The sequence below is a fragment of the Martes martes genome, assembly GCF_963455335.1.
Source record: "Martes martes genome assembly, chromosome: 3".
NCBI classification, from domain to species: Eukaryota; Metazoa; Chordata; class Mammalia; order Carnivora; family Mustelidae; genus Martes; species Martes martes.
Window position 1 is genome coordinate 187,198,854 of NC_137890.1, and position 136,545 is coordinate 187,335,398.

At 37.5% G+C, this 136,545-nt stretch overlaps 2 protein-coding genes across 2 annotated transcripts; both read left to right on the top strand.

The window, feature by feature from the left end:
- Window positions 1–25,722: 25,722 nt before the first annotated feature.
- On the top strand, window positions 25,723–98,595 carry PGAP1 (post-GPI attachment to proteins inositol deacylase 1). Its single transcript, XM_080799632.1, has 27 exons — window positions 25,723–25,914; window positions 33,400–33,553; window positions 39,324–39,499; window positions 49,275–49,446; window positions 51,840–51,997; window positions 54,846–54,898; window positions 55,739–55,805; window positions 59,627–59,732; window positions 60,963–61,018; window positions 62,579–62,662; window positions 66,361–66,407; window positions 66,648–66,699; window positions 70,911–70,988; window positions 74,293–74,368; window positions 76,692–76,765; window positions 76,877–76,928; window positions 77,442–77,508; window positions 77,946–78,054; window positions 79,683–79,721; window positions 84,639–84,732; window positions 86,533–86,623; window positions 87,439–87,636; window positions 88,862–88,997; window positions 90,642–90,692; window positions 91,357–91,544; window positions 92,816–92,920; window positions 94,301–98,595. The coding sequence occupies exons 1-27, from the start codon at window positions 25,768–25,770 to the stop codon at window positions 94,437–94,439; spliced, it is 2,769 nt and encodes a 922-aa protein (XP_080655758.1). The 5' UTR covers window positions 25,723–25,767; the 3' UTR covers window positions 94,440–98,595.
- Window positions 98,596–126,764: 28,169 nt separating this feature from the next.
- On the top strand, window positions 126,765–132,342 carry LOC308340435 (uncharacterized protein C2orf66). The gene is made up of 4 exons (XM_080799633.1): window positions 126,765–126,801; window positions 127,516–127,647; window positions 129,651–129,849; window positions 132,108–132,342. The coding sequence occupies exons 2-3, from the start codon at window positions 127,528–127,530 to the stop codon at window positions 129,828–129,830; spliced, it is 300 nt and encodes a 99-aa protein (XP_080655759.1). The 5' UTR covers window positions 126,765–126,801; window positions 127,516–127,527; the 3' UTR covers window positions 129,831–129,849; window positions 132,108–132,342.
- The last annotated feature ends 4,203 nt before the right edge of the window (window positions 132,343–136,545 follow it).

Genomic DNA, 136,545 nt, shown 5'->3' on the forward strand with positions numbered 1-136,545 from the left:
AGTACTTATCATTTATTTTTGAAAGATGTAAATTAAAGATATAAATTGAAATCAGTATTTAAAACTCCAGGAAAAAACGGGAGGTATAAAGTAGAATTAAGAAAGGAAAATATTACTCATCATTGTAGCTGGATGATTAGAATTTAGTAGTTCAGGGCGCCTGGGTGGCTCAGTTGGTTAAGTGTCTGCCTTTGGCTCAGGTCTGATCCCAGAGTCCTGAGATCAAGTTCCGCATCAGGCTCCCTGCAAAGCAGGGAGTCTGCTTCTCCCTCTATCCTTCTCCCCCTGCTCATGCTCTCTCTCTTGCTCTCTCTCTCTCTCTCAAATAAATAAAATCTTTTTAAAGATGTTTAAAAAAAAAAGAATTTAGAAGTTCACTATATTATTATCTCCACTTTTGTGCAGGTTTGAAAAATTCCATAAAACGAGATTTTTTAAAAACACCACCTTCCATAATTGATAAATTACTTGTGTGTATTATATGTATAAAGGAAAAAATTACCAGATTATTGAAGCTGTAAGACAGATCTGTTTCTGATTTTCCAAATCTCAAGTCAATACTAAACAAATAGTTGATACCTATATATCTTGGTGTTGCTAAGATCTTATAATATATTCTACCAATGAAAAAATATTTCAGGAGCGAGCAGGACTCAGTTTAGGTATGAAGGAGGAGAGAGCAACTTTTGACTTTATATCTTACAACCTTCTGTTTGATTTACTAACAATGTTTATAAAGCTTTTTAAAAATGTGTTAGTAAGAGGAGTAACAATAACTAACAATGTGTGTGTGTTTTTTTAAAGATTTCCAGGGGCACCTGGGTGGCTCAGTGGGTTAAAGCCGCTGCCTTCAGCTCAGGTCATGATCTCAGGGTCCTGGGATCGAGCCCCGCATTGGGCTCTCTGCTCAGCGGGGAGCCTGCTTCCCCCTCTCTCTCTGCCTGCCTCTCTGCCTACTTGTGATCTCTGTCTGTCAAATGAATAAATAAAATGTTAAAAAAAAAAAAAAGATTTCCAGAGGAGTGTGATGGACAAGATAATATCAAGGCATTAGCATATGTGTAGTTTCTTAAATGTAGTTTCCTGGCAAAGCCCTGTCCCTTTGCTCTGTGCATGACCTGCTCTTTGCAGGAGATAGAAGGTTGTTTCAAGTGTCGCACTCACTGAAGTCTCTTGAGCGCCTTCCTCTTTCCAACCTCCACTCCTAGCTCAGATAGAATTTGCTGCTTCCTTCTTTATATCACTCTGCGAACCTTGATCATTTCCATGTTTGCTTCATTCCACCAGACTATTGGACTGCTCTCTAAGCATATTCCCTGGCCTCATGTATCTGGTCAACACATTTGAGTGAGAAAAGAAAATGTTTGACTTAGTTACTTGACAGTTCTATCTCAATTTCTGGAGTAAGGGACTGTAAATATGTCTACTCTGGATTTCCTAGCCAAAACAGTTGTCTTACATCACGATGTTGAGTTGGCTTTGAAATATACTATAAAAGAAATTTTCTTTCTTTCTTTCTTTCTTTTTTAAGATTTCATTTATTTATCCGACAGAGAGATCACAAGTAGGCAGAGAGGCAGGCAGAGGGAGAGGGAGAAGCAGGCTCCCCACTGAGCAGAGAGCCCGATGCGGAGCTCGATCCCAGGACCCTGGGATCATGACCTGAGCCAAAGGCAGCTTAATAACTGAGCCACCCAGGCGCCCCTATAAAAGAAATTTTCATACTTTGAAGTAAAGAAAAAAAAGGACTATGAAAAATACTTCCATTTCAAGTTGTGTCCATTAAAATTAAGAGGTATGAAAGGAACCATTTGTGTGTGATTAACAGATGGTCAATGTTTTCCATCATCTGTAAGTTAAAGATACTTAGATGCACGACAGCCATTGCTACTTCTGACCTTATACTCCAGAATCAAATTACAGCTTGTGGGACTGTGAGTGCTGTGTCTCCTGTGCCCACAGTGCTATTGGAACACAATTTCATATAGAAACCATGGGATTAAATGCATTAGGTGTTAGAGTATTTCATGTTCTACATTTGAGATGTAACTAAATGCTAGTGAGCCTCCTTAAAGGAACTAGAAACAGAAATTTACTATGTAGTCTAAATTCCAAAAGCCTTAAAAACAAATTATGCTCCAAAAGTTCATTTGTAAATTGAGGGCTCTGTGTTCATCAAATCAAGAGGAAAGAGCAAATGAAATAAAACACATCTCTGATGACATATAATTAGAAAAACAACTCTCAGGAATAATTGCCAGGGCAGGAAAAAGACTTCACTGTACACACTTTATACCCTTTGAATTTTGTACCACGTGCATGGTGATCATTATTCCCATAGTAAGATTTCTTCATTTAAAAATTATTAAAAGTAACGGATGAATTATATATTTAGAACATTTCTCTAAAGTGCAAATGAATATATATTGTTTCTTTAAATTGTGGTGCCTGTCTTTATTCTGTTGAACTTGATGGTACTTGGTTATGGTGCTGATAAACCTCAAGTAGGCTTTGTTGCTGTAAAATTACTCTACATGGTGGCTACCATCCCTGTAAAAATAAGTATGCCATTGTGGGGTAACGTTTTGTTTTTGTTTTTTAAAGATTTTATTTATTTATTTGACACAGAGAAGAGAGAGCACAAGTAGGTAGAGCTGCGAGTGGAAGGAGAGGAAAAACAAAGCTACAGGACTCGATCCCAGGACCTGGGATTGTGACCTGAGCCAAAGGCAGCCACTTAACTGACTGAGCCACCCAGGCGCCCTGAGGGTGACTTGTTTTGCCTTAACTATAGCATGGCTATCTCTAGTAGGAACATTTATTCCCTCTCCTGGAGTTTTCTTCTAGTTGAAGAGGGGTCCGTTAACATAATCCTTCTGACTCTTCTCTATCCCCATACTGTACCCTAGGACAAAGACGTGGCCTACCTGATCATGAATTTAGGAGCAGAAACTGGACAATCAGAGCCCCAACCGTCTCCCTTTGTTCCTCTCTGGGGCCAGCTGGCCACAGGAAGCACCCCTATCTCCAAGCCACAGTGTTACCTGTAGGCCACCAGTGATGGTCCATGCCTGAGTGGGTCAGTCTAATTCTGGAATTCAATATTGCTCACAGATATAAGCCAGATGTTTATCAATAGGGTAGATGTTCAATGGTGTTTCATTGTGAGTTCATCTTACATTTCCCAGATTACTAAAAAGTTGAGTTTTTAAATTTTTTAAAAGTTGAGTGTTTTTAGATATATTTGCATTTGACTTGTGTTCTCACTTCTTAAATTGAGTTTTTTTTAATCCATGAGCATCGTATATTATTATCCCATTTTACTTAGATGTTATTTAAGGTTTTTCAAGAAAATTTCTTAATTTTCCCATGAAGGACTTGCATATCTGTTATCAAGATTTACTCCTAGGGAAGGGGGAACCCTCTCACACTGTTGGCGGGAATGTAAACTGGTGCAGCCACTCTAGAAGACACTATGGAGGTTCCTCAAAAAGTTGAAAATAGAGTTACCCTATAACCCAGCAATTGCACTATTGGGTATTTATCCAAAGGATATAAAAAGCGATTTGAGGCTTTCCCCTGTAGTCTCTGCTCTGGTAGGAGTACCCTGGCTGAGCTCCCAGACACATGCGGAGGGGGCAGCTGTGGGCTTTGGACAGAGGCAGCCCCAGAATGACTTGAAAGTAGGGCATCATTGGCCCTCCTGAAGAGAGGAAATTAGTGGCTGGTGACCATTTGGTATGCTCAGATGCCTTTACCTGAGTGAGAAATCTGCCTCCATCAGGACCTCAGATGTCTGACAGCCCCATGTGACACCAGGATAGGATATTCCTGCAAATAAACTGCAGGACATGTGGTGCTTTGCAACACGGACAACATTGACTACGTGTTGATGATGTGCCAGAATTGCAAACGCATTCTGCGTATCTTAATCCTCTCCATAGGCCTACAAGAGAAAGAGAATGCGGTGGGAAGAGGGAGAGAGAGAATCTTAAGCAGGATCCAGGCCCCTGCAGATCCCGATGCTGGGCTGCATCTCAGCACCCTGAGATCATGACCTGAGTGAAGAGTCGGACCCTCAACCTGATGAACCAACCAGGTGCTCCAAAGATTTACATTTTTAAAGGTTGGGGTAGAGTAGGGTTCCCATTTTAATATTACGTGCATAGTAGTACAACTGCTAAATTAAGGGCATAAAGACTTTATAGATACATATTATAAACAAACGGTTACATAATAATAAAACACAGAAAAGTTATTCCGAGATTATTTCAACAATGTATCGAGAATAATCTCCTTACATGCTTAAACAGCATTTGCTAAAATTGCAGAGGGTCAACATTCCTAACCTTTTAAAAGTGTCTTACTCCAAAAGGCTATGTGATGCTTAATGAGGAAACCCTAGAAATGATCCTATTAAAAAAAGAGAAAAGAGGAGTCCCTGGGTGGCTCAGTTTTTGAGCATCTGCCTGTGGCTCAGGTCATGATCCCAGGGTCCTGGGAGGAGCCTGCTTCTCCATCTCCCACTCACCCTGCTTCTGCCTCTCTCTGTCCAATAAATAAATAAAATCTTAAAAAAAAAAAAAGTGATTCGAAGGGGCACCTGCACCCCAATGTTTATAGCAGCAATGTCCACAATAGTCAAACTATGGAAAGAGTCCAGATGTCCATCAACAGATGAATGGATAAGGAAGATGTAGTGTATATCTATGATGGAATATTACTGGGCCATCAAAAAGAATGGAATCTTTCCAATTGCCGTGATGTGGATGGAACTAGAGGGTATTATGCTAAATGAAATAAGTCAGTCAGAGAAAGACAAATATCACACGATTTCACTCATATATGGAATTTAAGAAACAGAACAGATGAAGAGAGGGGAAAGGAAGGAAAAATAAGACAAAAACAGAGAGGGAGAGAAACCACCATAAGAGACTCCTAGTTATAGGAAAAAACTAAGGGTTGCTGGAGGGGAGTTGGGTTGGGGGATGGGGTAATTGGGTGACGGACATTAAGGAGGACACATGATGTAATGAGCACTGGGTGTTATATGCAACTGATGAATCACTAAATTCTACCTCTGAAACTAATAATATACTATATGTTAATTAAATTGAATTTAAAAAAAAAGACTAAAAAAAAGATTTACTCCTAGGTATTTAGGTATTTTGTCTTGTAAATAGTACTTTTAAAATTACTTTTTCTAACTTCTTTCTGGTATTTAGAAATGTGATTCACTTTTATTTTTGACTTTTTAATCCAGAAACCTTATTAACTAAGTCCAATAGCTTGTCTAGAGATCTTTTAAGTTATTCCATATTGGAAATTGTACTATCTTCAAATGAGAGTTTTGTTTTTTCCTTTTTGATGCCTATGCCATTTTTTTTTCTCATTTACTTCTTTTTCGGGGGGTAGGAAGGGTATATACTTATTTATTTTCTTCCAAGTCTTTATTTAAATTTAGTTAACATATGGTGTAATATCAGTTTCAGGTGTAGAATTCAGTAATTCAACACTTACATTCAACACTGGGTACTCAGGGCAACAATGTGCTCCTTAATTCCCATCCTCTGTTTTACCCATCCCCCACCCACCTCCCCTCTGGTGACCATCCGTTTGTTTTCTCTACACTTAAGAGTCTGTTTCTTGGTTTTCCTTTCTCCCTGCCCCCAACTATGTTCATTTGTTTTGTTTCTTAAATTCCACATATGAGTAAAATCTCATGGTATTTATTTTTCTCTGACTGACTTATTTCACTTAACAAAGAACTTTCCAGCTCCATCCATGTCATTGCAATATTTTTTTTTTTTTAATTCTTACCACACTGGCTAAGTACTCTGGTTCAATACTGAATAGTCATGATAGTGAATATCTTCGTCATAGAGAATATAGGGGTGACTGGGTGGCTCAGTGGGTTAAGCTCTGCCTTCAGCTCAGGTCATGATCCCAGGGTCCTGGGATCGAGTCCCATATTGGGCTCTGTGCTCAGTGGGGAGCCTGCTTCCTCCTCTCTCTCTGCCTGCCTCTCTGCCTACTTGTGATCTCTGTCAAATAAATAAATGTTTTAAAAATAATTTAAAAAAATAAAATAGAGAATATAATAAAAGTCATGGTAGTGGATATCCTTGTTCCTGATCTAATAGGGAATGTGTTCGACTATTTGGCATTAATTATAGCATATGTATGTATCTCTGAACAGTGCTATTATACATGTAACATGATGTTAAGTCAAAATCTTACTTTTTTTATGGTGAAAAAATTTAGATTTAGGTTTAGATTTAGCCAGTTGGACTCAGTTTTGATGATCCCAATTTTGTTGGCAACATCCAAAACATCATAGTCAGGAGCCAGTCAAACATATGCCTTCTTATCTCCATCAGACCTGACCAGAGAATTGACTTTGGCCACATCAGTGTCATGTACCTTCTTCACAGCCTATCTGATCTGGTCCTTGTTGGCCTTAATATCCACAATGAAAACAGGTATGTTGTTGTCTTCTGTCTTCTTCATAGCTGACTGGATAGGCAGGGGGCACTTGATGATGGCATAGTGGTCACACATGTTGCTCCTGGGGGTGCTCTTTCAAGGGTATTCGGGTTGCCTTTGGAGATGCAGTGGCTTGGACTGTTGGAATGTAGCTGACATCCAGATCTTTTTTTTTTTTTTTTAAGATTTTATTTATTTATTTGAGAGAGAGAGAGCATGAGAGGGGAGAGGTCAGAGGGAGAAGCAGACTCCCCGCACAGCAGGGAGCCCAGTGGGGGACTTGATCCTGGGACTCCAGGATCACGACTGAGCCCAAGGCAGTTGCTTAACCAACTGAGCCATCCCGGCGCCCCCATCCGGATCTTTTTTATGTGACTGTGGACACCTTTTAGCTCTGCTTTCTTGGCCTTCAAAGCTTTTGCTTTGGCTTCACCTTTGGGAGGGGCAGGGGCTTCCTTCTTCACCTTAGTTGCCATCTTAATGAAAGGGTTTCCAAGCCTCATTTCCAGGGGCTTAGAGAGTCAAGTCTCCTCAATCTTTTATTTCTGAAAACAAAACAAAACAAAACAGAGCTAATAACTTAACTTTCATACATTGGTAGGTTTGTGGTTATTGTTGTTCGGGATTTTTGCATCTATGTCCATGGATGAGATTGATCCAGAATTTTTTTGTGTGTGATGGATCTCTTATCAAGATATTTTAACATCATAAAATGAAGTGAGGAGTTATATTTCTATTCCCTGAAAACAGTTGTCTAAGGATTGAAGTTATTAAGTCATTATCCATATTGATTTTTTCTGCTTTATCTATCAATTATTGAGGTCATTATCATATTCTTTCACTATAATTGGATTTTTTTCCTCTTAATTGTTGAATTAGTGTGTTTTACATATATAGTAAGTATTGAACATGTAGCTTTATTCTTAGTTTGTTATATTGTGCTTTTTATCTATTCCACTTTGAATATTTGCTAAAATATGCCTATAAAAATTTGGGGGGGCACAGCACTTCTTTTTTGAGAGAGAGAGAGCAGGGGAGGGACATGGGGAGAGGAAGAGAGAGGATCCCAAGCACACCCCATACCCAGCAGGAGTTTGATGTGGGGCTCAATCTCACGACGCTGAGGTCATGACCTGATCCAAAATCAAGAGTCAGTCATTTAACCGACTGAGCCACCCAGGCGTCCCAGCACTTTCCTTTTTGAAACAGTTCTTAAATTCCGCCTTAATTTCTTTAAGGGATATAATCAGTTTTCCTCCTTTATCTTGAGTCAACTTTGTAAGTAACATTTCTCTAGGAATTCATCTACTTCATATAAGTTTTCAAATTTATTGTATAAAGTTATTTATATAAAAAAACTAATAAATATTTATTGGCAATATGAGCTATTATATGTACTATACTTGTGTTCTAAGTTCTATTTTTTTAAGTTTTTTAACAGCTTTTTTGAGATATAATTAACAAACTGCACATATAAAAGTATAATTTTTTTTCTGTTTGATAAGTTTTATATTTGCAAACATCCCTGAGACCATCACCACAATCAAGATAGTGAACACTATCCATTACCCCCAGAAGTTTGTGTTTTTTTTAAAGATCTTATTTATTTATTTGACAGACAGAGATCACAAGCAGGCAGAGTGGCAGGCAGAGAGAGAGGAAGGGAAGGAGGCTCCCTGCTGAGCGGAGAGCCCGGTGCGGGGCTCCATCCCAGGACCCAGGGATCATGACCTGAGCCGAAGGCAGAGGCTTTAACCCACTGAGCCACCCAGGTGCCCCTCCCCCAGAAGTTTTTTCATGTTCTTTTGTAATCCTTTCAGAGTACTCCACCCAGTGCCTGTGAATTACCAGGTTTTTTTCTAAACCGTCTAGTGGCCGCAGGCACAATGCCTTTGTGAGCTCCGGGGGCTCTTTCCTTAATTGCCTCCAGATGTCCCTTTCTCTGGCCTCAGGTGGTTTCCTCACATGCATGTCCAGACATTCCAGGTTCTCTCTCTCTCGGCGAAGCTCTCTTGAGCCAGACACTCTGTCCTGCAAACTCGAGCTTCTGTGGTCTCCCAGGACTCTCAGCTCTGTATTCTTGAAGAATGAACTCAGCAACTCAGGGAATCCGCTGGGCTCCGTCTTCATCCCCCCCCCCACGCCCCCTCCTTCATGGCCTGGATACTCTCAAGATAGTAAATTGGGGCTATCACAGGGCTTTTCTCATTTCTGTCGTCTGTCATCTCTGTTCTGTCTACTGTTTTCTGTCTTTTAGGAACCATTGCTCTTTTTTTCTTTGATGTCCAGTGTCTTGTAAACTTTCTTTTATATGTGTGGTTTTTGTTTTTGCTTGTTTTAGGAAGGATGATAAATCTCATCCCTGTTACTTCATCTTGCCAGAGTGGATCATAATATCCTTTTATATTTTTAATATCTGCAGCATCTTGTTTCCTTTTTCATTTCTTTATTTTTCCTCTTCTCTCCCCTTGATTAAACTTGCCGGAGGTTTGTCTAATTAGTCGTTTTAAGGAACCAACTCTTGCTTCCTGATCTTTCCTCTTATGTGTATATTTTCCATTTCATTAATTTCTGTTTTTTCGACTTAGATTATAATATCAAGTCCTCATTTTCTTTTGTAAGCATTTAAGACAATAATCAGTAACACTTTAGTTGCATCTCATAAAGTTTGCTCATAAAGTGTTTTCACTGTTTAATTCTAAAGAATTTAAAATTTTTATCATAATATTTTTCTTTCACTCATGAATTTTTAGAAATATTTTAATGGATTTTCCTTTCTTTTTATTATTAATTTCTAACTTAATTGCATTGTAGCCATAAAAAATTATCTTGGAGATATAGTTGATAGATAATAAACTGTACATATTTAAAGTACATAATTTGACAAGTTGTAGTATATATAAACGCCCATGACACCATGACCACGATCAAGAGAATTAAGTTACCCATCACTCGGAAGATTCCTAATGTTCCTTTGTTCTTTGATCAGGCTTCTAATAGATCAGGCTGGATAACAGAATTTTTTTCTTTTTAAACTTTATTTTAATGGGTCTCAAAATTCTGCGAAAGATTTTAAGCCAAGTTGTTTCCATTAAAAATTACAGATTGTTTTAAAATTGCCGCATACATGCACACACACACACACACACACACACACACACACACAAATGGCCCGCAGAACATCGTGATGCACACAAAAGCGGAAGAAGCACTATCCGAGAGAGAGTACCCGTACGTCGGTTAGACTTCCTTTCTCCTCCAGAGGGTTACATAAACTCGGAGGTCAAGGGTGGCTGACATGCGGGCTCAGTTTTTCTCTCTAGTCCTGTTTCGTTCCACAGCGCCTTCCCCACGGAGCATTTCAGCAGACAGATTATTGTGTCTTAAAGTTTCGTAGTCCTCGTGGCTAATACTTAACTGCTGGGGGTTCACAGAATTTCGCAGAGAGCTGCTGCTACCTTTTGTTCTTTTTCTCCAATTTTACGTTGCTTTCTACTTTTCACTTCTGTTAACTCCATTTCCCCCTTTTGTCTATTTTTCTTTCCAGATTTTTCCTCAGCACACTGCTCTGCATGACACACTGTCCTAACCTACAACCTTTTCCTCTCATAGATTGGACTATTACTTACTCTTCAGGAAACTATAATTTTGGCACAAGAGTACTTACTGGCTTCTTGATGGTGCCAAAAGGAAGACACTTCCACTTGTAAGTAATTCCTAAAAATTCTTTTATATACTTTCTTTTTCCTGAGAAGAACCGTTGGATTTATCATGAAACTAAAATGTTTTGAGGATAGGACTTGTGCTATGAAGAGTGACATTCCCCAAGGCAAACACCCCCTTTTAAAAAAATTGTGGCAAAATACATAGAACATAAAATTTACCATTTTAACCTTTTTTTTTTTTTTAGCATACAGTTCAGTGACACTAAGTCCATTGATATTGTGGTCTAACCGTCACCACCGTTCGTCTCCAGAATTCTTTCTCCTGCTGAAATAGAAACGCAGTACTCGTTAAAAAATAATTTCCTACTCTTTCCTTCGGTGCCTGGCAACCATCATTCCTTTTTTTTTTTTTTTAAGATTTATTTATTTATTTATTTGACAGACAGAGATCCCAAGTAGGCAGAGAGGCAGGCAGAGAGAGAGGGGGAAGCAGGCTCCCCGCCAAGCAAAGAGCCAGACGCGGGGCTCGATCCCAGAACCCTGAGATCATGACCCCAGCCGAAGGCAGAGGCTCAACCCACTGAGCCACCCAGGCACCCCGGCAACCACCATTCTATTTTCTGTCTCTATGAATTTGACTACTCTAGGCATCTCATATAAATGGATTCATGCAGTATTTATCTTTTTGTGACTAGGTTATTTCACTTACTGTCCTCAATGTTCATCTATGCTGTAGCATGTGTCAGAGTTTCCTTCCTTTTTCAGGCTGAATAATATTCAACACTAATAAGTGGAATGTTCTCTAACCAACCTAACTACAAGTATATTTTCAGTTTCCTTGATCTTATCTCTCTGCCAGCACCCACTAGCAATCACCTTCGTTTTGTTACTTAGACTCTTACTCTCACTTTTTCTTTTGTTCAAGACTCAGAGTCTCTGGTTGTCGTCCTAGCTCCTGCTTTTATTCCGCTCCTCACTCTGTTTTCATTGACTGAACTCTGGCAACTTGTCACCTCCTCAGTTTCCGACCTCAATCTAGTCACTATGTTTCAGATTCTTTTCACTGACTGCTCACCAGTTATGAGGAAGAAGGAGGATCCATCATCCTCCCTCCCGCCAGGCATCAGGGTAAGTCAGGATTACTGGGGTAGGAGCTATTGTGTTAGACTGAACAGACATGGGCACCAGCACACACCCATGGCATGTGACCCCCCCGCCGCACAAGTCACAGGAAAAGAAATAATAGGTTGAAAATCAGGCTGACTCAGATAGATTCTGTCTGCTCTGCCTCTCTCAAAGAACCAAATGAGTGTTGTCATGCAGAACTCTCAGAGGAGAGGGAGTTCCTAGAGCCTTTATAGTGGGACTCCTTAGATGGAGGGTTTTGAGACAGAGCCAGGGATCTTCCTGTGTCCCCATCTTGGCATTGGCGTATGCAGTGTGACCCTGAAATCTTCCCATCTGTTTCATTTCTTGGGGGCTTTGAGGCGGTGCTTTCGCAGCGTGCAACTGCCTGGAAGAGAGGCCTGCGAAACGCAACAGCAGCTGGAGGTTTGCCGTAGGCCTTGTGGTAGCAGGGGGACGTGTCACACGGCTTTAGGAAGAGCCACAGTTAACAGAAACGTGCTGAGCAGCTGCGTCAGACCGTAGGTGGGACGGGGATTCAAAATCCACTGTCCACAGAAGCTTTGTCTTCACTGAAATGGGCTTCCCTTGGAGGGATTCCTTGGTCCTTAAAAAGGAAAACAAGCAAAAAAAAAATTTCTACCATCTTTATGCTGGCTCTAAGTTTACTAATCTCCCCTCTCAAGAACTTCCCACCTTCATTTTTTAAGTCGGTGTTTCTGAATGTCAGTTTTGGGCAATAAATCACGTTAGCCTCTTTGACAGATAGAAAGATGATGCTCCTTGTGTTCAATAAACTTTCATCTTTCCTTTTTCTTTCCCTGCTGGTACCAGGACAGGCTCTTTAACTCTACTGGGGACAAGGACTAGTTTTTCTAAATAGCCAAGTGCTATGAAGCTCTTGGTAATAATAGCTACTTTTTATTTATTTTTTTTAAGATTTTTTTTATTTATTTGACAGTCAGAGATCACAAGTAGGCAGAGAGGCAGGCAGAGAGAGAGAGAGAGAGAGAGAACGCGCGCACATGAGGGAAGCAGGCTCCCTGCTGAGCAGAGAGCCCGATGCGGGGCTCGATCCCAGGCCCCTGGGATCATGACCTGAGCTGAAGGCAGGGGCTTCAACTCACTGAGCCACCCAGGTGCCCCTAATAGCTAGTTTTTAAAAATTTTTTAATTTTTTAAATTATTTTTTAAAGGTTTTATTTATTTATTGGACAGACAGAGATCACAAGTAGGCAGAGCAGCAATTAGAGAGAGAGGGAAGCAGGCTCCCTGCTGAGAAGAGAGCCCGATTCGGGGCTCGATCCCAGGACCCTGAGACCACGACCTGAGCCGAAGGCAGAGGTTCAACCCACTGAGCCACCCAGGTGCCCCAGCTACTTTTTTTTAAGTGCATTTTACATGTCAGGCATTTTACACAGGTTACCGATCATCTCCCCAGCGATCCCCAGGGTAGAATTATTCTTCCTATTTTGAAGATAAGGAAATTGAGACTCAAAGATATTAAATAATTTCCCAAGTCATAAAAGTAGTGAGTTAGAGGTTAAAAAATGAAACAGGTCTTCTTATATTATGCTATTTGTTGAGAAAAGATCATTTTGGAATTAGAACTCCTTGGAAACTCACTCTGCTTTGTACCAAGTCAGGTAATTTGACCTTAAATGCTAATTAATCAGTGAAAACAAGATGCCCATAATAATTCTTTTTAGAAATGTCAGTTTGCTTCTACCATCATCCCACTTTTACTGAGACTGTGCCTTAAATAGGCATTTGTTCCTCAAACACAATAGAAATCCTCTGCTAACCCTGTTTTTAGCATAATAAAAGTAAACCTAGTTTGGTTTTTTCTTTAGTGGCCTAGCACCGGGATTAGGGATGACACACATTAATAATTTTGTAAGTGAGACACTCGTGATAATAAAGGCGACTGTAGAACATTGTGCATGCTTGGCTTTCTGGTACTGCTTCATAAATATCCTAACATATGAGTAACTATTACTTTGGTCCCTAGCCCTTTAAGAGAAAACTGAAGATTCTCACAAATTAACAAAATTCCCCAAAACAAACAAATAAACAAAAATTAACAAAATTTATTTTGCCTAAAAGTTCTTAGAGATATTTCCTTTATCCGTATATGTTTGAATATGCTTAATAAAATACATTAGTTATTTAAAATGGATCTACTAATAAAACTAGTCATAATACTACCTGAGATAATGTCACAATATTTCTTATTTATGTACAGTGTTACTAAACAGAAAAAGTTTGAATTACACTAAAAGCCCGAGTTTCTTGGCCAGTATCTGAGTTTGAAAAATCAGAAAATCCATGTTGGCTAATGTTAATACTCACAGATACAGACTTTTGAGCCTGGGATATTAAATAAGGGTTCTCCTAGTACAGGGGTAAGCAGACTATGGGTGACAGGTCAAATCTGGCCTGCTGTCTGTTCTCATAAATAATGTTTTATTGGAATACCACCACACTTATTTACCTATTGTCTATAGTGCCTTTCATATTACAACAGCAGAGTTGAGTAGTTGTAACAGAGACCTTATGGCTCACAAGGCTGAAATACTTATTACCTGGTCCTTACAAAAAGTTTGCTAACTCCTCATTTAGTTCAATCTTCTCAATATGTAGATAAGTACCTTTTCTTCTTTTTCTTTTTTCTTTTTTAAGATTTATATATTTGATAGAGAGAGAGACAGAGACAGTGAGTGCAGGGAGGGGCAGAAGGAGAGAATCTTTGAGAAGACTCCCTGACACAGGGCTTGATTCCAGGACTCTGAGACCATGACCTAAGCCGAAATCAAGAGTCAGACACTCATCCGACTGAGCCACCCAGGTGTCCCAATGAGGACCTATTTCCAGATTCTTTGATAATATTTTCATAGGTCTTAATAAGTGTTATGCTTTGTTAAATATGTAAATGTGTTCTTTAGCCAAAACTCACCATATTTTCCTATATGTCTTAAAGACAGGTACATATTTGTCACACATATTATTCATATTCTCTTTTAACAGAAAGTCTTTTGTGTTAGCTAATTTTCTGAATATTTTATTTTCACATCTTTTTCAAAACCTTTTTCAAATACTAAGAGTTGTTTTACAATAAATAATCTATCTTGGCCATTAGTCTTTACAATGGGAATATGTTTAAATGTCACAAGTTTAGCATTTCATAGTAAAAAGCCCAAAGGTAGCAAAAACCTTTAATTAAAATATAGAATATTACAGGCATATCTGAGAGACATATTGAGGGTTCAGCTCCAAACCACCACAGTAAAGCAACTATTGCAATTAAGCAAGTCAAATGAATTTTTTGGCTTCCCAGTGTATATAAAAGTTATGTTTATAACATACTGTAGAATATTAAGTATATAATAGCATTCTATCTAAAAATGTGCATATATCTTAATTTTAAAATATTCTGTAAAATGCTGAGCATTATCTGAGCTTTTTGCACATCATCATCCTTTGGCTGGTGGAAGGTCTTGCCTTGATCTTGGTGGCTGCGGACTGATCAGGGTGGTGGTTGCTGAAGGTTGGGGTGGCAGTGGCAGTTTCTTAAAATAAGACAAAAATGGAATTTATCACATCAATTCACTCTTCCTTTCATAAATGATTTCTCTGTAAAATGCAATGCCATTTGATAACATTTTACTCACTCTCAAGTTTTATCATGAGATTGCAAATCAGTCCTATCTTCAAGCTCCACTTCTAATTCTAATTCTCTTGCTATTTCTACCACATTTGCAGTAATTTCCTCCGCTGAAGTCTTGAGCCCCTCAAAGTCATCTATGAGAGTTGGAATCAACTTCTTCTTCCAAACTCTGTGAATGTTGACATTTTGACTTCTTCCCATGAATCAGAATGTTCTTAATGGCATCTAGAATGGTGAATCCTTTCCAAAAGATTTTCCATTTATTTTGCCCAGATCCATCAGAGAAATCACTGTCTATGGCAGCGATAACCTTATGAAATGTATTTCCTTGACCCATGGGCTGCAGAATGGATGTTGTGTTTATAGGCATGAAAATATTAATCTTATTGTACATCTCTATCAGAACTCTTGGGAGACCAAGTACATTGCTGATGAGCAGTAATGTTTTGAAAGGAATCTTTTTTTCTGAGAAGTAGGCTCAACAATTGGCTTAAAATATTCAGGAAGCCATGTTGTAAACAGATGTGCTGTCATCAAATTTGTTGTTCCATTTATACAGCACAGACAGAGTAGATTTTGTGTAAATCTTAAAGATCCTCAGATTTTTAAAATGGCCAATGAGCATTGGCTTCAACTTAAAATCACCAGCTGCATTAAACCCTAACAGAAGAGTCAGCCTGTCTCTTGAAACTTTGAAATTAGTATCTAGTTACGAAAGTCCCAGATGACATCTTCCTATGGAAGGCTGTTTTGTCTACATTGAAAATCTATTGTTTAGTGTGGTCACCTTGATCAAGTATCTTAGCTGGATCTTCTGGACAATTTACATAGTTTCTACATCAGCCCTTGCTGCTTCATTTTGCCCTTTTAAGTACTAGAGACAGTTTCTTCCCTAAAACCTCCAGAAGTAATCTCTACTAGCTTCAAATTTATTTTTTATTTTTTAATTTAAAAAAATTTTTTTTTAAAGATTTTATTTATTTATTTGACAGACAGAGAGCACAAGTAGGCAGAGTGGCAGGCAGAGAGAGAGGAGGAAGCAGGCTCCACGCTGAGCAGAGAGCCCGATGCGGAGCTTGATCCCAGGACCCAGGCGCCCCTAGTTTCAAATTTCTTATTCATTTCCCTCACCTTTCTCAGCTTACATAAAATTAAAGAGAATTAGTGTCTTGCTCTAGATTAGGCTTTGGCTTAAGGGAATGTTGTGGCTGGTTTGATCTTCTATCCAGACCACTAAAACTTTCTCCGTATCAGTAACAAGGCTATTTTGTTTCTTATCATTCATGTGTTCACTTTTTCCTTTGGGTTTACAGTTTGGCTCGCCAGCACATGAGGCTTGGCTTTTGGCCTATCTTAACTTTGAACATGCCTTCCTCCCTTAGCTTAATCATTTCTAGCTTGTGATTTAAAATGAATGATGCGTGGGGGTGCCTGGGTGGCTGCAGTGGGTTAAAGACTCTGCCTTCGGCTCAGGTCATGATCCCAGGGTCCTGGGGTTGAGCCCCCCATCGGACTCTCTGCTCAGCAGGGAGCCTGCTTCCTCCTCTCTCTCTGCCTGCTTCTCTGTGATCTCCGTCTGTCAAATAAATAAATAAAATCTTAAAAAAAAAAAAAAAAGAATGATGCGTGACTCTTCCTTTCACTTGAATACTTAGAGGCCATTGTAGTGTTTCTTAATGGGCCTAATTTCAATATTATTGTGTCTCAGGGAGTAGGGAGGCCTGAGAGGGAAAGGGATGGAAATGGCTGGTTGGTAAAGCAGTCAGAACACGCTCACTTATCTATTAAGTTTGCCATTTTGTATGAGCGCAGTTTGTGGTGCCCCCAAACAATTGCAATAGTGACTGATACCAAAGATTACTGATCTCAGATTGCTATAATGAATACAATAATAATGAAAACATTTGAAATATTGCGAGAATTACTGAAGTGTGACACACAGACATGAAGTGAACAAATGTTTAGAACAATAGTGCTGATAGACTTGTTCAGTGCAGGGTTGTCGCAAACCAATTTGCAAAAAACACAATGTCTGTGAAAGCAAGACAAAGTGAAGCCCATAAAAAAGGTATGCCTGTGCTGAAGACATAAAAAACATTTATTCAAGAAAACTGATTGAATGCCTCCAATGCAAGGTCCTATGCCGGGCCTACATGTTAAAAATGGCCAAGGCCTCTTATAGCTTGTGTCTTTGAAAAGCTAGAATCCTTTGGGGAGAAATAGGCGTACATGCAGAAAATGGTTACAAGGAAACCCCCAAATGATGATTACATTATCCATTCCTTCCCATTAAAGTTACTTGAATTTCAGTATTCATTATCTGAACATATTAATATGCCATCGAAATCTTCAACCGTACATCCATTAAAGCAAATTTCCATTGTTCACTTCACCCCGGAGAGAACCCTCTGGCTTTAACTACACTTTTAAAATACAGGAATACTGGATTTTTTCCTGGCTTTATTGAAATATAATTGACACATAACATTTTGTAAGTTTAAGGTGTATAGTGTGTTGGTTTGAGAGGAATACTGTTTTTATAAAACACGTAGCCTCACTAGGTAATATCATACTGCTAAAGCAAGCTTTTGTCGCCTGTAGTTTTTGTTTTTTTTTTAAATCAGGATAATGATTTTATTCATGGTAGATACAAATCTGTGGAACAAACCAACAATGTTACAAAGGTGATTTTGCTCTTTTGAATGGGAATCCAATTATTTTCCCCTTGACTCCTACTGTTTTTTCATCCTGTCCCCTCTCTCCTTATTTCTTTAAATAAAACATTTCATTCTAGATGTCTTTATCCTTTTCTTATAAATTCCCAATACTTCCTTCTATTATTCCCAAGAAATGTTAAATCTGAGATTCAGTAATTTAAACACTTGAGAGTTCTAAGGTTAAAACATACCAGGTTATTCAGCAAATGTACATAGTGCTTCATATTCAAAAGGTATTCTTTACCCTTGTGGATGAGTTTAATTCTCTCTATAAGAAACCAACATAACCCAAAAGATTTTGCCTGGTTTTAATAGTGAGAGCACAAACAGGATGGAAAATCTGGATTGCAAGGCCAAGGTTATGTTCCCTTTCATTTTGCAGTGATGGAGACTGAACTGGTGAGAAAAGGGTAATCAGGTTGAAAATCCTTATTTTGTTTCTGATGATCTACTCTCTGTTTCCTTGGAAACAGAGCTGGGAGCCACAGAATTGCAGGCATTATGTTTTCTTTTCTTTTCAGGCTTTGAAACATCCAAGGGAAGGTGAGGTTTTATGGCTACAATCTGTAGACTCTGACTTAATTTCAAATAAATTAAAAATAAATATATATTGAATGCCTACTACATATAATGTACAATAGGTAAAACTAACGAGTATGAGAAAGAGCTTTAAACCAATTGAGTGGAATAAATTTTAGCTTCTAAGAACCAGTCCATTATATATTTGGGTTTTGGTTTTGTTTTAAGAAAAAGAGGGAGGAAATAGACATTATTAAAAAAAAAAAAACCTATAGTATGAGAGTAATACACTATGGCTAGTTAGTGAAATTAATTTTAGAAGACAACTAGATTCCCACACCAGACAGTGTGATTCTATCTTCCTGTGTACAATATAGCTGGGTAACATGAGGGTGGTTACTATGTATTGAGAAAACAGTTTTTGCTTCCAGGAAATAAAACAAACAAAAACTAAAGGGAACTTAAATAAATCTAAAATGTTTTCTGAGAAACTGATATATTAATGAATTTACTAAATATTCAGTTGAGGGGAGACTGCCAAATGATTATAATATGGTCTTTTCCTATTTGCATTAATTTAAGTTTTAAAAGCCTTAATTCAATTAAAATATCATAAGCTTTCAGAAATCATTTGTCAAATACCTTCATTTTACATAAGAAAAGAGAGAAGCCTAAGGAGATGAAGACACTTGCCCTAAATCATACCTGGGTGGCAGAACTGGAAGTTCTAGAACTCAGATTTCCTGATTACCAGTGTTCTTTATAGTGCTCTATTAATAATAAAGCTCTTTGAGGTTTCATTTTGCAAATGTTTAATTTTACACAATTCTTAGCAACTCAACTATTGTTAAACACAACATATGCACTATAAGAAATAAAAGTACTATATGAACATCTATATCCAAATGAAAGAACCAATAAGTGTGAACTTAACAGCCACATTTAAGTTCTGAGTGAACTATGAAGCTATATGCTTTTCAGAAAGTGACAGAAGTAGACTTTATCAGAATGACCAAAAAGTCCCTCTTACTTTGAACTGTGGGAAGCCCACCTTCTTAATTCTTCTAATCATGGCATCTAGCCATCTATTAACTCAATCACTCAGTAATTCAATGAGCACTCTTTGAGCCCCTATTATATTATGTATATAAATCATTTTTGTCTCGGATCCCTTTCCCACTAAACAATTAAATACTCCTTTTTTGTCCTCCAATACTCCATGTTCCTATCCCTGTAATACTTACCATACTAGAGTACAATTATATTATGTACTTACTTATAGACTCCTTGATATCAGTGACTCATTTATCTCTTACAAATCAGAATTGGTGGTCTCATTTAACTCTTTTTTCTAATCTCTGTTGTGGAGCTTGGCACATAAAGGTCAATTAAATGTCTCATCACTAGATAATATCTATTTTTTCCCCCTTGATGAGAGAGATACAGGAAAGCAAGAGATCTATGTTAGCTGAGAAGACGAGGAAAATTGGAGAGCAAGGGTGTAAAACACCGTTGACTAGGTCCTTGCTATCAGTCACCTCTTGATAACTGCCAAGTTCAGTTCTCTCTCTCTCTTTTTTTTTTTTTTAAGATTTTAAAAATTTATTTATTTGAGAGAGAGAGGAGGGGGAGGAGCAGAAGGATGGGGACAAACAGACACCACACAGATCGTGGTCCAATGACCCAAAGAAAATGACCCGTGCTGAAACCAAGAACTGACTGACCTGCCCAGGCCCCCCTGCCAAATTCATTTCTTAAAACAGTAATTCCCAAGTATTTCCACTCTCTTTAAGCATCACCTTGCTCCAATCCCTTATTTCTACCCAATGGGTTTTGTTTCTATATCAAGATTAAGATCATCCAATGGGAGTTTCCTTGTCTTAATCCTCTCCATCTCAGTATTTTTTTTTTCTCATGTTTCTTCATATTTTCTTCTTCCCAAAGTAGATTTCCCTTCTCCTCTTCATTTAAGATCATTCTCTTTTTTGGAGGTGGGGAAAGGGCAGAGGGAGAGGGAGAGATTATTAAATAAGCTCCACACCCATTGTGGAGTCCAGTGTGTGGCTTGATCTCACATCTGTGAGATCATGATCTGAACTAGAATCAAGAGTTGGGTGAGCACCCAGAGACTCCTAAGATCATTCTTTACTAGCTCTCATTTATCCATTTAAAAATGTATTTTGGTGTCTTTCTAGTCTAAAAAAATTTTAGTGAACATACTACTTAAACTACTTTCATATATATATGAAAAGGCAGGAGGAATTACCTGTATTTACAGCTTCTATTTTCTCCCACTAATTTTTTCTAAAAATAATTTAATCTACTTTTTCTCCTCACTACTCAAGTGAAATAACATTCTTGAAGTGGCTTTTAATTTTGATTTAAAATTTGTACAAGGAGGGGCACCTGGGTGGCTCAGTGGGTTAAGACTGCTTCTCTCCCTCTCTCTGCCTGCCTCTCTACCTAGTTGTGATCTCTGTCTGTCAAATAAATAAATAAAAACTTAAAAAAAAATTTTGCACAAGCAGTGCTAGGTAATATTACCCAAAAAAACTAATTCAAAGAAACTTGTCACCTACACTCTTTACCTGCCCTCATTCTAAACATACAGAAATTCTAGATATTTTACTACACGATTGAGTGCTATAGAAAGAAATGAAAATCCTTAAATTCTATAGAGAGAAATCCATAAGAGTATGGAACCTCTATAGCTCATAGTGATCACTGAACAGGATTAAAAATGATAATAATAAAAAAACAGCATCCCAGACCACAAAATTTCTGGGGATGATTCTAATTATTCATACCATTTTCATTATGCAGAAACTGGTGGGGGTGGGGCGGGAAGCCAAGAAATTAATCCATAGAAATGTCTCTACAACCTAGGAGAGGCACAGGATGCTGAAGTATATGATGCAGGCTAAGAATGAGTTTACAAACCAAAATTACAAAGTAGTTGAAGAAATCTGACATCATGAGAGACAGCATATACTATATATGGAATGAGGAATATATATATGTATAAAATGAGGAATTCTATGTAATACATAAATGGTCTTTAGAATGAAGATGCTTGTTCCATTTCTGTGAAAAGAGTTGGTATTTTGATAGGGATTGCATTCAATGTGTAGATTGCTCTAAGTAGCATAGACATCTTCACAATATTTTTTCTTCCAATCCATGAGCATGGGATGTTTTTCCATCTCTTTGTGTCTTCCTCAATTTTTCTCGTGAGTATTCTATAGTTTTCTGAATACAGATTCTTTGCCTTTTTATAGTTAGGTTTATTCCTAGGTATCTTATGGTTTTGGGTGCAATTGTAAATGGGATTGACTCCTTAATTTCTCTTTCTTCTGTCTTACTGTTGGTGTATAGAAATGCAACTGATTTCTGTGCATTGATTTTATATCCTGACACTTTACTGAATTCCTATATGAGTTCTAGCAGTTTTGGAGTAGAGTCTTTTGATTTTTCCACATAAAATATCATATCATCTGCAAAGAGTGAGAGTTTGACTTCTTTGCCGATTCAGATGCCTTTAATTTCTTTTTGTTGTCTGATTGCTGAGGCTAGGAGAAGCTGAGGCTTTTTCACACAGGTGAAAAATTTCCAGTACCATGTTGAATAGCAGTGGTGATAGTGGACATCCCTGCCATGTTCCTGATCTTAGGGGAAAAGGTCTCAGTTTTTCCCCATTGAGAATGATATTTGCTGTGGGTTTTTCATAGATGGCTTTGATGATATTGAGGTAAATATTCTCTATCCCTACACTGTGAAGAGTTTTGATCAAGAAAGGATGCTGTACTTTGTCAAATGCTTTTTCTGCATCTTTTGAGAGTATCATATGATTCTTGTCCTTTCTTTTATTAATGTATTGTATCACACTGATTGATTTGCAGATGTTGAACCAACCTTGCAGCCTAGGAATAAATCCCACTTGATGGTGGTGAATAATCCTTTTAATGTAGTGTTGGATCCCGCCAGCTAGTATTTTGGTGAGAATTTTTGTGTCTGTATTCATCAGGGATATTGGTCTGTAATTCTTTTTGATACGATCTTTCCTAAAACTTGTACGGAACCAAAAAAGATCCCCAAAAGCCAGCAGAATGTTGAAAAAGAAAAGCAAAATCAGTAGCATCACAATTCTGGACTTCAAGCTCTATTACAAAGCTGTAATTACCAAGACAGTATGGTACTGTCACAAACACAGACACACAGATCAATGGAACAGAACAAAGAGCCTAGAAATGGAACCTCAACTCTGTGGTCAACTAATCTTCGACAAAGCAAGAAAGAATGTCCAGTGGAAAAAAGACAGTCCCTTCAACAGATGTTGTTGGGAAAATTGGACAGCCACATGCAGAAGAATGAAACTGGACCATTTCCTTACATCACACACAAAAATAGACTCAAAGTGGCTGAAAGATCTAAATATGAGACAGGAATCCATCAAAATTCTTGAGGAGAACACAGGCAGCGACCTCTTTGACCTCAACCGCAGCAACCTCTTCCTAGAAACATCATCAAAGGCAAGAAAAGCAAGGGCAAAAATGAACTATTGGGACTTTGAGATAAAAAGCTTTTGCACAGCAAAGGAAACAGTCAACAAAACCAAGGGGCAACTGACAGAATGGGAGAAGATATTTATAAATGACTTATCAGATAAAGGGCTGGTAATCTAAGATCTATAAAGAACTTATCAAACTTAACACCCAAAGAACAAATAATCCAATTAAGAAATGGGCAGAAGATGGGGTGCCTGGGTGACTCAGTGGGTTAAGCCTCTGCCTTCAGCTCAGGTCGTGATCTCAGGGTCCTGGAATCGAGCCCCACATTGGGCTGTCTGCTCAGCAGGGAGTCTGCTTCCCCTTCTCTCTCTCGGCCTGCCTCTTTGCCTGCCTCTCTGCCTACTTGTGATCTGTCAAAAAAAAAAAAAAAGGGCAGAAGACATGAATAGACATTTCTGCAAAGAAGACATCCAAATGGCCTACAGACACAGGTGAAGAAGTGCTCAACATCACTGGGCATCTGAGAATTACAAAACAAAACCTCAGTGATGGGGCGCCTGGGTGGCTCAGTGGGTTAAAGCCTCTGCCTTCGGCTCAGGTCATGATCCCAGGGTCCTGGGATCGAGCCCCACGTCGGGCTCTCTGCTCAGCAGGGAGCCTGCTTCCCCCACCTCTTTCTGCCTGCCTCTCTGCCTACTTGTGATCTCTGTCTGTCAAATAAATAAATAAAATTAAAAAAAAAAAAAGCCTCAGTGAGATACCACCTCATACCACACCAGTCAGAATGTGTAAAATTAACAAGTCAGGAAATGATAGATGTTGGTGAAGATGCAGAGAAAGGGGAACCCTCCTACACTGTTGGTGGGAATGCAAGCTGGTAAGCCACTCTGGAAATCAGTACACAGGTTCCTCAAAAGGTTGAAAAGAGCTATCCTAGGACTCAGCAATAGCACTCCTGAGTATTTAGCCCAAAGATACAAATGTAGTGATCCAAAGGGGCAGGTGCACCCTAATGTTTATAGCAGCAATGTCCATGATAGCCAAACTATGGAAAGAGCCTAGATGTCTATCGATAGATGAAAGGATGAAGAAGATGTGAGATATATCTATATCTATGTAAATATAGATATAGATATAGATGCACACTATGTAGCCATCAAAAATGAAATCTTGCCATTTGCAATGACATGGATGGAACTAGAGGGTACTATGCTAAGAGAAATAAGTCAATCAGAGAAAGAATTATCATATGATTTCTCCGATATGAGGAATTTGAGAAACAAGACAGGATCATAGGGGAAGAGAGGGAAAAATGAAACAAGAGGAAACCAGAGAGGGAGACAAACTGTAAGAGACACTTAATCTCAGGAAACAAACAGGGTTGCTGAAGGGGAGGGGGGTCTGACGGATGGGGTGGGTCGGTGATGGACATTGGGGAGGGTATGTGCTATGGTGAGTGCTCTAAATTGTGTAAGACTGATGAATCGCAGACCTGTACCCCTGAAACAAATAATACATTATAAGTTAAAAAAAAAATCTCCAAGTGATTCTTGTCACATTAAATTTAAGAAGGACTGAGATAGAAAGAGTGTAGATTCACCCTTGGTTTATGTGTGCTGGTTGTGATATGCTGGAAGCAAGAGGCATTCTGATCTCCCAGACTCGATGAATTTATTACCTTTTTTATGTATAACTTCAATCCTTTTCCAAATGATTTGTCATCTTGTACACTAACTCGTCCCTAATCCCCCCCCCCCACACCCCAGGTGCTCTTATATCTGAATGTTACCGGATTGCTAAAGAAACCATAAGCTTCCTTTCAGTTTTAAAATTCTTTGATTTTATCAGCTAAACCTCCTCCACATAGAAAAAAATACATGAAAATCAGTAAAACTGAACTGAAATGAAATCTAGTCAGTGCGAAAAGTAATTCTAAGGAAAATTTTGCAATTAGCTACACACACACACACACACCCCCATCTGCTCTTGGGTCAGATTTAAAGAATGATCCACCGTCTTTCTCCTCGCAACATTTGAGTGTTTTGAAGTCGCTATTCGTGATTATGGTTTTTGAACTGCTTTTTCTCCTCTCCTTTGTGCAAAACCAAACTTAATTCTTCTAAACGAATTAAGTCACTTGAGAGTCCGAGTGGAATCTCGAGCGACACCGCCTCCTCCTCGCCCTGACGTGGAACCGGTTTCCGAAGAGGGGTTCCGGGGAGCAAGACAGGACAGCGCCGAACTGGTCCCCCGACAACTGCTGGAAGCGTCAGGGGTCACGGAAATTTTGATGTAGTGTTTTCAAGACCAGCAAGGCTTTCTGTGACTCAGGCTTTCATCTTACACCCGAGAACCCAACGTTGCCGACCTGCCGGTGATTTTTTTCTGTGCCGCGGCTCTTCAGCGCGGTCCCCTACGGGGTAACGTCCGCGGTCCAAGAGGAGGAAAAAACACTTGTTCCTCCTCACGCTGACTGGTCCAGGGGGCTGTGGGTGCGTTCGGTGACCGCTGGAAGAACCGAAAAGGCAGAGGCCTGAGGCGTTTCAGAACTGAGCGGGAAGGGTTTTTAAACTGCGCAGGGAGCGAGGCTTCCGAGGCGACAGCCGATGGCTCCCGGCGCCAATGGCCTCCCGCCCGCGCCGGGTCGGCTGCGCACCGGGAACCGCCTCCCCCTCTCCAGTTAACCCCCCACACGCCCACCCTCCCTGCCCCAGCCCTTCCCTCTCCAGCCTCCGAGGCTCCTGCGCCCGCCTCTTCTTTCCCTCCCCGCTCCTTCTTTCCCTTCTCCTCACCCACCCCCCTTCTTCCCCCTCGGTCTGTCGCGCAGCCCAACCCGCTTCGCCCCCCTTCCCTTTTCCCCCCAGACTCGCGCTCCCGCCGCAAGCGCCACCTCTTCTCAACCAGATGCCAGACGGGAGGCGCAGCAGGCCGACTGCGCGCACGCGCACTGCGCGGCGGGCGCCCGGGCAGGCGGGGCGTGTGCGCAGGCGCGCGCTGCTCCGGCTTCGCTCCCGCGCCGGCCGCTAGGCGTTCTTCGGCTGGTTCAGTCGGACTTGGGGCCGCGCGCCGGCGGTGGCACCATGTTTCTTCAGTCAGTCAGTTTCTGGAATCTGGCGTTTTATGCCCTTATGGTTTTCATGGCAACCCTGGGGCTGTGGGACGTCTTCTTCGGCTTCGAGGAGAACAAGTGCAGTATGAGCTATATGTTTGAGTACCCGGAGTATCAGGTGAGGTTCGGCTGTCTCACCTGGGCGCTCTGAGACTCGGGCCCCTCCTGCGGGTTTCTCCCCACTTGGGCTCCCGCGCCTCTCCGGCTCCCTTATGCCAACCTCAGCTCTGGTTTTCTTTCGCTCCTGAAGACACAGCAGACCCTCCCCACCCCACCCGCTACCCTCACCTACCCTTGGTGTCCTCTCAACAGTGGGGTGTCAGGTAGATGGTTCCCTGAAGCATCCTCCCGGCCCCCCTCGTAGTTCTCCCCTGTCCCTCCGCTCCCTTCCCGGTCCCAAATCCCAGGTACAGATTCTTCCGACTGCCCGGGCCCACCCCACCCCCCATTCCTAGAGACGCAACCTCAGCCCCTTTCCCTAAACCCAGACCCCATTTTCCCTGCGTTCCTGCCTTAACAGGTGCCCCAGACCCTCCTTTGCTTTCCACGCGCCTAAATTCTCACCATCCCGCGCCGTGATTTGCACGTCAGCTTTCGCCTTTCTGGAAAGGGGCTGAGCGGCTGCAGAGTGTGCAGTGGCTGGATCCCAAGACTGCCTTTGCGACTCTGGGGTTTTACTCCTGTGGGAGAGGCTGACGTGATAAGTAATTAAGTGGAGAACTACGGAGTCTCCCTGTAAAGTTCGCGGAGCCTCCGGTTCGGTAGGTTGTGGGTCCGTGCGTGTGCGTACATGCCCGTGTTTCTGCACGTCGTCTCTGAGCGGTTCATCCAGAATCCGTTTCGTAGTGTTTTTGTTTTCTCACTGTGTTTGCAATTAGGAGAGACCCGGCCTTCCCGGAGCGCGCACTTGCCCGCCGCCCCCCACCTCTTCAGTTCTGTTTTGACTATTTTCAATCACAGTTGCTTCGTCAGGTCAGCACAGTGGAATCTAGAATTTCATTCATGACCCCCTGTAGTGATAAATGACACAAGTGTCCAAAGAAATTTCTCCTGAATGATTCTCTTATTTGTAAACGCATCCCCCAATTACTGAATACGTGTCCCATGGTAACTCCCTACCATAAAAAGTACATGTACTGGAATATGTTACTGATAAAACGCATTTTAAGTATACTTTAAAAATAATATTTTTTAAGGTGAAGAATGCAGATCGTGATTGCCTCTGTGTAAAGGTCATTATGGAGGAGCAGATTACTTGATTAATGCTATTATTTAGATCCTAAAACTCCCTAAGGTTTAGATTGCTGAAGAACATCTTTTCCCCGTGGGCAAAATTCTAGTTTAGATTTCATCTGTTTCGAGCTCTTTATCGTGGTTTTGCATCAATGCTTATAAGGGAGTGGAAGAACTTGATATCAAATGCTATTGAAGGAGATTTTAACGTGTTACTGTTGTCTCGGTTTCTAAGCACATATGCTGGTTTATGTTTCTCAGAGGCTATGCATAGTTAAATACGTGGGCTTTTAGTTTCTTTTTTTTTTTAATGAAAATAGAGCCCTTATATTAATTTTTCTGTGGTTTAATAATTGGGAAACTCTCAACAGGTTGAAGTAGGTCACCTTAGTTTTGTATTGTGTTGAAGAGTTTGATTAAAACAAAATTATCTGGAACAATACAAAACTAATTCCCATTTATTTTGAGATTGTCCACAATTATTGAAGCTATTTTAATGTCTGTGGTAGTGGAAATCGCTTAGTGTTTTGAGAACTAAGCATATGGACTCATAGATCCATTTCTTGCCTCAAAGTTAACTGGAAAGACAGAAAATTAGCTAGTGCAAAAGAGCTATTTGGCTTTTTTTTTTTTAAATTGTTGAGTAGTCTGTATTTAGTTATTTTGATTTAGATTCCCTTTTTGAGGTTACTGTTAATAATTTGTCAGTACAGTAATAATTACAACGGCAGGAGTTTCTGATATGCATTTTTCAGTAGATTTTTATTTTTATGTTGTAAAAAGCTGTGTTAATTAACTACAGTATTTATACTTGATTCTAAAACCTGTCTATATCTTGCCATTTGCGACGACGTGGATGGAACTAGAGGGTATCATGCTTAGCGAAATAAGTCAATAGGAGAAAGACAACTATCATATGATCTCTTTGATATGAGGAAGTGGAGATGCAATGCGGGGGGGTTGGGGGAGGTAGGAAAAAAAATGAAAAGATGGGATTGGGAGGGAGACAAACCATAAAAGACTCAATCTCAGAAAACAGACTGAGGGTTGCTGGGGGGAGGAGGGACGGGAGAGGGTGGTGGGGAAATGGACATTGGGGAGGGTATGTGCTATGATGAATGCTGTGAAATGTGTAAACCTGGCGATTCACAGACCTGTACCCCTGGGGATAAAAATACATTATATGTTTATTAAATTTAAAAAAAAATTACTATTAAAAAAAAAATAAAAAATAAAACCTGTCTATAGAAATGAGAAACTTTGAAATGTAGTGAGATTTCTGGATAACTGAGATAATTCTATTAAGAACCGGTGGTCTTTAATGAATATATATTCTAAATATATTTTATATATTGTGTGTGTGTATATATATATATATATAGTATTGTTTATTTTTAGTTACATTTTATAGTAAGCTTCCTAATTGTTCACAGAGTGACTCCAGCATTTGAGATGACATAGTTGTTGGGTTTTCTCCTTGATGACTTTTTCTTTTTTTACTGCTTATTTACATATTCTTTAGCCGAATGTTAGAGGAAATGAAAGGTAGTTGAAACACTCAAATTTATTCCCCATTTTAAAAATTAAAGGTGAGACAGAAATTTGAGCTTATTTGTAAAAACGAAGTGTTAATTTTAAAATTGTTTGAGTAGGGGTGCCTGGGAGGCTCAGTCTGTTAAATGTCTGCTTTTGCCTCAGGTGGTGATGGGGGGGCTCCTGGGATCAGAGCCCCAGCATTGGACTTCCTGCTCAGCAGAGTCTGATTGACTCTCTCTCTCTCCCCCTCTGCCGCTCCCCACTGCTTATTCTCTCTCTCTCTCTCTCAAAAAATTAAATAAATAAAATCTTAAAAGAATAAACAAAAAAGTTGTTTCGAGTATTCATTTTCTACCTTTGGATTTCCAAAATTTGCTTGTTCAGAGTTAACTGAACATCTCACAAAACTACCAGGCAAAATACACATTATCCTTTAAAGCTTCTTGCTTTATTATGATGCAAGGCAAAGCTTTTATTTGGTAGCAGACAGTTTTAGGCAAATTGTAGAATTGGAGAAGAAACATCTGTGTTGTTTTCTCCTATACAGCAGTCTATTTGGCTGTCCTCAGATATGTGATCTAATTGTTGTTGTCTGAAAGAAAATGTTGATATTGGAAAACACGAATCATACTTTTGTTATTAAGTGTGATGTTTACTTAGCAAATAACTTACTGAATAACTCTATCAGGTATATTCTAGATACTGGGTATGGGTGAGAGGGAATTAAAGATGAATCAGACCTTGTGCCTTTATGTCTTTATAATTTTTATGTCTTTATAATACAGTGGGGGAGACGGATGTAATGGACAGTTAAAATATAATGTGCTAAATGATGATTTCACTGTAAGTGCATATGAGGGTCTTCACAGAAGAAAGCATCCAAGTTCATCTTTGGTAGTCAAAGGCTGTAGAGAAGATGTGGTTAATTAGAGGATATATATATATATACACATACACACACACGCACACATACACACATAGTTCATGAAGCGCAGAAACAAGAAAACTGCAGGAATAAAGAATAGCATTTGTGAAGGTAGGAAGGCACCAGGACACATTGTATAAGCCGTATGGATAGTATATAAACTGCTAACATTGGTTGCCTTCTGGGTAGGGAATTAGATGGCTAAAGGACTAGGGGTAGGAGAAAGCCTTTTCATTATACATCCTTTGAGTCTTGACTTTTTTTTTTTTTTTTTTTTTTTAAAGATTTATTTATTTATTTATTTGACAGACAGAGACCACAAGTAGGCAGAGAGGCAGGCAGAGAGAGAGGAGAAAGCAGGCTCCCCGCTGAGCAGAGAGCCCGATGCGGGGCTCGATCCCAGGACCCTGGGATCATGACCTGAGCCGAAGGCAGAGGCTTAACCCACTGAGCCACCCAGGTGCCCCTGAGTCTTGACTTTTGAAGCATATTAAAATTTTTAAAACTTAGCATGTATAAGTTAAAAGAATGGTAAGAATAATTGAAGACAGATTTTAGAGGGTCTCTCAGGCCTTTGTCATCTATTAATATAATCAGGAAACACAGGAGGTGTATGTTTTAACATGATATTTCTAATTATACTTTATTTTATGTTATTTGAGGAGTGGAGTGGGGTGGAAGGGCAAGAGGGAAGGGGAGAGAGAAAATCTTAAGCAGGCTTTATACTCACCCTGAAGGTCAACTCAGGGCTCTCTCTCAGGACCTTGAGATCCTGACCAGAGCGGATGCTTAATTAATTGAGCCACGCAGGTGCCCCACAAGGTATTTCTTGACAGCAGTATGGACTACGGATTGGAGTAGGGAGGTTACGACCATTCTGAAAGATTCACCTCTCCCCAGGTCTTTTTATTAAGCTGGAGTCCTTAGGGGTGGAATGGGCAAAGGGCTGAGAAGAGTTCTTTGTAAGATCTTTAAAACTATATTCATTTTAATCAAAATCTTTTTTCTTTTTTATTAATTATGGGGCTCAAATTTTAATTTTCCAGTTTTAATTTACAAGTAAAATATGTATCATAAAGACAATAGTTTCTTGAACAATATTTTTCTAGCACTTGGGAACTCGTTAGAATTTTTGTCTTTTGAAAGGGCTTTGGGTTAAAGATAAGGAACTATACTAAGGCAGAGTCAAGAGAGGATGAACAGCAGAGGCAGGATTGTGGAGATATTTAAGTACAAAGGTAATTTGATTTTGATTAAAGGTCTGTTTTTGGGAGGGGTTCTCATTTAAAGTAATCTATATAAAATAATTTAAAATATATGAGATCTTTTGCTATAAAAGTTTTCTTTTTAAATCCCTTGACTCTCTTTTTCTTCATCAGCATCCTTTCCATATGCCTGTACTTTTTCTGTCTTCAATCTGGTCACAGCCCTTCTTGTTTCTTCCTGCCACTCCCAACTTGTACTCTGGAATGCAGTTTTGCTATTTGCTAATAGTTTCCTATTTTTTCTGAGTTAATTTTCAACTAGTTCAAAACTTTGTTTAGCTAATGTACTCATGTCCTGTCATATCCAAAGGTGTACTAAATTGGGAGTAGTTGGAGAGTAATGGTTTACTTACTCTCACATGTTTTCTTTTTGCTTAATGTGTGCTTAAAATATTGCATCATTTTCATTTTGATTATATATTGTGCATAGTCAATATTGGGACAACTTTGAATTGAAGTCCATATATATTATATATGTATTTGGAGGGATAAAATTGCTAATATCTTAGCTCACAATTTCTAAAGATATTTTCAGTTGTTATTAACACAGATTGTTTATGTTTATATTTTTAAAGGAATATTCAGGAATGTGCATGAATGATCAGAATTCTGCATTTTAGAACAGTGAGGTTTTTCAGTGTTACTATTATTTATAGGCTTTAAAATTCATTCAGTACATAAAATTTTTATCAACCACATGTACAGCACTGTTAGATCATTAAATCTATTGATGTCTGCTTAAATAAAATCTACTGCTCAATGTAAGTGGCTTCGTTTTTAATGGTTTCTATAGTTTAAAAAGGAGCAGAAGAAGGGAGTGTACTTTACCACCACTTTTTTTTAAATTTTTTATTTCTTTTCAGCGTAACAGTATTCATTGTTTTTCACCACACCCAGTGCTCCATGCAATCCGTGCCCTCCCTAATACCCACCACCTGGTTCCGCCGACCTCCCACCCCCCGCCCCTTCAAAACCCTCAGGTTGTTTTTCAGAGTCCATAGTCTCTCATGGTTCACCTCCCCTTCCAATTTCCTCAACTCCCTTCTCCTCTCCATCTCCCCTTGTCCTCCATGTTATTTGTTATGCTCCACAAATAGGTGAAACCATATGATAATTGACTCTCTCTGCTTGACTTATTTCACTCAGCATAATCTCTTCCAGTCCCGTCCATGTTGCTACAAAAGTTGGGTATTCGTCCTTTCTGATGGAGGCATAATACTCCATAGTGTATATGGACCACATCTTCCTTATCCATTCATCCGTTGAAGGGCATCTTGGTTCTTTCCACAGTTTGGCGACTGTGGCCATTGCTGCTATAAACATTCTTTTTTTTTTTTTTTTTAATTTTATTTATTTGCCAGAGAGAGAGAGTACACACAAGCAGGCAGAGAGGCAGGCAGAGGCAGCGAGAGAAGCAGGCTCCCTGCTGAGCAAGGAACCCGATGCGGGACTCGATCCCAGGACCCTGGGATCATGACCTGAGCCGAAGGCAGCGGCTTAACCAACTGAGCCACCCAGGCGTCCCTGTTATAAACATTCTTTACCACCACTTTTATAGATTCCTACCTTTTGGGGATGACGTTAAGACCTAATTTGTATTTTTTTGAAAAAAATATACATGAATTACTGGCTTTTTTGTTATAAAATAATATAAATTGCGGAGTAGTCTAAGGCTTGCTGACGTTAAGACCTAATTTGTATTTTTTTGAAAAAAATATACATGAATTACTGGCTTTTTTGTTATAAAATAATATAAATTGCGGAGTAGTCTAAGGCTATGCTGACAAAGCATACACCTAGTCCACAAAAACCAAAACAGTTGCTAACTCATTGGAATGTTTACGGTGAGGAGAGTGTGCATGTCTTGACCCAAGACATGGCTGTAAGGTTCATATTAATTTGTAAAGCACATTGCAGGTCAAAGCATATTAAGTTGAGAGGTCAGAAAGCTGCATTGTAAAACAAGCTTACTTTCCTTTGAATGATGTAACAACTGGACAATGTAGTTGAGCCTACGTAAAAGGAGAGGCATTACAAAACAGTTTAAAATAGCAAAAAAGAATTGATTTGATAATGGAAAGCCTTTATCATTTCTAAGGATAATTGATACTGATACTATATTAAGTACATTTCCAATTATATTAACAAATAATTTGCTGACATACCCCAGTGTTTTTCTTTTGTCAGTGACTATTTTGAGTAATTTATATTCATTAGAGTTTCAAGTAGTTCAATTTTTTAAAAAAAATTTTTATTTATTTGAGAGAGAGAGAGACAGAGAGAGAGCATGAGAGGGGAGAAGGTGAGAGGGAGAAGCAGACTCCCCGCGGAACTGGGAGCCCAATGCAGGACTCGATGCCGGGATTCTGGGATCATGACTTGAGCCAAAGGCAGTGGCTTAACCAACTGAGCCACCCAGGCACCCCTAGGTAGTTCCATTTTATGCATTCCTGAAGACTGCATGGTTCAAAACTCACGAAATTCAAGATGTGTTCTACATATGAATAAAAGTAAAAGTGCAGTTTTATTATCAGTAAAATTTTTACACTTTCAAATGTGTATAATTCAGAATTGGGCACAGTAGACTGAATTGTATTAATACAACTGATTAAAGTGGAATTGCCTTTTTTTTTTCCCCCTGCAGAAAATAGAACTTCCAAAGAAACTGGCAAAACGCTATCCTGCATATGAATTATATCTTTATGGAGAAGGATCCTATGCTGAAGAACACAAAATTCTCCCTTTGACTGGTATTCCAGTTCTCTTTCTTCCTGGTAATGCTGGAAGTTATAAGCAAGGTAAGTCTTGGAAGTAATTTTGAAAGCTATAAAATTCAATCAAAGAATTACCAGATATGTATTCTATGTACTATATGCTAGGCATCCGGGAGACACAGATATTTGACATATTGTCTGGAGGAAAAAAATATGAGTACAAAGAATAGTTGAAGACCACTTAGACAACGTAAGACAGAGAAAAAGAACAGGATGGAATAGGTAGGATAAGTGACACAAGGATCCGGGAATTAGCAGAAGAAAGGTTTATGTTGAAAATGTAAGGCAGGGGCGCCTGGGTGGCTCAGTGGGTTAAAGCCTCTGCCTTTGGCTCAGGTCATGATCCCAGGGTTCTGGGATCGAGCCCCGCATCGGGCTCTCTGCTCGGCAGGGAGCCTGCTTCCCCCTCTCTCCGCCTGCCTGTCTGCCTACTTGTGATCTCTGTCGGTCAAATAAATAAATAAAATCTTTTAAAAAAAAAGAAAATGGAAGGCAAAGAAAACATAACCTAGAATACTGATTAGAGAAGTAAATTGGTTTATGTTTTGCTAAACAAGAGAAAAGATTGGTTTCTTTCTTTTGGAGCTATTTAAATTAGATCTAGAAATACTGATGGGAACACAGAAAGGTAAAGATAGGGAAGCTTTATGTATAGATTCCAAATTGAATGTTGGCCTGGAGATAATAGCAGTTACTTCTGGCATAACAATCAAATAATCTGGAAGTAATTTCATTTCAAATATACCGTATATATGTGTGTGTGTATATATATGTATGTGTATATATATATATGGCTATTAACTGGCATATTCTTTTATATAATAAGAATAGAATTCTTTTGGGGATGCCTGGGTGGCTCAGTTGGTTAAGCAGGTCATTATTCCAGGGTCCTGGGATGAAGTCTGCTTCTCCCCCTGCTCGTTCTCTCTCTTTCTCTCTCTCTCACTCTCTAATAAATAAAATCTTTTAAAAAATTCATCCAAGTTGTTGTATGAGCTGTGATTCATTTATTTTTTTCACTCTTTGTTATCCCATTATATGGCTATACCATAGTTTAAATATTCTGTCTTTGGATACTAATGTTATTTGTATTTATTGGTAATTACAAGTAAAGAACATTTTTCTTACTTTGGATCACATAAGCCCATGTTTCTGTAAGATGTATGCTATAATGTAATTCATGTCACAGGTTATATGTATCCTTCTATTTTTACTGGCTGTGCTAATTTATACTCCCAGAAATACTACATTAGACTTCCCTTTGCTTCACATCCTTGACAGCATTAGAATTGTCAGATTTTTAAATTCTATATAGTAGGTGTGATTTGTTTTTAAAAAATTATTACTCTGGCTTTGCTGTGTAGAGAATATGCTGTAAAGGGGCAAGAGTGGAAGAAGGAAAGATAATATCATTAATCATCAGGGAAATGCAAATCAAAACCATAAGGATAGATATAATTTCATACCCACCAGGGTAGCTATAATCTAAAAGATAATGTCAAGGGTCATTGAGGATGTGAAGAAATTGAAACCCTTATCCATTGTTGGTGGGAATATAAAATGGTAGAGCCACTTTGGAAAAACAGTTTGGCAGTTATTCAGAATGTTAAACGTAGAGTTTTATGCTTAGCAATTCTGCTATAGGTATCTACCCGAGAAAAATGAAAATGTACTTTCACACAAAAACTTGTTTACAAATGTTCACAGCAACACTATTCAAAATAACTAAAATGGAGAAACAACCCAACATCAACTAAAGAATGGATAAATAAAATACATACATATAATGGAATATTATTCAGCAGTAAAAAGGAATGAATGATGAAAGAAGAAAATTACTGGCCAATATCCTGGATGAGCCTAGATGCAGAAATCCTTAGCAAAGTATTAGCAAACCAAATCCAACCATACATGATCAAGTGGGATTTATTCCAGAGATGAAAGAAGGTTCAGTATCCACAAATCAATCAATATGATACAATTATATTAATACAATGAAAGATGAAAATCATATGATCATCTTAATAGATGTAACAAAAGCATTTGACAATATTCAGTATTCATTTAAAATTCAAAATAGTGCGTATAGAGGGACTGTACCTCAACATAATAAAGGCCATATATGACAGTCCTACAGCTAATGTTATGCTCAATGGTGAGAAGCTGAAAGCTTTTCCTCTAATTCCAGGAACAAGACAAGGATGCCCACTCTCACCACTTTTATTCAACACAGTATTGGAAGTCCAAGCCACAGCAGTAAGGCAAGAAAAATTTTAAAAAGCCATCCAAATTGGAAAGGAAGAAGTAAAATAGTCACTATTTGCAGATGACAAATATAGAAAATCCTCAAGACTCCACAAAAAGCTGTTAGAATTAATAAATGAGTTTAGTGAAATGTAGGATACAAAATCAATAAACAGAAATCTATGGTGTTTCTGATAAATAATGAGAAATTAAGAAAACAATCTCATTTATAATTGCATCGAAAAGAGTAAATACCTAGGAATAAATTTAACAAAGGAGGCAAAAGATCTCTACACCGAAAACTATAAGACACCGATGAAAGAAAAGAAAAATAAATGGAAAGCTATTCTGTGCTTATGGATTGGAAACATTAATTCTGTTAAAATGTCCATACTGCCAAAAGCAATCTACACATTCTGTGTAACACCTATCAAAATTCCAATGGTATACTTCATAGAAGTAGAACAAATAATTCTAAAATTTGTATGGAGCCACAGAAGATCCCAAATAGCCAGAGCAGTCTTGAAAAAGAACAAAGCTAGAAGTATCACACTTCCTGATTTCAAACTGTACTACAGAGCTGTAGTAATCAAAACAGTGCAGTATTGATAGAAACAACAACAACAACAAACCATACACAAATCAGTGGAAGAGAATTGAGAGCCCAGAAGTAAACCCACACATATATGGTCAATTTATTTCTGATAAAAAAGTGAAGAACATACAATGGAGAAAGGACAGTCTCTTCTATAAATAGTTTTTGGAAAACTGGATAGCCATAAGAAAAAGAATGAAACTAGGCCACTATCTTCCACTATACACAAAAATTAACACAAAGTGGATTAAAAGCTTGTGTATAAGACCTGAGTCCTTATAACTGCTAGAATAAAATATAGACAGTGGTGCGCTTGGGTGGCTCAGTCATTAAGCGTCTGCCTTCAGCTCAGGTAGTGATCCCAAGGTCCTGGGATTGAGCCCCACTTTGGGCTCCCTGCTCAGAGGGAAGCCTGGTTCTCCCGCTCCCACTTCCCCGCTTGTGTTCCCTCTCTTGCTGTCTCTCTGTCAAATAAATAAATAAAATCTTAAAAAATATATATATATAAGTGGTAAGCTCCTTGACATGGGTCTTAACAACATCTTCGTGGATCTCACTCCGAAGCACGGGAAACAAAAGTAAAAATAAATGGTACTACATCAAACTAAAAAGCTTCCGCATGGCAAAGGAAACCATTAAAATGAAAAGGCAGGGGGCACCTGGGTGGCTCAGTGAGTTAAGCCTCTGCCTTCGGCTCAGGTCATGATCTCAGGGTCCTGGGATCAAGCCCCACATCGGGCTCTCTGCTCAGCGGGGAGCCTGCTTCCTCCTCTCTTTCTGCCTGCCTCTCTGCCTGCTTGTGATCTCTGTCTGTCAAATAAATAAATAAAATCTTTAAAAAAAATAAAATAAAATGAAAAGGCAGGTTACTTAATGGGATATTTGTAAACCATATATACAATAGGGGGTTAATATCCAAAATATATTAAGAACTTACATAACTCAACAAAAGCAGCCCGATTGAAAAATAAATGTAGGATCTGAATAGACATTGTTCTAAAGAAGACATACAGGTTGCTAATAGGCACTTGAAAAGATAATATCACTAACAGGGAAATGCAATTCAAAACTACATATCATCTTATACTTGTTAGACTACTACCGACAAGTATCTAGTACTCTCAGGCAAATAGCAGGAATGAAATCTTGCCATTTGCAATAACATGGATGGACCTTGAGGGTATTATGCTAAGTGAAATGAATCAGACCAAAAAAGATGAGTACCATATGATTTCACTGAAATTTGGAATTTTAAAAAAGTAAATAAAAAATAAATTCAGAGATAAAGAGAACAGACTGCTGGTTACCAAAGGGTAAGCTTGGGAGTGAACAAAATGAGTGAAGGGAACTAGTTGTATGTGATGGATGGTAAGTAGATTTGTGGTGATGATAACTTTGTAGTGTATACAGGTGTTGAATTATAAAACTGCATACCTGAAGCTTATATAATAAAAAGGAATTAATTAACTGATGACATGAATTACCTGGTACAATGTGGATAAACCTTGAAAACATAAGTGAAAGAAGCTGGTCCTAAAAACTCATATATATGATCCCATTTATAGAAATGTCCAGAATAGGAGTGCCTGGGTGGCTCAGTCGTTAAGCATCTGCCTTTGGCTCAGGTCATGATCCCAGGGTCCTGGACTCGAGCCCCACATCTGGCTCCCTGCTTATCAGGAAGCCTACTTCTCCCACTCCCCCTGCTTCTGTTCCTTCTCTCGCTGTGTCTCTCTCTCTCTCTGTCAAATAAATAAATAAATAAAATCTTAAAAGAAAAAGAAAAAGAAATGTCCAGAATAGGCAAATCCATAGGAACAGAAAGTAAATTAGTATTTTCCAGGATTGGGGGGAAAAGAGGAATGAGAAATGACTGCTAATGAGTATGGGGTTGTCTTTTTGGGGTAATTAAAAAATAAAGTTAGATTAGTAGAATTTTGTGAATATACTAAAAATCATTGAATTGTACTTTTTACATAAGTTGTATAGTATGTGAATTGTGTATGTTAAGAAAATGAAATGGCAAATAGGTATTTTGCTTGCTAAACCATACACTGCAACTTTTAATACCAATTAATGCAGTCAATTTACAAATTCTGTGGAAGGGTTTACAGAGCAAAACCTAAGACAGTGTGGAAGCAGGTAGATCAGTGAAGAAACTATTAGGGTAGTTAAGGCAAGAGATGATGGTGCTTAGATTAAGAAGGTGGAAGTGGTGAGAAATGTTGATTGGGGATATATTTAGAAAGTGGAGGATGATAGGATTTACTGATTGATTGGAGGTCATGTGTAAAAAAAAGATAGATCAAGCATAAATATATTAACCAAGTGATGAGCATACATTTCTTTTTTTAAATTTTTATTTACCTATTTTTTTTTAAAGATTTTACTTATTTATTTGACAGAGATCACAAGCAGGCAGAGAGGCAGGCAGAGAGAGAGGGGGAAGCAGGTGCCCCGATGAGCAGAGAGCCCGATGCGGGGCTCGATCCCAGGACCTTGGGATCATGACCTGAGCCGAAGGCAGAGGCTTTAACCCACTGAGCCACCCAAGTGCCCCAAGCATACGTTTCTTGTAGGAATTTTCTCATTCTTAAAATCCTCAAGTGTGACTTATTCATACAGAATGGCTGTATTATGATGGCTAACATTTCTTATTCTTCAAAGTATTCTCCTCCCTTTTAGTTATTTTCCCTAATCAAGTGGAAGTGGGTAAAGAATGAAAGACCTGTTTACTTTTTATTTAATTTAAATTTTAAAAACATTTAGGGCACAAGACACACAATACAAACAATGGTTTGTTCTTCTAAATTGATACTGAAGGATGTCACCCTGAGGTAGGTTGTTTATATTCAGAGTGGGGGGTAAAGTTATTCGTTAAAAGACTTTGAAGCAAGAATGGTTGCAACTTTTAAAAATTTTGCTTAATGTACGCTTTGTACTTTTCCTCTGCAGTTCGTTCTATTGGTTCTATTGCACTTAGAAAAGCAGAAGATATTGACTTCAAGTACCACTTCGACTTCTTTAGTGTGAATTTCAATGAAGAACTGGTGGCACTGTATGGTGGAAGTCTTCAGAGACAGACCAAGTTTGTACATGAATGCATTAAAATAATTCTCAAACTCTATAAGGTAAGAGATAGGCATGCAAATCAGTAGTGATTGATCACCTATTAGCATTTTTAAGGGATTCAGTGTATTTTAAATCGTTTATTTGTTTATATGGAAGTTGAAGTGCAGATAAAACAGTTTTTTTTTATTGTTTGTGTGTGTGTGAGGCTGTTGTTTTGAACTCCGTGGTTCTTGAAGTTTAAATTGAATTTACAAGAAACCTCTTGTGAATTTAGGGGAAGAATTTTTTTTAACTTATAAATTAGAAGCACACTGAATTTCCTAAAGACTATTAGTGTGGGTTTCTGCCTCTAGTTATGAATAACTTGTATTAAGGTAGACCGTGTCCATATGTAAGCAATTATAAAACTAATCAAAATATCTGAAGCACATGTTTTCAGGTATTGGACAACCAAGTAGTAAAGGACCATGATCCCTGGAAGAAGGAAAACATGTGAGATGAGCTTCATGATTGTTGTGATTTTCTGCCTGAAAGCATTTCCCAGACCATGGGATAAGTAGGTGGAGGTCAAGCAGAGTATATTGATATAACTGAACTGAAGAATGCAGAGATCAGCATTTGGGGCTACTGGAGTGGTTAGATTTGTGGGTAGGATATGAGGAAAAGGAGAACTAGGCCGAGATAGAAGCTCTAGAAATATGCATCTTTCAGCTTTGAATGAAGTGCTGCATATACACAGGATAAGAAGCTACAAGGCAATAGTACCAGGGAAGAGGTGATGGGGGTGTGTCTACTTTAGGTGCAAGGAATAAAGGGCAATATCTTTAGAGAAATTTAAAAAAGAGTGGCATAACGGTCCAAAAATCATTCTATGCCAACCATTCGAAACAGTATCAGGGATAAAATACTACTATACTACCTACTGAGGTGAGCCACTGCCTCCCACTGTATGCTGCAGTGAAACTCCTGGCAGAAGAAAGCTACTGGGTTATTACGACCTGAATTGAGATTCCAGAAGTCACATGTGCTGGGAAACAGCAGTTCTGATCAGCTAGAACAGAAAGATTTATCAGAACACATTGGACATCATTTGAGATCCCAGAAAGGATGCAATTTAGATATAAGACTACTTTAGCTCTCAGGAGCTCTTCTGGGGTCCATGTAATGCTTAACCATAAGCCTCAAAAATACTGAAGTTAGGGATTTATCTGAACATAACTGAACATAAGTTATGTTTATGATATGCTTAACAAGAGAACAGATGGAAGAGAATCTCAGCAGAGACATAGGAACTGTAAAAGAGCAAAAAGAAAAATCTAGAACTGAAACTATATATATCAGAGATGAAAGATTCAGGGGTTGCCTGGGTAGCTCAGTTAAGCTTCTGACTCTTAATTTCTGCTAACATCATGATCTCAGGGTTGTGAGATTGAGCCCCATGTCAGGATCGGTGCTGGGTGTAGAGCCTGCTTAAGATTCTCTCACTGCCTCTCTCCCTCAAAAATGAAAAATTCAGAAGATAGGCTTCAAGCAGATTGTACTACAGAACAAGAGATCAGTGAGTTTGAAGATCGGACACTAGAAACTCTCTGATATAAAACATGGGACAAAGGGGTGAAAAGGAAAGAGCCTCAGTAACCAAGCAGTCTAACATTTATGTAATTGGAACTCTACGAGAAGAGAAAGAAATTGGAGAGGAAAGAATATTTAAAGAACTAATGGCCTCCAGTTTTCCAATTTTGATTCAAAATTTTCAACCCACAGATCCTAGAAGACCAGTGAATGTCAAGCAGGATAAACACAAAATCACACTTATGTATATCATAGTCAAGGTGTTGAAAACCAAAGTAAAGAGAAAAATCTTAAAAGCACCCAAAGGAAAAAGATCCTTTACCTACATAACAGGGTAAACAATAAAAAAATACCACGGCTTTTACATCAGAAATAGTGAAAGCCAAAAACAACAGGAGAACATCTTAAAGGTCTTGCGGATGGGGTTAGGAAGGGTACTCTTCAACGTAAAATTTCATACCCAGCAAAAATATCCTTCCAAAATGAGGGCAAAATAAAGATACTGTAGAGTTAGAAAACCTGGCAGTTTGTCATTAGTAGACAGAAGGAACTAAAAGAAGACCATTAGGTGAACAGCACAGTAATAATTGCTGTTGATTGATCTGCGGGTGAAAGTTTGAGGAGGACAAAGATATTCACACGGTCTCAAAGTATCTTTTCTGAACTACTCATTAACTACAAAGGGAAAGAATAACTTTACAGTGGAGAAACTTCGCAGGCATCGTCTTTTTTTTTATTAGTTTTTTTTTTAAGATTTTATTTGTTTATTTGACAGACAAAGATCACAAGTAGGCAGAGAGGCAGGCAGAGAGAGAGGAGGAAGCAGGCTCCCTGCTGAGCAGAGAGCCCGATGTGGAGCTTGATCTCAGGACCCTGGGATCATGACCTGAGTGGAAGGCAGAGGCTTTAACCCACTGAGCCACCCAGGCACCCCTGGCAGACATCATCTTAAAGAAGATTAACATCAGTTATAAGACATATTGACATAAACCTCCTTGACATGATGCATTGAGAAGGATGCAGCATAATTTCTGTGGCATTATTGTGGCACTACACACACACCACATCTTCTTTATCCGTTTATTCAGTCGATGGACATTTGGGCTCTTTTCATAGTTTGGCTATTGTTGTTAGTGGTGCTATAAACATTGGGGTATGTGTGCCCCTTCAGATCAATATTTTTGTATCCTTTGGGTAAATACCTAATAGTGCAATTGCTGGGCCATAGGATAGTTCTATTTTAAACTTTTTCAGGAACTTCCATACTGTTTTCTACAGTTGCTGCACCAGTTTCCATTCCTACCAATAGTGTAAGATGTTTCCCCTTTCTCTGCATCCTTGCCAACATTTGTTGTTTCCTGTGTTGTTAATTTTAGCCATTCGCACAGGTGTGAGGGGGTAGCTCATCATGGTTTTGATTTGTATTTCCCTGATGATAAGTGATGTAAAGCATCTTTTTATGTGTCTATCGGCCATCTGTATGTCTTCTTTGGAAAAATGTCTGTTCATGTCTTCTTAACACCCGTTCTTAACTGTTTATTTTTTTGGATATTGAGTTTAGTGAGTTCTTTATAGATTTTGGATCCTAACACTTTATCAGACATGTCATTTGCAAATATCTTCTCCCATTCCATAGATTGGCTTTTTGTTTTGTTGCTTCCTTTGCTGTGCAGAAGCTTTTTATCTTGATGATGTCTTGTCATTAATAGATAGAAGGAAATAAAAGAGCACTAGGTTTCATATTTAAGTGATGAATCACTAGTTTCTACTCTTGAAACCAATATCATTCTATATGTTAACTAGAATTTAAATAAAAACTTGAAACAAAAATAAAATGAAAACAAAAACACATCATCAGAATTTGTAAAATAAAAGTAGTGGTTAGAAGAAATACTGTAGTCCAAAATGCTTACATTAGAGAAGAACAAGGTTTAAAAACAATGATCCAACCTTTCCTTTTTAAAATTATTATTATTATTTTTAAGATTTTATTTATTTATTTGACAGAGAGCACAAGCAGGGGGAGAAGCAGGCAGAGGGATAGGGAGAAGCAGGCTCTCCGCTGAGCAGAGAGCCTGACATGGGACTCTATCCCAGTACCCTGTACCAGTACCCAGTACCCAGGATAATGACCTGAGCCAAAGGCGCAGACACTTAACCTAGTGAGCCACCCAGGCGCTCCTCTTTTTTTTTTTTTTTTAATTTAAGATTTATTTGAGCCACCCAGGCACTCCTCTTTTTTTTTTTTTTTTTTTTTTTTTAATTTAAGATATATTTGAGAGAGAGCACAAACAAGGGGTGGGGCAGAGGAAGAGGGAGAGGCCCCCCACTGATCAGGGAGCCTGAAGCTGGGCTTGATCCCAGGACTCTGGGCTCATGACCTGAGCCAAAGGCAGATGCTTAACCAACTGAGCCACCCAGGTGCCCCTAATCCAGTCTTTCAAAATAAGAATCTTAGAGAAAGGAGAACAAAATAAACTCAGAGGATGTAAGGAAACAAACATGAGAATAGAAATCAAGGAAACAGAAAAGTAGGGGAGAAAAAAGTGATACCAATGGCTGATTTCTCTAAGAGATCTAAAAATTGGTAAACCCATATCTAGGTTGATTAAGAAAAAAGGGGGAAATACAAATTTACAGAGCCTACAGATACTAAGGCTCTACAGAGCCTACAGATACTAAGAAGCTATTAAAGGATTATTGTGAACAACATTATGCCAATATATTTGACAACTCAAATGGTATTCTCAAATCCCTTGAAACATAAATTATAAAACAGGCACAAGAAGAAACAGAATGTCTGTCTAGCCTATATCTGTTCAAAAATTTTTGAGTTTGTAACTAAAATCTTACTGCCAAGAAAACTCTAGAGCTAAATGACTTCAGTGGTGAATTCTGTGACACATTTAAGGAAGAAATAATACTCATCTTATACAAACTCAGAAAACAGAGGAAAAGACATTATGTATAAGTTCATTTTAAGAAATCTGCAAACCCAGATTATCAAAGCCAGACATTGACATTGTTTAAAAAGAAAATAGACCTAGTATTCCTCATGAACATAGATGTAAGACCCTCAACAAAAAATTAGGCTATAAATCCAGTAGTATTTTATTTATTTAATTTTTAAAAAGATTTTATTTCTTTGACAGAGAGAGAAAGCACAAGTAGGCAGAGCAGCAAGCAGAGAGAGAGGGAGAAGCAGGCTCTCTGTCAAGCAGGGAGCCCTATGTGGGGCTTGATCCCAGGATCATGGAATTATGACCTGAGCCAAAGGCAGCCGCTTAACCGACTGAGCCACCCAGGTGCCCCAATATCCAGTAATATTTTAAAGTATAATATGACTTGATAGGATTTATCCCAGGAATGGAAAGTTGGTTTAATATTCAAATATCAATCACTGTAATTCATCATAGGATTGTCTCAGTAGGCGAAGGAAGCTCATTTGGCTACGTTCAGCATCCATTCGTGATTTAAGACAAAAACAGCAAAAATTCAGCTCATTAGGAATAGATACAAAGGTTAAGAATTGTTTCTGTATCTGATAAGATACTTATTGAATAAGATAAATAAGATGTGATCACAAAGTGAGATTTCCATGTTATTCACAATAAATGCCTTTAATGCTTCATACCAGATAGTTTTTTTTCTTCATTTTTCAGCTTCTTTCTATTTCTATCATCCCTTGGGACAGAGGGTCCTAGTTGGTACATTAAGGGCAGGAAAAGAAATAAAATTAATAAAGACTTAAAAAAGGATTGAAAGTTGTCTATATTAACAAATGACATAAATATACAGAAATATTTAAAGGAATTTACAGAAAATTATTAGAATTCATGATTAAATTTAGCCAGATCACAGGGAAAATGGTCAATATTCAAAAACCAGTGAACAAATGGAAAGTGAGATTTTTTTTTAAGATTTTATTTATTTATTTGACAGACAGAGATCACAAGTAGGCAGAGAGGCAGGCAGAGAGAGAGGGGGGGAAGCAGGCTCCCTGCTGAGCAGAGAGCCCGATGCAGGACTCGATCCCAGGACCCTGGTACCATAACCCGAGCTGAAGGCAGAGGCTTTAACCCACTGAGCCACTGAAGCGCCCTGGAAAGTGAGATTTTAAAATACATTTACAGTAGTATAAAAAATGTAGTTCTTATGGATAAATATAATGAAGGATGTTTAAGACCTGTATACTGAAAACTGCAAAACTTGCTGAGAGAAAGGAATCCAAATAAATGGACCGACTTTATGGATTAGAAGACTTAAAGTTAAGATGTAAATTCTGACCAAATTGACCAATAGATTTAATATACTACAAATCAGAATATCAACAGGTGTTTTTGTAAAAGTTGACAAGCTTATGTGGAAATGCAAAGTACCTAAAAAGCCAAACTATCTTGAAAAAGAAGAAACAAAATTGGAGGACCTGCATTGCCTGATTTGAAGGCGTAACTGTGTAGCTATAGTAATCCAGACAGTGTGATATTCCCATGCATCTTGAAAACGAAATTTAGGCATGATTCTTTGCATTAGCCAGAATTTAAAAGTTATTTCAATAGCAAGTAATTTTTGAGCTTAAGTCTGTACTAAATACTGTAGGAGGAGACAAGCCCAGGACCTTCTATGTATCTGATATTTATTAGATAAGATAAATATGATGTCATTACAAAGTGAGATTCATCTCCATAAATGTCATTCACAGTAAATAATCATGTCTTTAATGTGTTACGCTAAGGTAGTTTTTTTCCCTTCTGCATTTTTTGTTTTCTCTAGTGACTGGATATTCAATTTATAATAAAACTAATAAACTTTATTTTAAATTGAGGCTTTTAGAAAGTAAGGTTCCTTTATAATCACAACCAGGTACAATAGGAGTTCAAGACAACTGAATCTTGTTGAATGGACAGGATTTGAGTGTGGGAAAGTGAGAGGACATAGATGGAGAAAGCCTTATTTATTCATCACATGAATCTGCATGCAGCTATAGCAGTGAATAAAACAGAAATCCAAGCCCTCATGGACCTCATGTTCTAGTGGGGAGAGGCAAAGAGTGAACAGCATAAATAAGAAAAATATATACTATCTTATCTTATATCTTATCGAATATCTAAAATATATACTATCTTATCTAATATAACATGTATCTTATATATTGATAAATAGTAGGAAAAAAAATAAAACACGAAAGGGGCATAAGGAGCAAAGGATAGAGGACTACAATTATAAATAAGGATGCCCAGCAAAGACTGTTGAGAAGCAGACAATTTAATATAAATTAAAGGACCTGAGAGTATCTAGGAAAAGAGTACTCCAAAAAGAGGAAACAAATATATGAAGCAAGCACACATGTGCTATATTGGAAAAAAAACCAAGGAGACTAATATGGCTGAAGCAGATACTATAAGTTAGTAAAGGAAAAGTTGGTGGGGAGGGCAAATGATAGAACCTTGTAGGCAAGTCTAAGAATTTTTCCTTTTATTTGAAATGATATGGAAAGCCACTGCTGAGATTTTTGAGCAAATGAGTGACATGTTCTGATTTAGGTCTTAAAGATATTGTTCTTTGGATGGTTTCCAGAGTAAACTGAAGGGACATGAAAGTGGAAATAAAGAGACCAGTTAAGCTATTGCAGTAATTCAGGCAAGAGATATGGTTTAGATCAAGTTGGTAGCATTGGAGGTGTTAAGAAATGGTAAAATTGGTATAAATCTTACAAAGGCCATTACAAGTTTTGGGGGTTTTTTTTTTGAAGATTTTATTTATTTATTTGACAGAGAGAGATCACAAGTAGGCAGAGAGGCAGGCAGAGAGAGAGAGGGGAAGCAGGCTCCCCGCTGAGCAGAGACCCTGATGCGAGGCTTGATCCCAGGACCCTGAAATCATGACCTGAGCTAAAGGCAGAGGCCCAACCCACTGAGCCACCCAGGTGCCCCTAAGATTAGTATAAATCTTAAAGGCAACAAGATTTGCTGGCAGATCAGATGTGGAAGGATAATGTGAAACAAAAAGTTGAGGATAACCCAGAATTTTTGGGTGAACAACTGGAAGGATTGAAATGCCTTTAACTCGGTTGGGGGAGAATATAAAAGGAACATATTTGAAGGAGATTAAGAGTTTTGTTTTAGGGGTGCCTGGCTGGCTCAGTAGGTAGAGCATGTCATTCTTGATCTCAGGGTTATGAATTCAAGCACCACATTGGGTGTGGAGCCTACTTTAAAAAAAAAAAAAAAGTTTCGTTTTAGACAGGTTTGCATAGTTGGTATGCAGTTGGAGTTTAAGGTAAGAGCTTAAGAGAAGAGGTCCAGTCTGGAGATGATAATTTGAGGGTTGACAGGATATGGCTATATTTAAAGCCATGAGATTGGATGTGATCATAATGGAGTCAAAATGTGGAAGAAGAGAACGAAAGACTGAGGCCCGAGTCACTCCCATATCAAGAGATGAGGAGAGATGAGAAGGAAACAGTAGGACACTAAAAAGGAGTAGCTAGGGAGGTAAAAGGAGAACCAGGAGAACCATATTGTCAAGGAAACCAAATAAATCATTTTAAAGAAGAAGAAGTAATCTATGTCAAATCCTGCTGATAATTCAAATAAAATGAGGATTGAGAATTGGCAGTTAGATTCCTTGGTGACTTGATAACACTTTTGGAGGAGTGTTGAGGTAAAAGCCTGATGGGAATGAGTTCAAAAGTATGGAGGTTGAGAAGCTAGGGACAGCAGGTAATATAGGTAGCTTTTCTGATGAGTTATGCTATAGATATGTAGAGAAAGATATGGTCACTAAGGGCAAAGTGGAAGTAGTTTCTTTTTTAAGGGATAATAGTATTGTATTTACGTACTGGCAAGAAAGATTTGGTAGTGAGGGAGAAATGACAATGCAAGAAAAAAGGGAGAAGAATTGCTGGAGTAATGCACTTAAGAAGGCCAAGGGGGAGGGTTTCGGAGCACATACGGAGAGTTTGGCTTTTTTAAGATCAGTTCTTTGTTGGGGATCACCAAGACTATTCCCAGGCTTGATGATTGTCCAGAAAGACTCATAGGACTCAGCATATAGTTGTACTCATGGTTATGATTTATTACAGTGAAAGGATATAAAGCAACATCAGCGAAGGAAAGGTGCTTGGGGTGGGGTGCCCAGCCAACTCGGTTGGTAGAGGATGTGACTCTTGACCTCAGGTTGTGAGGTCAAGAAAAAGAGGAAAAGAAAAGGTAGATGGGTGAAATCCAGAGGAAACCAGGTGTAAGCTTCTAAACATTCTTGCAGGGGAGTCACACCAGATGCATTTAATTTGGATAGCAATGAGTTGTAATGGGTGAAGTGTTGTCTGTGAGAGATGCTCATGAGAAATTCAGTGCCCCTAATTTTTTATTGGGGCCTGGCCACATAGATACCCTGTGTGTAACATGTACCAAAAATCCAACCAGAAGGACAGTAGGTATTCAGCATAAACCATATTTTTTGCAAAAACAGATTCAGCATAGTGAGCTTTAAGTTTACCATTTAGGAAATGATGAGAATATCCCAGAATCTAAGGTCCCAGACTACAGCCCAGCGCCAACTTATATTCAGTCCATTATAAGGATAGCAGTGTCAGGCTTACTATGTTATTCTGCATAAGGTCCAATTTATTCATAGTGACGGGAGAGAAGTCATAGATGAAGGATCAGTGTGGAGGGCAATAAGCAAAAGTTTGGTAGTGAAACTGAGGAGACTGTATGGAGACAAAAGACTTTTGAAAAGCAGTGCTTATTTTAAAAACATGTGATTGTCAGTGAATAAATGTTATGGAATGCTGGTCTCTTTTTAAACCCAGGTGCACCATAGAGAAGTAACTTGGTAAGATATATCAATATGATTAGATACTATATTGCCATGGTAACCATAATTCTGAATTTTTGTGGTGATTTCAATTTTAAATAAATGATATTACTTCTTATATCCTATAAAATCTAATATTCTGGTATACACCAAATAGAATTACAACTCTTGTATCCAATATAGCAAATTATAAGACATGGTGTTCTGATTTGGGATCAGAAGACCAAAGCGTAGCTATTAAAAGTATTTGGCAGAATACAAAATAGTGTGTACATACTAATTACAAGTAAATGAAAATGTATTTCTGTATCTTATGCAAAGTTATATAAATAGTTTAATTTTCTTTTTCCTATAAAATTGCTCATATGTAGAGGGAAGTGTTTAATATTTTTGTTATGATACTAAGACTTCACTATGCCTTGGTGACTTTTTTTTTAATAGGGTCAAGAGTTTGCTCCAAAAAGTGTGGCAATAATTGGTCATTCTATGGGTGGCCTTGTTGCAAGAGCATTGCTTACATTGAAAAATTTTAAACAAGATCTGATAAATCTTCTTATCACACAAGCCACCCCTCATGTTGCTCCTGTGATGCCATTAGATCGTTTCATAACAGGTAAGTACTATTACATAAACACTAACTGACCCCCCCCATTGTTGTTTAAGATTAAACAGATCCTCGCACCTACCTCCTCTAAGCGTGTGCTGCAGATTTATCCATGTGTGAAGCAACTCAGTTTCAAATTAACACCTCCATTTCTGAGCATCTTTCTTTGTGACTTTCAACTGAGGCTAATAATTGAAACTGTTGTTAGTTTTCTCTGTCCATAGTGTCCCACCATGGAGAGCTTGTGTCTTATAATCCCTAGACATTTGGGAATCAGTTTAATTACTCTTGGGGATGACTCTCTTTCTCTTAAAGTATGCTTAAAATTCCTGTGTTTTGTTAACTCTTCCAGTACTCTATTCAAAATAAGCTTATATGTAAGTGAAACAGTAGAAATGGCTTCTTTTTAAATAAATAGATCTACTAATGCTTTATATGGTGTGCTAGAATTGCCAATATTTATTACTGTATTTTGGGTGTTGTATTAAGGACTTTACATGATGTATTATTATTTCACTTGATACTTAGAGCAGTCCTTTGAGGTAGGTACCATTATTTGCATGTTTAAAGAAAGTCAAGTATTATCTTCACTGTTTATTGATATGTGGTACGATAGAATAAAGTCCTTGAAAACAAAGAATTTTTTCCTGATCAGTAAATTTACTTCTTACCCTATAAAAATTTGCATTATCTTGAGGAAGGAGCTTCAGGAGAGTCTGATTTTATTGTTTTTGAAGGGTAGCGATGGTCTGCCTCTAAAATGTTCAGGCTGAAAGTAATTCTTAGGGTCAGATTGCCTTTCTAGTAATCAGTAAGCCTCTTTCTTATTTATTCTGTATTTATTTCATCTTTCATTAAGCCAGAATTAGAATGAAAAAACAAAAGTTCAAGGGGTGGCAGATCCTATATTTTTAGGAGACCTGTATGACCTTCCGAAGTACATTCCCTGTTTATACTTGATAGAAATACTGGCCTTAAATAGGGGGAAGGAAGCTGTGCACTGGGCTCCACACTTTAGAGGGCTCTGCTCTGGCTTTGCCATTCTCCACAAGGTGAGGATTATATAGGCCAGGCAGCCTCCCCACTTGCAGGTTGTGCCTTTACTTCTGGAAGATGATCTAGGTAACCAGGCCTTCAGAATTCTTCCATGGCCTGTGTGGGCTTCCTACCTGAATCTTACCTGAGGGCAGGGATTGTAAGTAAGCTTGAATTGTGGCTAAGGAATGGCTCTGCATGAGATACAGATAGAGCTTGGACATCCTGCATCCTTACAATACAGGATGGGAAAGAAGAGATGATAGTTTAGTGATGTGTCAGATGGGAAAGAAGAGATGATAGTTCAGTGATGTGTCAGAGATCTGCCCTTCCTGTGCTGCCATAATCTAGTATTCATCTCTGAGGTGTCCTGGAATTTGAAATTTGAACTTGGCCTTCCAGATTATTTCAGTGATATATTTGTCAATGTAGGCAGAGAAAATATATTTGATTTAACGGTGTGTTAGCTGGAATTTTTACTTTTAAGTATTTAGACATAAGGCCATGTGTACCCCATTGGTATTCTTGTCCCAGGACCTGCAGATGTTAGGAATGTTAGGAATTGGGAATCCTTAATCACATTCTAAGTGAATACTGCTGAGATCTTCAGTGGGAGGAGTTTGCTGTTCCAAAATGTTGAAGCCCTCAATGGGATCAAATGTGAGGATGAAAGTATATTAAGTTTTGATAATCAGAAAAGGAAATGAGAACTCCTCTCCTTGCCTCAAATCTTTGATACTGTATTTTTCTCATCTTCCATAGATAAAGTGGAAAAATTGCATATTCTTTCTATTGAAATATCTGTTACTTATTCTAAATGGGTGGAACCTTCTTAACCCTTAGATTTTCCACAGCAGCATTAAGTCCCAAGACTAAAGTGATTGTTGTTGTCCTCATTGTATTTTAAGAACTTACACAGTACTTTTGTGGCTGCCCACAGTAGAGAGCTGCTAAGCTCTCACACTGCCATGATTAGGAAGATCTATAATTCTTTAACATGGTGAACTTGTATCTTTGGAAGAATTTTAGGGGTTTCTACTTGCTATGCTGTGTAGCTCGTGATCTAGCAGCATTCTTGTGGAATGTAGAGACCTGTTTTCATATGGAGTTGTTAAAACTAAAAAAGTTTGGGTATCTATTTTCTTTATTGATAACTTCAGTAACTCTTAGTATTCGTAGTCTTACTTAAGGGGAAAACAGACTCTGTAAAGATACTGATTTTACTCAGAATAGGGAAACGTGAATAACATTGTTTATAAACAATTCAGTATGGGTCAAATAGAAATTCAATTTAATATTAGTATCATAGATACCTTAGTGTTGCAGGGAGTGACTAATTTTTAATATGTGTCTTTATTTCCTACCAGATTTTTATATGACTGTAAACAACTATTGGATTCTAAATGCTAGACATATAAATTTAACCACACTTTCTGTAGCTGGAGGATTCCGGGATTACCAAGTTCGTTCAGGACTGACTTTCCTACCAAAATTAAGCCATCATACCAGTGCCTTATCCGTTGTGGTAATCTTTTTAAGATTCTACTGAAATAGAAACAGAATGGATACAGTGGGATATGAAAGGAGTAATATGTAGTTGTTTGAAAATGACTACTGAGTTGGTGTAGTGTCGCTATGTGTGTATGTGCATGCGTGTGAGAGAATATGAAGGAATGAATATGATTATGTTGGGAAGGCAGAGGCATGGATGCACAGAAAGTGAAAAAGATCTTAGAGAGTTTGTGAAAATGATTTATTTATGAAAGTGACTCTTAATAAATAGTTGTTCCTTGTCTAAAATAAGTACCTACCCATTGATGAGAGTTTTAATTGTAAGAAAATATGGACTGAAGTCCAGGGGCCCCTGGTTATATCTGAGTGCTATTTATGGTAGAAATGAAATATCAGACTCTTGAGTGCTAAACTTGAATAAAGGTTTACCAATTTTAAAATTTAAAAATTAGCTTTGCTAGTATAACAGAACCCTGATTGATTAATTTGCTAATTATTCTTCCCTGTTAGGATATCAAGTATTTGGTCTTTAATGGGGATACATAGCCTCTGTAAAGTGAATTCAAGTTTCCTTTTAGGACTTAAATTATTTCTTATATTTTCAACCTTGAAGTCTTCAGTTAAGATCTGAACTTTTTAACTCTACGCAGTATGCAGGTATTGTATGTAGTATATATAGATGTGTATACTGCACATCATCTCCAAATACAACCTAATTTCTAAAAAGAAATCCAGTATTTCTTTTGCTTTTTAGGAACTAGTCCTTTGTTTTGTGGTTGTTCTCTTCATAAATACGCCCTTGCTCAGTTCATTTATTGCCCCACTTATAGATTACTGTTCATTTATTAGACAAGTGTTATTGAATGGTTGCCACACATAGGACTAGGACAAAAATTATTAAGCCATGGTTAATGGTTAACCATAGCTTAAACCATGGCTAATGGTGTTAACCTACCATTTCTTATTACTGAAGGAGTTGTGATATAACCATAATAGCTTTGAAACTAAATTGGTGAATCTCTCAAACCTCATTATTGGTATGTTTTGTTCTATTTGATGTTGAATATTTGGGGCACATATTTGCTGGAAGTCCTCAAAACACTAAGTACCAATTCTTTAGTAAACATAGATATTAGTCATATAAAATTGGATTGTAATTATTCCTAGACTTGACCTGGAGCTGTTGCTATGTTGATGCTCCTTCTGCAGCTTATCTTTTAAAGAACCTTGGTTTCTTTAATTGTGTGTGTGTGTGTGTGTGTGTGTGTGTGCACACATGCATGCACATGGTGTGTCCCTCTTTTCTAATCCATTTGATGATTTGTTGCTTTCAAGGCAGCTTGTATTTCCGTATCTCTGATGAATATGTTTTACCTCTTTTTTTTTTTTAAACATTTTATTTATTTATTTGACAGAGAGAGAGAGATCACAAGTAGGCAGAGAGAGAGGGGGAAGCAGGCTCCCCGCCACAGCAGAGAGCCCGATGTGGGGCTCGATCCCAGGACTCCGAGATCATGACCTGAGCTGAAGGCAGAGGCCCCAACCCACTGAGCCACCCAGGCGCCCCTATATTTTACCTCTTAATGTAATTTTCTGAAAGCTGGTTATTATCTCAGTTTTATTTAGTATTTTAACCCTTAAATAGCTTATAGCGTTTCATATATCTACGTATATGTTTACTTTAGAAAAGTAATTATTAAGAAGTAACAATTTTTTGGTGATTATCTCAAGAATAATTAATTGACATTTATAGCCATCAGGACTAGAAAAATTAAGTTAGAGACCTAGGTTGTATTAATATTAGTAAGGTAGGCTGAACTGCTGTCATATACATTCATACAGATAATGGCACTTAAACATTTTGCTCCTGTACCCGCCCTAGGTATGTATTTAAGTTGGTGGATGGTTTTTGAAGGAGTCCCTTTAAGGGACTTAGGCTCTAGCAACCCTTTCTTGAATGCAGAGAGAGACTCTGTGAAAAATAATATCGGATTTACTTAATGTTTCCTGTTGTATGTAAGATACTATTCCCAGGAAATTCATTAGCTGGTATGAAAAGAAGTCTCTAGTTCTTGAAGGGGGTTGTGCCATTGTTAGGAAGCCTTCTTCAAACAGTTATATTTTTTGAGCCTTTTGGTGTCTAGTAGTATATATCCTAATCTAGGATTTTTTTTTTTTTTCAGAATAAAAAAATACTTTACAGTATTTTTTTATACTTGTAGTGTCTGATTTGGGGGCACCTGGGTGGCTCAGTCTTTTAAGCATCTGACTTTTGATTTCGGTTCAGGTCATGATCTCAGGGTTGTGAGATCCTGCCCTGTGTTACGCTCTGGTTTGAGGTTGGGGCCTGCTTAAGATTCTCTCTCTCCCTCTCTTAAAAAAAAAAAAAGTCTGATTTGATAGCTTTGGAATTGTGATCGGGCATATTTATTTTGAAAAAGCTCCCTGGGGCTGGGTATTTCTCAGGCACACCTGATTAAGAAGTAACATCTTAGAATTTATCCAAGGGTAGTCTAGTCAAAACTAAAATTACTAAAATAATTGTGACAAACTCAGCCTCTTAATAGATTAATAAAGAGTTAAATATTAAAGTCTAGTAAGGAATCTGTAGATGCTTTGATAATTTTTAAGGGGTAATTTAAACTTAACTAAGCAGTAATGATACTGATTTTATATAGGAGCTGCCTTAATATTTTTGGATCACCTTTCTAAGAATGCATCATTTAAATATGTCTATGCATCATAAAATAGTGAAACTAATGTTACATGTGTCTAAATATTAGCTTATGAGAACTTTAAACCTTTGGGAGAATAACAAATGTGGTTTTCTTAAGTTGGATTTTCTTTTCTTATCCTTTTAGAGCTCAGCAGTGCCTAAGACCTGGGTTTCAACAGACCACCTTTCCATTGTATGGTAAGTTAATATGTAATAGGGTTATTTTGGTAATTTATAGTGTCCTTTTTTCCTATCAGTGCATTGATTGGTTTGTTAGCTTTGTTAGCACTTTATCATAAGTAATAAAGACTTGGAAGAAAGATTGACTTAAAGGCTTAGAACTTTAACTTTGGTTTTTGTCTCAATTTGACCAATGTTCCCTTGACGACTTATAAAATCATCTCTTGAAGAACTACTAGCATGAATCGCAAATACAGCTAGTCAAATACCAAAATTTTAGAGTTTGTCATAGTTGGGCAGAATCAAAGATACTTGTGATAGGATCTTCAGAGCTCTTGACCAGTCACCAAACTCAGGGATTGATTAATACAGCATTAACTATTCTAGAACATGAAAAACCAAGTAGGAGTTAGATTTACCCTTAATATAAATAGATTAAATAAGGGTTAAGAAATACATAGACCCTAGTATCTCATCACTATATGTTTTGGCTTTAAAAAAATTCTTTTTTCACTTTCCTCTGGCTGTGCAGTCAGTGTCTGCAAGAAGCACAAGCTTAGGCATAGAAAGAAGGGGCAGACAGTTGTCTGTAACCGGGGTGGACAAAGACTTAGGGAGAACAGAAGGACCATGATAGTTCATTGTCAGACGTTGTCAAACGGAAGATTTAATTTGCTTTATTTTTTATATGGTTCAACTTTAAGATATATGCTTAATTATAATGATTCCTTAAATACTTCTAGAGTTTAGAGCAGCAGACTCAGATATTCCATTAAGTAATAGAATTGTGCATGTTTGTATCAAAAGTATATTTTTAAATAAAGTTTCATTATAACATTATAACATTTTATTCTTTAGGTGTAAACAATTGCAGTTGACTACAATTCGAGCATTCTTTGATCTTATTGATGCTGATACTAAACAAGTATGTATTTTTAAGTTAAAAATAACTTCAGTAGGGGCGCCTGGGTGATTCAGTGGGTTAAGCCTCTGCCTTGGGCTCAAGTCATGATCTCAGAGTCCTGGGATCAAGCCAGGCATCAGGCTCTCTGCTCAGCAGGGAGCCTGTTTCCCTCCCCCTCTATGCCTGCCTACTTGTGATCTCTCTCTCTCTCTGTGAAATAAATAAATAAAACCTTAAAAAAAATTACTTCAATAAAGTAAAAGCTTTTGTTACAGTAGGAATGGATTTAATTTTTTTTAACTTCCACAAAAGGAGAAGCCTTAATATATCAACTGTAATTAGTTTCAAAATAGAAATATATTTTTATCTGATAATACTTTGATCACTATTAATAATTAATAGAATGCAATGAAAATGAGGGAGTAAAAAGATGCTTTAAATCTTCCCCCAATTCTTCCCCTTTAGTTGTTTAAAATTTGATATGTATCCTTTTAACTTAAGGAAGATATTTACTACAAGCTGTTTTATCCTTTTTTTGTCATATGTTGTAAACTTCATGATGTATCATAATAGACATTTTTGCTTAAAATTTAAAAAAAGTTTTTTTTAATTTAAAAAAAATTTTTAATTTTTAAAATTAAAAAAAAATTTTTTTTTAAGAAAAGCATCTTTATCTTTCTGGTAGGACCAAAATGTCTTCATTAATTAACTAACCCAAGCTCTCCAGAACTTAAATTATGTACTTTCAGTAGTTGAATGTTTTTTGTAATGAGATTTCACTTATAAACTTTATAAACCAGTGATTTTCCAAATTCATTTAATAGGACACCTGGAAATCCTAGTGCCGTTAATAAACATCATATTACTCTTTCATATCTGCCAGCAGATATTTAGTAACCAGCAAAATTCAGGGAATTTTATCCATGAACTTAAATTTTTTTCTGTGATTTGGGAACAGATTGCTATTTTTCATGTTAGGCAGCCTTTTTTTTTTTTTTTTTTTTTTTTTTAAATTCAGGTCACCTTGTAGTTCTTCACTGTTTCGTAGAACACATTTTGAGAACTGTGGCTATGGCTTATCCTTTTGGAGAAAAGATTCCTTGTGTATTAGGTAATTTTCTTCATTATGGCAAAGTATTTAGCTCAGATATTTTTGGATTCTTCCCCATGAAGGCTCCAATTTTTTGGGATGTGTGTGTGACCTCTTTCTCAATAGATCTCTAGGTATTGCTTTCCTTATTGTGTCTTAGAGCTTAGAAAAGCCTTTTATAAGGCTTTTCACTCTTAGAAGTGGGATAGAGCTTTTGTTTTTTTCCTTAACCCTTCAGAAAGCTGCAGAACTACCGTTAGAATCATAAATACTTTCCTTTCTCCTGAAGAATACAATAAAAGAGAGATCCCTCCCCCTCAACGCCAAAAAGAGAGAGACCCAAACTATTGTGTTTTGCCACATTTTAAGCCACAAGATGCCATATTTAGGTTAGTATATTTATTAAAGTAAATCAGCTTTATAGATTTAACACTATGAAGTGGTCATGGAATACAAACATTTTTTAGTTTTTCAACCTTGTTTTAGTTAGTTAGTTAGTGTAGTTAGTTTAGTTAGTTAGTTTAGTTTAGTTCACTATGGCAAATGTTTTTTTACTCAGTTTGAAGAGTGCAACTAGGCATAACAGAATCAATTAAAATTGTAAGATTTGTGTTTGGGGTGACATTTGGTAGGCTTAGGGAAAAAACCCATTTCAGCCCATGAAAAACAGTAGTATCAGGATGCCCGGGTGGCTCAGTGGGTTAAGCCGCTGCCTTCAGCTTAGGTCGTGATCCCACTATCCTAGGATCGAGTCCCACATCGGGCTCCTTGCTCGGCGGGGAGCCTGCTTCTCTCTTCAGCTCTGCCTGCCTCTCTGCCTACTTGTGCACACACTCTCTCTCTCTCTGACAAATAAATAAATATATAAAATCTTAAAAAAAAAAACAGTAGTATCACAGACAGGTATAGTCTTTAAAAATTGTGCAGAAAGCCAATTTTTTGTATTGAGATATAATTGACACATTACATAAAACGAATTTTAATCCTATTTTCCATTAAAATGTGAGATGAGAAAATTTTTAATACTAGTGTGTAATAAAACATAATTCTGGATAGATAAGTAATTTACTGACACATTTTAAGGGACAGATGAGAAATTTTTGGTAACTAATATTGTTAGGAATCAAAATACAAAACTGAGTTCTGTTTCACAAACTCACTATGTATAATAGACTAGACTAAATATTAGACAATAAAAAGTTAGTCTATGATTGCTATCCCTCAAGAAGATATTAGGAAGAGAAGCAAACATATATACAGGGAAACTGTAACTCCGCGTAATTAGTCCCAAACATGTGGTACAAAGGAATCAGAATTAGAGAATAATTTCTGATGGTTATCAGCATAAAAGACTTAGCTGAAAAACTTATGAGTGGATGGATTTCCTAGAGAGTGAGTAAGGATGGAGGAGTCCCGAGTTAACTAAATTTTGGCAAAAAAAGACCTTTTACTTTTAATTGATTGTGAACAGATGTGGCTACTTTAAAAAAAAGTCAGAACTAGTTTTGTATTAGATTGAGTTGATTGAAATATTGTGTTGGTATCAATGAAGATAAAATTTCTATTGCCTTCTACTATAGTTACATGGTATCTAAGGAACTATATTCTATTTTGTATGTTGTATTATAAGGAGGACGTTAACAAACTTGAGTTTATCCAGGTAAGGCAGTCAGGGTGATGAAGAGTTTGAAACAGTTCTGTGAAAAACAGTTGATATTTTTGAAGTTTAATCTGTAAAGAAATGTTTTATTGGATGGGGGATGTAACAGTCTTCAATTTCTTGAAGGGTTGGCCCCTAACTTAATATATCAAAGTAACGGGGAGTCAGATACTTGCTGTAAATATGGCAGAGCTTTCTCCTCAAAAGAGTTGTTAAAATTGGAATGTATTATCTTTCACAGTAGCAAGTTAGAAATAAATGTTCAAGCAAATGCTGGGTGACTTCCTAAGGAATTAAAAAGATTTACTAGACCTGGGTCCTCACTGTCATTTCTTTGTCATTCTCTCATTATGTTGTTGAGAAAATCACTTACCTGCAGGGCCTCTTCAGTGCTTAAACTAGAGAGTTGAATAGTGGTAGATTCTGAATGGGTTTTAGACCCAAGGACTTTTTTTATTTCTTTAAGGGAGGAACTGGTATAAAGTTGCAGACATTTATTGTGTTAGGATATTTTAAAACAGACAACAAAAAATCCTGTTGCTTTCATTTTCATTTCATGAAATAAAGGATATTTAGACACAATGAGAGTAAGACAGGGTAAAGCAAAGTGGTTTCCAAGGAAGTGCAACTGGCAATTCATATTTTCTCTAATGACCAGTTAATTCTTTGCTGTGGGATTGGCACGGGTCTGAGTTTGGAAAGTAGTGTGTTGGAGTTGCTAGACTGGAGGACCTTGTAAGTTCTCATCTGACTCTTATTCTTAACTGTTACTTAAGAGGTACTAGTCTGGGCTCTGGAGCCAGATTGCCTGAGTTTGAATCCTGGCCCACATTGTTAGTAGGAGTATAACCTTGGGCAAGTTCCTTAATTTCTCTGTGCTTTAGTTTCTTGGCAAAAATACAAATAAAAGGGTTATTATCTCTTAGAGCTCTTGTGATGGTTAAATGAGTTAATAACATATTCAGTACTTAGAACAGTGCCTGGCCCAGAGTAAGTAACTGTTGTCTCTTACTATGTTATTACTTGATGCAAAGTTTCATTGAACTATCACAATGGATACTAAAAGATACAAAAATGTATCATTCTTTCTAGATAACTCAAAATCCCAAGAAGAAATTGTCAGTCTTGAATCACCACTTTATAAGACACCCATCAAAACACTTTGAGGAAAATCCAGCAATAATTTCTGACCTAACAGGTTGGTGGTAATAACATGTTTTTATTTTAAATCGAATTTATTTTTAGGTAAATTTATTAGCAAAGTCTTTGCAACTGTAGTACTTAGCTACTATAATTTTATTATGTTTTATTAATTTCCCTGTGGTGGTTTCTTTTTTTTTTTTTCTTTTTTTAACTTCTTTTCAGGGTTCCAGAATTCATTGTTTATGCACCACACCCAGTGCTCCATGCAATACATGCCCTCCATAATACCTGCCACCAGGCTCACCCAACCTCCCACCCCTCACCCCTCCAAAACCCTCAGATTGTTTTTCAGAGTCCACAGTCTCACATGGTTTGTCTCTCCCTCCAATTTCCCCCAACTCCCTTCTCTCCATCTCTCTGTGTCCTCCGTGTTATTTCTTATGCTTCTGCGGTGGTTTCTTAGGTTCTTGATTAAGGAAGAGAAAAAGGAGAGAAACAGTTTTATAAGATGTTGCTGATAAAAATTTTGTTCTGAAAATACCTGACAAGTACAAAGTTTTAAAGTTAGAGTTAATTGTTGCTATTTCCTGACAGTCACATAAAATACCATAATTATTTTTGACTAAAGTTTTCAGTATCAGTCATTTTTCAATCTTCTTTTGGTTTAATAGCATATCATTCACTGTTAATATAATAGCTGTTATATTCAGTTTGGAAAATAATTTCTTTTTTATTGATACTTCCTTTGAGGAAAGGCACCAAATGCTTTACTTGGGGAGCGCCTGGGTGGCTCAGTGGTTAAACGTGTGCCTTTGGCTCAGGTCACCATCCCAGGGTCCTGGGTTTGAGCCCCACATCGGGCTCCCTGCTTGGTGGGAAGCCTGCTTCTCCTTCTCCCTTTCTTTCTGCTTGTGTTCCCTCTCTTGTTGTGTTTCTATCTGTCAAATAAATAAAATCTTTAAAAAAAAGCTTTACTTGATGTGAATGCTAGCAGTGATAAGCACAGATAACATCTTACTAGGTTTCTTATTTTTTCTTTTTTTTTTAATTTAATTTTATTTTTTCAGTGTTCCAAGATTCATTGTTTGTGCAACACACCCAGTGTTCCATGTAATACGTGCCCTTTGTGATACCCACTACCAGGCTCTTATTTTAAAATAGTCATTGTTCAGGAAATCACATCTTTTTCAAATCCTTTTGTAATTGAGAAGTATTTCATGAGCATTCAATAAAAGGAATAGTTTAATATTTAAAAAGCAAGCCAAATTCATTTCCTTTACCTTAGGGACATCTATGTGGGTTCCAGTGAAAGTATCCAAATGGACCTATGTGGCTTATAATGTAAGTATACCATCAATAGATTAAAAAAAATTTTTTTTTAAAAACATTTTGGTATTTATCTTTAAAAAATTAAAGACTTTGGGGGAACCTGGGTGGCTCAGCTGGTTAAACGTCTGACTTTTGATCTCAACTCAGGTCTTGATCTCAGGGTCATGAGTTCAATCCCTGCATTGGGCTCCTCGCTGGGCATGGAGCCTACTTAAAAAATAAAAATAATAAAAAATACATAAATAAAAGTTAAAGACTCTTTTAAAAAGATAATTACATATATTTCTCCATATTAAAACAATGATAATTCCTTAATATCTAGTTAATGTTCAGTTTTCTAGTTTTATCATAACTGTTAAATTTTTTATTTCTTTCTCACTTTTAAATGAGAATACACATAATATCCACATATTGTCATTTGTTGATATGTCTCTTATTGCTCTTTTAATCTCTTATACTTCCTCTATCCCTTTTCTTTCCTTGAAGCTTATTTGTTGAAAAAACAAGTCATTTGTCCTATAGAGTCGCATACAGTCTTGACTTTGCTGATTGCATTCCTTCAGTACCATTTAGTATATTCCTTTGTCTGCTCTTTTCCTGTAACTTAGTACTTGGATCAGATTCATTTGCTTGATCAGATTCAGTTTTTGTTCTGGCTAGACTATCACTTTTTTTGTGATGTTAACAGCTGTTGATGAAGTGTGCCTAGAGTCATTAATTCATTTAGGGGATGCAAAAATGGTGGTACTCTAATTCAGTTATTTTTTTATTAACTGAAACATTATTGGGAAATTTTGTATCTACTAAATTTATCAAAAGTGGAACATAGTAGGAAAGGAGAAAATTAAAATTGCTTGGGTCTTTGGATCTTGTATTTACTGGTTTTCAGTAATAGCAAGTTGGCTCACAAACCTCCTCCACTGGTGATCATAAACGGTTTTGGGGGGTTTTTTTCCTAGTATTATTATGAACTCATCTTTTAAACATGTTTCCATCTAAAATATTAAAATTCTTCTGTCTTTGACCAGTGGAAGTCATTTCAAGTTAGGCTCCTGAATCCTTTTGGTAAAGCTACTCTTTAGTTGTCTTTCTTTGATAGTTTCTTCACTACCTAATATGAGAAGATGTTTAAGCTCATTTTGTACATTTCCTGCCCCAGACCTTGGATCAGCTTTTTCTCTAAGGAGATCTTTCTGTTATTTGGGAAATGGTGTCTAAAAACCATAATTTGGACACTAGAGATGTTTATGACTAGTGGGTTAGCATTTCTAGGCCTTTTCGGTGGACAGAGCTAAGAAATGTATTCTATGTTGATCATTAGGCCAAAACTCAAACCTAAACAAAAAGCATGCCTTTATACTCCTATCTCTAAGACATACTCAGGACTGCAGGGTCCCTGATATCCCTGACTTAGATCTGTATCTTCTTCCCACTCCTAGAATATTGGAGAATACCTCAACCACGCCAAGAATGATAACATTAGAATAATTTTTGCTTTATCTGTATATTTAAATGATGAAATTATCTACTCCTAATAGTTTTATTATGTTTTCCCTCTTTTTTTTTTTTTAGGAATCTGATAAGATATATTTTACATTTCCTCTTGCAAATCATAGAAAAATCTACACTCATGTCTATTGTCAGAGCACCATGCTGGTAAGATAATTGGTACATTTTATGTAAATCTAAAAGTCTATTTTTAAGATTCAACTAATATCTAAGATCTCTTCTTTAGCTATGAACTATTATTAAATCTAATAAGTTGAAAAATATTTGTCTAAAATAGTTTTGATTGAAAAGTATTAATCAAAATATTTCTATAACTGATAATTTACTTCTAAATTATACTTTTGGCTCTAGTTCAGGTCTTTCACCCTGTTTTTCTAACTTACTTACAATCTTTAGGATGAAGGAATTCAGTTCAAATATCCTTATTTCTTTTTAATGAATTCCTACTATCAGGTATTGTCAAAAAATGTGTCACATGCTATAGCATGCCTCTGTTATATTTGGAATATTTAAGTAATTTTTTTTACTTTTATTTTTTAATAATTATTTGTCAGCATTTCTTACTCTCAGGAACTTGTTTCTCCATTTGGGTTCTTTTCCCTCTTCCTGGATTTTTTTCCCCCCAAGTTTCTTCACTTTGTATTTGTGTTTTTCATAATTTCTTTCTTCTTCTCCCTTTTGTTGGGTTATTTGTATTCTTTCGAACTAGAATCTGTCACTTAGTTGGTAGATAACTGCCCTTTGATATATAGTTAAGTCTTTAGAAATGATAGATAGGCATTGTGGGCTAGGTGCTAATGAATACTAATTTTAGTGGGATGACCAAAGTTTTGCATCTCTCACAGAGACCAGCATCTCTCTGCCTAAAATCTGGATGGGCAGTTTATCTCAAGAGAATCTGGTCCTTAGACTGTTGGCTTAAAATATCCAAACTCACTTAATACTAAATTCCAAATCAGAATGTCAGTATTATAGTGAGAAAAATCCTTGCCAAAGTTCAGATTCTCCATTTGGCTTATTGGGGGATCCCTTTTCTATAATTAAGGTCCATAGGTATTAATTAGCAGAAAGTTATGTGGTAAGTTTTAAAAATCTTTTCAATTTGTATTACAGAAGTTTTCAATCATATAAAAGTAGAATATAATAATAAAACCTCACATAACTGTCACATAGCTTTAACAGTTATCAACACTGCCATTTGTATTTATCCCTTTTTCACTTTTTTTTGACTGAAGGATTTTTAAAGCAAATTCTAGGCATTTTATCATTTCATCCTTAAATACTTCAGTATGCTTTCTAGCAAATAAGGATTATGCATGTTAACTATAATATCATTATTTCATCCAACAAAATTAATTATTAATTCCTTAATATCATGTGATATCCAATCCATGTTCAGTTGCCCTCTGTTCAGTTAAATTCTCTGAGTTAGTTTATGTGAATCAGAATCCAGAAAGTATACACGTTATATTTGATTCATGGATCCCAAGTTTCTTTTATAATAGCCCCCTCTCTTTTCTTCCATGCCATTTATTTGTTCAAGCAAGTTCAACTTGTTCAAGCAAGTGGGTTATATGCTCTACAGAATTTCCCACATTCTGGGTTTAGGTGACTATTCTCATGGTATCTTTTTTAAAAAAAATTTACGTATTAGAGTGCATGCAAGAGGGGGAGAGAGAGAGCATGGGGGTGAGGGGCAGAGGGAGAGGGAGAAGCAGACTCACCACTGGGCAGGGAGCCTGATAGGGCTCGATCCCAGGACCCCAGGTTCATGACCTGAGCCAAGGGCAGACACTAAACCTACTGAGCCACCAGACGCCCCTCTTGTGGTATCTTTTAACATGTATTTCTATCCCTTATATTTTCTGTAAACTGGTTGTTAGATTTAGAATCTTGATTAATTTTTTTAATTAAATTAATTGCCACTAATTTTTTTGACACAAGAATGTTTTATAAGTAGAACTGTGTACTTAACCAGAGATACACAGTATCTGGTTGTTCCACTTTAGAGACCTAAAGACTTAGCAGTAGATTCGGGTGGCGGTAGCATGATCTATCCTATATAAAGTTCCTAATCAGATTTTCACCTATTGAGGGCGTCATTTTTTACTGTAGATAGGTTTGTCTTTAGATCTATTATATAAATTTTATGACCAAGTAGCATTTTCTTTTCTGTATACTTTAGGAATTAGTTGGCAATTCTTGAGTGACTTTTTCTAAGATTTTCAGTACTTTTTTTTTTTTAAAGATTGTATTTATTTATTTGACACAGAGAGAGAGCACAAGTAGGCAGAGCAGCAGGCAGAGAGAGAGGGGGAAGCAGGCTCCCTGCTGAGCAGAGAGCCTGATGCGGGGCTCAATCCCAGGACCCTGAGACCATGACCTGAGCCAAAGGCAGAGGCTTAACCCACTGAGCCACCCAGGTGCCCCTTCAGTACTATTTTTATAATTAGTTAGAGATGCTTGCTAGATGACTTGAAATTGTTCTTTTGACACCTTACAAATTATATCAAAATGGTGTTTTAGGGTGGGCTTGAATAATATTTTTTCAATTTTTTGATGAATAAGTCAGAATTCCCTATACATGGAAGTATAAATAGTATAAAATATTGATACCTTTCGTATTAAGGGCTGTCCTTGAAGACAGGCTCCCTTAGTAGCTGCAAAACCCGTTACAAAAATGGGGTGGAACTTGAGAGCTCGCTAGATTTTCCTTGTCTAAGCTATGCAGATCTTTTCTTTTGCCTTGCTTTATAATGTCCCATTATTCTGGGAAACACAGTTGACTGATATAGAAGTCATACAAGTATTTTGCCAGCAATAAAGAGCAGACAAATTCCACATTATTTTTTGTTTATTTCCTTTCAGCTTCCTTTTCTGTATTCTTGGAAAATGTCTTCAAGTTGTATTTAACCTTCATGAGGGCAGAGACCATGTCTGCCTCATTCATCATTTTTTTCCTTGAAGGCTTGGCATAATTACATGGCTCTAGAATAAACTTTATAAATATTAGTTGGATAAAAGGATTGATTTCTTTTTCATTATCTTCTCTGTTTATTAAGGAAAGTTTTATGTAGCTAATATGAGCAGTGTTTCTTACCTTCTTATATATTGGTGTAGGGTTTTAGTAGTTGGATCTTCAGATCTTGGAATATCACTCTTACTTCTTCCTTAAAAGTTGCAGTGAAGGTCTTTGGTTATACTGCTCTTAAATGACTGAATATAGATACGTAATATTGTTAAAATACCACTACCATCTCTGCGGCATTCCCGTGGTACCCTGATGAAGTAATAACTAGCTTTTGTCTTGAGCCCTTGTAGTTGTGCTCCAATCCAAACACATTCTCAGTTACATGGAAGTTTTGCCTGATAATCAAATGAGAACTCAAATGATAAACGTTAAGATATTCTTAGATTAATTGCTATTTTTAATTGACTCTGGATTTTTTTTTTCTGTTTGTATAAAAGTCGACTACTAGGTGTTCATCTTCTATATTTACTTAAATTTAGTTACTTTACTATGTAACTACTAATTAAAGCATGGACATTACTGAACTCTGTAGGCATTGGTTCAGAAATAAAAATTACTTACCCAGTATGCTATGGAGAGGTCACTCTTTCTCTTAACTGCTGCTCTAGGTTACTTGCTTTACCTATCTATACTGACATTAGACTTCTTTACCTATATGACTTTTGAGAACAGCTTGCAAATGTTTCTATATAATGCTATTTTATGTTTCCATCATGCCTACTAACCCTATCATATAACAGTAAAATGTTAAGCTGCCTGTTTTACGTAATTATTTTCTATAATATTTAGTGTGCTTTGTGTTATTAATCAACAGGATACAAATAGTTGGATTTTTGGCTGCATAAACAGCACTTCTATGTGGTAAGTCTTTTGAACCTAAGGGCCTCAATTGTTCATTTTTCTCAATATGAATAATACAAATCATACTTATTAAAGATTTATTTATTAAAGATTTATTTATTTTAGAGAGAGAGAGAGAAAGAGGGAACCAGGGGTATTGGGGAGGGGCAAAGGTGGTTACTTTTTCCTCTGAAGCTTATTTATAATTTATAATGTTTTAATACATTTGTCCTTTAATTATATTTCATATTCATTTTGAAGCCGGCAAGGGATTGATTTATCATGGAAAGCTGAACTACTGCCAACAATTAAGGTAAATTATGGCTTTAGGATTTTAATATTCAGGTGAAAAAATAATAAAAAATTCTTGAGTCTGTAAGTATTTTAGAATATGGTCTTTTGTTAATTCATTTATGTATTAAATGAACTTGAGATTTGCTAACATACAGTTTAAAAATATTTTCTCTGGGAATACATTTTAATGGAGAATAACATGCAGTGTTTTTCTTTAACATGCAGAGATTACTGTAAGTTAACAATCCTCTAAATAAAATTTAATCTGTATATTATAACATCATACCAAGAGCTAGATAAATTTTTTAAAATTTATTTTGAGGGTATGTTTGGAATGATCTGTCATAAAATAGAAGGGTAGTAGTTTGAGTTTTGGGGAGAGGACCTACAGTAGGAAACCGAGCCTCTCAAAGAGATGCAAAGTAATTTTCTGGACCTATTTCAACATCACTTTGTGGTCAGATACTCGGATAACTCTACTTTATCTTGTACTCCATGGGATTTATTTAATAATTGTTTGTGATTTCCTTAAGTAACTCTGATAGGTCAGTAAGTCTTTTTATAAAACATTAATATCATTGAGAAAATAAATCAGTTCTAAAATTTGAGGAAAATACATGTTCTGATTTCTAAGTTGTGTTTATTATAACTCATAATCTTATACCAGGAGTGATAATTTTCAGTCTTCAAATATTTTTTCATGATGAATACTGGTCTCATAAACTTGAAAATGAAGCCAATCTGGTTGGTCTCAGTCATCTTCCAGTCGAGTTCAGTTATTTGTTATTTATCTGTGTAGTCAACTCTGTACTATACTCACAGAGAGGAATGATGATATAATGAATAATTGCAAGTTACTTCACACTGAATTCTGTAGTGGTTGCAGTTATATTTTCTGTCACCTCAGTCCTTATTTTGTGCATATCCATTCATATAGCTTTTGTATTCAAGAGATAAACATCATAGGAAAGTGATTAGATTCATATGAGCATTTTTAATGTCTGTCACTGATTCTATCCTAGCCTTTTAGGCAGGAGCAAAACAAACAAAAGTAGTACGATATACTTCATGATAATCATTCATAAATCTTTCCTTAAATTTCCAATTTTGATAGTATATCTTATCTAATCTATAATTTAAGGGTTAGGAAGAAATAAATGATTAAAATCCTGATAGAATGCTACTTTGCTCCTATTTTTAAAAAGTTACCTCTTAAATAATAAAATCTTTATGTATATTTTTAATCACAAAGATTCAACAATGTATTAATCTAGTTCTAGACCCTGTGTTATTTCTTCTGAATGTAAGAAACAGCTGTCAGAACAGCAGAACAAGCTGTTCCAGCTGCTTATACTTTTGTTTTTCCAAGATTTATTTATTTCAGACAGAGAGAGTCTCAAGCAGGTTCCCCGCTAAGTGGAGAGCCTGATACAGGGCTCGATCTCATGACCCTGCGATTATGACCTAGTCAAAACCAAGAGTCGGATGTGCAGATCATGACCTGAGCCAAAATCAAAAGTTGGACACTCAACTGACTGAGCCACCCTGGCACCCAGCTGCTGCTTGTTTTTTTTTAAGATTTTATTTATTTATTTGACAGACAGAGATCACAAGTAGGCAGAGAGGCAGACACAGAGAGAGGAAGGGAAGCAGGCTCCCTGCTGAGTGGAGAGCCTATGTGGGGCTCAATCCCAGGACCCTGGAATCATGACCCAAGCCAAAGGCAGAGGCTTTAACCCATTGAGCCACCCAGGTGCCCTGCTGCTTGCTTTTTATAGTGAATGCTGAAAGAGGTTGCCAGACAGCATTAAAAGCCTACTGAAATTTAGAGGGGGGAAGATGGGAGATAGATGTTTAGAAAATAAGGATTACAATATTCTGCAATCTTAGGTATTCATAGCGGAAGAGGATTATAATTAATAAACATAAAATTAATTAACATAATTAATAAACAAATCTCCATTTTAATGAAAATTAAATTTATATGTTAGCCACTTCTAAAAAGGACACAAAGTTATTTTGAAATCAAGTTGAAGAGAAAAAAAAGATTAAAGTGAAAAGATTTTATGAATTTTATTCATATTCATAACATTGCAACAAAAGTAGTGTCAGGTGACACTCATATCACTCTTAGCATTGTTGCTGACTGAACTGTTAGTAAATAGAAGACTCCAGCAAAGCACCTATAAATTCAGTTTTTAAATACCAATCATATGGAATTTTTCTGTCATGAGTACTGTGAAGAAGTTTCTGAAAACACAAAGCACAACAGGCCAGGAATTTGGTAAGCCAAAATGGATTTATTGTTGAAAACAAAAATTTATAAAGATAACTAACTGAAAAAAAAAACAACTGATATGAGAAAACTACCTTGTTGTCTTAATCATTTTAGTACCATAGTTTTGCTCTGTGCATCAAAACCTGGTGTTAGATTTCCTGTGTGTGTTGTTTCATCATTAAGGGCATTTTACCCTTAAAACACTGAAAAATTTCCAAACTTCATATTAATCTTACCTGTCAATCTAACGAGTTCATGAATATGATTATATTGTCAAGTTCCTACTGACATTATTACTTTATAGGAACTTTATAAGGAAATTTTTTTGACACTGTTAACCTTTTTAAAGCATTCTGATCCTAACAAAAAATTCTTGAGGAAAAAAAAGTATTTTTGAGAATAAATAACAAAGGCTAGTAGAGTGGATAGCCACACAGAGTAACCAAGGTTCTTTCTAATTATGTTTCATAGTGTCTACCGTCTGTTCAGTTGGTCTCAGTTGCCTGTCAGTGTCATTTGTGAGGCCTTTTTAAGGCCTTTTAATTTACATTAGAATGGATTAAGTCTGTTGCTGAGGCTTTGGCAAGTTAAGTTGAGGTGAAGCCTCCTAGGTTAGAAAACACCCGGTGGATCCGGTCAGGTTGTTAGCGACTGGCTCGTTGCTCTTCAGCTTCAGCACCTCTGGTCGCCTTGCCCACACAGGTGTTCCTGAAGAACACTGGAGAAAGTTAACTGTCTGCAGAAATTTCTTTCTTTCTTTTTTTTTTTTTAAGATTTTTATTTATTTATTTGACAGAGAGAGACACAGGGAGAGAGGGAACACAGCAGAGGGAGTGGGAGAGGGAGGAGCAGACTCCCGGTGAATCAGGGAGACCAGCGTGGGGCTCGATCCCAGGACCCTGGGATCATGACCTGAGCTGAAGGCAGACGCTTAACGACTGAGCCACCCAGACGCACTGCAGAAATTTCTTAGTACATACAAATTGTTACCACATAAAACTACTGCCACCCCCATGTCTACTTCCAGGAAAAAAAAAACCCTGGATTTAAAAACTCTATTTGGTGCTGTACCATTTCATTAAATAGACCAGTCTCTTCTCTACTTATTCCTCAAAATACAGACTATGGGATCTGGTCTTCATTTTAAAGATAGATTTTTATTTTTTGTTTTTATTTTTATTTTTTTTAAGATTTTATTTATTTATTTGACAGAGATCACAAGTAGGCAGAGAGGCAGGCAGAGAGAAGAGGAAGCAGGCTCCCAGGGAGCCTGATGCGGGGCTCGATCCCAGGACCCTGGGATCATGACCTGAGCTGAAGGCAGAGGCTTTAACCCACTGAGCCACCCAGGCGCCCCAAAGATAGATTTTTATTTGATAAGGTGCATTACTAGTTTTATTGTGTCTTCATGTCATTTACTGAGTAAGTTCCACGGGATGATAATCATATATATCATTAGACAGCAACTCTTTACTGCTTCAGCTAGATCAGAATCATTTGAGATTAAGTTGCAACTCTCCATTATTTTTAGCATTCATTCATTCATCATCTATTGAATGCTCTTTGTCGTATGCTAGCTACCAAAATAAATGTAGAAATCATATTGTAATGTTATAAAAAGCAAATGGACAAATTATAAGATATCAAATCTGGAAATAATTATATGTAGTATTAAATGTCATTTGTTTTACATGAAGGGATACAGTTCAAGGAATATTTTTGGCAGTCCATATTTACAAAATGTTAGGAATTTGAGTTTAGGATTATTGATCCGAAAATGAAAACATGGGTATTTTATGAGGTACTGAATATAAAGTGTGAAATCAGTTTTTTTATAACCAATTAATTAAGAAATAAGTATTTATAATTTCTTTGAACCTGTTTTAAGTTCTGTATACCTTTAGAAATAAAATCAGTTTTTTATGTCCTTTTTTCTTTTTTTTTTTTTTTAGTCTCTGACGTTAAGACTTCAAGACTATCCATCTTTGTCTCATCTTGTTGTTTATGTACCATCTGTTCATGGAAGTAAGGTAACAAATGGATTAAGGTTGTTATCAGAATGTTTAGTGGATACTCATGCTAAATTTTTAAGTTATTTTTTGATGTATTCTCTGACATAATGCTTATCTAAAACAATGACCAGTTTGGTGAAGACTGTTAAATCATTAAGATCATCTACTCTAACTTGAACTAAGCAGAATAAACCCAAGCCTCTGTGTTCAAAGTGGGAACATACTTTATGTATTAATCTTACAAAATTATTGAGTACCCTTTTATGTGCAAGACTCTGTGCCAGGAATTATAGGAGGCAAACAAATGAGGAAGACATGAATCCTATTCTCAAAAAACTACATACTGTTGGGTAGGGGGAGAGAAGCATTTGGAAGCAGAGGGAAGAGTGAGAATAAAAGAGGTGCCCCAAAATATACTACAAATCAGAATATAGCAAATAAATGAAAGGTTTAAGAAGGGGAGATATCTCTGAATGGTGGAATGAGGAAAGGCTTTATTATGAGGCGATATTTTGAATTTCCTTAAAAGATAGTTAAAGTTTTTATGTGTAGCATAAACATTGAGACCTATGCTGTCCAATATGGGAGCTACTGGCACATGTGGCTATTTAAATGAAAAGCAATTAAAACTAATAAAATTCAGCTCCTTAGTTATATTAGCTACATTCCAGGTGGTCATTAGTAACAACATTACAGAAAGTTACAATGTCCAGAACTGCTGGGACAAAGAAACCATGAGATCCAAGCATGGAAGTGTGAAGGTGTGAGATGTGTATGGAAACAGTGAATAAGTAAATAGAAATTTTGAAAAGCTGGCCACCATGGGAAGGATAATAGTGGAAGAAAAGTCTGGGAAAGTAGTTCATGGCCATACTCTCAAGGACCTCGATTAGAAGATTTAGGACTTCATAGAATTCAGGAGTTAGTAGGCAGCTGAAAGATTTTCGCTGTAGTAGAAGCGGGATCAGAGCCATTTTGGAAGATGAATCTGTTTATGGTGTGCATGGATGAGAAACAGACGAGCTGCTGTATAAGGGGTTATGAGGGCTTGAGCTAGGGAAGTGGGAGTAGAAATAAAAGGTTGGTGATTTTTGAGAGAAGTTGTGGGAGAGGGAAGCAAGAGACAGAGGTAGAAACCTTCTACTTCCCTTTCCACATTTCACCTAACAAACTTACCTTTCAGTATCTATCCTAAGTGTTCCTGTTCTCCTTTTCATGACTCATCCAGATAACTTCTTACTTCCATGACACTTTGTTTATAACTTCTTGGAGGAATTATGCTGAATTATAATTTATTTGTTTATCTATTACCATAACCATATTGTGAATTCTTTGGGATTAAGACCACATAGATTTTATTCTACTTTGCATCCTCATCCTTTAGCAACTCACTACCATATAAGTGCTCAAAAAAATAGTTCTTTAATGAGAAAATTGTCGAGATTTGAGGGCAAAATCATTAGGAAAATTTTAAAGATACAGGAGAAAGGGATGTAGTTGGGAGTTAACGCAAAGACTAAATCTCACAAGTACCTTATAATGAATACATTGTTTTGTTTTGCTTAGCTCAAGTGAAAGGTAATTCAGCATCTTCAATTCTAAAAGCTCTCTTTAGGGGTTTTTCTGTCAGGTAAGTTGGTTTTGAATGAATTTAAACATCTTTCCCAAACTTGGAAAGGCCCTGTCTCGTTATTCAAGAAACTAATGAGCCTTTCACAAATAGCCAGCCTTAGCAGCCGAATGAATATTTAATATGTCTTAATGTTCTTTGGAAAGTAACACTTGCTGACTCTACTGTTGCATACCCAGTCTCGCAAGGATGTTAATTTAGGCCTTTTATAATTTCTACATATCTGTTATAACCCATCATCAGGATACATATATTTAAATAGATAGCTTGAAAATTTTTTGCAGTCAACTGATAATATAGTTTTCAAAATGCAAATATGAAATTACTTGCATTTTTTGATGACAGAAAACAAAATAATTCCATTAGAAAGAGACAGACCCTCGAATTCTTTTCTTGGGTATGGGTTTATTCCATAAAGGGAGTAGCCAAATTTTTAAAGCAATAATAAAAATTGTATTATTTTAAATACCTATAAAAGTGATTTAAAATTGATTCTGTCTCAGGCAATGTCTCACCCAAAAGTGCTTTGTAAAAATATAATGAATAGTCTTGTTCAGTAAATGATTATTCTAACTTTGTAACAGCTGTTTTCTGTAAGGAAGATGTCTGATGATATTGTTGGCCTTTTAAGTATAGAAGGGGCAGTAAAAGCAAATCCCCTTAACAAGTTTTTCCTTTTATTCCTAATATGTGTACTGTAGTCAGATAGCATTTTCCCACATCTTTTTTTGACTTTCAGAAACAAAAAATCCACCCAAGAGGCAAACAAAATAACAATTGCTTCAAGTACAATCCAAGGTATACTTATTAGAAAAACCTAGGATAAACCTCATTGGCTTTCTGCTTCCTATAGACAGCATTCTACTTGCTAGCTACAATTTGGCATCAGATTAATTTGTTCTTCAGCTCCTGTAGATCAAAGCAATTTGGTTTCCTTATGGAGATTATTCTAATGAAACCATTCTTACTGCAGTCAGCTTAGGGCAAAGTTCCTTATGCCATTGTAGAAATGTTATTACATAAGAAATGTCATTACAAAACATCGTAATCATGCAGATGTCACATTTTAGTTTTACTTTTTTTAAGATAGCATTTTTTCGTGCTTCATACATAGTAAACCTTTTTTTCCATTTATTCTAATCACTGTTTAGCTTGAAATAATCTTATACAAAAAACTTTAGCCATCTGTAGATAAATGGCAGTATGTCCATCTCCAAGTCTTTTGTAGTCTATTTAGAGTGTTGGAGATACATAATTAATATGGGATTTTTTAAAATTAAAATTCAAAATAATATTTCTTTTTTACTATGAAAATATTGATTTTTATCTGAATCTCTAATTAATCTTGAGTTAACCTTGATTCTTAATGCTTTGACCCATCCTTTAAAGTCCTTCTTCTTTAAACACCTGAAATTAACCGGAAGGAAACTGGACTGTACATCAGCTGTTGTACAAATGATCCTCTAATAATTTATTAAGTTAAGCTTGTTCATCAAATTTTCTTAGCTTAACATCTCTCCTTGAGTAATTATTGCCATCTAAGTATAGTCAGAGTGAGAATGTGATAGGTAATAACTTCTCCAAAGCTGGTTTATTTATAGACTTTTATTTTCCACTCAAGCATCAAGTGAAGGTATTTTACTATACATGTAATCCTATTTTTTTCTAAAAAAACAATGTTTTATATTTTAGTTTGTTGTAGATTGTGAATTCTTTAAAAAAGAGACACGATCCATTCAGCTTCCTGTAACTCATCTTTTTTCCTTTGGTAAGTACTTTGATTTTGGAGGCCTTAAGAATTTCTTTTTTTTTTTTTTAAGTAGGCTCCACACCCACCATGGAGCCCAGAACAGGGCTTGAACTCAGGACCCCAAAATCAAGACCTGAGCTGAGGTAACAGTTGGACGGTCAACCGACTGAGCCACCCAGGCATCCCAAGAATTAATTTTATTTTTAACAGAGTTCTTATTTATTTTGCCAGTCAGTTGCAATAATGAAGAGCCTGTAACTTTATATATTGTGTAATTCAAGTATAGTTCTTAGAATAACCATATCATGTGTTCCAGTGGTTTGATTGTTATTTTAATAGCAGGCTAGAGGTCATCTTCTGAGAAGTGAAATTTAACCTTCTCCCTGGTCATACACATTTGCAAGTAATCGTGTGTGTGTGTGTGTGTGTGTGTGTGTGTGTGTGTGTTTGGTGGTCTTCCATGAATTTATACTGCATGTTGGCCCTTTTAATAAAATGTTTATTATAAGGAATAAATTGCTGTCTGCCCTATGGAAGTTTCAAGATTTCTCCAAATATTTTTCCCATTTTTTTTTAAAGATTTTATTTATTTATTTGACAGACAGAGATCACAAGTAGGCAGAGAGGCAAGCAGAGAGTGAGAGGGGGAAGCAGGCTCCATGCTGAGCAGAGCCTGATGCGGGGCTTGATCCCAGGACCCTGAGATCGTGACCTGAGCTGAAGGCAGAGGCTTAACCCACTGAGCCACCCAGGAGCCCCCCCATTTTTTTTATTGTGGTAAAATACATGTAACTAAATGTGCCTTTAAATTTTATTTTGAAATAATTTTGAGCACTCAGAACAGTTACAGAAAGAGCACAGGGTTCTATATCCTTCATTTACCTTAACGTAAAAAATGCAGTTGTCAAAACTAAGAAATTATTATTCGTACAACATTGTTAACTAAATTACAGGCTTTGTTTGGTTTTCATCAGTTTTTCCACCAGTGTTCTCCACATTCCCACATTGCATTCAGTTGTCATGTCCTGTTCATCTCCTCTAATCTTTGAGAGTTCCTCAGTTTTTCCTTGTCTTTTATGACTTCGACATATTTTGAAAAGTACTTATAAGCTATTTTGTAAAATATCAGATACTTGGATTTGTCTAATGCTTCCTTGTGATTAGATTAAGGTTGTGCATTTTTAGCAAGCATATCACCAGAGCTATGTGTACTTCTCATTGTATCCTATGGATGGACACATGATATCACTATGTCTAATTACTAATAATGTTAACCTTGATTACTTGGTTAAGGTAGTGTCTTCCAGGTTTCTCCACTGTAAATTTATTTGTTTCCTGTTTGTATTTAATAAATGTCTTGGGGGAGCTACTTTGAGAATGTTTCAGTACCCTTTTATCTTCAAAATAACCCACTAATTTTAGCATCCTCTGGTTCCTCTAGTCTGAGGCAGTTATTACTGGTATTCTGATTTGTTGGAATTCTTATGAAAGGAAAGTTGTCCAGGCTCCATTTATTTACTTAGTCAAATTTTATTTATGTCTGTATGACTCATGGATATTTTTTCATTGGATTATAATTTAATATTATCATCTCATTTTTTTGCTTAAGTTGTTCCAGCTTTGGATATTGGGAGCTCATTTTAGATTGGCTCCTTGCTCTTTTGACATGGCCTATCCTTAAAATATATATTTTTTAATATTCCATTTATGAAAAAAATCTGTTACTCCAGAGCAGAAACTGTTTTAGATTTTTATTCCTCACCCACCTTTTTGGGGGGGGGGATAAGAAAGATACTCAGAATAATACAGAAATGACAAGGCTGAATCACTTATCTAATTTAAAATGAGATTAAAGGGGCAACTGGGTGACTCAGTGGGTTGAGCCTCTGCCTTCAGCTCAGGTCATGGTCTCGGGGTCTGGGATCGAGTCCCGTCGGGCTCTCTGCTTGGGGGGAAGCCTGCTTCCCTCCTCTCTCTGACTGCCTTCTGCCTGCTTGTGATCTCTCTCTCTCTGTCAAATGAATAAATCAAATCTTTAGGGGAAAAAAAAAGATGAGATTAAAGACTTATAAAATGAAAGATCTACCAAGAAAGCATACCTGTTTGAAATTGAAAATATGTAGTTGACTTTTTAAAATACATATATTACAAATGTTGTCTGGAGTGTATCGAAAGAAGATAGGATTTTTAGGAGTTCACTCCTCCATAAACAGAAATGAAAACCTATAAATTATTTTTTAATATTAAAAATGTATTAGCATTAGTTAAACATTGTTAAGTAATCAGTACTCTTTAAAAACTGTTTGGTATTCTAAGTAATACAGTACTTTAAATTCAACAGGACTGTCTTCAAGGAAAGTGATATTAAATACAAGTGGCCTGTTTTATAATATAGAACTTCTAAACTTTGGACAGGTAATTATCCTGATTATAACAAGGATTTGATTTTACCTCACTGTTTAGTTAAGCAAACAAAATAAACTTTTGTTTTTCTTGTTTTTGTTTTCGTGGTCAAACTCTTACTAGATATACCAGGCTTTTAAAATCAACATAGTAAGCAAGTGCTCAGGAGTCAAAGGTAAGTGTATTTCTGAGAAGAATAGTATTGGTCATTTGAAGAATCAATAGATCTTCACTTCAATTTTATGTAATATTTATTTATTTATTTATGTGAATTAAGATTAGATTATGATAATAGAAAAGCTGTATTTCCAAGAGATTTAACATAGACCCTTTCTTAATACTAAGTATCTTCAACTGTATCAGTTTAAATATCTACATTTTTAAAATGCTTTATATATTTTTCTATCTCATTATAATAGTAATTCAGTTTAGCTGTTTTACCAGTTTCTTAGTTTGCTCTAGTTTCCTAGTTTACCTAGTTTTTTTTTTACCTACTATGCTCTAGTTTTCTAGTTTACCAGTTTCCATATACTCTAATATCTTTTGTAAGTCTAATTAAACATTATTTAATAATTCTCGGTAATTCTTTATATCATCTAAGTCTTACTGGTTATTTTTTATGAATGGGGAACCGGTAGTTAGGTATTGTAGTAGGTTTATAACACATATTTCCTTTATGTTTCCACAGAAGAAATAACTAGTATCTATAAACTTCATATTCCTTGGTCTTATGAAGATTCACTTACTATTGCACAGTAAGTGTATGAAAGAATTTATCTTAAACTTTGGCCATTTTGAATAGTACATATTCTTCTTAGTTTGTTTAAATCATAGTGAAATTTTAATGAAACTATTTAAGTTCCTCTTAATAAAATGTACCTATCCTTTAGGTAGCATTGTGTTCATAAGATAATATTATAAGACAATGTAGTATTCTTATCTAGATGATATATAATTTAAACTTTACTTGCTTGGAGCATCGACCCCTTACTAGACTGTCCTCCAATGCCTGTTCTAGATGACGGAGCATTCAAACAACTGTGATACAATTGAAAAAATGTCCATCTATAATAACGTCTCTGACATTTGTCTTCCTCTCCATTATTTCATTGTGCTGTGCGAGGATTGACTTAGCAATGGATATTTAACAGCATTTTGTATTTGAGAATTAATATTTAAGTTATCTTTTCAGGGTACCATCTTCCACAGAAATTTCTCTGAAACTCCACATTGCTCAACCAGAAAACGACAGCCATGTAGCATTATTAAAAATGTATACATCTTCAGACTGTCAGTATGAAGTAAGTTGCATGTGTTTGCTTAACTTTTAAGATTTAGTTATAGAATACATGGGAAATACATTTTTATATTAACCATAGATATATGGCAATGTGGAAGCCAATAAATACATGAAATGGACTTTTATGATGCTTTAAATATTCTCCATTTTGTCTGTCAGCACCACCTCAGTATTTCCTCAGCTGGACCATTGAAAGTATATGTCTTAATAAGTAATGGAAAATAAAATTGAGACTATAGATTAACCTTCTAAGTTTAGAGGCCCAAAGTTCAAAATTCTCTATAAATTGAAGAACATCATGAAATCAGCTGAAATGGCTTTACTGCAGTAATTAATATGATATATGTTGGTTTCCAGCTCTACTGGATAAGCTTAAGACTCTTCTTTCCTTTTCACTAGCTTTTTAAATCTCTGTGTGTCATTTATATGTGCAGTATAGTATGCCTGCTGTGTTTGTTTTACTATCACAGTACATCTCTGCTCCAAGAGAAGGGAGATAAACTTGACTAACATATACTTTTATGGATTCATGAACTACAAGAGTCCCTCTGTATCCGAACATCCCAGGTTCTAAGGATTCCAGATTTAAGAGATTATACATTTTAATGGTGATTTCTGGTTTATGTGAAATATCTTCATTCTATTCAGTTCTTTTAAAACAACCTTAAATATTTGGGCTCTTCATTAGAATTAACTTGGGGTGGACTAGAATTGGTAGGTCAGACTGTACGTTGGCGACAAGTTTCATTGGACCTCAATTATGACTTATTTTGGATTTCATAGTATTTCTTAATGCTTTAATATCTTTCTCTTTTTAACACTGAAGGATTTTGTAGGGCTTTAATGGTTTTTAACGTGTGCCTTTATATTTCTAATAGTGATAGCAAAAATTCCATTAATAATTTGGCTACAAATACTGCACACTCAAAAATGTCCATGTTTTTACAAATACTTTGTTTTTAAAAAGTAAGTATTTTGAAGTCATTTTATAATTTCTGTATGAAATATGTATTTCCTTTTTCCAGACTTCTTAATATCAAAAAAGTGTATTTATAATAGAGATAATAATTGATGAATTTCTTTTTAAAATATTGTTTTGGCTTAAATTTTACCAAATATGCTCTGTTTCTGGTCTTATATCCTATAAAACTTGTTTTTGTGAAATTTACTCAGAAGTACCTTAGCTTAACTATACTTAGTGCTATACAGTTGTAGGTTTGAGACTTAACATACTGGTTATGTAATAGGTTAATTTGTATTTAATTGTTCAGCAGACATATGTATAGTTTCTGAATTCAGTCGTTCAGTCAAGTCCTTTAGCTTGAATCATGTGGTACTAAGATATTCTGGTTAATCAGATATCCTAGTTACAAGTACCATAGCATTCATCCAGTTGTCAGAGAATTAGAATCCAGGAAAATATGCTAAACAATGAAACTATACTTAATACAAATTAAAATTTGTGGTTCAGAGGATTCTGATAATACCATAAATGAATTTAGGTCAGTCATTATTAAAAAAATTAATGATTATGTGTAGAGATGTGCAGAAGTGCTCAGTTTAATAAAATGTGAACTAGAAGGCTTTAGGAGAAATAACCTTTTTTTTTTTAAATTATTTTTAAACTAGGTGACAGTTAAGACTTCCTTTTCACAAATTCTTGGACAGGTAAGTGATTCCTGTTTGATTATGGATTGCCTTAATCATATAAGGCAAGGGTTGCAAACTTTTTTCTGGGAAGGTCCAGATAATAAAATATTTTAACAAACTAAATATGGGGTCTTGCTGCTGGAACTGTTACAGCTGCTTCTTTCTTTTTCACTTTTCCCATTTTCCTTCTTTTTCCCACTTCAATAAAATCCAAAACCAATTCTTGGCAAACAAATCTTAGTTGGCCATGCCTGGCTTTAAGGTGATGCTTTCATTCCTAGAGATGAGAGCTGATTCCTGATTCTCAAATTAGTGTTTTTGGCTAAATGAATGTCATATTAAGATTTCATGTTGCACATACTATGCTATAATTCATAGTCCAGTAAAATTTGTAGGTTCTTTCATATAAACAAACATTTTCAAATAACTTTGTATGTTGTATGTGCTTAATCTGTAAAAATAAAAAGTAAATTATATTAAAAATAAACATGGTGAAATACTTTAAATTTACTATTTTTTGAGTTGAAATACTTTAAATTTACTGTTACTGTAGTTCATAAGCAAATAGTGTTATAAAAATAATTTATTGAGGGCGCCCGGGTGGCTCAGTGGGTTAAGCCACTGCCTTTGGCTCAAGTCATGATCCCGGAGTCCTAGGACTGAGTCCCATATGGGGCTTCCCCTGCTCTGCAGCGAACCTGCTTCTCTACTCCCTCTGCCTGCCAACTCCCTCTGCTTGTGCTCTTTCTCTCTCTAGCTCTCTGTTACTCAACATCATTATAATTTGCAGAATTGTATAACCTGGCATAAATAATAATATTAATTAGTCAAAAATTATATACTCATTTTAAAACTCACAAAAGTTTTATTGTGCCTTCTATTGTTTTTTATTTTTTGTTGTGGCATAGCATAGCAGAATTTTAAAAATTTAAGTCCTTTAACTGTAATTATAAAACTCACAAATCAAAATTAACCCAGAAATTTTTTTAATACTTTTTTTTTAAGATTTTGTTTATTCATTTGACAGAGATCACAAGTAGGCAGAGAGGCAGGCAGAGAGAGAGAGCGGGAAGCAGGCTCCCTGCTGAGCAGAGAACCCGATGCGGGGCTCGATCCTAGGACCTTGAGATCATGACCTGAGCTGAAGGCAGAGACTTTAACCCACTGAGCCACTCAGGTGCCCCTAACCCAGAAATTTTTTATATGCATTATCTCATTTGATTCTCACAACAATCTGGTGAGAACTAGATTGTGATTATTATTAAATCTGTGAACATTAGAAAATTCTAAGTTCATATGTAAAATGTGCTACATTAGAAAGAGAAGATTACATGGTATAAATTGGAAGAGTAGCACCATGGATAGTTACAATAAATTCTCTAGCTTGTTAAGGGACCTTTTTTAAGAAAAATTACAGAGGATGGGTGGGGAAAAAAAAGAAAAATTATGTCTTGGCATATAGAGGAAGAATTGATGCTATTGTATTTTTAGTATGTCCAAAAGGCATGTTAACTGTATACAGTGGTACGGGCTGAAAATATAACATACTGTCTTATCCATATCATCCCTAGGGCTCATAATTCAGAGTAGTGACAGGAAAAGTCAAGTTAGCTTGATACTTGATAGCCAAGCATAATTATATGTCCATCAAATAAGGATATACTAATATTCTTGTTAAGACATGGAAATTTATCTAAAAAACAAAGATATGTAGGTATTACAGGATCAAAGGTGGGTACTTTTTTAAATGTCAAAGAATTTGTGGTAATTAAGTCTTTCCCAAATTACTGAAAGATATGATGCTCTTCCTTCATGTTTGTTTAAAAATTTAGCTTGAGAATGGGAGAATGAATTGATGTAATATATATTATTCATCTTTTAAAAATAATACATATTTTCAATGTTGCTGATTCAGTCAAAGAAGACTGAGAATAGGAATAAAGAGAAACAACTTGGGAGAATCTTTAGCCTTTGCTTAGTTAATTTTCCATCAAATTAGTTTTTCTTTCCTTTTTTTTTCAGAAAATTAAAAAAACTAACTTTGAAAGACTAAAGAATCATGGGGAAAGCAATGAATTCTATGTGCTATATTCCTCTAGCACTGGAGTTTTGCAGTTCTCATTGATTGGTAAACTTAGTCTTGGCTGAATGTTCTTGCTGATCTTCTGGAGGAGGGGCCTGTTGCAGTGATTCTCACGTGTCTTTGCCTGATGCGGAATTGCACCGTCCTTGCCAGGCAGGCTAAGCAATCTGCTCGGATTTGCTCTCTGTACCTTTTGTCCCCTGAAAGCTTTCCATACAGCTTTGGAGGATGAGAACAAAAGTGACGGCTTCCCAATCTCTGGTCCCAGAGGAGCTGAGAACTCGGGGCCCCCCTCCCCAGGGAGTCTTCAGAGAAAAGCAATCACTCCTGTCTCCCTGGTTTCCGGCCCCACTCCATGCTCACCTGGCCGGTGACCGAGCATTTCTGTCTCTGGCACACAACCCCATTTGGAGTTTCCGAACCTAGCAGATTCCTGTGGTTTGCCGCTGCACCACTCCTCCTGGGGAGGAAGGGAAGTCTCCCTGGACCTGCTGCTTGTTGGGTCCCTGCTCGAAGAATAGTGTCCCAGCTGTGCCACGGATTGTGGTTTAAGGCATCCCTGAGCTGAGAGCCCACTCTTCAGCTCCATCTTTGCAGCCGGCTTCCCTGCTCCGATACTTGGGACCTCTGCCCCTGAGCTCTGCCCGGTCTTTCTGTGACCCCGAGAGTCCTGAGACCACACCATCCCAGGGAGGAGTCCACCCCCTGCTTAGCCACTGGAGTGACGTCCCTCAGTGGAGCAGACTTCTAAAAGTTCAGATTTTGTGCTCCGCTGCTCTTTCGCTTGCTGGTAGCCAGCTGATGGAAGCTTCCTCCCCCCGTGGTGTATCTTTCAAATTATTGCCTCATATTCACTTCTCCACACCTTCTAGAAGGTGGCTACTTTTCTGTTCATAGAATTGCTGCTGTTCTTTTCTTCAAGCTCCTGTTGAGTTTGTAGTAGTTCAGAATGGTTTGATAACTAGCTAAGTTCCTGGGACTAGAAGAAATTTAAGTCTCCTGCTCCTCTACCATTTCTCCTCCCCCTCTCCTTTTTTTTAATTTAAAGATTTTATTTATTTATTTGACAGACAGAGATCACAAGTAGGCAGAGAGGCAGGCAGAGAGAGAGTGGGGAGAAGCAGGCCCCCTGCTGAGCAGAGAGCCCTATGCAGAACTTGATCCCAGGACCCTGGGATCATGACCTGAGCTGAAGGCAGAGGCTTAACCCACTGAGCCACCCAGGCGCCCCTCCTTTTTTCTTTTTTAAGATTTATTTGAGAGCGCAAGTGTGCGCGGTGCACGCGTACACACAAAGGAGAGAATCTCAAGCAGACTCCCTGCTAAGTGGGGATCCCCCCCTCCATGGGGGATTCCACCTCGGGCTCAACTCCACGACCCTTGAGATCATGACCTGAGCCAAAATCAGTCAGATGCTTAACCAGCGAGCCACCCAGGCACCCCTGTTTCTGTACTCTTGATAACTAAAGTATGCTATATGTTTTCTACCAGGTCATTAGCAGGCATTGAGTATCATTTAATTTTTAAAACTTTATAGCTAAAAAATGCTAACTATTATTTGAGCTTTCCATGTGTTGTTGTAGATTATAATAACCAGTCATTGTAGATTATAATAACAAATACAATAATGAAAACACTTGAAATATTGCAAGGATTCTCAAAGTATGACACAGAGTGAGTAAATGCTGTTGGAAAAATGGCACCAATAGACTTGTTCAATGCCACTTGCCACAAATGTTCAATTTGTAAAAAATTCGATTATCTCCAAAGTACAGTGAAGCAAAAACAATAAAATGAGGTATGCTTGTAATAGCAGCTAATATTTTGTGATAGCTTAACATGTTTGAGCTAATACTGTAAATGCTTTACACAAGTGAACATCCTTAAAGTTTAAAATCACCTATAAGGTTAGTACCATATTGTCCCCATTTTACTGATGAGGACAATAAGAGTTAATGAGAAACTTGTTTGTCTATTAACTTTTTTTTTTTAAGATTTTATTTATTTATTTTCAAGAGACAGTGTGCATGCATGCAAGGGACAGAGGGAAAGGGAAAGAGAGAATCTCGGTCATGCTCCATGCCAAGCGTGGAGCCTGACACCGGGCTTGATCACATCACCCTGAAATTATGACCTGAGCCAAAATCAAGAGTTGGATGCTTAACCACCTAAGCCACCCAGGTTCCCCTGCTTCTCTATTAGGTGTTTAATTGTGCAAGTTACTTGGGCTCCCTGTGCCTGAATTTCTTCATCTGTAAAATAGGGATAAGAATTACCTCAAAGGGGGCACCTGGGTGGCTCAGTGGGTTAAGCCTCTGCCTTCGGCTCAGGTCACGATCCCAGGGTCCTGGGATCGAGCCCCGCATCAGGCTCTCTGCTCAGCGGGGAGCCTGCTTTCTCCTGTCTCTGCCTGCTTCTCTGCCTACTTGTAGTCTCTGTCTGTCAAATAAATAAATAAATAAATCTTAAAAAAATAAAAAAAGAATTACCTCAAAGGATTTTGGGAGGAGAGAATGAGATAACGCATATAAAATGTTTAGTATCATGCCTGGACTATATTAAATGCTCAATAAATGTACCTTGTAAAAAAAAGTCTATAGTATATGCTACTCTACTGCATATTTTTTTTTTGTTGCACCTTTATGAAAAATTCTGATTACATGTTTCTAACATACTGTATATTCTTGATATTTATTTTACTTAGATTTTTGATACCCATTACTGGAAGTACCTCTATGGCCATGTCAGGGAAAATATAAAGTGAAGAAAGACACTTTTATTTCATGTGAAAGTACATTAATTTCATTAACATGAATATTCAGAAGTTGCCCTTTGATTTGCCTGTTTTCTAGGTAGTTAGATTTCACGGTGGAGCTCTTCCTGCTTATGTTACATCTAGTATCCTTCTTGCTTATGGAGGACAGTTATATTCTCTTTTCTCAACAGGTAAGAATGTTTCTATTCCTCCTCTCCATCTCTCTCCACCCCTTTTCTCCAAAGTTCTTCATTACTACTTATTTGTCCCTCATGTGACTGAATTCATGACCCATCTCTCCAGTTTACAGGCATTTCAGATCCTCTGGTTTTAGGAGATCCCCAAGAAGATTCCTTACTTAGCTTTTCCGTTTTACACTTTAGTGCCTGAAGTTTTTTCCCTTTATTCTGAAGATATCTTAAGAGGTAGAGTCTCCTTGATGGGGATCTTGTTCCCCATTCCATCCCTAGTACCCAATGTAGTGTCAAGCACATAGTAGGCATTCAGTGTAATGTTTGGGCCGTTCCACTACATCAGTTAGGTCCTGAATGGAATAACTGAGAGTTTATTTTAATGAAGAGACTATTTCAAAGGTATGGGTAGGGTTAAGAGAAACCAACAAGAAATGATTAAGTGCCAGGTTAGCAGTAGAGCCGTCTGATACTCCTCGTTTTCAGGGCAAGGGAGTGAGCAAGCCTAGAGGGCTGTAGTGGAGGGCAGCATTACTACAGCTGTAGCCACTGTCAAGCTGTGGCTCAGCAGGGGGAAAAGGCAGGGAAATACATATACGAACCTTATTTCCTCTTATCAGTGCCTATCATTCATTGCACCTAAGTCAGCCTCCCAGAGCTCAGAACAAAGTAAGGGTGGAGAATGAATCCAGAGATCCAGATTAGAATATATACTGCATTGGACAAAACCTTTCCTAGAGGATAGCAATGAAAATAGTTTCCCAGGAGCCTGCTTTATAAAGCCCTCACACATTGTTGGGCTTGGGTTGTAATGAAGGAAGATGAGACAGGAAAAGACAGTGGATCAAAATACATAAAAATAGTCCAGAAATATCCCTACCATTTCCTCTTGCCAAATCCTTCTGCAGCTACTGATTTTCTTTTGATGACTTACAATTTCAAGTATGCCTTTAGTATTCATTTTAACCTTCATATGCTGCTTTTGGGAATGTGAAATGGTATAGATGCTTTGGAAAGTAGGTTGGCAGTTACTCTGTGACTCAGGAACTGTACTCCTAGGTATATATCCAAGAAAAGTGTGAACAGATACCCACACTAAACTTTTGCACACATGTTCACAGAAGCACTATTCATAATACCCAAAAAGCAGAAACAACCCAGGTATCCATCAGCTGATAAACACATAACTAAAGTGTGCTGACTCCTGCTACCACATGGATGAATCTTGGAAGCACGCCAAATAAAAAGAGCCAGTCACAAAGGACTGTACATTATATGATTTTGTTTATAGAAAATGTTAAGAATAGGCCTGTCTGTAGAAACAGAAAGTAAATTAGTTGTTCCCTGGGAGCAGGGAGACATTGCAGGTGACAGTTAAGGAGATCAGGTTTGTTTTGGGAGTAATGAAAATGTTCTGAGACTGATTATGGTGATGAAGGCATAACTGTGAATATACTTAAAACCACTAAATTGTGTGTACTTTGAATGACTTGTGTGGTATGAGAATTACATCTCAGTTAAGTTGTTTTTTAAAAAAATCATGTTTGGAGCTTTGTGAAAATGCAAATGGTGAAACCCCAGCTTTGGCTTCCTGACGTTGTTTCAGAAGTGATTGTGTACTCTTACATATGATCTATTGATTTATAGTATTTCTAATCTGTGAAGAGAGTCTTTATGATAATTGTGACCCTTGCTTTCTCTGACATGAAATATGTTGCTCTTACAATGCAGTCAGTGTATGATATGATTCATAGTTATTATGAATTCTTCACTACACATAATTTTTTTTTTAATCACCAGGTCATTGCTTAGAATATGCTACTGTGTTGGATAAAGAAGCCAAGCCATACAAAGTTGATCCTTTTGTAATTATGATTAAGTTTCTGTTGGGGTAAGTTTTATTATCTGTGATAATGATTTTAATTATTTTATATATGAGAAACATGTTTAATTATTTACATATATGAAACATGTTTCATATATATATAGGGGCATAGTATGCCCCATAATGATATATAAATACTCATACAAATATGGCAATTGTCTTATTTTATTAAATGGGACTTTTAGGCAGAGTCCTAATAGGTATATCAACATTTACTTTGATATTATAACCATTTCAAAAGTAATTATAGAAATTATATATATATATATGTATCAGTTATAGAAACTTAATCTGTAAATATACCAAACTTCTTAAATTTGCAAAGGGATACATATGGTCCATAATTTTTGAGTATCCCAAATTCATGAGCACAAACCATTATAGGATATTTGTGAAACAGTGCTTCAGATCAGTTTTTCTTCCCATACAAAGTATATTTTGGATCTCTACCACATTTAGCATTCCATTTTTAATTTATTCTTATTTTGTGTTTTTTGCTTAGAACCGGTATACATTGGATCTCTTTTCGTTAGTTATTACAATTAGCTGTTGGTTTTCTAACTTAAAAAAAAGACAACTTATTTATTATAAGGAACAGCATTGATACTCAGGGCTCAGATCCTTGAAGATCAGTAGACTTACTTGGAAGATAAATAACTTTTTCTCTACAAGGAATTGAAGTTGGTTTTTCAGCATACGTACACATTGAGTATCATAAAACTTAGGGGACTCTACACTATGGCCAGATATCTCAGATATTAAATATTTGAATGTCAATTGTTGATTTTTTTCTTTTATTGTATGTTTTCTTTTATCCACAGATATAAATGGTTTAAGGAGTTATGGGATGTGTTAATGTTACCAGAATTAGATGCCATCGTTTTAACTAGTCAGAGTATGTGTTTCCCCCTTGTATCCTTGATTCTCTTTCTGTTTGGAACATGTACTGCCTACTGGGGTGGCCTACTTTCTTCTGCATCTGTGAGACTCCTTTCTTCATTGTGGCTAGCTTTGAAAAGGTAAAGAATGACTGAAAGCTTTCTTATTGCTCTTAAGGAAAAAAGTGTATTTTGATAGGGAACCTCAAAATTAGTTGGCTTTAACGAAACTCTAATTTCTAAGGAAAGAAACCTTAGAAAGGAAAGAAATTAACTTCTTCTAGAAAAACTAGAAAAACATGGGTTAGTGTTCAAAGTTCTATCTTTGTTAAAGATAATCATTCAAGGGCACCTGGCCGGCTCAGCTAGAGGAGCATGCAAGTCTTGATCCAGGGGTCATGAGTTTGAGCCCTACGTTGGTACAGAGATTCCTGAATTAAATAAAAACTTTTATTTTAAAAAAAGATAATCATTTATTGCATGTTAAATGCTGTTCAAGTTAATGCCAAGAGTTAATCAAAAACCTTTGACAGAGGGATGCCTTACTGGCTCAGTCAGTAGAGCATGTGACTTTTGAACTCAGGGTCATGAATTTGAGCCCAGCATTGGGAGTAGACATTACTTTAAAAAGTGACAGATTACAGAATTATTTTTAATTTTTATGATTGTAAATATTTTGAAGGAAGAAGTATTTCTCTGGCAATGCTTTTATATGTTGACTTCCCATCAAACCTGAGAGGAAGAGAATTCCAGTCAAGATACTTAAGATCAGATTACATGAAATGCAAAAAAAAATTCCAAAAACATTGCCTAGAGTTTTATTTTGGATCCAAAGACAAAGTTTGAAGCTACTGGTAGGCTTTTCTGGTAAACCACTGACCTTATTTCTCTTGCCTCTGCTCCTCACCGGACGTGTTACGTGATTTACTGTCACAGAGGAATTATGGTGTGATGCTTCTTCCTTCACCCTTCTGAGGTGATTCTGACACTAATAGCATCATAAGTCTGAGTGATCTCGAGACTTTAAGAAATAGAAAACTGTTCTTCCTCCTATCAAGATAGGAAATATATATGACACAGGGCCTATAATTAATGATTATTTTTAGCAACATTTTTTCTAACTTAGTACAAATATCAGCCATAGTGTATCTAAATGAAAGAGGATCTGTCACAATGTATTACAGAATATACGAATATATGTCATCCCTTGCCTTTATGAAAAAATGTTTTACTGCTTACCTTATGATACTTGCATATTAATAAGCAGGAGAGCCTGGCAGAGTACTATATTGTGTTCTTTCTAAATATGACTGTATAAACAACTGCTAATATTCTTTTAATAGCTTTATTCTTGTTTTTTTTCTAGGCCCTCTGAACTTCCTAAAGATATCAAAATGATATCAGCAGATTTGCCCTTTTTGACAATTGTTTTGATCATAGTAGGTTGGACAACTTGTGGAGCTTTTGCCATACTGCTTACTTATCTTTATTATGTGTTTAAGGTATGTCACATCACTGAAGTCAGAATAACTAGGCTTTGAGACAGGCAGACATAGAATTTCCTGTAGGTGTTGTTAACAAAAATTTTAACTATAGCTGTAGTAACCTGTTATTTAAGGTTTAAGTGTAGGTTTTTTTAAACATCTTAGTTATTTAAAATATATGGTTAACTACGGAGCTGAAATTATTAATCTGAGTTCAATAGTAAAAACAAAATAAGGGGAGAATATATAATCTGTTTCACATTGCTTCTTGCTCTTGCAAGTAGTATCAACTTTTTAAAAAGCATTTTACTAGAGCAGTTTTTATTCATACCTTCTTTTGAACAAGGGTAATAGACAAAAAGTTATGTCATTGGGATCAAGCTATCAATTGTGCTGACATAATGTAGAATGTTACAGATGTTGCTGGAGAATCAGAAGACAAAAATAATTAGCCTAATAATTTTACTGAGGAAGTGAAAAACTTCCAAGAAGGCTGATAGCAGGAAAATCTAGGTTATACAACTATGTACTCTCCACATTAAACTTAGGTAGAGACAGTTGATACCAGAATGGATAATCATTTTCTTTTTTAAACAATGGTTTATTTACATCTGCTTTTAACACTGATATATGCACATTATATATTCTGTTTTTCAAAGGAATTTATGTCCATCAGAAAAATTTATTTACTACTTTGATTTATAAATATGATATTTTTAGCTTTTTAAATTGGATATTTCAAATAATTGACCCAATGAGCAAAACTGTCTAAATACTAAACTGGCTAATTACTTAAGCCGTAAGCAAACCTAACAAATTAAACCTAAAGATTTTCTGAGGTTCTTGTAAGCATTTCACCATATATAATTGAGTTCAGATTTTCAAAAAATTGAGAATAGATAAGACATGTTAAATTCTTTATACTATACTGAAGATAATCAAATATTTTACTCACAGGACACTAAGTTATTGGAGCAAAGCATATTTAAACATAGGTTCTCAGAATATAGAAGGTATAATAATATATCACACTCTGGAAGTTTTATTATTTTGTTTTTTAATCCTTAATAGCAAGTTTGTGTAGTTATTATTTACCTTTTCTGAAAGAATATTTATTTGTTTGTTTTTTATGATTTTATTTATTTGACAGACAAAGATCACAAGCAGGCAGAGAGGTAGGCAGAGAGAGAGAGGAGGAAGCAGGCTTCCCGCTGAGCAGAGAGCCTGATGCGGGGCTCGATCCCAGGACCCTAAGATCATGACCTGAGCTGAAGGCAGAGGCCTTAACCCACTGAGCCACCCAGGCACCCTGAAAGAATATTTGTAAAAGTTTAAATGTAGGGACGCCTGGGTGGCTCAGTTGGTTAAGCGGCTGCCTTCGGCTCAGGTCATGATCCCAGCGTCCTGGGATCGAGTCCCACATCGGGCTCCTTGCTCCGCAGGGAGCCTGCTTCTCACTCTGCCACTCTGTCTGCCTGTGCTCTCTCTCTCTCTGACAAATAAATAAATAAAATCTTTAAAAAAAAAAAAAAAAGTTTAAATGTATTTTTAGTTAGATTTCTTTAAATTTCAGATTGCAGTGTTTCTCAGTTGTAATAAAAATGGTTGTTTTTTTGTTTCAAAGTAAAAGTGAAATTAAACAGCTTTTTTCTTTTTTCCTAGATTGTTCATCTGCAAGCCAGCCTAACAATGTACAAAAATAGCCAGACTGTGGTAAGTTTTATTTTCAAAACTCTACATCACTTTAATGTAAAAGAACATGGGGAAATAAAGTTTTTTTTAAGTTAGGATTTTATGGTGTCTAAAAAAGGTGTCATGAATTTAAGTAACTTTAAAAAAATTGAACCTATTTAGATTATCTAATTTTAATTTTTTTGTTGTTGCTGTTAGAGTACGCATGTGGTGCGGGGGCAGGGAGTGAGTAACAGGGAGGAGCAGAGGGAGAGGGAGAGAGAATCTTAAGCCTCAAGGCCCCAACACCCCCGATCCAGGGCTTGATTTCACAACCCTAAGATCATGACCTGAGCCAAAGTAAAGAGTCCAATGCTTAACCAGCTGAGCCAGCCAGGTGCCTCTATCTAATTTTAATTTGATCTTTATCAGTTTTTATGTCATTTTTATTGTTACGAATTATCTCTTAAATTTTAAGTAATTACTTAGAGGATATAGTCTCAGCAATGGAAATAGCAAGTCAAGGGATGAAAATTTTATAACTAATAACTGCTTTAAATTACATTGAGCAAGGTAATTTCAATATTTTATTTCAGTTTGGTTAGAAAGATGTGGTTATTTAGCTATTAAATAATTGAGTATGATTCTGAGTAAAATATAAACCTGAATTTTAATATCTTAGTAATTTTACTTTATTGCTTTATAGAATCCCAAACACTCTAGAAGAAGTGAAAAAAAATCAAATCACCATAAAGACTCTACAGTATACCATCTTCGTTTATCTGCCATTGATGCCGAAGATAGTCTTCGCATGCACAGTACTGTGATTAACTTATTAACATGGATTGTATTACTCAGCATGCCATCTTTAATTTATTGGTTAAAGAATCTCAGGTGTGTTTTATTTGTATAATTGTAATTTATGTGCTTCAAACAATAAATATCTGTAAGTAGAAATTTACCAGATTTCTAATGATCCATAAAACTTGCTCAAGAATAGGAAGCTATATATATCTCCTGAAATTTATTTTGAATATATGTACATTTTTCCCTTACTGTGAGAATATAAACTTCCTCAAAATCTGACTAAAAGAGGGAAGTTGTATTTTATTTATTTTACCTTTAATCTTCTGTGAGTCTAGATATTATGTGAAAATGTGCATTTTGTTTTGTTGACTTAAAATACTCATAATGCTTAGTGCTTAGGTATTTTTCAATTTATGATCAATTTTATGTTTTCTTAAGTTTGGAAGGAAGAAAATGCTTACATTTAAAAAGATTAGAATTAATGAAAAAAAGGCATAGTTTTCTATTTGAGTATCTAACATTGAACTAAAATAAATGACCAGCTATTTTACTACTGAAAACCATTTTTGCCTTGTCACATGATAATTGTTTTAGGTTAAATCAGAGTGTGAAAATGCCCTCTAAGATTATTTCTAGAATATTTAGTTATTGGTAAGTATTTTTAAAAAAGGCTACCTCATCCAAGTAATAACTGATCCCCTACTCAATACGGTTTTCAGAAATAATATAAAAATTTCAAATTATCTAAATACTGGAAATATTTTTTTCAAAAGCCAAGTAAGTTTGATAAATTAGATCAACAGATTATGAGATGTTAATATCCTTCCTTTGTCCCTCATTTTAGTCAAGATCAGTTTTTTGTTCACAAGTTTGGAAAGAAATTACTTGAGGAGTATGAATTTATGATTCTGAAAAGCTATAGATGCCTCACTGTCCATAAAGGCCAGAGATGAGAATTTGTGGATTTCTAAAACTAGGGACAGTTGCTTTATGTAAACCTTCCTTTTTTTTCATTGTTTTTTGTTTTGTTTTGTTCTTTACTAGAGCAGACTTAATGTATCTTAAATAATTTGTTTTATAAAAACATTTCTACATGAGGTTTCAGGCATATACCTGTGATTAAAAGGAAGTGCTTCCATATTGGATATTTTCATTTCCTTTAGTAGTTTCTGAACATAGTTCTCCATATCAGACTTCAGGTATAAAGATGATCTGTAGCAAAGTTATTTGCCAAAGATTTCATGAGCTATTTAGAGCTCTCCTATCTATGAAATGTTTTGAAATTAATTTGATTCTGATATTTAAAATGATTAGGTGTGCTTTGTTGATTTATGAGGGTTTTTTTCTCTTTGGTATAGGTATTACTTTAAACTTAATCCTGATCCATGTAAACCTTTGGCGTTTATCCTTATTCCAACTATGGCAGTTCTTGGAAATACTCACACTGTTTCAATAAGATCCAGGTATAATGGTTTAATCTTTGTTTTTCTCACATTTTTTCCTAGTCTTAATAGCTCTTCTTTTATGTCTGAAATGTGTTCTTTATATCTCAATACTTTGACTATGTCCAAATATTTGACTAAATATTATGTCTGAATATTTTGAAATATATTCCTAAAGCTAAAGCTGTAATCGTATAGTAATTATGGTTTGTGTGCAGGTATAATTTATATGGAAGCATATTTTATTTGTTTTCTTAATTGTGGGTTTTGCTTGTTGGGATAGAATAACTTTTTTTTTTTTTTTTAGTTTAGCTCTTACAAGATATGATGACTAATACAATTTCTCTCCAGAAAGTACAGGAGTGAAGTGAATAGGATTATAGATGAAGTAAGATTGGCCATGACTTGGTACTTTTTGAAGTAGGGTGATGAAGCTCATTATACTGTTAGTTCACTTACATATATGTTTAAAGTTCTCTATAATATTTGACTTTTCATTGACTGGTTTGGTTGTTTGCTCTAGGAACCTGTTTTCAGTTGATTTTGGCAGATGTTTGCAGATTTTCTAAAATGAAACAGACCTGGGTTTTAAATCTTGTTTCTGCCATTTAATACCTCTATGTCCTTAGACAGATTTAACCCCTCTTATCCTCAGTTTCTCTATTTTTTGGGGTGAAAAGGTAATAGTCTTTTCTGATAGCATTTTTCTTTTAGAAAGATTTAGTGTCTTGTTTTAATATTATTTGTGTTAGGAATTAAGGGTTCCTTTTTTATTTGGTTAAGATTTTTTTTGTTTTGTTTTGTTTGTTTTTTTGCTATCACAAGTAAGGTTAAAATAGTTCTGTAGCTATTTCCTAGTAAATATTGATTATTTTTAAAAGGATTAATTTTTAGAGGTAGAATTGCTGAATGAAAGTCCAACTAACATTTTTCTGTTGTCAAAATTTAAAAGACTAAACAAAGTTGATTATTTACTTAATAGAAATATTCTTCTCTAGCTAAAATGTGGCTTGTATTGATCTTTTTTAAAAGTTATGGACAGTTAAATTCATTATATGAAAAATTACTTCTAGGGACGCCTGGGTGGCTCAGTTGGTTAAGCAGCTGCCTTCAGCTCAGGTCATGATCCCAGCGTCCTGGGATCGAGTCCCACATCGGGCTCCTTGCTCCGTGGGGAGCCTGCTTCTCCCTCTGCCTCTGCCTACCACTCTGTCTGCCTGTGCTCGCTCGCTCTCTAACAAATAAATAAATTAAAAAAAAAAAAATTTAAAAAAAAAAAAAGAAAAATTACTTCTAACATTACTTAGAACACCTTCTCAAAACTGTAAAAAAATCAACATATTCTGGTTTTGCCTACAATGTAGTTTACATAATATATATTTTTTTGTTTTTTTTTTTCAGTAAATTGTTGAAGACTACTTCGCAATTTCCACTTCCTCTGGCTGTTGGTATAATTGCTTTTGGGTCAGCACATTTATACAGGGTTCCATGCTTCGTTTTCATTCCTCTTTTACTCCATGCATTATGCAACTTTATATAAGACTGAATTTAAGGAATGATAAAAATAAGTTATACATTTAGGGTCAGTAAGAAGAGGGAATGCACAGATTCATCAATGTGGACAGCAAGATCCTTTGGAGAATCCCAGTCTATTTTTACAATATTGAAAATAGGAAATTAGTTTTATAATGCTTGAGAAAAGTTGAAGCATGGTTTTGTTTTGTGGTATGGCATCCACGTACTAGTCATTTTTTTAAAAAAATGAGTAAAAGGGTCTGGTGGCCACTGTTTTTGAGGATTTATGCACATCAGCTATTCTGCTTGATTGGCCATACTGGGGATCTTCTAAATACTCAGTAAATGTAGCATTGCTTGTAATCTCAACTCAAGCGTTCTCCTCATTTCATCAAACTTTTTCTGAAAGTTGGTTACTTTGTATTTGGTACAGTATGCATATTGAGAAATCAGTCTTAAAAGATGAATGAAAAAGGAAAAGATCAATGAAATTCACACCTCTTTGGTTTCTCAAAAATGAAATAACCTCAGAGAGTCTTTGGTCAGCTTTTGGCAGCCACAGTGAACAAGGTAGATCTTTTCTTTCTTACATCTATGAAATACAACTTTTAATTTTAAGGAGACATGTTTTCTTGGTAACCAATGCAAGACTGGTGAACATAATTTAAACTCAAAACTTACTGAAATTTTCTCACTACTTTTCAAATACAGGTCTCATTTTGTATTCTGGGTGAATATCAGGAGGCTATTAAAGAAATCTTTTGTTAAATTTAAAGAAAATTGTCCCAGATATTTACTTAATGGTGTTGGAGCAGTACAGTTGTTCAGTATGTACCATTTTATTTAATTCATTGACCACATGGTTGCCAAAAGTGCCTCAGATCATGATGTATTTTTAAAATAACTAAATTCCAGTGGTCAGAAAAAACTCTAGGTTTGCACAGTTTCTGTCTTCTGTAGGAAAAAAAAGTCAGCATGATCAAGTGGTGGACCACATTTGATATGTAAAATTATACTATTAATGGAATAACCAACTGTTACCCATTAATAGCATAAGTATAAACAGTATACCTAAATAAATTGGAGGTTTTAGCCACTAGTTTTAACAATGGCATCTTAAGTTGCCAAGGTGATTAGCTTGGTTTGACAGAAAAGAGAGTAATATTTCTATATCATTTCAGACTTCAGCTCACTTTTAGCTACAGAAGAGTAGGTAATAGAGCTAGGTATCTGCCTTAAGATAGAATAAACTCAGGCTGAGTTATACTTGGCTCATCCTTTAGATGTATATGCTCTACATACCCAAAACCATTTAAGGAAAGTCCGTAAATCCCAGTGATACTTGTGAACTTTTGTCCTTGTTAGTACCCAGGAATGTCCTAGGGTACCAGATTCAGTTTTTCAGCAGTTGCTTCTGGATTCCATTACAACCTCTCAGCTGTTACTGCTTGTGGAGGGTTACCCCCACTTCACTGCCTGTAGAGGGTTACCTCACTTTACTTCTCAGTTACTCCTCAGGTCCTTACTCTTTTGGTGAGTTGAAGAGGATCTCTGTGTTATCTGTGAGGGTTATAAGTTTAATTCCATTGTTGTCTCTCTCAACCTCATGCCTATTGTTCAGTATTTATATTTACACTTACGGAGATCTTTAAAGGGGAGTGATAACCTCACAGTAGACATGGCTGACATTTCAGGCTCTTGTTTGTTTGAGTGAGGTAGCACAAGGATAAAATACAAAAGGCTTATTTGTTCGGTGTATGAAAGGAAAGAGAGTTTATTATACACTTGTCCCATGGCATACCACATGTGTTTTTAAATGACGTATCTGCTTACTTTTACCTATTCATATATTCATAACTAAGTTTTAGATACATTGTATCTTTGTGTTTTTTTCACTGATATCATTACATTTTTAAGTTACAGGTTAAATGTGTCGTTTAACTCTTTCTGAACTTATGTTTATATTCAGAAAGAACTTTAGAAAATTCATTAATTTCTATTTTCTATTGGCAGCTGCAGTCATTGTGGGTTTTTTTAATTAACATATAATATATTATTTGTTTCAGGGGTACGGGTCTGTGATTCATCACTCTTACATGATTCACAGTGTTCACCATAGCACATACTCTCCCCACTGCCCATCACCCAGCCACCCCATCCCTCCCAACACCCCCCCCCCCCCAGCAACCCTCAGTTTGTTTCCTGAGATTAATAAGAGTCTCTTACAGTTTGTCTCCCTCTCTGGTTTCATCTTGTTTCATTTTTCCCTCTCTTCCCCTATGATCCTCTCTTGTTTCTCAAATTCCTCATATCGGAGAGATCATATGATAATTGTCTTTCTCTGATTGACTTATTTCTCTTAGCATAATACCCTCCAGTTCCATCCATGTCGTTACACCTGGCAAAAACAGTCATTGTGTTTATATGATTTAAAGTCTCCTTGTTCAGTCAGTACTGCTCATGAATAAAATGTAACAAGCTTAAAGTTCTAATTTGTGAGTAGGAGATTAGCTTTTTAAAGCAGTAGACTAGGCACACTAATTCTCACTGAACAATTGTGACATGAGTGTAGTTATCAAGTCCTAAAGTCTTATTTGTTCCAACAGAATATTTCATTTTAGGGCTATAAAAAAGATTCAAATTAAACATTTAATAAACAGTAGGTTGGGTCTTTAGCCATCAAATACACACACACACACACACACACTCTCACACATACACATTTTGACAGGGTGTTTATCAAATCCTGATGCTCTTGAAGCCCAAATAATTACCAGATGTGAGAAGGTAGGCTCTGTCTGAAGATTAGGGAAATTGATGTTTCTGTCACTTGGGGAAAAAAATAGTCCTTCTGTCTTTAAATTACACATTGTTTCTACCATGCTTGCAACCTGTATTATTAGCTGGCGAAACAGTACAGCTTTATTAGAAATGTTACTAAAAATTATTTACTTGCAGTTACAGGTTATTGAGTTCAACAAACTTCTGAGCTCTAGTGCTATAGCATTTTTATTTAGAATTTGGGTTTTGAGTGAGTTTTGTGTTATAAAAATTACTCTTGTACCCTATTGTTGATAATTAGATCCAATAGGAAAAATACTGAGTGATTTTAATGTTTCTAAAGCCTCAGTTGGAGTTACTAGTATAATTTGGAACTGATAATATGGTAGCAAACATTGACCGCTTTTTTCTGGATCTTTCTCATGCCAGAAATTAAATAGATTCTGCTAACTCTTTTCTTGGTTGTCACTAGAATGAAAATATTTAAAACAGCGTTCCCAAAAAACCATTCTTGCCTGGTTCACATTGATTTTGAGTTTCTTCAGTATATATTGATCATGTATTGATTAATCTTTAATTTTTTTCATATTTTGGTCAGATAAATTCACATGTATCCAATGGAGTACCTTTTCTTGACTGAACTACACTATGGTATCTACATGATTATACAGTAAAGAAAAATAAAGAACTATACTAGGCCTAGTAAATGTTTGTTGTTGATTATCCTATCACTCGTGCAGATGGTACACATTTCCACCATACACACATACTTAAATGAAGCAAATCATCTGATTTGTTCGTTATCTAGTTCTACACTTTTCCTAATGCTGCAGACTTGTCATTCATAGCATAATAGATTCATTTTCCTTCGCTGCTCATTAGCAACTCTTACACGTAGTGGCCGGGGGAAATAAAAGGAGGGGAAATGGGAGAAACACAAAGATTATGGAATGAACTAGGTCTGTTGATTCCTGACTCCTCAGATAGTTTAGCTGACCTGTATTTTCATATTAGTCATTAGGTCTAAATTAGTGTAATGTCTTGCTTTATTAGGAAGTTTAGTGTAAAACTTTACAGTGCTGCACTTGCAAATTTAGTAACCTATTATTAAAATCAGTTGGGAAATTTTTTTTAATGTTATGACTCTCTATGACTAGGCATCTGTTGATTATTTTTTTGTCATCACTTTTTGTTTTCTCAGTGTTACATATCATAGGAAACTAGATACCATGTGAGGTTTCAGGGGGGATTCAATTTGGAGGACATGATGCACTCCCACGAAGTATTAAACATATTTTTGTATTACGTGGGGCACCTGGCTGGCTCAATCCATGGAGCATGTGACTCTTGATCTGGGAGTTGTGAATTCAGGCCCCACTTTGGGTGTGAAGATTACTTAAAACCTTAAAAAAAAAAGAAAGAAAGAAAGAAAACTTCCTTGCCACATAAGGTAATGTAGAAGATACTTTTATGAAATAGATGATTAGGAGCTGAAATTTTATCTCACTTTTTTTGAACAAAGGACAGCATTTCAAAGTCTGCAATGAACTTTTATTTATACATAATACACATGCATTCTTTCACAGTAAATTTCAATAGCCTGAAGAAATAGGGAGTCTGTGAGGCTACTTGTGTACTTTACTTTTAAGAAGGGTGATAGGAAAGAAAAGTCAAGTCAGTAATCCAAATCTGCATATGTGTACTGTAAATGTTTAAGAATTCACATTTTTGTGTTGAATTATATTATGAATATAGAAGACTGACTTTGTATATTAGCAGTTTTAAGAACAGAAGAAAGTTTGGAAATAGTGAGAATAGACTAATTTATTTCATTAATAGTGTAAATGTAACAGTACACCGAAATCAATAATATGCGTCTTTCACAAGTTAAATGATACTCTAAGCTACATCCTGATTATATTGTCTATGGTTGAAAATTTTAAATCAAGTACAGGACTTTCTAATAGTGTTTGGCGTGTTATGCTGCCAAAAATGACTATGGTTTGAAATGCCAAGTAACCAGTCAATTTCCAGTGACTTTGTATAGGACTTGATATATATGAGTCAAAATTACTCTGTACCAATTCTGTACATTGTAGATTTGAATACTTGTAAAAAACTGTATTTGTTAAAGTATTTTGGTTAGTGTAAATTTGTTTGCATATTTGAATTTTAATCTTAATTTAGGAAGGCTAAAAAGTAGCCAGTTTTGTAAAGTTCATATACTATTTTTAATGTTATTTTTGTTTTTAGTATTTGTATTCTAGTAGTGTTACTGGTAAAAGATTTATAGACAAAGCATAGAACCGTTAACTGTTCATAAGCCAAAATTATAGGCATCTTTTATATTTCACGTTGCACTTGTTTTGTTTCATATTGGACTTTTTACATCCCTTTTGCAGGAAAAAAAGCACATTTGAGCTTTTTTAGCATAAAACTCTGCATTGAAAAATATAACTGTATTCATATGGTTAGCAAAACACACTGCCACCAAAGCTAAGTGAATACCTCCGATATTTGTGCCAATGAATTTTTCTTAACATATTGGGATTATAGGAAAAATATTTTCAGTATTTTTCATCTGGGACTTAATATTAAATATGTAAATCATCAAAACTTATATTCCATACCCAAAATTTTCTTTGAATATATATAATATACCATAGTATATTCTATTTTATCTGAATCGTGGAATAATGTTCTCAATTTTATTGGGTTTAAAAGTTAATTTACCCAATAATGATCTTTTGTTAGTTAGTTGAAGTAATTTTTCATTCATCACAGATTCATGCTGTTGTGTAAAACTTAGAATTGTGTTGTGCAGATTATTTTTTAGTACAGGTGTCTCTCATTTATTTAATACAGATTTTACTGAGGAATTTCTTTTGTTTCCTATGTAGTTCTGTTTAGTCCCTTTATAAAGCACATGTTTCCATGGGGAAATTTATCTACTAGATCCTAACATGGTTTATCTAAAATCTATCTAAATCCTAACATGATTTATCTAACTAGATCCTAAATGAAATAAACATCTTAAAATGCATATTTTAACAGAAAATATAAACAATCAATGGTGTTAATGCTGAATTAACATTGAAGGGTGATATACTCATGAGAGAAAAGTAGAAATAGAAAAATGATAGACTGTTCACAAATATGTTTATCTGATTGAAATTCTTTAATTTCTCCCCTATAGAAATTCTCAAAGGGAATTTCAGTCCCTCGTATTATGTAGTTTTTCCCATCAGTTAATGTCACTTATTATTTCTCTGTCCAGTAAAGTTGATGCAATTTGCAAAAGTGGTCTTAGAAGTAAAGAGGCAAGAAAAAATGAAATATTAAAATGTTTGACCGTGATTTAGTGACAGTTTATCCAGTTAATTGGTAGTGACTGGGTATTAGTAAAAAGATGATGTACAAGACCTAAAAATTCAGTTAACATTGTTTTTTGGAATGCGTTTTTCCTTTGTGTTAAATAATTTTATCCTACGTAGGAGGTACCTGTATTTTATTATAACCATGCTATCTACATAATCAAATATGTATTCTTTGGATGTTGGTAGAAATAACCTCTTCCTCCTCTACGGGGGGAAAATCTCCCAATTTTTAGTGTATGTGATTTAAGAAATTGTATTGTGTACTTACATTTTCAAAAATATAAAAATGACTTTAAATATATTATTTTAAAGTGATTATATTATTATAAAGTGATTATATTACGGTTTCTTAAACTTAATGACTAACTAAATGTAGCAACATATCCATGAGAAACCAGACCAAAATTGAATGCATAAAATATTATCACTGTGACCTCGAACTTATAGTTTTTTTAGGATAAAATGGACTGTGCCTTAAAATGAAGGAATGCCCTGCAATTTTTATAACTGTATATTTTATTATGGGTGGTCTTCTCAAATTGGTCCCCAATTTTTTTCTTTGAAGTTGGTAAAGTAAAACTTTTAAAGTTGACCAGTATTTCTTTTTTCTGCTCCAGAGGATCCCCTTAATTTCCAGAATTCTCATTTTGAGTTAAAATTGACTTACACTTCATAGATGTAGAAAAGTAAGTTTGGCTAAAGTTTCTGAAAATCAATTTATTTTAGGAAAAGGTGGCGCTTCTGTTTTGCACTTATTTACACATGGAAAAATCTTCAAATACCATTTTTTGTCTTATTAGTAAATAATCTATCAAAGATCTGAATTCTTCCCTAAATTTTTCCTCAGATTATTGACACTCAAATTTGAATATCAAAGTTAGTTCACCCAATAATAATTTTTTAGCAATTAAACTCAAGATTCATGCAGTGTATTTTTAAACATTATTTTCCCCTTTTTCTCTTTTTCCTTCCTAGTAATTTTTAAGGTATAGAAGAACTGGTTTCAGTTGTTACTTTTTTTAATGTAAAGACTTGTATTTTTACTGTGCTTATTTAAAAAATAAATAATGATTATAATTTCTATTAAGACAAATTATTCCATTCATAAGACATCGTGGTCTCTGCTGAAAGATGCCCACATCTCTGTGTACTCAGAATGTGTTGCATATTTTTCAGTTTTGACCATAAACCCAACATAATTCTTCTTTCTATTTCACCTCCACTAATTCCCCCCAAAGACAAAAATCTAGGTTTCTCTACAAATATGTATAAAGAAAACATGTCTTTCCTTAAAACGTCAAATCGAGATGGAAATAGTTAGGGCAAGGAAATGTAATAAAATACATGGCTGTCAACCTGCATCCATTTTCATATTACAGTTAAAAGTTTATAAAGGACAAACTATGTATTGTGCTGAGATAGAATCAGTAATCCTTTATTTGCAAATTGATATTTTTGTTCTCATCCAGAAAATGTAGTGCATAGTAACAATACTTAGTGCAAAGGAGCTTGTCCTGTAGTGTATACTGAAAAATGATTGTCACCTTGCAGATTTTTCCATTTAAATATGCATGATCTTCTCCAGTACTTTGTATAATATATGGTGTATGAAATACACAGGTGTGATTTTGTGTGTATTTTTTATATAAGTAACATGACGTTTAACTGGTTGTAATTCACAGAAGTGCTATTTATTATACTCTGCAGAGTGTTGTGTATGTTTTTATCTGTGTTTCAGCATTATGGTGTGGGATTTCATAGATGAGTATTTGCCTTCAGTCCTTGCTCAGGTATTAATGTGTAGCAGTTTTTGGTGCTTTCTTTTTAATCTGTTGTAATCTGGTGTTCTGAATGTCCAACAATAAATTTGGTGAACAAGAGCGTGTGGTGCAGAGGTTGCTTGCTTACCAGTTCACAATACCATCTCAGGAAAAAAACCCTTCAAAATGATTTCTTTACAGCCCATCTGGAGTTCAGAAATTTGAATGCCTACTAAGCATGGCCTGTAATAAAATGACACATCATATGTAAATATTGGAAGCAAGATCAATTCTAGTATTTCCCAACTTGGTTATTTTGTAGCATTTGTGTGGACACCTCATGGTTCAAGTTCTATTATTAAGGAATTGTAGTTATCTCTTTCAAATACAGGTCTCTCCCAAAGATCTTGCTTTCCACTTTTCTTATGCTAACTTGGTATATATTCTTTTGTGCCCACTTTCTGAAATTACATGAAATTGAGATTAATTTAAACAGTTTGTAAACAGATATCTAGGTCGTCCTAGAACTACTAAATTTGATCAGTACGGAAGAAACCTGGGATTCTGGGGTGCCTGGGTGGCTCTGGTTTAAGCTTCTGCCTTTGGCTCAGGTCATGATCTCAGGGTCCTGGGATCAAGGCCCAAGTCGGGTTCTCTGCTGGGCGGGGAGCCTGCTTCCTCCTCTCTCTCTCTGCCTGCCTTTCTGCTTACTTGTGATCTCTGTCAAATGAATAAGTAAAATCTTTTAAAAAATAAATAAATAAATAAAACCTGGGGTTCTGTTTTGACAAGTGCCACAAATAGTAATTCTCAAACTTTGCATTAGTCAATAAAATTAATTTGCTAGAGCTTCTAGAAGCATCCAGAAAGACTGTCCTTAGGATCACATGATGCCAAAAGAGACACTGCCTAATTGAGAATTTAGTATAGACCTAAAATTCATTAAGAATGGGTGAAAGTAGGGACGCCTGGGTGGCTCAGTCAGTTAAGTGGCTGCCTTCAGCTCAGGTCACGATCCTAGGGTCCTGGGATCCTGGCTCCTCGCTCAGCAGGGAGGCTGCTTCTCCCTCTGCCTGCTCTGCCTGCTGTTCTCCCTGCTTGTGCGTGCACACTCTCACTCTCTCTCTCTCTCTCCATTAAATAAAATACTTAAAAAAATAAAAGAATGGGTGAAAATAAAAGTGGGGCAGGACAACTTTTGAGGGACAGGTGTCTTCTTAGACTGATAAGAAGTGTATTCTAAACTATTTTAACTCGTATCTCTAAATATATCATTTATGAATCATCTGCATGAATTAACATTGTACATGTTATTACTGAATAACAGAGGTTAAATTTTTAAAAATGATAAATATACAGCTAGAATGTTTAATAGTTTCCTTGGATACATAAAAGATTATCCTGAAAACACCCCAATATGGAGGCTACTGGATTATTAAAATGAAAGCCTCATAGAGGTAAATTTTTAAAAATGAGAAATATACAGCTAGAATGTTTAATAGTTTCCTTGGATACATAAAAGATTATCCTGAAAACACCCCAGTATGGAGGCTACTGGATTATCAAAATGAAAGCCTCATAGACCATTCCCACTAGTTTTTCTCGCTTTTTTCAATTCTCACTTCATCTTCACTGCCTTTCCATTTTATACATATAATTGCTGTATAGCAAATTAAAAATTTAACAGGTTTAAACAACACCTATTTATTTTTTTAAACATTTTATTTATTTATTTGGCAGAGTGCACAAGTGGGGAGAACAGCAGGGAGAGGGAGAAGCGGGCTCTCTGCTGAGCAAGGAGCCCGATGCAGGGCTCAATCCCTGGACCTGGGATCATGACCCGAGCCAAAGGCACACACTTAACCAACTGAGCCACCAGGCATCCCTAAACAACACCTGTTTATTTACTCACAATTTTGTAGGTTGGAAATCTGAGCTTAGACCAACTGGGTTTTTGGCTCAGAATCACATTTCTATTTTTTTTTTTTAAGATTTTATTTACTTATTTGACAGAGAGAGAGACAGAGATCACAAGCAGGCAGAGAGGCAGGCAGAGAGAGAGGGGGAGCAGGCTCCCTGCTGAGCAGAGAGCCCGATGCGGGGCTCGATCCCAGAACCCTGAGATCATGACCTGAGCCAAAGGCAGCGGCTTAACCCACTGAGCCACCCAGGCGCCCCCAGAATCACATTTCTAAAATCAAGGTATCAGCTGGGACTACTATCCTCAATATCCAGGTTAGGGGCTAAGATTCCTCCTTTTTTGCTAGCTGTTGACAGAGGACTGTTTTCTGAACTCCCCAGTCTCCCTGTTATGTGGCCTTCCACAAAATGACAATTTGCTCCTTCAAGATCAACGGAATAATTTTCACATTTTGAATCTTAAATTTTCTCTCTGACCTAGAATTTTTTTTTTAATTCTGTTTTTTAGACCCAGATTTAGAGAGGGCTTATGTGATAGCAGATCCACTGAGGTAATTTCCCTTTTGTTTTTGTTTTTTCCTTTTTGTTTTTGTTTTTTGTGGGGGGGGGGAGGTTTGTTTTGGTGCAAAAAAAAAAATGTGGTTTTATTAATGCACAGGGACAAAAACCCATGGGCACAAAGAGCTGCCTCCCTTACTGATTAGAGACCCAACTTAATTACATCTGCAGAGTCCCATTTCCCAAATAAGATAACATAATCATGTTCCAGTCGTAGTCACAAATTCCATTCACACTCGGGCATGGATGATACAAGTTTGGTGCGCTAGTGGGTGAGAATTTTGGGGTCATTTTAGCAGTCTGCCTAACATGCGTATCACAGAACTAAAGTCTTTCATAATGGCTATACTTAAGTAGTATTTTCTTTCAGAGATCTAATTGAAGGAGTTGATAAATATAAAATGTTTCAATGAAAGAAAAGCCCCTCAATTCTTTGATTTAACTTTTTTTTAAGATTTATTTTAGGGGTGCCTGGGTGGCTCAGTGGGTTAAAGCCTCTGCCTTCGGCTCAGGTCATGATCCCAGGGTCCTGGGATTGAGTCCCGCATCGGGCTCCCTGCTTAGCAAGGAGGCTGCTTCTCCCTCTGCCTGTGACTTCCCTGCTTGTGTTCTCTCTCTCTCTGACAAATAAATTTAAAATCTTTAAAAAAACAAAAAAGATTTATTTTAGAGAAAGCACGCATGCCTGCACTATTTATTTTAGATGGAAGGAGAGAGAGAATCTCAAGCTGACTCCCTGTTGAGCACAGAGCCTGACTTGGGGCTTGATCTCATAACCCTGAGATCATGACCTGAGCTGAACTCAACGAGTCGGATGCTTAACTGACTGAGCCAGCCAGGTGCCCTGATTGAAATTTTGTTCTTAATTTATATATTTACAAGAAAGAGCGCACCCCCAGGGTAAGTGGGGGAAGGGCAGAGGGAGAGAACCTTCAAGCAGACTCCCTGCTGAGTATGGAGTCCCAACACTGGGCTTTATCTCAGGATCTGTGAGATCATGACCTGACCTGAGCCAAAACCGAGTCCCATGCTAACTGATGAAGCCACCCAGATGCCCCTGATTGAATTTTTAAAAGAGACGAGCAATTTCTTATCCCTGGATTACTTCACGTGCGCGCGCGTGCACACACACAAGTACATGAGAGAGATTTTGATTAGTTTTAGAGATGGTTTTGTTCTTGTTTTTTGTTTTTATTTCCTTTTTAAATAGTAGGATCCATGCCCAGCATGGAATCCAATGTAAGGCTTGAACTCATGATCCTGAGATAAAGGAAAAATAGGTTATCAAATAAATTGGAGCATTTTACTATATACTTAATAGATAATTTTATATTGGGTATGGGTAGAGTAATGATACTAACTCAAGGAAAAATCTATAAAATCAAGTTGAGCTTTTAGAAATACTTTTAGTTGATTTGCTTCTCTTGACTCTGTTCAGAATAGGAGTTAAGTTTTATAAATTTTCTAAGTGTGCTTAAATCACAGTATACTATCTAAATGATTGCATCTGGTTTTATAGAGCTGTTTGCTCGTTTGAATATTCATATATGTAAACCAGATTATTCTTCAGTATCAAATAGTTCTGTAAGGATGTTTATACTAACACAGGCTGGACAAAAAATGTCCCATGCATGTGTTTATATCACATCTCCTTTGTCTATTCATCTGTTAAGTGGACATAAAGGCTGCTTCCATATCCTGGCTGTTGTAAGAACATAGGGGTGCAAATGTCTTTTCGAATTTGTGGGTTTTGTTTTCCTTGAATATTTAGAAGTGAAATTGTTGGATCGTATGGTAGTTCTATTTTAAATTTTTTTAGGAACCTTCGTACTGTCTTTACATAGTGGTTGAACCAATTTACATTCCCACCAACAGTGCACAAGGGCTCCTTTTACTCCACATCCTTACCAACACTTGTTATTTCTTGTCTTTTTGATAATAACCATTCTGACAGGTGTGAGGTGATGTCTCACTATGGTTTGAATTTGCATTTTCCTGATGATTAGTGATGTTGAGCATCTTCTCATGTACCTGTTCGCAATCTGTATATCTTCTTTGGAAAGATGTCTATTCAAGTCCGCTGCCCATTTTTTAGTTGGATTTTTTTTTGAAGGCTTACTTATTTGTTTATTTTAGAAAAACACACAAGCAGGGAGAATGTAGGGGAAGAGGGAAAGATGCAGATTCCCCGCTGAGCATAGAGTCTGATGCAGGGCTCAATCTTATGACCCTGAAATCATGACCTGAGCCAAAACCGAGAGTTGGGTGCTCATCTGACTGAGCCGCCCAGGCACCCCATGGATTGTTTGTTTTTTGATACTTAATTGTATGAGGTCTTAAAGTATTTTGGATGTTAACTTCTCATTGAATATATCATCTGTGAGTATCTCTTCCCATTCACTAGGTTGCCTTTTCGTTTTGTTGAAGGTTTACTTCACAGTTCAAAATCTTTTCAGTTTGATGTAGTTCCATTTGTTTATTTTGCTTTTGTGGTCCTTGCCTGAGGAGTCAAATCCAAGAAAATATTTTTAAGACTGATGTCAAAGAGCTTACTACTTCTGTTTTCTTCTAGGAATTTTATGGTCTTCCGGTCTTTAGTCTTCATTTGAGCTTATTTTTGTATCTGGTGCCAGAAAGTGGTCCAGTTTCATTCTTTTGCGGGTAGATGTCTGGTTTTCCCCATTGCATATCCTTGTCCCCCTTTGTCATAGATTAACTCACCATATAAGCATAGGTTTATTTCTGGGCTCTCTATTCTGTTATATTAATCTGTGTGTTGTTTTTGTGCTGGTACCATATTATTTTGATTACTATAGCTTTAGAGTATAGTTTGAAATCTGGGTGCGTGGTAACACCAGCTTTGTTCTTCTTTCTCAAGATTGCCTTGAATAGTTGGTGTCTTTCATAGAAAGGAGTAACTTCTTGTCAAATCTTATTAAATTATTGTGTTTAATTCCTAATGAGCCTGTTAAGAGGGTAGAAGTGTTAGCACTGATATTTCCTTTTGTTGGTTTGTCTTACATTACTAGTATTATTTTCAACTTTTTGTTCTAAGTTGTAGTTTCTTATAAGTATTTTTAAACTCCTTATTTGTGATAGTTAAAATGAGATTCTATAATAAATATTTGATAACATGACCCATGAATCCTTTAACTGGCTCATGTATCCTGCAATGTTACAGAATGCTTAGTGAACAAATGAAACCACTGTTACTGTGCCCTGTCATCTTCCTACATGCTATAGAATTCTCCCAGATTGTATCCCACACACATTGTGTAATCAGCTCTGATAAAGGCTGAGTATGTGATAGCACTGTTATCAATCCATGTGTAAAATGTTCATGTGTTTATCTATATTAATCTGATTAAAAGATGAAAATGAATTACATTTTCCTCACACATCCTAATATGTTGTCTTGCACACCACTTAGAGAGCACACAACCCCCTTTGGAGAAACTTCATTTAGAATGTATTTTGTAACCCTTTGGCATTGTCTTTGAAAAGCTTTAATAGCTATATTTATTTATATTATCCTGAAAGCAAAAATAAGATTTCTGGATCATGAACAGTTTATTATGACATAAAGCAGTTGGTTCCCCTTGCCCCATTTTTTCTCCATCAGGGCAATGTCAGGAGAGCCAGGTTAACCCTACTTGTGCGAAAGAAGCTTTTTGTTTTGTTTTGAACCATGGGAGAGGAACCTTGAAATTATGAATCTGGGAGTTATAGGAGCTACATGCCGCCTTCTTCACTTCCTGGGGGAGGACGAGAAGCCTTTGCTCCCTAGTGTTTTACAATTCTTTGGGATGTAAGCAGATGGCTCCAGGTTTTATCTCCCATAAAATGTAAGTGTGTGACTCTGGCAAATAGGCAGGAGGAAACAGAGCACTGAAGTGTAGATGTTTCTGGGAAAAGGAGGCATTATCTTCATAGCATGTTATTTTCCTTACTCGGGAAACAAAGTCATGAAGTCATGCGGAAACATGAAAATACCCATGAAGCATTGTTGTGCCTATAGCCTTAATGGGGTATAGAAATAATGCCTTCCTCACTCCTGACATTACTCTTAGAAACATTGAATGACCAGATGAATTGGGTAGGGCAACTTAAACGTCATGACGTATGATCCCCCTGGTTGTGTTCTGCTCGTAGGGTAGGTAGGAAAGAAACTGGCAGAGCCAGCTCTGGGGAGCTCTTCTAACACTGGCGTTTATGGCACGGATTGCCTGGAGCACTGAGGAATATAGGAAAACAATGAATCATGGAACACTACTACTATTGAAGTACTGTATGGTGACTAACATAACATAATTAAAAAGTGATCTTTGTTTTAAAAAAAAAGATTAATGGTAATAAAATGTGCAGGATAGAAGGGAAGTGGATGAGGCAAGGAAAGGTAGATCATTTTTGAATCCACTATAACATTTGGAATGCTAGTGGGGTGCCTGGCTGGCTCAGTCAGTAGAGCATGTGCTCTTGATAACAGGGTAGTGAGTTCAAGCCCCATGTTGGGTATAGAGATTACTTAATAAAAATGTATATATTTTAAAAAGTTTAAAAATTTGGAATGCTAGTAATAGTGGTCTAAACTAGGGTGGGAGCGGAAAGGAGGGTACCAATGTAAGTACGACCCTAAAGTGATGGACTTTTTAAGGCTTAGCAACTAATTAGATGCAGTAGGCAAGTTTCCTTTTGTGTTTGACTGATTCCCATGATGTGCAGGATATCATTAAAACAATTAAAAGGTAAGATGCTGCCAGCCAGTGGCCTATCTTAATTTTTAATATTCCTAGGATTTTAGGTACCATAACTACAAGGGAGGGAATGGAGAGTAGGTTTTTGAATCTCCATTTTGTTCTTTCTTCGTCTTGTTGCAATAGCATACAGTTTGAAATTAACTTAAAAAAAAAAAAAGAAGCCCATTGTTACAATGAGACTATAATGCTGTAAGTTTGGTGGGGTTTTTTTTGAGATTTTATTTATTTGAGAGGGAGAGAGAGTGAGTGAGAGCACAAGAGCAGGAGGAGGGAGAAGCAGGTTCCCTGCAAAGCAGGGAGCCCCATGTGGGGCTGATCCCAGGGAGCTGAAGGGAGATGCTTGGCTGACTGAGACACCCAGGCACCCCAATGCAGTAAGTTCTTTAGGTGCCAGAATACAACTAACTGGAATCCGTAATCAGAAATATATGCTATGGGGTACCTGGGTGGCTCAGTCAGTTAAGCATCCAACTCTTGATCTCAGCTCAGGTCTTGAGCTCAGGGTTGTGAGTTCAAACCCTGCATTGGGTTCCACACTAGGCATGGAGCCTACTTTAAAAAATATGTGTGTGTGTGTGTGTGTGTGTGTGTGTGTGTGTAAGTCAACTTAAAAAAAAATTATAGGAAAACAGAAAATAAGCAATTTATTTTACTAGAAACATTCCAGACAGACTGCCTTGTCACCTACAATTTATCCTTTTAGCAGATATTCATCGAGTACCTATCGTACCAGAATCCATGCCAGACATTCACACTCAGCATCTCATTTCACTCCCCATTAAAAACCCTTAGAGGAAAGATTATTGTTCCCACATTACAAGAAAGGACCTACTATCAGAGAAATTAAACAATTTGCCCATAGTAGAATTCAAAGAAGATTGTCTATCTAAGAAACAGAGTTCTTTCCACTGAAGATATCCAATAATAATAATAATTAAATTTGTTTACATCCTACTCTCTGTCAAAATCTTTCCTGACCATAGTAGTTATTGCTCTTGCCTTGAAAAAAAAAGTTTTCAATGATCTGCCCCCAGTCTTCTTTGTTACTCTTTCTCTACTTTTCCTTAGAGATTTCATCTAACTCTATGACTCTAATGTTATATTTTCGGTGGGTGATTCACCAAGTCGGACAGACTCGTTTCTCCCTCCCCCCGTCCCCGGCTCTATATCTGAGTATCTCAGAGTCAATGGCAGTATTTTTAGTCTTCCTGAGACTAAGTCTTCATCCCTAAATTATGGCTACTGTTATCTTGTAAACCTGGCATGAGGACAAAGTCGGATGATGGGTCAAATGCACATTAGTAGTAGGTGCCTGAGAAATGATAGGTGCTTTCTTCTTAGCTCTCCCATCTCTAGTTTTCTCTTAACTAGACATCAATTTCAAGTCACTGTTGGAATTTCAACTAAAAGTTTCTTTCCCTCCCTAATTAACAATTCTTCTTAGTTTCCAAATTTCTGTTAAATCCTCCCAATTACACATACTGAAAATCCACTTAGACAATTTATTTCTTTCTTACCACGTGCAGCAATTTCTCCCTTGCTTACTACGTGCAATCAGTTGCTAAGCCCTAAACAGTCCAGCACTTTAGGGTCACTCTTACATGGGTGCACTCCTTTCTGGCCCTCACCCTACTTTAGACCATCATTACTAGCATCCCACATTTTACAGCAGCTTCGTGAATGATCTCTCCCCTTGTCTTACCCACTTTACTTCTTTTTTTTTTTTTTAAAGATTTTATCCATTTATTTGTCAGAGAGAGAGAGAGCGAGCGAGCACAGGCAGACAGAGTGGCAGAGGGAGAAGCGGGCTCCCTGCGGGGCAAGGAGCCCAACATGGGACTCGATCCCAGGATGCCGGGATCATGACCCGAGCCGAAGGCAGCTGCTCAACCAACTGAGCCACCCAGGTGTCCCTCACCCACTTTACTTCTATCCTGCACGTTAGTTTACCATTAATCTTTTTTTTAAGATTTTATTTATTTATTTATTTGACAGAGAGAGACAGGGAGAGAGGAAACACAAGCAGGAGGAGTCAGAGAGGGAGAAGCAGGCTTCCTGCTGAGCAGGGAGTCTGATGCGGCGCTCGATCCCAGGACCCTGGGATCATGATCTGAGCTAAAGGCAGACATTTAATGACTGAGACACCATGGCATCCACACCATTAATCTTTTTTAAAGCAGCGAATTAATATTATCACTCTCTTTTCCAAAACCTTCTAGTCTTCCTTCATGTACTATGAGATACAGCCCAAACTCCTTCTTTTGACAGCTTGACCAACCGACATTTCCAGTCCTTCTACTATTTTCCAAAGACACCCATCTCCTCCCCACACAAACTACTTGAGTTAGGATTTGTTTGCAAGAAACAAAAAAACCTGACAGTTGCTGAAACAATCAATCCTTCAAGTAAAAGTTCAGGATAAGTCTCCCTGAGGTCATCAAGAACTAAAATTCCCTCTAGCCCATTAGTTCTCCATCCTTAATGGGTGACTTTCTTAACCAAATGGTAGCTACATGATATTTCCATTTGAAGAGGAAAGAGAGGGAAGGAACAAAAGCTCTGCTTTTTTTTTGGAAAAGATTCTCCCTCTCTGGACCCTTTCCTACCTCAGGGACTTCCGTCTGCAGCCCACTGGCCAGAGTGATCTCACAGGGCCGCTAAGAAATACAAGGGAGGCTCTGGAAACAAGTGTCAAGCTGGCTACGTTGCCTCCCCAAACAACGTCTAAGAAGAAAAATGTATTAACCTGCTCTGCTACCATAACCAAATACCGCAGACTGGGTGGCTTAAACAACAGAAATTTATTTCTCACGGTTATGGAGACTGGACAGTCCAAAACCAACTGGGGGTTGAGGCTTCAACATGTGAATTTGGGGGAACACAACTCAGTCCATAGCAGAAAGGCTAGAAGGAAGCCACAGGTAGTCTGCACACAAGCAGACTGGGACACGGAATCTTCTGTGAGTCTGTCCTCCCTGCTGCTCCTTTTCTGCCCTCGCTTAAAAACTTCCTTGCAGCGCTTGGTTGTCAAAATTTTCTTCACAGAAATTATCAACTGCCACAGGCAGGGCTAATCTACCTCGGCTTCCGGCTCTTACTGTCCTGGGTCCATACCCTCTGAGGGCCATCACGTTCCGTCTGTGCGCTTTCCACGTGCTTCCACGTGCGGTTCATAATAGTGATATTTAGTTAACATCTACGGGTCAGGCGCGTGCTCGGTCCTTTAGATGGATCATTTCTCATTTTTATGACAACACTGCAAAGTGAGATTACTTCACAGATAAGGAAATTGAGGTGCAGAGAGATTAAAAACTGCCCACGGGAATGGCAGAGCTCAGTTTTAAACATGGTTAAATTCGGTTCTGAAACCCTTTCCACCACACCATTCTATTTCTCCAAATAGATTTTCTTCTCCTCACGGCCAGGGACTGTGTCTCTTTCCATAGGTCACCGCTTTGTGTTCCTCCACTTGGCAATGCATATTTCACATGGTAGAATTTGTTAAATATTTTTTGAATGAATGATAGTAACAATGACCCAAGATACTTTAAAAGCCTAATTTAATAAAAATCAATTACGTTGCAGTTGCCTGTGTTGATAAGGATTGAAGCTGAGTGATAAGTACACGGAATTGCATTATTCTCTTCTCTTTACTTTTGTGTATGTTGGAGTTTTACATAATGAAGAAAAATCAATTATGCAAATATTATATTCATAGTAGATTAATACATTTAGAAAAACTTGTAGATATTATTTTTTAAATTTATTTCTGAACAGTTTAGGTATATATATATATGTGTGTGTACACACACACACATGCATATGCAATGGAATATTACTTAGCCATGAAAAAGAATGAAATCTTGACATTTACAACATATTTAGAGCTAGAAAGTATAATTCTAAGTGGAATAAGTCAGAGAAAGACAAATACCATATGATTTCATTTATATGTGGAATTTAAGAAACAAAACAAATGAGCAAAGTGTGGAAAAAAAGAGAGAGGGAGGAGGCAAACCAAGAAACAGACCCTTAATGTCTGTTCTTCAAAATGCCATGTTAAGAAAATGAAAAGACAATTCACAAGTGAGAAAAAAAACACATATCTGATAAAGAACTTGTATCCAAAATATATAAAGAACCCTCAAAATGCAATAATAAGAAAACAAACCAATTTAAACCTAGCAAAATACTTAAGCAGACTTCACAGGGAAAATATATGGATAACAAAGTAAGCACACAGAAAGATGCTCAACACAGTCATGGGGAAAATGCAGGTTATAATCACAATAACTAAAATACAAAGTTTCAAAAACTGACAATACCAAGTGCTAGTGAAGATTTGAAACAACAAAAATTCTTATACATTGCTGGTGGGAATGCAAAATGTTATGTCACTGTGGGAAAACAATTTGGCAATTTCTTTCTTTTTTAAAAAGATTTTATTTATTCATTTGAGAGAGAGAGAGAGCATGAGCAGGGGAGAGAGGCAGAGGGAGAGGGAGAAACAGGCTCCCCGCTGAGCTGGGAGCCTGACATGAGGCTCGATCCCAAGACCTTGGGATCATAACCTGAGCCTAAGGCAGACAGTTCACCATCTGAGCCACCCAGGTGCCCCAATTTGGTGATTTCTTATATGAACCAGCAATACCATTCCTATCTATTCACTCAAAAGAAATGAAAACCCAGGGGCGCCTGAGTGGCTCAGTCGTTAAGTGTCTGCCTTCAGCTCGGGTCATGATCCCAGGGTCCTGGGGTCCAGCCCAGCATCAGGCTCCCTGCTCAGCAGAGAGTCCGCTTCACCTCCTCCCTCCGCCCCTCTCCCCTACCGTGCTCTCACTCTGTTCTCACTCTCTTCTTTTAAAAAAAAAAAAAAAGAAAGAAATGAAAACCCATGTCCACGTGAAGCTCTGTATGCAGATATTTATAACAGCTTTGTTATAATTTCCTCAGACTGGAAGCAACCATGGTATCTGTCACCTGGTGCCTGGATAGAAAAATCGGGACACATCCATTAAAATGGAAAATTATTTGCCAAAAAAAAAAAAAAAGTAAGTGAACAGCTGATGCATGAAATAATGTTGATGAATCTCAAACACATTATGCTAAGTAAAAGATTCCATACTGTATGATTCCACGTTTATGACTCTAAAAGGAAAACTGTAGAAACAGAAAACAGTTGAGTGGTTATAGGGGGACTGATCCAAAAGGACTTAAGGGAATTTGGGGGAGTGATAGAAATGTTCTAAATCTCGATTGTGATGGCAGTTACATAACTATAAGCATTTGTCAAAATTCATGGAACTGTTCACTAAAAATGATATAGAAGTTACATATTAATAAACCTGACTTAAAAAAAAAATCAAAACTTCCCACAAAGAAAACTCCAGGACTAGATTATTTCAGTGGTAAACTATATTGAACTTTCAGTTCTATTGAACTTTGAGTAACACCAGTGTTGTGCAACTCTTTCAGAAAATGAAAGAGAAGGGGCCACTTTTCAAATCATTTTACAAAGCAAACATAGCCTGATTCCAAAGTATGACAAAAAAAAATTACTGACCAGCATCCCTGTTAACATAGATGTGAGAGTCCTTAAAAAATACTATCAAATCAAATGCAGAAATATATAAAAAGTCCTCAGGAATGTAAAAATCAACTACCAGGACTAATAATTTGATATAGCAGGGTCACAGAATACAACGTACAAATACAAAAATATATATATATTTTAAAAGCATCAGGGGTACCTGGCTGGGTTAGTCAGTAGAGCATGCAACTCTTGATCTTGAGGTTGTTGACTTCAAGCCCTACACTGGGTGTAGAAAGTACTTAAAAATATAAAATCTTTAAAATATTTTTTTAAATCTTCAATTATAAAATAATTTTTATAAAATGCCATTTATATATCACAAAAACAAGATACAGAGGAATAAATTAAAATATGTATGAGCCCTCTACACCAACAGCTACAAAATACTGCTTTAGAGAGAATTTTAATTATAATATAAATATATTTATATAAATATATATATTTTATATATATAATATATATATTTTATATATATTTATATATTTTTATATATATATTATATATATTATATATATAATATATATTATATATTTTTATATATATTATATATATTTATATATATATAAATATATATATTTTATATATATTTATATTATATATAAAATATAAAATTTATATTATATATAAATTATAATTATAAATTATAATATAAAGAGAAATACAATTTTCATTGATGGGAAGACTCCCTATTTTTAACGTGTTATTTTTCTTCAAAATGATATGTTGAGTAAATGCAATCTCAGTCAAAATCCAAGTGAGCTATTTTTTGGTTTTTGGGTTGTTGTTGTTTCATCTACAAACTGATTCTAAAATTTACCTGGAAAAACAAAATTTTGAATGGTCACAACAATTTTGAAAAAGATTCACACTACTTGATTTCAAGACTTCCTGTAAAACTACACTAATCATGGCAGTTTGGTATTGGCAAAAGGACAAATACATACATCAATGGAAGAGAACAGAGCATTCAAAAAGAAACTTTTTTTCTATTTTTTTTAAGATTTTGTTTATTTATTTGACAGATAAAGATCATAAGTAGAGAGGCAGGCAGAGGGTGGGGGGTGGGGGGAAGCAGGCTCCCTGCTGAGTGGATAGCCAGATGTGGGGCTCCATCCCAGGATCCTGGGACCATGAACCTGAGCCCAAGGCAGAGGCTTTAACCCACTGAGCCACCCAGGCGCCCCAAAAAGAAACATTTTTATTGTCAGTTGATTTTTTTTTTTAAGATTTTATTTATTTATTTGACAGAGATCACAATTAGGCAGAAAGAGAGGAAGGGAGGCAGGCTCCCCGCTGAGCAGAGAGCCCGATGTGGGGCTCGATCCCAGGACCCTGGGATCATGACCTGAGTCAAAGGCAGAGGCTTTAACCCACTGAGCCACCCAGGCGCCCCTGTCAGTTGATTTTGACAAAGGTGCCAAAACATTCCAATGGGGGAAAAAAGTCTTTTCAACATGTAACGCTGGAATAAATGGACAGTTACATGGGGAAAAACATAAACCTGGACCCTTCCTCACATCGAACACAAAACTAATCCGAGGGGAATCATAAAATCTAAATGTAAAAACTAAACTGTAAAGCTTCTAGAAGAAAATATAAGAGAATGTTTTGTGATATGATGGTAAGCAAAGGTGCTTTGACAGAATAAAGAATAAAGCAACATGATTTAAAGTTTGGTAGATGATACTTCATCACAGGGGCCGCTGGGTGGCTCAGTCATTAAGCATCTGCCTTTGGCTCAGATCATGATCCCGGGGTCCTGGGATCAAGCCCTGTGCCGGGCTCTCTGTTTGGTGGGAAGCCTGTTTCTCCCTCTCCCTCTACCTGCTTGTGTTCCCTCTCTTGCTGTGTCTCTCTCTGTCAAATAAATAAATAAAATCTTTTAAAAAAATTATACTTCATCACAATTAAAGACTTCTGCTCATCAAAAGACATCATTAGGAAAATATACAGGCAAACCATTATGTCAGAAACATACTTCTGACAATGGGTTTGTTTTCAGAATATATAAAATATTTCTATAACTCAATCATAGAACCTCAATAACCCAACTTTTTTTAAAAGATTTTATTTATTTATTTATTTATTTATTTGACAGAGATCACAAGTATGCAGAGAGGCAGAGAGAGAGGAGGAAGCAGGCCTCCCGCTGAGCAGAGAGCCCTGAGCCGAAGGCAGAGGCTTTAACCCACTGAGCCACACAGGTGCCAATAAACCAACTTTTATAAATGGAATTTTTTAAAAGGTCAGCAGGTAATATTTTTAGCAGAAACTTCAAATGTCCCCACTGCCACTTGGGAACACATTATCATCAGAGGATTAAGGTGAAATCAATTCTGCTGCCGAGATTTCTTTTGGATTTTTCCAGGGCCAGACTTACAGAATGCACTTTTGAAGTGAGAAGGTAAAGGTCTGCTATTCAATTTTGTTTAAAATAATCAGATAATATCTTGGGCATCTAGAGTACTCAAGAGCTCCGGAAATACTAGGAACTAAGCATTGTTTTTGTGGGGGGAGCTGTTTTGGTTTTGTTTGGGGGAGGGGAGTTTGTTGATTTTTTTTTTTTAAATGGAATAAAAGCTCACTAGTTCTATGTCAGAGCTCACAATTGATAAATAGCACCATGAAAGAGAATCATTGCCCATTATGCCCAAAAACATCCAAAGAAATGCCCGTCTGAATTGTTCTCAGTTTCTGCCTTCTCTGAATCTACTCCCTTTATCATATGAAATATATGCCTGGAAATTTGAGTAATATTTGAAGAATGGCATTTCTTCCATATACTCATATAGTTTTATTAATGGACTAAAATATGTGATCCATTACAAAATTATGTGACTCATGGCTTAGGGTCTTATCTAATTTAATAGTCTAAGGTGGAAAGTTTTTTCATCCCTTTTATATTAAAAAAAGAAAAGTCCACAACCATTTTAAAGTATAGTTTTACTCACACAAAACCTCAGGTTCATGATAGACCTTTCAATCCAAATCCATTTTGTCTTGTGGATTGGACGACAACAAGCTCCACCTTTCTCAGAAGGGAACAGAGAACTTAGAGCCCACTTCTTGGTGTGTCTTTAGTCCGTTATATCCCGTAGAAGCTGAAGTCGTCACAGAGAGTTCCGTGGCTTCCTCCCTCATGACTGGCCCAACACCTCAACACCTCAACACCTCTACACCTCAACACCTCTTGTGTTCGCTTCCTGTGGCTGCTGCAACACATTGACAAGATGGCGGTAGCTTAAAACAGCAAACATTATCCTCTCCCAGTTTTGGAGGCAAGAGGTCTCTAATCAGTATCTCTGAACCAAAATCAAGGTGCGGACGGGAGTATGCCTCCTCTGGAGACTCCACGGAAAAATCCGGTCCTTCCTCCTTTGAGCTTCTGGGGGCCGCCCACATTCCCTGGATTGTGGTTGCAACTCCAGGACAACTTAACTAGGATGGTGTGCGTGTGGTCATAAAAGTGCCACACACTTCCTGTTTCACTTTTCTTTTTTCTTTCTTTCTTCCTTTTTTTTTTTTTTGCAACAGCTAGAGTGAATAGTAATTTACATTTTACTGGTCCACTGAATATTCAAGTCAAATCAACAAATCCTTATTGGCCACCCACAGTTATCTCTTTTTATTAAAATATGATAGGATGTAAATGTTTTTTAAGATTTTATTTATTTATTTGAAAGACAGTGAGTGAAAGAGAGAGCAGAGCAGAAAGGGACAGAGGGAGAGGAAGCAGACTCCCCGCAGTGGGGAAACCTATACGGGGCTTGATCCTAGGACCCCGGGATCATGACCTGAGCCAAAGGCAGACACTTAACCAACTGAGCCACCCAGACGCCCCAACAGGTTGTAAATCTTTAGATTAACAAAACAAGATAGATATGTAACATGGCTCACATTTCAAAAGAGCCTTATGAGACTCTAAGCTGAACTTTTACCTCAAGAATGATTAACTCCGTAGATAGCTGTGATAGGCCTGCTACTGTGTACCAGACATTGTGCCAGGGATAAAAAAGCCCGAAGAAGCAGTGATGAAAAGGACACGTTGCCTCCTCCGAGAAGCTCACCTGGGGAACAATAAAACACGTGGAAGCAAACGGAGTCATTCTAAGTTGACGAGCTAAGAGCTGTTGAAGTGACTAAACGGTTTCCTTTTCTGAGAGGAAGTGACATTTGAGGTGAGCCCTGAAGGGCAGGGAGACGCTCTAAGGGCTTGCAAGGGGCGTCTAGGCAGAAGCAACAGCCCAATGCAAAGGCCCCTAAGTAGAAGTGGGGGTGATGTTCGCGGGAGAGATCAAAGGGTGGGAAGGGTAGGAGAGAGCCTTTAGGTCATGCTCAAGAGCCTAGACTTTATCTTACAGGCACCAAGAAGCCAGTAGAGGCGGATGTGATCTTGTAAGGTTTTCTTCATCAGCGTGACCTTGTTTTTCTGTTGCCTCTGTCCCGCGGGCAGTTGCAATGCCAAAGGTATTGCCAACCACCTCAGACTGTCCTCTACGAAAGGAGACTGACTACAGGCAAGCTGGGGCAAAGCCCTGAGGTATTGTTTGGCTGGCCATCCACTAGGAAAAATCCTTTACTCCTTTATTATGACTCTGGGTGGCCCGGGATGACGGGGAACGGGGAGCCTGGGTCTCAGACCCAGGTTGAGAACGTTTGGTTTTTATCTCAGACACTGTGTGGACTGGAAGATCTGTTCTCCTGCTGTTTCTCCAAGCTGGTTCAGATCCAGAATCGTTATCATGATTTTTACCTTGTGTTGCCTCCACTCCTTCCGCTTAGTTGTAGGACAGAAAGCTCGAACTTAGGGCGGGATTAAAAAGTACATGCTGCCTGGCCCTGGGTGACTAGCATTGGTGGCTCAGGAAAGCTGGCGGCACGGAAGGTGACGAGAGGAGGGACCCTGGGAGAAAGGAAGGCTGCTGCTGAGGTCCCAGCTGGTGACCAGGGACACCTGATGAGGCCAGCAAGTGAGGGCAAATGCTCTTAAGGAGAAAGATGGTCAGTCCACGTGGCCGTTTTCCTCCCTCCTTTAGACATTCAGGCTTCTAGAATTGGCCCATACTCTGGCCCTTAAGAGGTATCAACAGCTGTAAAGTGTTCTAAAAAGTGGAAGATCTTTTTTTCTTCTTCAGTATACCCCTTCAACGTTTTAAAAACATTCAAAACAAAACAGAGGACAGCAAAGAATTCAAGAGATTTCTGCACGGTGAACGACTAGAGAATTCTGAGGACCGACTGCACAGAACTGGAGACACTTTCCGTGGTGTCAGTATTGCCAAAGCGGACCAAGGACAAAAGGTTAACCATATTGCGGAGGTGTTCGAGAATGTCGGATTTTTTTAAAAAACGAGTTTCATCTCCCGCATCCGAATGGGAGAGGAAAGGAATCCAGTTTCAATGGTTTCTGGGCCTTCCCACACCTCCCCAAGGTCTCACGGGGTCTGGAACTGTTCTGTGGCCCCAGGACATGAGCGGCGAGGCTCTCGTCTCCCACGCATCACGGTCACTGCCACGGCTCTCGGCTTCTGTTCTGTGTCTGGCAAGAGGCCTACGGGCCTCCTCGTCTCCCCTCTTCTCTTCATTCTGCCTTCAAGCAGCAGCCTGCCCGCTGCCGGGAGAAACAGTCCTGCTCGCCAGGAGCCCAGAGCTGCCTGGCTTGTCCTGCCAATCCCATGAGCCGTCGTCCCCCCGGCTTTGAAGCTCTCGTCGTGGCTGAGGAAGCAGTCGATAGAGAGTCATTTTCCCTTCCCCTCATTCGGAGCAGGCTAAAGAAAAAGGAAATTAAATTCTTGTCCCTGTTCACAATGCAGCTAAATAGCTGTCATCAGCGCTGTCTTCTTCTGCCTAAGAGAGACGGGAAGGACTTGAGGGGGCAGAGTCTGACAGAGATCGTCTTCCAACCGCCCTCTGCCTCCCGCAGGACCTCTTCGCTTACCATCCTTTCCTCGCCTTTATCGGCACATTGAATTTATTGTCTAAGTTTGTCATTCAATCAGCTCGTTTATTGGGTTTCTTTTATGTGTGGAGCCTTGAGCCGAGCGCTCTCTTTTCCTTTCAATTTCTAACTGAGAAACGCCCGCAAAGACCCTCATTCAGATGCCTCTGCGCGGGGAAGAGCCTTTTTGCCTAGACCCTCCCAACCACTGCTTTCACAAAGCCTCTGCTTAACGGAGAGCCCGAACAGGATCGTTTAAACCTGAAATGAATGGTTTGGGAATCTAAACCATTGGGGTTTTTTTGTTTTCTCCTGATTGAACTCATTGACCAAATGCTTGCAAAATAGCTACTTAGTGCCGTGCTGATACATTCTGAAGACAATGTCATCATCAGCTTTGTCAATAATCCATTCTGCTCTTTAAAACAGAAATTCAAGATTAATAAATAATTAGAAGAATTTAGAACACCTGTTTTATTTAAATACATAGTTTCTTTCAACAGTCAGGGGAACCGCAGTCTCCGGGAACAAGATGAGGTGTGTGTTACCGTCAGTCCGTGGCTCTGTGGAGAAACTGTACGGGCAAACTTTCTTCCACTGTATGTCCCTCTATTAACAGATACTGCATTTTTTATAAACCGAAGGTGTGTGGCAACCTTGCATCTAGCCAGTCTGTCGGCACCATTTTCCCGACACATTCGTTCACTTCATGTCTTTGAGTCACATTTTGGTAATTCTCACAATATTTCAAACTTTTTCATTATTATTGTATCTGTTACGGTGATCTGTGATCGGTGACCTTCGATGTTACCGTGTAATTGTTTTGGGGCGCCATGAACCACAGCCACTTGACAGAAAATTCAATACATGTTGTGTGTGTTCCGCCTGCTCCCGTCTCTCTCCTTTTCCTCAGGCCTCCCTATTCCACAACACACCGTATTGAAATTAGGCCAATTAATTACCTGCAATGGCTTCTAAGTGCTCAAGTGAAAGGAAGAGTTGCATGTTTCTCGCTTTAAATCAAAAGGCTGGGGGACCAGTCAGTTAAGTGACCGACTCTTGATTTCGGCTCAGGTCATGATCTCAGGGTCATGACATCGGGCCCCGCCACCGGCTCCGTATCAGGCTCTGCACGGGGCATGGAGCCTGCTTAAGAGTCTCTCCCTCCCTCTCCTTATACCCCCCCCCTTTCACTCTTGCTCTCTCTCTCCAGAAGGAAGGAAGGGAGAGGGAAGGGAGGGAGGGAAGGAGGGAAGGAAAAAAGGAAGAGAAATCAAAAGCTAAAAAATGATTAAGTTAGTGAAGAAGGCACGTTGAAAGCTGAGATAGGCCAAAAGCTATGTGCCGGTTAGCCAAGTTGTAAAGGCCAAAAAAAAAAGTCTTAAAGGAAATCAGAACTATCACTCCAGTGAACACACAAATGATAAGAAACAAAATAGCCTTGTTACTGATAAGGAGAAAGTTTTAGTGGTCTGGATAGAAGATCAAACCAGCCACAACATGCCCTTAAGCCAAAGCCTAATCCAGAGCAGGACCCCAATTCTCTTTAGTTTTCTGTAGGCTGAGATGGGTGAGGGAGCTGAATAAGAAGTCGGAAGCTTGCAGAGGTGACTTCGCGATGTTTTAGGACAGAAGCCGCCTCTAGTACATCAAACTGCAAAGGTACAGCTGCAAGAGTTCGTGTAGAAACTGCAGATCGTCCAGAAGATACAGCTAAGATAACTGATCAAGGTGGCCACACCAAACAACGGATTTTCCATGTAGACAAAACAGCCTTCCGCAGGAAGAAGATGCCATCCGGACTTTCATACTCGATCCTGGAAGTCAATGGCTGCTTTCAAAGCTGCAAAGGACAGGCTGACCCTCTTGCTAGGGGCTAATGCAGCTGGTGACTGTAAATGAAAGCAATGCTCAGTGACCGTCCTGGAAATCCCAGGGCCCTTAAAAATTATGCTAAATCTACTCTGCCTGTGCTCTAAAAATGGAACAACAAAGCCTGATGGGAGCACATCTGTTTATAACATGGCTTACTGAATATTTTAAGCCCACTGTTGAGACCCACTCCTCAGAAAAAAATATTCTTTTGAAAATATTACTGCTCATGGCAATGTACTTGATCTCCCAAGAGCCCTGATAGAGATGTACAATAAGATTAATGTTTTCGTGCCTACAAACACGACATCCATTCTGTAGCCCATGGGTCAAGGAAAGACATTTCATAAGGCTATAGCTGCCATAGACAGTGATTTCTCTAATGGATCTCGGCAAAATACATGGAAAATCTTCTGGAAAGCGTTCACCGTTCTAGATCCCATTAAGAACATTTGTGATTCATGGGAAGAGGTCAAAATGGCAACATTCACAGAGTTTGGAAGAAGAAGTTGATTCCAACTCTCATAGATGACTTTGAGGGGTTCAAGACGTCGATGGAGGAAATTACCACAGATGTGGCGGAAATAGCATGAGAACCGGAGTTAGAAGTGGAGCCTGAAGATGGAACTGAGTTGCTGCAACCTCACGGCAAAACTCGAGAGGTGGGTAAAATGTTATCAAATGGCATTGCATGCTACAGAGAAATCGTTCCTGAAAGGAAGAGTCAATTGATGTGATAAACTTCACTTTTATCTTATTTTAAGAAACTGCCAGGGCCACCCCAACCTTCAGCAACCACCACCCTGATCAGTCCGCAGCCACCAACATCAAGGCAAGACCTTCCACCAGCAAAAAGAGGTTGGCTCGCTGGTGGTTAGCTTTCTTTTTTTTCTTTTAGTAATAAAGCATTTTCAAAGCATTTTTTTTAAGATTTTATTTATTTATTTGTCAGAGAGAGAGGGAGAGAGAGTGAACGAGCACAGGCAGGCAGAGTGGCAGGCAGAGGCAGAGGGAGAAGCAGGCTCCCTGCTGAGCAAGGAGCCCGATGAGGGACTTGATCCCAGGATGCCGGGATCATGACCTGAGCCGAAGGCAGCTGCCCAACCAACTGAGCCACCCAGGCGTCCCTTTCAAAGCATTTTTAAATTAAGGTATGTACCTTGTTTTTTTTAGACACAGTTATCTTGCACACTTACTATACTGTAGTATACTTACTATACTGTAGTTATGCAACCATAACTTTCATATGCACTGGAAAACCAAACAATTCGTTTGACTCTCCTTTTTGTGGAATTCACTTTATTGGGGTGGTCTGGAATCTAACCCACAATATCTTTGAGGTATGCCTATAAATATTTCATAAATGGGGAGAAAATGGGAGAAATGAGCTGTGTTTTTTATATACATGGGGATAAAGTTAGAAAATATTCACATAAATGGCTGTGAAAATCTATCCTTACTTACTCCGTCTTTCCCATTTTAGAGAATGTATCATCTATGTGTCGGGCTCCGTGTGCTCGGCACAGGGAATATAGGGTGTGCACTGTCTAAGGAGTTTATAGTATAATGACTTGGCTGTAATCTCATTAACAGTTTCATACTTCGTATCGTGAAGTGCTTGAACTTCAAACTCTGGGAGTTTTAAGGAGAGATGACGTAGTAAAAACTTCTCAAAACTCAAGTCCTAGGCCGAATTTTCTTCTCATTTTCTAGTCTTTGCTGAGGTAATCTCAGCATGGGTAATCATACCCATGGGAATAACGATTCCCTTATTTACATTTTTCCCCCCAGACCTCCCCTCTGGGCTCCAGAACTGTGTATCCAACAAGGTACTCTCCACCCCTTGAAGATCTTAGAGGCCCTTGAAACGCACCACATCCAGAGTGGAACTCGTGATCCTCTTCCCTCCACGCCAGTGTCTGACATCTCAGCGGACGGCCCCGTCGTCCACTCAGCTGCATAATCCCGACACCCAGGGATCGTTCTTGAAATTCTCTTCCGCCCAGCTTGGCCTTCCATAGCCTTTAGTCCGTCGCATTCAGACCTTCTAAATACCTCTCAGGTCCTCCCACATCTTTACATCTGTGTTACCGTCCTCATCCCGTTTACCATCTTCCTGTCTGGATCACTGCAGTCGACACCTAAGTGGTCTCCTACATCCCTCTTTCCTAGCTCAATCTCTCCTTCCTGGAACCAGAAAAGTACTTTAAAACTACAAGTCTGATCAAGCTGCTCGGATACGACAACCCTTCGGTCAGCATTGCTTGCAGCAGACAGATCATAATCTGACGACCTCTCCAGCCCCACGTCTCAGCAGACTCCCCCACTCTTCCTGGCACAATAATTCATCTTCCGTCGCTCCGGTGTGCCATACTGCTTTCAGCCACAGAGTCTAGCGCCGCTGTTCACCTTGTTTGAAACTCTCACCCTCTGTCTCCCTAGGATGCCTCGGTAACTCCTACTCACCTTGCAGATGTAAGGTCACTTCTTCACAGAAGCCTTTCCTGACTCTTGAGATGGAATCAAAGCCCCCTCTTCTACACTCTCACAGCACCCAATTCCTCTTCATAGATACTCTCATCATTTGTATTTATACATTTTGTTGTATAATGATTTGATTTATCTCTGTCTTGCCCACTAATCTATTAATTTAATGAAGGCAGAACCTATATTTCTAACATTTTATCCTCAAAGCAGTGCCTGGCACATAGTAGGCACTCAATAAAATTTTGTTGCCCGGGGGACTCTGAGTGGTTCATTCGATGAAGCTTCTGACTCTTGATTTCAGCTCAGGTCATGCATGATCTCGGGGTCTTGAGATCAAGCCTCGCATTGGGCTCTGTGCTCAGCCCAGCGGGGAGTCTCCTTGAGAGTCCCTATCCCTCTCCCTCTGCCCCTCCCCCCACCCATACTTCACACTCTTTCTCTCTCAAGTAAATAAATAAATCTTTTTTAAAAGTTTCCTGCATGAATGAAGAAAGGAATGAACAAATGTAGGTCATTGTGACTTGCCCAGGGTCAATACGCAAGACAGGCCGTAGCTGGGTATTCTAATTTCTAGTCCAGATTACTGGCCTTCTCACAAAGACCTTGTCCTGGGTTGTTCTGAATTATTGCAACCGAAGCAACTTCACAACTCAAATCCCATTTCTCCACCCTACCCTTTTCTTTGGATGGCATTTATACAGCAAGAATGGGTATAGCAACTGTTCTTTTTTTTTCTAAGAAACACATGCTCTCTTTTTGCTCTATTTTGAAGGGGTTTTTATGATAAACCATGCTGCTATTTAAAACCTGTAAAACTTTTTGAGATTCTCAGAAGAACTATAAGGCGTAGGTCACAAAGAACTATTTTATCTCTTGCAATAGAATTTCCTGTTCAAAAATGATGTTAATTTAAAAAGCTGGTATCTCCAAAGGAGCATTCTATTAGGTGGGTAATCATCATCATATTGCCAGCTGCTGTGTATACCCTTCCTTTAAGAGTGAAAAAGTAAAAAGCCACTTTCCTGTGTAGAAGTGCCTTGTGCGTTTCATAAAAAGCCACATAAAATGTTCAGAGGTTAGAGGAGCGGCCACTGTAGTTATAAGACATATAAGTTCACTGTCACCCCTGAGGAAGCTTGAAGACGTGAATCTCAAGGGTCTTCGGTGCCATGCATGAGAATGGAATCATTATTTTTATGAGAATGGAATCATTATTTTTCGATTCCCCCTGCTCACGTCATTGACTCCCACCTGCAGCCGGTCCACTGGTTATAAGTAGCCATGAATTGCTTTGCAGATTGTAAACAAGGTAGCCAACCAGGGCCGGCCAAAACCCAACTCCGGGTAAGTTTCATCAGCCTTTCCTGTGTGTTTCATTTCCATTTCACACACTGGGGTGGGAAACAATCTGTGGTTATGCCTGTGTGCTATGTGTCTGTCTCAGACTTGTGTGTACAGTATATTCTCAGTTTGGGATATATTTTTTCTTTTCTTTCTTCTCTTCTTCCTCCTCCTGCTTCATTTTTTTTTCATTTTTTAAAATATTTCATATTTTTCTTTTCTTTCCTCTCTTCCTCCTCCTCCTTCGTCATTTTTCAAGACTGCTATCTTAACACTTCAGTAATTCAAGGTTTTTTCTTTTTGCTTTTTAAGAATTGCACTTTCTCTGGAGACGAAAAAGTGCATTTTTTTTAAAAGATGAAAAGGCATACTCAGACTTTCTAGGTTGTATCATAATTGCTTTGCTTATCACTGGGTAATATTCTCATCATCATGGACTCCTTTGAGGTAATCAATTGAATTTGGGGGGGGGGCTCTTCATCCGCAAATCAACGTAGAAAAAAAGAGGGCTGCAAAATTCAGGGGAACAAATATACTATTTCTTCCTTCTTGTCTCTCTTTAAAATAGTTTCTCTTTCTCTTTTCCACTCCTGCCCTCCCTTCTCTCCTCTCTTCCCTTCTTTTACCTTCTTCTTCTCCCTTCTCTTTTTTCATTTCTTTCTCTTTCTGTCTTCTCTCTCTACCATTGACATCTCCCTGGTTCTTCCTTCTTCTCAGCTGCATTCCATCATGCCCAAAGCCTTCCTGCTGCTGTGCGTTGCCCTGGTGCTACTTGGGCTTGTGCATGGAGCCACGTTGAGAAACGAAGAGAAATGGAAGTCATTCAACAACCCCAGAAACCGAGATCTGGTAAGAGCAAGCACTGGGACCTGCTGGGCTACAGGGTGAAATTGGCACGTCTTTGGACGCATGCGTGCTGCAGTCTGCTGGAGCGCAGTGGAGAGGAGGCTGCCACGTGCCAGGAAGATTCCTGAACAGGACTGGTCAAGGGCTTTGCTAGCCTAGTGGCTGGTACCCTATCGTTCCTTTGGCCAATTTACATGTTTCTGTGGGGAGAAGCGAATTTATATTTAGAGATGATTTTATACTCATACAGCACATTACACTTGTAAATGATCTCACATACGCATTGACCTATAGCCTGGATTTCTCATAGATATACAAAATCAAGAACATAGCAGGGAACTGATTTTTGCACAGTTCAGATTGAACTGATGATAAAACAGATTCTCATATGACCAACACATGCAAAGCTCAATTGGAAAAACTGAAAATTGACCTGCATTCTTATTGATTTACCAGGCATTATTTTCTTTCTTTTTTTGAAGATTTATTTTTAAGTAATCTCTACATCCAATGTGGGGCTTGAACCCACAACCCCAAGACCAAGAGTTGCACTTTCCACTAACTGAGCCAGCCAGGAGCCCCCCTCCCCACATTATTTTCAATAAAAGTTATCTTGGAAAAAGAATTCAAAACACTAGCAAAAATTCTCTTTTAAAAATATGCCAAATATGGGCACCTGGATGGCTCAGTGGATTAAAGCCTCTGCCTTCGGCTCAGGTCATGATCTCAAGGTCCTGGGATCGAGCCCCTCCTGCGGCTCTCCCCCCACCCCCTCTGTCTGCCTCTCTGGCTACTTGTGATCTCTCTCTCTCTCTCTCTGTCAAATAAATAAATAAAATCTTTTAAAAACGTGCCAAATACAATTAACATGCTAACCTTACTATTTCAAAATACAGTTTCCATAAGGAAACTGATGTGAAGTATGACAGTATAAGGTTAAAACAACCAAGTAGCCCTTTGCAACCTTCTATGTATCCATTTCCTAAAGGAAAGCTGGAAAATGCACCTCTTAAAATTCTAGTGTAGAAAACAATGCCTGGGATCTCACCTTCAGTCAGAGAGGAGGCACGGAGATCTGATCACTGTGAAATTCAGTTTAATCCCTAACTTAAGTGTTTCAGAGGTGGTTTACAATAAACCCTCTAACTATGATGCTGTTAAAAAAAAATGATGTTCCTCTCTCAATATCTACCAAGAATGTTTAATTATCTTGTTTAATGTTGAACTATCGGAAAGAAGACAGGTAAAGGACAGTGGAGGGTGATGTAGGAAAGAATGTCAGGGTTTGAAGCTGACAGCCAAGAATTCTGGATGTGTTTTTGGTGCAAAAAGGTGATTTTATTAAAGCACGGGGACAGGACCCATGGGCCGAAATAGCTGCACCGGGGTCCTGAGGAGTGGCCCATTGTATACTGTCAAGGTGGGAGGGGGTTAGGGATAGCATCAGTCTCTAAGGAACATTGTAAGTGAGGTTTCCAGGATCTTGAGGGGGCTAGCTACTATTGGGAAAAGGTCCTTTATTACTGTACAACCTGAGTCATGAGACCCTTCAGATGTGTATCGGTGGGTCATATACCTGGGGGATTATTGCCAAGAGGGATCTTGGGGGGTAGAGATAAAGGAAGTTTCCAAAGGAGTTTTTATATGTTAAAGTAACTTACAGAATTATGGGCGTTGGGCTAAGATTGCCTTTTGCCCTTAGCAGAGTATCCACATCGAGGCAGTTGAGTCCCTAGAGGAATGTCCCTCTGCCTGCTCCAAGGACTTGTCAATGGGCTGTAAGTAGTAAGGAAATTTAATAATTTTTTCTTCTGCCTTTGATTTTCACATCAGAGGGGAAGGAGAAGTAGCCAAAATGTGTATTTCTATTTCTGGGTTTTCCACCTGCTGATTAGCTCTCGAGTCAATTCACAGAGGGGGAAAAAGAGAGGGAAAAAATATCTGTCTCTGAGTATTTTTGATGTGTAATTTACATATGGCATTGAATACTTTCTTTCTCTCTTCAGTTTCTCAGAACCCTTCAGGCATATTTTAAGGGAAGAGGTCTTGATCTCGGAAGGTTTCCAGACACTTTCTCCATGAATGGGAACCCTAGAGCTCTCTCTTTCCAGTCAGAACTTCTTGCTTCTGCATTTGCAGATTATGAAGAGCAGAAAAACTCCTTTCCTAATGACGTCAAAGGCTGAGCGTTTCCGCTGAACACGGGTAAGTTATCCCTTCATCCCTAGAATCTGTCCAATTATGCAACTCAGTCAAAAAGAGATTTTGAAAGTATTTATTTAAAAAATGATTTTTATTTTTTCATAGAAATATGTTCTCAGTTCTGATGATAATCATCATTATTAGTATTTGGATTTGGTTCAAGTATTTCATGGTCTGGTTTTAAAAATGAATAATAGTTGAGGTGCCTGAGTGACTCGGTTAGATATCTCTTGATCTCAGCTCAGGTCTTGATCTCAGGGTCATGAGTTCAAGCCTCATGTTGGGACTTTAAAAAAAAAAAAAAGAGGGGCGCCTGGGTGGCTCGGTGGGTTGAGCTTCTGTCTTCGGCTCAGGTTATGATCCCGGGGTCCTGGGATCAAGCCCCAAATTGGGCTCTCTGCTCAGGGGGGAGCCTGCTCCCCATCTCTCTCTGCCTGCCTCTCTGCCTACTTTGATCTCTGTCTGTCAAATAAATAAATAAAATCTTTTTAAAAATGTTTAAAAAAACACAAAAAATTTAAAAAAAGAAAGAAATGACAGCTTATGATTTTTTAAGCATAGTTTTCTGGGAAGAGCTATATTGAAAGAATTATCACTTTTTTTTTCTTTAAAGGAATCTCTATGCTCAACATAGGACTTGAACTCACAACCCTGATGTTAAGAGTTACCTGCTCTACCAAATGAGCCAGACAGGCTTCCCTTGAATTATCACTCTAAATACAGTGGAATACTATACACTTCTACCTATCCTTTTTTAATACCAGATCATATAGCTAAGTTATGTGGGAAATCACATATAAAGAAAAATGTCAAACAATGCAGTTGGATTTAATAGAAAAGTTTTAAAAAATCGTTCTTCTTAGAAAAAGGTAATAAACATGTATTTGAACTTGTACTTCCTCACCCGGGGTGGGGGGGAGTAAAATACTAGTAAAGATGGCATTTTCCTCATAGAAAAAAAACCCAGAAATTTATTTGTGGTTAAGATTTGAGTTTTGATGTTCATATTACCTTAGCATTCCTATCAAATAAATATTCACCATTTACAAAAACCCAGGTATGGTGCATTCCAAGTAAATACGTTGTGATTCAAGTCTATTAGCTTTTTGTTTGACTGAATAATGAATGGAATTAAATCATAATTAAAATCTACTCCCAGGGGCGCCTGGGTGGCTCAGTCAGTTAAGCCTCTGCCTTCAGCTCAGGTCATGATCCCAGGCTCCTGGGTTCGAGCCCCGCATCAGGCTCTCTGCTCAACTTCTCTCCCTCTCCCTCTGCTGCTCCCCCTGCTTGTGCTCTCTTTCTCTCAGCTCTTCTCTCTCTTTCCCAAATAAATAAATAAATACATCTTTAAAAAATTAAAAAATAAATAAAATCTACTCCCATTCTTCCACAAGGTAGAGATGAAATTGTGGGGAAGCATACCATGTTGCACTGTATTGTGCATGTGAAAGGGTTTTGATTATTATTTCCTTTTTAAATGTGATGCTTTTTTAAAATCATGATTGCTATTCCAACAGGAAAATGCAATTTACCATGTGGCATATGCACTCGACAGCTCCCACAATGAGAAATTAATCAGAATAAACAGGAGGATGTTAATGAAGGGTTCCCTTGGTTATTATCTCCACTGAGGCCCTAGGCTATTAGACACTAAAACAGAACAGTTGTTAATACCGCAGTGCCTGCTTCAACGTGAGACAGAATTGCATACGAGTTGGTTGGAAGCCTTGGTTTCTTCATTTATAAATTGCAGAAACTGATCTCTAACTCACAGGAAGTGTCAGAGAAAGTATCAAATAAATAACATCATGTGAGCACGGAATGGGGTAATGTTTAAGGGCAGGAAACAGAGAAAGCACCCAGTGGGTAGTATCGTAACGTAATAGGCATTGTTCAACTTGGTAAGAGAAACTAAGCTTCTATTTGGAGAATAGTTCATAATTACATGTGCTCCCGTCCTAACATCTCCAATTAGAAAAGAAATACAGGGGCGCCTGCCTGGCTCAGTCGGTTGAGCAGCCGACTCTTGGTTTTGGCTCAGATCTCGGGGGCATGGGATTAAGCCCCAGGCTGGGCTCTGCACTCAGCAAAGAGTCTCTTTATGTCTCCCTCTGACCCTCCCACCGCACTCTGCCTCTCTCTCTCTCAAATAAATAAATCTTAAAAAAAAAGAACAAGAAAGAAAAACAAGAGGGTCATTGTATTGCTTGCATAATCTTCACTTTCTAGTCCGTGATAACATTTTCTTGTTCTTTCAGGTGAAAGAACAGATGAAGCTTCTCATTAGAAAAATTCAGTCATGGTCGTGGCTAAACCTTTTTTCCCCTCCACTCATTTGTCAGTTAATAGCGATTTTATTCTACATTTCCAGACTTACATATAAATAGATTGACCTTTGGGACATATGTGACTTATGTCCATATTTTTGGAGTCTTTTTTTCTGTTCTGTGAACCACAAACACCAACGTAGAGCTCTTATTTGTAGGAGTTAGAAGAACACCGCAGGCAGAAGAGATGAGAATCTTCTAAATTACATTTCTTTTATGCTTCTCTTTAAAACATGTATGCGAATTACCTTTTATCAATAAATTATCTGGAAGAGACTCTGCTCATTTTTACTATAGTTCATTCTATGTAATGGAGATTTGGGCTTAAAATCTATCTTTTTCCTGAAAAGAAGATGCATCCCCACTTTCAGCCTACGTTATTGAGAGACCTCCCCGTTTGATACCAAGGGAGAAGAAGTGATAAATATCCACAGGTCAGTGGAAATGGAGAGGAAAAGCACTTGGGATTCTAGGAGTTGCCAGGGTCTCCAGGAGATACTACCCGCCACTATATTCAGAGGGGGACACTGTGCTACACGAATATCCTACACACACTCCAGCTCTAGTTTTTCTCCACACACATCCTTAAGAAGGGAGAGTAGAGATGGGTGGAATTCCCTTCCTTTACCACCAATCTTCTCTCCCTACCAATGCAGGCTGAATCACTCTGCTTCTCATATTTTCGTTTGGGATAGCTACTTTTCTGGTATCATTATGGAGAGCTCCATCATTTTCTCTGTGATTCCTACAAAAAGAGCATTGTACTACATGGCAAACATCGGCGTCCTAGTAACATTAGTCTGTATATTCCACAACAGTCTTCTGTAGCTTTTTCGTGGCTCATTGATACTCAATATCAATAATAAAATATTTACGCAAAAATAGATTTCTGCATCTGGTTTAATTTATCCTGTTTTTAAGATTTTATTTCTTCATTGAGGGAGAGAGAGAGAGAGAGAGAGAGAGAAAGAGTGCCCACCAGCAGGAGGGCAAACCAGAAGGAGAGGGAAAAGTTAACTCTCCCTGAGCAGGAGCTCAGTGCAGGGCATGATCCCAGGACCCCAGGATATGACCTGAGGTAAAGGCAGACACTTAATCGACTGAGCCACCCAGGCGCCCCTAATTTGTTCCGTTTTAAGAAGCTGTATATGTGCCTGTTTTCCCTGGACTGTTGTGATGTCTTTGTGAGCAGAGATCATACCCAAGCCATTCTTATTTCTCCAGGGCCTAGCGCAGTGCCGTGCACATAGCAAGTGTTCAATAAATATGTCTTGAGGGATGCCTGGGTGGCTCCGTCGGTTAAGCGGCTGCCTTCAGCTCAGGTCATGATTCTAGGGTCCTTGGATCAAGTCTCACATCAGGTTCCTTGCTCCGCAGGGAGCCTGCTTCTCCCTCTGCCTGCTCTGCCTGCTGTTTACACAGTCTCAGGGCAGGAGCACACAGTCTTCTGCTGGAAAACTCACTGTTGTAAGGCAGCTGTTGATGGAAGGCCTGCACTCTGTCCTGACCGGAGTTTCGGGATGGTGGTACCGTTGGCTGTTGGGGAAGGACAAGTCTCCACTTGCATGACCGTTGAGCACACCTGGTCCTCAGACACTGTATATCAGTCATTTCCCCACACCTGCCCTATTATTCTGAAAACCCAACTTCCCTACATCGATTGCTAGAAGTCCACTGGGGAAGTGATTTTCTTCTTGGCTGAGAGCCGTTGCTAGGAAAACAGCAGAAGTGTCACGTTTCCTCCAACGAAAATTAATGTTTTGCACGTGATCCAGGTTCTCAAGGGGCCCGTGGTAATTCTTGACACAGGACTCTGACAGCCTTTCAACCATGACTCCGTTCCTCTTGGAGGAGTACTCCATTCTCTGGACATGTCCAGTTGTCCCTTATCCCAGATCTAGGGGAGTCAAGAACTAGGGTGTGAAGTTCTGCTCTACTTGTAAGTCACACACTATCCTTCTACAGTTTCACAGATGCTGTCCGACACGTGAGCCTCTTGGGCTGAGACAAGAGACTTTATTACTCATGGCGCTGCAGACAGCATGATTTTACATCCATGTTGGCTCTCCTTATCCCCCAAGTATCACAGGAGCCACACGGAGGTGTGTTCACGTATATTGCACTTGTGCCACAGCTGAGGAACCCCAAACTTAGAAAGTCCCACTCTTACAAGGGGCTACTAGCAACATGCCCAAACTTTGCCCCAAGAGAAACATTATATTTATGGTACTGGTCACATAACAAATCTGTCCTCTGCCCCAGAGAAAGATAATTTCTCTTTCAAGGTTGACTGCTCTACAGACATCTTTGACAATAGAGCCCAGATTGAACGTTGTCACAAGCTTTTGCAGAAAAGTGGGAGAATTATGCAAAAATTTTCTCCCCAAAAGGATCACACCCATTCTATTTCCTCCCCTGGACGAGGAGAAAGGACAGAGTCACCTTCTCCCTGTGTATACTCTTAATTCTATTGTCCTGGCACAAATTCAATGTTCTTTCTACAGACATTTCATTTGATTCCCAAAAGCAGTCAGAATGTCTGAAAGGTTTCTTCTTACTATTTTCATTACTTCTGGAACAATTCCACTTCATCTCAAGGTAATGCAGACACCTCTGACTCACCAGGGGAGAAATCACTTACCAGGAAATGGAGAAAAGAAAAACAGGATGATTACAATTTTATAAGATATGTTGCTAGAGTCTGAGTTGTAACTCTCACGTCCACAAGTCATTCCATGTTTAAAACCAAATTCAACTTGAGAATAAATTTTAAAGATCTTATTGGCTTTATTCAGTGAGCCATGAGTTGAACATCATCTAAAAAATAGGAGCTCCAAAGAGCTGTCCACAGTCAAAGACTTGTAGCCAGACAAAGGTGGGGCAAGGAAGTTACCAGCAAAGAGTGGACTGTTTGTGGCAAGATCACCTCCCCTGAGGGATAGCAGAGGTCTATCATGCAGTGAAGTCACCTTGCTAGTGCTGACCAGGTAATTACAGATGGACCGGCTTAAGATTCCACTCCTGAAAGGGTTTCAAACTGTAACTAAGGTATTAAGTCTTGGTTTTGTGATGTGGGTTTAGCACAAGTGATTCCATTTTGGATCTGTTGTCTTTTTATCAACAGCGTAAAAGCTATCTTTCCACCCCTGCTCTCTGTTCTCTATTCTCTTCAATGTGAATCTACAGACTCACAATTGTTATTCCATATTCCAGGGAACGAACAATGAGACAGGTTGGTCTAAGCCATCTGGGTCTTTGTAGAGAGTTCTTATGAGGTGAACATCTTTCCTGCCCTCGATTCCCTTCTTTTCCCCTAGGAGAGTTAGAACCAGACCCTTGACTTCCTCTTGGATGCAGTTCCCTGACTGCCTGAAGAAATTTAGGAGAGAATTTCCCTGTGAATGATTTCTGTTGAGAACCTTATCCAACCTACCCTGCAAGCCTCCCTATTTCACACCCAGGTAGAGTCCTGAGGATTCTTCATCATGAGAAAGGGGGTGACATCTAGCTGTGAGGTATCTTTCTCTCAGCTGGAAGTCTTGGGGTCATGGTTCTCATCCTGCCATCCTATTGTTTCTTATCCTCATCCAGATTGTAACCAAGAGGCCTAATGCGTAAGTGACAGCCTCCTTGTAACTTGTCTTTAAACTTAGCTTTATGTCAAGATGCATTCCCCATACCTCAACGCTCTTGCCCATTTCCAACACATCTTCAATTCCATCCAATTTAATTCATAAGTGCGTTTTACGCACAGATTACTAGAGTTCACAAAGATGCATCCGGTAGTACTGTTCTCAAGATGCTGACTGTGTCTCTAGTAGAGAAATCCTTACGATCCAAGGTAAAATACAGATCACAGGAGCGTTCAGCCCGTGAAGGCCATGTGCCATATTAATTCCACACAGAGAGGATTTGGGGTCAGACAGACCTGGGTTCACATCCTGGCTCTGCTACTTATGAGACAGAAGACTTTGGCTTTGAGAATCGCAGCATCCGTTTTCAAGGATTACTTGGGGCCACGCGTGGAATAGGCAGAAGCCAGTACCCGTCCTGGAGTAAATAAAGGAGCACGAGTGGACGGTAATTACAGCAAGCGTTTGATTCTTTCTAAAAGTTTGTCAAGAAAAGAAGAAAACTTGGGTAGGACTGATCGGTGGAACGAGGAGTCCTGACAAACTTAACTCACGCACTGGGAAGGAAGGACCCCCCGAGGCGAGGGAGGGTTTGAGGATCCGCGGAGACGGGAAACCGATGCTACCGCTGGGGGAGGAGACGAGACGCAGAGCACGAACCCGGAGGGGACTTTCGCCTTCTGCGGCAGGAGACATAGGAACATGAAACATGCCTGTGGCAGGGCGGACGGTTACCG

Bases quoted from the DNA above. Each gene is read 5' to 3' on its own strand.
- LOC308340435 (XM_080799633.1), top strand. From the start codon at position 127,528: ATGCCCAAAGCCTTCCTGCTGCTGTGCGTTGCCCTGGTGCTACTTGGG. The intron at 127,648-129,650 runs GTAAGAGCAAGC...TTCTCTCTTCAG, and splicing joins ACCCCAGAAACCGAGATCTG to TTTCTCAGAACCCTTCAGGC.
- PGAP1 (XM_080799632.1), top strand. From the start codon at position 25,768: ATGTTTCTTCAGTCAGTCAGTTTCTGGAATCTGGCGTTTTATGCCCTT. The intron at 62,663-66,360 runs GTAAGATAATTG...ATTAATCAACAG, and splicing joins ATTGTCAGAGCACCATGCTG to GATACAAATAGTTGGATTTT. The intron at 70,989-74,292 runs GTAACAAATGGA...TTTATATTTTAG, and splicing joins CATCTGTTCATGGAAGTAAG to TTTGTTGTAGATTGTGAATT.